A 125,865-nucleotide genomic window follows, 5' to 3' on the forward strand; every position below is an offset into this window, starting at 1 on the left:
TACTACTACCACCACTACAGCTACTATCTCTACTACTGCTGCTCAAATAAAATGTTATTTGTCAAATGCTGAATACAACAGGTGTAGTAGACCTTACAGTGAAATGCTGAATATAACAGGTGTAGTAGACCTCACAGTGAAATGCTGATTACAACAGGTGTAGTAGACCTTACAGTGAAATGCTGAATACAACAGGTGTAGTAGACCTCACAGTGAAATGCTGATTACAACAGGTGTAGTAGACCTTACAGTGAAATGCTGAATACAACAGGTGTAGTAGACCTTACAGTGAAATGCTGAATACAACAGGTGTAGTAGACCTTACAGTGAAATGCTGAATACAACAGGTGTAGTAGACCTTACAGTGAAATGCTGAATACAACAGGTGTAGACCTTACAGTGAAATGCTGAATACAACAGGTGTAGACCTTACAGTGAAATGCTGAATACAACAGGTGTAGACCTTACAGTGAAATGCTTACTTACAAGCCCTTAACCAACAATGCAGTTAAGAAAATATATTTTTAAAAGTAAGAGATAAGAATAACAAATAAAGAGCAGCAGTAAATAATAATAGCAGAGCTTTATACAGGGGGTACCAGTACAGAGTCAATGTGGAGGCTATATACAGGTGGTACCAGTACAGAGTCAACGTGGAGGCTATATACAGGGTGTACCGGTACAGAGTCAATGTGGAGACTATATACAGGGTGTACCGGTACAGAGTCAATGTGGAGGCTATATACAGGGTGTACCGGTACAGAGTCAATGTGGAGACTATATACAGGGGGTACCAGTACAGAGTCAATGTGGAGGCTATATACAGGTGGTACCAGTACAGAGTCAACGTGGAGGCTATATACAGGGGGTACCAGTACAAAGTCAATGTGGAGGCTATATACAGGTATTACCGGTACAGAGACAATGTGGAGGCTATATACAGGGGGTACTAGTACAGAGTCAATGTGGAGGCTATATACAGGGGGTACCGGTACAGAGTCAATGTGGAGGCTATATACAGGGGGTACCGGTACAGAGTCAATGTGGAGGCTATATACATGGGGTACCGGTACAGAGTCAATGTGTCAATGTGCAGAGGCACCGGCGTCGAGGTAATTACAGTGGGGAGAACAAGTATTTGATACACTGCCGATTTTGCAGGTTTTCCTACTTACAAAGCATGTAGAGGTCTGTCATTTTTATCATAGGTACACTTCAAGTGTGAGAGACGGAATCTAAAACAAAAATCCAGAAAATCACATTGTATGATTTTTAAGTAATTAATTTGCATTTTATAGCAGTTATTAAAGTGGCTATGTATAGAAAATAACAGACAGTAGCAACAGCGTATGGGGGGGGGGGGGGGGGGGGGGGGCAGTGTACGTAGTCTGGGTAGCCATTTGATTAGCTGTTCAGGAGTCTTTTGGTTTGGAGGTAGAAGCTGGTGGTCCAGTACCGGTTGCCGTGCAGTACCACTATGACTGGGGGGGCTGGAGTCTTTGACAATTTTTAGGGCCTTCCTCTTACACTGCCTGGTATTGAGGTCCTGGATGGCAGGAAGCTTGGCCCCGGTGATGTACTGGGCCGTACGCTCTACCCTCTGTAGTGCCTTGCGGTCGGAGGCCGAGCAGTTGCCATACCAGGCAGTGATGCAACCCGTCAGGATGCTCTCAATGGTGCAGCTGTAGAACGTTTTGAGGATCTGAGGACCCATGCCAAATATTTTCAGTCTCCTGAGGAGGAATAGGTTTTGTCGTGCCCTCCTCACGACTGTCTTGGTTTGCTTGGACCATGTTAGTCTGTTGGTGATGTGGACGCCAAGGAACTTGAAGCTCTCAACCTGCTCCACTACAGCCCCGTCAATGAGAATGAGGGCGTGCTCGGTCCTCCTTTTCCTGTAGTCCACAATCATCTCCTTTGTCTTGATCACGTTGAGAGAGAGGTTGTTGTCCTTGCACCACACGGTCAGGTCACTGACCTCCTCCCTATAGGCTGTCTCATCGTTTTCGGTGGTCAGGCCTACCACTGTTGTCATCAGCAAACTTAATGATGGTGCACTACTACTACCACTACTACTACTGCCGCTACTACTACTGCTACTACTGCTGCTACCACTACTACTACTGCTGCTACCACTACTAATGCTGCTGCTACCACTACTACCACCACTACTACTACAGACATATATGATTAACAGACTACTACTATAGACATATGTGATTAACAGACTACTACTACTACCACCACCACCACCACCACCAAATTCAGCAAAAAAAGAAATGATCTCTCACTGTCAACTGCGTTAATTGTCAGCAAACTTAACATGTGTAAATATTTGTATGAACATAACAAGATTCAACAACTGAGACATAAACTGAACAAGTTCCACAGACATGTGACTAACAGAAATGGAATAATGTGTCCCTGAACAAAGGGGGGGGGTCAAAATCAAAAGTAAGTAACAGTCAGTATCTGGTGTGGCCACCAGCTGCATTAAGTACTGCAGTGCATCTCCTCCTCATGGACTGCACCAGATTTGCCGGTTCTTGCTGTGAGATGTTACCCCACTCTTCCACCAAGGCACCTGCAAGTTCCCGGACATTTCTAGGAGGAATGGCCCTAGCCCTCACCCTCCGATCCAACAGGTCCCAGACGTGCTCAATGGGATTGAGATCTGGGCTTTTCGCTGGCCATGGCAGAACACTGACATTCCTGTCTTGCAGGAAATCATGCACAGAACAAGCAGTATGGCTGGTGGCATTATCATGCTGGAGGGTCATGTCAGGATGAGCCTGCAGGAAGGGCACCACATGAGGGAGGAGGATGTCTTCCCTGTAACACACAGCGTTGAGATTGCCTGCAATGACAACAAGCTCAGTCCGATGATGCTGTGACACACCGCCCCAGACCATGACGGACCCTCCACCTCCAAATCGATCCCGCTCCAGAATACAGGCCACGGTTTAACGCTCATTCCTTTGACGATGAACGCGAATCCAACCATCACCCCTGGTGAGACAAAACCGCAACTCGTCAGTGAAGAGCACTTTTTGCCAGTCCTGTCTGGTCCAGCGACGGTGGGTTTGTGCCCATAGGCGACGTTGTTGACGGTGATGTCTGGTGAGGACCTTCCTTACAACAGGCCTACAAGCCCTCAGTCCAGCCTCTCTCAGCCTATTGCAGACAGTCTGAGCACTGATGGAGGGATTGTGCCTTCCTGGTGTAACTCAGGCACTTGTTGTTGCCATCCTGTACCTGTCCCGCAGGTGAGATGTTCGGATGTACCGATCCTGTGCAGGTGTTGTTACATGTGGTCTGCCACTGCGAGGATGATCAGCTGTTCGTCCTGTCTCACTGTAGTGCTGTCTAAGGCGTCTCACAGTACGGACATTGCAAGGACATTGCAATTTATTGCCCTGGCCACATCTGCAGTCCTCATGCCTCCTTGCAGCATGCATAAGGCATGTTCACACAGATGAGTAGGGACCCTGGGCATCTTTCTTTTGGTGTTTTTCAGAGTCAGTGGAAAGGCCAATTTAGTGTCCTAAGTTTTCAGAACTGTGACCTTAATTGCCTACCGTCTGTAAGCTGTTAGTATCTTAACGACCGCTCCACAGGTGCATGTTCATTAATTGTTAATGGTTCATTGAACAAGCATGGGAAACAGTGTTTAAACCCTTTACAATGAAGATCTGTGAAGTTATTTGGATTTGTACAAATTATCTTTGAAAGACAGGCTTTCAAAGATGTTTCTTTTTTGCTGAGTTTACTACTACAAGAGACAGACATGATTAACAGACTATTACCTAGCAAAGCTCTATAATAATAGATAATGTCATGTTTACAGGCTGAGCTCTATAATATTAGATCATGTCATGTTTACAGACTGAGCAGAGCTCTATAATAATAGATAATGTCATGTTTACAGGCTGAGCTCTATAATAATAGATCATGTCATGTTTACAGACTGAGCAGAGCTCTATAATAGATCATGTCATGTTTACAGGCTGAGCAGAGCTCTATAATAGATCATGAGGACTACAGTATTTAAATCCATGTCATTAATTTTAATGCATTTGATCCATCGTTACCGTTTTGTTGGTGGCCTGCTCTTTAATGGTATACAAACCTTACATTGTAGCTTTAACAATTCCTACAGTAAAGAACAACATACTCAAGTATAAAACGTCAATAGAACGCCCCTTGAAAAGCACACATTAGTTCTACTGCAGAGTTTTGCCCGTTTCTAAGATAGTACTACTCACTGGCGTTAATCAGCTCTCCTGTCTCCTTCTCCTCTTTCAATGTGACAGTCATCTCCCCCTCCTCCTCTTTCACTCCAAAAACTGCATCCTCCTCTTTCTCTACCTCCTCTTCTTTTACTGTAACATCCTCCTCCTCTTTCACTCTGAACGCGTCTTCCTCTCGTTTCACTGTAACAGCCTCACCCTCTACTTTTACTGTGACATTCTCTTCTTCCTCCTCTTTCACGACAATGTTCAGCCACATGCCTTCTTTCTCCGTCCAGCAGACCCCCTCTCCTTTTGCAGGAGCAGAGTAGCTTAGTGAACTCATGGTCGGAGATGTTAGCTAGCTAACGTAGCTAGTTCGCATGAGCGACTAGCCTAACTTAACCAGCCAGCTGACTAACAACGTAAATATGAAATTAAATGGGGCAACTAGATACGACAGAAGTGTATTCAAAACAGAGTGGTTGATCACCGAAAGTGTCTAAAGAGCTTGACTGTTTCGGGTATTTTGGCTAGCAAGATAACGAGGTGAATAACTAGCTGTTGTTATCGAGGAAGCGTCCCGTCCACTAGATTACGCGTCACACTGAAAGCATCGCCTGATAGACACATCTCCATCTGCTGACTGGAGTGGGTAATGCAATTGAGAAGAACGTGTATTTTTATATTTGCATGTTGTATTTAAACGCAACATGCAAAAACAGTTCATATAAGGAAATCAGTCAATTGAAATAAATTCATTAGGCCCTAATCTATGGATTTCACATGACTAGGCAGGGGCTCATCCAAGGGTGGACCTGGGAGGGCATAGGCCCACCCACCTTCTAACTAACAGGGATGAACACAAATTTGTGCACAACAAATCAAATCAAATTGTATTTGTCACTGCGCCGAATACAACAGTGAAATGCTTACTTACGACCAACAATGCAGTTTCAAGAAAATACAAAAATGTATAATTAAAGAGCAGCAGTGAAATAACAATTGCGAGGCTATATACAGGGGGTACAGAGTCAATGTGTGGGGGCACCGGTGTCGAGGTAATATGTACATGTAGTTAGAGTTATCAAAGTGACTATGCATAGATAATAACAGAGAGTAGCAGCAGCATAGCGGGAGGGGGGGGGTGCAAATAGTCTGGGTAGCCATTCGATTAGATGTTCAGGAGTCTTATGGATTGGGGGTAAAAACTGTTTGGAAGTCTATTGTTCCTAGACTTGGCGCTCCGGTACCGCTTGCCGTGCGGTAGCAGAGAGGACAGTCTATGACTAGGGTGGCTGGAGTCTTTTTTATGGCCTTCCTCTGACACCGCCTGGTATAGAGGTCTTGGATGGCAGGAAGCTTGACCCTGGTGATGTACTGGGCCGTGCGCACTACCCTCTGCAGTGCCTTGCGGTCGGAGGCCGAGCAGTTGCCATACCAGGCAGTGATGAAACCCGTCAGGATGCTCTCGATGGTGCAGCTGTAAAACCTTTTGAGGATCTGAGGACCCACTCAAACTAAGGGAAACCATGGCATCCATGACATTGAGACATTTGAGAGAAATAAGCTTTTTGTGCGTATGGAAAATTTCAGGGATCTTGTATTTCAGCTCATGAAACTTGGGACCAACATTTTACATGTTGCGTTTATATTTTTGTTCAGTGTATAAAACATCATGTAGATGTATATAATGAACAGACTAGGTCTATACTGCTACTACAGTTTGTTGTTAAAAAGTGGGATTAAAATGGATTTGTAAAAAATTGAACATTAGAAAAAGAAAAAGCGAGTCTTTCTGGGTGAGTCTCAAAGAGCTTTGCACAACTGGATTGTACAACATGTGCCCATTAGTCTTTAAAAAAATTCTTCAAGCTCTGTCAAATAGATTATTGATCATTTCTAGACAACTATTTTCAGGTCTTGCTATAGATTTTCAAGCAGATTTAAGTCAAAACTGTAACTCGGCCACTCAGGAACATTCACTGTCTTCTTGGTAAGCACCTCCAACATATATTTGGCCTTGTGTTTTAGGTTATTGTCCTGCTGAAAGGTGAATTCATCTCCCAGTATCTGGTGGAAAGCAGACTGAACCAGGTTTTCCTTTAGGATTTTACCTGTGCTTAGCTCTATTCTGTTTATTTTTTATCCTGAAAAACTCCCCAGTCCATAACGATTACAAGCATACCCATAACCTGATGCAGCCACCACTATGCTTGAAAATATGGAGAGTGGTACTCAGTAATGTGTTGCATTGGATTTGCCCCAAACATAATACTTTGTATTTAGAAAAAAAAGTAAATTCCTCTGCCACATTTTTTGCAGTATTACTTTTGTTCCTTGGTGCAAACAGGGTGCATGTTTTGGAATATTCTGTACAGTCTTCCTTATTTGTGACTCGTTTCAGGAAACTAGGCGTATGTCAAGCGTCAAAACTTCAGAGGAGAGCCATTTGAACGTAAACTTAAAAAAAAAATAATCAAAATGTGTTTGTTTTTTAAGCAGAAATGCCTTCTGGAACACGTGAACTTTCATGTGCCTTAATAACAAACTTGTATGCCATCTGTAAATACGAATACAATTGTTAAATGTGAACCTAGTTGGTTTAGCCACAGAAAAAGACAAGCAAACCTTCCTGCTAGCCATGATTGGCTGAGATAATGAGTGGTTGTAGTAGAACTCCATCAGTGTTGCTCTCCACTGTCTGGAGTACCGAGTTTTGAAATCAGTGGAATTAGAGTATGATAGCCAAGGAGATGGAGAAAAGTATGGCGTTTGATTGCAAATATGCAGACGGAGTCGAAAAGAGAACACACAGAAGGCTGTTGTATAAAACACCTGTCTCCGGATTACATCTTCAAACTAAGGGAAACCATGGCATCCATGACAGAGAGGGAGAAGCGTCCATCCATGTATACGGGTAAGAGAGTCTAGCTAGCTACATTTTCAGATATTACGTTTCTAATTTTGTCAAAGTGGTTTTCATTTCAAGTTAAAGTGTACTGTTAGCTAGCTAGCTAGCTGGCTGGCTGGCTAGCTAGCTAACGTTACGTGTATGATCTATGTAGTAATATTATTCGTATCTCAGATCTGGCACTCCATATTAAATCCAAATCCAAATCCACTGCATTGGCAACCCATCATGTAAATGAGAACTTGTTCTCAACTGGCCTACCTGGGTTAAATAAAGGTGAAATAAAATACATAAAATAAAATTGGCCTCATGTCGAAATCCCTGAGTGGTTTCCTTCCTCTCCGGCAACCGAGTTAAGGAGGACACCTGTATCTTTGTAGTGACTGGGTGTGTTGATAAACCATCCAAAGTGTAATTAATAACTTCACCATGCTCAAAGGGATATTCAATGTCAGCTTTTATTATTTTTACCCATCTACCTTCTTTGTGATGAATTGGAAAACCTCCCAGATCTTTGTGGTTGAATCTATGTTTGAAATTCACTGTTCGACTGAGGGACCTTACTGATAATTGTATGTGTAGGGTACAGAGATGAGGCAGTCATTCAAAAATCATGATAAACACTCTTACTGCACACAGAGTCCATGCAACTTATGTGACTTGTTAAGCACATTTCTACTCCTGAACTTATTTAGGCTTGTCATAACAAAGGGATTGAATACTTATTGAGTAAAGACTTTTTAGCTTTTAATCTTTAAATCAGTTTGTAAACATTTCAAAAAACATTATTCCACTTTGACATTATGGGATATTGTGTGCCAGAGACACACAAAAAAGTACATTTAAACCATTTTAAATTCAGGCTGTAACACAACAAAATGTGGAAAAAGTCAAGGGGTGTGAATACTTTCTGAAGGCACTGTACATGTGAAAAGAGGCTTGTTGCTGTTCACCCAAACCAACACTTTCAGATGGGAATGTCCGTTCTGCTGGTCGATGGCTGTGGTACAGTCCTGTTTCAGATAGGAATGTCCGTTCTGTTGGTCGATGGCTGTGGTACAGTACTGTTTCAGATGGGAATGTCCGTTCTGTTTGTCGATGGCTGTGGTACAGTCCTGTTTCAGATGGGAATGTCCGTTCTGTTTGTCGATGGCTGTGGTACAGTACTGTTTCAGATAGGAATGTCCGTTCTGTTTGTCGATGGCTGTGGTACAGTCCTGTTTCAGATGGGAATGTCCGTTCTGTTTGTCGATGGCTGTAGTACAGTCCTGTTTCAGATGGGAATGTCCGTTCTGTTTGTCGATGGCTGTGGTACAGTACTGTTTCAGATAGGAATGTCCGTTCTGTTTGTCGATGGCTGTGGTACAGTACTGTTTCAGATAGGAATGTCTGTTCTGTTTGTCGATGGCTGTGGTACAGTACTGTTTCAGATAGGAATGTCCGTTCTGTTTGTCGATGGCTGTGGTACAGTACTGTTTCAGATAGGAATGTCCGTTCTGTTTGTCGATGGCTGTGGTACAGTCCTGTTTCAGATGGGAATGTCCGTTCTGTTTGTCGATGGCTGTGGTACAGTCCTGTTTCAGATGTTGAATGTCCGTTCTGTTTGTCGATGGCTCTGGTACAGTCCTGTTTCAGATGGGAATGTCCGTTCTGTTTGTCGATGGCTGTGGTACAGTCCTGTTTCAGATGGGAATGTCCGTTCTGTTTGTCGATGGCTGTGGTACAGTACTGTTTCAGATGGGAATGTCCGTTCTGTTTGTCGATGGCTGTGGTACAGTACTGTTTCAGATAGGAATGTCCGTTCTGTTTGTCGATGGCTGTGGTACAGTACTGTTTCAGATGGGAATGTCCGTTCTGTTTGTCGATGGCTGTGGTACAGTCCTGTTTCAGATGGGAATGTCCGTTCTGTTTGTCGATGGCTGTGGTACAGTACTGTTTCAGATGGGAATGTCCGTTCTGTTGGTCGATGGCTGTGGTACAGTCCTGTTTCAGATGGGAATGTCCGTTCTGTTTGTCGATGGCTGTGGTACAGTCCTGTTTCAGATGGGAATGTCCGTTCTGTTGGTCGATGGCTGTGGTACAGTCCTGTTTCAGATGGGAATGTCCGTTCTGTTGGTCGATGGCTGTGGTACAGTACTGTTTCAGATGGGAATGTCCGTTCTGTTTGTCGATGGCTGTGGTACAGTACTGTTTCAGATGGGAATGTCCGCTCTGTTTGTCGATGGCTGTGGTACAGTCCTGTTTCAGATGGGAATGTCCGTTCTGTTGGTCGATGGCTGTGGTACAGTATGTATATATTTGTATTATTTGTAGCGTTGTACAGCTAAGCCCAAGTCATCTTCAGACCCAACTCACATTTAAATATCTGGCTGTGTCATTATGACTTTGGAGAATTATTTGACACATTGAACTTATTTCATTTGAACAATTGTAGGTTTCAAAGCTAAACGTGGAGAAGAAGATAGGGAGAGAAAAAAAAAGACAGATTGGATCCTGAAAAATTGACCTGCAATAACTGGTGAGTAGGTTATTGTTCATCAATGGCAAATTAGTGTTTAACAGTGTGCTGATATTGTCTTTTTTTTTTTTTAAGAATATGACTCAAACAGTGTTGGAAAAAGTACCCACATTAGTATTTACCAGTGTGCGGGTGTCATGATATTGTTTATAAACAGAATATGACTCAAACAGGGATGGTAAAAGTACCCAATTGTTATACTAGAGTAAAAGTAAAAGACACTTTCATAGAAAATTACTCAAGCGAAAGTCACCCAGTGAAATTCTACTTGAGTAAAAGTATTTGGTTTTAAAATATACTGAAGTGTCAACAGTAAATGTAATTGCCAAAATATACTTAACTATCAAAAGTTAAAGTATAAATCATTTCAAATTCCTTATATTAAGCAAACCGGACGGCACGATTTTATTGTTTCTTAAATTTACACTCAGACAGCATTTACAAATGAAGCGTGTGTTTAGTGAGTCCACCAGATCAGAGGTAGTAGGGATGACCAGGGATGTTCTCTTGATAAGTGTGTGAATTACAATATTTTCCTGTCCAGCTGAGCATTCAAAATGTAACAAGTACTTTTGGGTGTCAGGGAATATGTATGGAGTAAAAAGTACATTCTTTTCTTTAGGAATGTAGTGAAGTAAAAGTACAGATACCCCCCAAATACGACTAAAGTAGTACTTCAAGTATTTTTACTTAAGTACTGTACACCACTGCTTATAAATGACTCATGGCAGAAAGAATGGTGAATATTATTCCAGACACTGACATGGCAGAAAGAATGGTGAATATTATTCCAGACACTGACATGGCAGAAAGAATGGTGAATATTATTCCAGACACTGACATGGCAGAAAGAACGGTGAATATTATTCCAGACACTGACATGGCAGAAAATATTTTTCTACTCACCTAGAGTCATAAAAATGCTTACCATGAGTGTGTATGTCTTTGCCAAAAAATATAAAAAATGTCTCCCGGTACAATAGCCAGATCCTCCCAGAAGCTGAGACACCTTCTAAGACCCAAAATGTCTCCCAGTACAGTAGCCAGCTCCTCCCAGAAGCAGAGAGACCTTCTAAGACCCAAAATGTCTCCCGGTACAGTAGCCAGCTCCTCCCTTTTAAGACCCAAAATGTCTCCCGGTACAGTAGCCAGCTCCTCCCTTCTAACTACTCCAAAGATCTGGTCTTTTATAGTCATCAATATTTTACAAGTTTGTTCATTTTACTGATAAGGAGATTATATCCACTTCCTCAGACTCTGTCTCATAGAGATCGCAACATTGTATCAGTCTCATTATGGTGTCTGTCAGTGTACGGGCAGTTCTTTAAAAAAAATGTTTTACCTTTATTTAACTAGGCAAGTCAGTTAAAAGAACAAATTCTTATTTTCAATGACAGCCTAGGAACAGTGGGTTAACTGCCTTGTTTCAGGGGCAGAACGACAGATTTGTACCTTGTCAGCTCAGGGATTCGAACTTGCAACCTTTCTGTTACTAGTCCAACGCTCTAACCACTAGGCTACGCTGCCGCCCCTACAGGTGCCATTGTATCTGTGTCAATGTTGTGAGCAGAGTGGGAGCCGTATGTGTGCACCCTGATGCACTTTGTGTCCATGTGATGTGAAGAATTTGTTTCCACAATATGAGCAGTGGTAAGGAATCTCCCTTGTGTGTGTTACCTCATGGTCTTTCCCTAACTGGGTAAATATCTTTCCACACTGGAAGCATTGGTAAGGTTTCTCTCCGGTGTGGATTCTTTCATGTAATTTCAGTTGCCTTAACCAGGTACATGTCATTCCACAGTGGGAGCAGTTCCAAAAGGCTGCTCCCTAGTGTGTATTTTCTCATGCTGCTTCAGTTTCCCTAACTTCTTAAAACTCCTTTCACAATGAGCACCCTGGAAACGCTTCATTGCAGAGTGTGTTAGCTCATGATATTTCAAGGTCCCGGATGAGGTAAAACTCTTTTCACAGTGGGAACAGTGGTAGGGCTTCTCTCCTGAGTGTATTCTCTCATGTTGTTTCATGTTACTTGACTCTGAGAAACTCTTTCCACACTGGGAGCAATGGTAAGGTTTTTCTCCTGTGTGTGTCCTCTTATGCTTTTTCAGGTCCCCTGATGAGGTAAATCTCTTTTCACAGTGTGAGCAGTGGTAGGGTTTTTCTCCTGTGTGTATTCTCTTATGTTTTTTCATGTCCCCTAGCTGGGTAAACGTTTTTCCACACTGAGAGCATTGATAAGGCTTGTCTCCTGAGTGTATTCTCTCATGTTTTTTCAGGTTACATGACATGGTGAAAATCTTTCCACACTGGGAGCAATGGTAAGGTTTTTCTCCCGTGTGTGTTCTTTTATGGTATTTCAAGTGTGCAACTTGGGTAAAACTCTTTCCACACTGGGAGCATTGATAGGGCTTCTCTCCTGAGTGTGTTCTCCCATGCCGTCTCAGGTGGTTTAATCGGCTAAATCTCTTCCCACAGTCTGAGCACTGGTAAGGTGGTACTCCAGAGTTCAGATAATCCAATGAGGAAAAACTCGACTTTTCTCCTGAGTGTGTCCTCTCATGTTTTTTCAGGTTACCTAACTCAGTAAAACACTTTCCACACAGGGAGCAGTGGAAAGACTTTTTCCCTGTGTGTGTTCTCTCATGTCGTTTCAGGGACCCTAATCGGGTAAAACTCTTTGCACACTGAGAACAGTTATAAAGTGTCTCGCCCGAATGTATTCTCTTATGTATTTTCAGGTATTCGGAAGAGGAAAATCTCTTTCTACAATTAGTGCATTGGTTAAGCTTCTCTCCTGTGTGTATTCTCTCATGCGTTCTCAAATTCCCTAACTGGGTGCAACTCTTCCCACACTGAGAGCAGTGGTAAGGCTTCTCTCCTGTGTGTGTTCTCTTATGGTCTTTAAGGTACCCTAACCGGGTAAAACACATTCCACACTGGCAGCATTTGAAAGGATTTTCTCCTGTGTGTGTTCTCTCATGCCTTTTCAGGTTCCATAACCTGGTATATGTCTTTCCACACTGAGAGCAGTGGTGTTGTCTCGCTGGTTTGGACGTCTCTGGCTCTGATTCTCCTGAAGGAGTCTTCCCACTGTCAGAGTGAGAGTCTGGTCTCTCTCCTGCCAAAGACAAAAATAGGAGACTATTTAGTTTAACACTAATGTATCTGTGTTTGGCACTCAGCATTTAGGGGATAGATTGGGGATAAGGCCCTGGACTAGTGTCCTGTCCAGGGGGTGTACTGGTACATCAAGATGCCTCACTACAGAAAAAATAAAATTCATATAATATAATGAACAGACTAGGTCTATACTGCTCCTACGTGGTGTAACAATACATCATGTAGATGTATATAATGAACGTCCACTAGTGGCATTCCACATTTGAATTATATCCACACAAAAATATGTTGCATTAATCAAATATGTTTACATTTAGAGCACCTGTGTTTTCTATGACATGGTGGAACTATGGGGCATTCATGTGCTCCTGGGAAACTGGGAAGTCCGACATGATTGTGATTCAAGTGCTTTTGAAGTCAGACCAATTCTTCAACTAATACGATTTTAGCTAGCTTGATAAGAGAAGCTAACATTGCTAATAATAAAGTTACCTAGCTTATTTAAAGTAACTGTCCACTGTTTCCAGATTTCTACGAAATATGACCTATAAATAAGTACAATATAAGTTAAATAGTTTTCCTTCCAAAAAAATGTAAATAGGTTAAAAAGCAGCTTTTCTGTGTTGGAACGGTGTGGGCGTACAACAACAACGGAACGGTGTGGGCGTATAAAGGTCAAAATGTCATCCTCCTTCTCAGGAGGATGACATCATCCTCTATGTCAGTGGTTCCCAACTCCAGTCCTCCAGTACCCCCAACAGCAAACATTTTATGTGGCTCCAGACACCTGATTCTACTTGTCAGCTAATAATCAACCCCCCAATGAGTCTATACTCAATATCCCATGAGAACAAAATATATTTAAAAAATTTAACGTGATTTTAAGCTCTACATCATTTGTTTTTAAAATCTCAATGGTGTCTTTAAGTCCTTAGTTGTTTAGGTTATAGCCTAAAATAATAGATACTGATCGTATTGAAATATCTATGATACCACATCACACCTGCCCGCCCGATTAGCATCACTACTCTGGACGGTTCTGACTTAGAATATGTGGACAACTACAAATACCTATGTGTCTGGTTAGACTGCAAACTCTCCTTCCAGACTCATATTAAGCATCTCCAATCCAAATACCCAGGTGTCTGGTTAGACTGCAAACTCTCCTTCCAGACTCATATTAAGCATCTCCAATCCAAATACCCAGGTGTCTGGCTAGACTGTAAACTCTCCTTCCAGACTCATATTAAGCATCTCCAAAATTAAATCTCGACTTCGGCGATGTCATTTACAAAATAGCCTCCAACACTCTACTCAGCAAATTGGATGCAGTCTATCACAGTGCCATCTGTTTTGTCACCAAAGCCCCATATACTATCCACCACTGCGACCTGTATGCTCTCGTTGGCTGGACCTCGCTAAATATTCGGCGCCAAACCCACTGACTCCAGGTCATCTACAAGTCTCTGCTAGGTAAAGCCCCACCTTATCTCAGCTCACTGGTCACCATAGCAGAACCCACCCGTAGCACGCGCTCCAGCAGGCATATTATTTCACTGGTCACCCCCAAAGCCAGTTCCTCGTTTGGCCGCCTTTCCTTCCAGTTCTCTCCTGCCAATGACTGGAACGAACTGCAAAAATCACTGAAGCTGGAGACTCATATCTCCCTCACTAACTTTAAGCACCAGCTGTCAGAGCAGCTCAGAGCAGCTCATAGCCCATCTGTAAATAGCCCATCCAACTACCTCATCCCCACTGTTATTTATTTTGCTCCTTTGCACCCCAGTATCTCTACTTGCACACTCATCTTCTGCACATCTACCATTCCAGTGTTTAATTGCCATATTGTAATTATTTCGCCACTATGGCCTATTTATTGCCTTACCTCCCTTATCCTAACTCATTTGCACACACTGTATATAGACTTTTTCTATTGTATTATTGACTGTATGTTTGTTTATTCCATGTGTAACTCTGTGTTGTTGTTTGTGTCGCACTGCTTTGCTTTATCTTGTCCAGGTCGCAGTTGTAAAATGAGAACTTGTTCTCAACTAGCCTACCTGGTTAAATAAAGGTGAAATAAAAAATGTAAAAAATAAATCAAATACAGCCTTTAGTATCACCACCAACTCATGTCTGATTTCAGGACATTTGGTTGGGATGTTTCCTTTCAGTTTCTTTTCAAATGATGAAGAGGACAGAATCAAGACGAGGAAGGATCATTTTGATCTGGATTAAATGTTTTTTTTAAATAATACATATATATATATATATATATATAAAGCTTGCCTCAGGTTATTTAATTTACACATTAAGGCAGGTGAATTTGTGAATTATCATGAATAACACAAGGGCTGTTGTTAGTGTGTTATTCACCATAATCCACAGGTTTGAGTGCCTTATTGCATTTAGAAAACATTTTAAAAAGTTTACCCACATGTTTACATTAAAAACATGATTTTAATGAGTAGGAGAGGTAACGGGCAATTGTACTTTTTTGGTGTGTTTTACTCAATTTCTCAGAAACACTTGAACTAGGCAAATTCATTGTTTTATATAACAAACGTACATCTGTCTCTTAATCATTCATACCATTTATAGGTCTGTGCATAAAACAGTCAGATCACAATATTGATTTCAGTCCGAGAAGTCTGGACTTTACATTTGCCCCCCCCCCCCCCGTCCCAGGGCCAATTGGAACAGTCGCTGGGGGTCAAATGTAACACCGAAAATGTTTACTAAAGAAATGTACTTAACTTCAAAACCATTCATGTTTATGAATTATCATAGACATATGTAATGATTTTGCTAGAAATATACGTATTTTTTATGTACATAACCAATATTTACATTAACAGCCCTGTTTTTGCATTGCCATTCAGTTCCTCTCAAAACATCTGTCTGATGGCCATCATGGTTCCCATATCTGTTTAGAACTTGTTTGGTTGCTACATGACCCCAAGGCTAGTTAAAGTGAGTATATGATCGTTCAACTTGTTTGGTTGTTACAGGACCCCAAGGCTGGTTAAAGTGAGTATATGATCGTTCAACTTGTTTGGTTGCTACATGACCCCAAGGCTGGTTAAAGTGAGTATATGATCGTTCAACTTGTTTGGTTGATACAGGACCCCAATGCTGGTTAAAGTGAGTATATGATCGTTCAACTTGTTTAGTTGATACAGGACCCCAAGGCTGGTTAAAGTGAGTATATGATCATTCAACTTGTTTGGCTGATACAGGACCCCAAGGCTGGTTAAAGTGAGTATATGATCGTTCAACTTGTTGGGTTGATACAGGACCCCAAGGCTGGTTAAAGTGAGTATATGATCGTTCAACTTGTTTGGCTGTTACAGGACCCCAAGGCTGGTTAAAGTGAGTATATGATCGTTCAACTTGTTTGGCTGTTACAGGACCCCAAGGCTGGTTAAAGTGAGTATATGATCATTCAACTTGTTTGGTTGATACAGGACCCCAAGGCTGGTTAAAGTGAGTATATGATCGTTCAACTTGTTTGGTTGCTACATGACCCCAAGGCTGGTTAAAGTGAGTATATGATCGTTCAACTTGTTTGGTTGATACAGGACCCCAAGGCTGGTTAAAGTGAGTATATGATCATTCAACTTGTTTGGCTGTTACAGGACCCCAAGGCTAGTTAAAGTGAGTATATGATCGTTCAACTTGTTTGGCTGTTACAGGACCCCAAGGCTAGTTAAAGTGAGTATATGATCGTTCAACTTGTTTGGCTGTTACAGGACCCCAAGGCTGGTTAAAGTGAGTATATGATCGTTCAACTTGTTTGGTTGATACAGGACCCCAATGCTGGTTAAAGTGAGTATATGATCGTTCAACTTGTTTGGCTGATACAGGACCCCAAGGCTAGTTAAAGTGAGTATATGATCATTCAACTTGTTTGGCTGATACAGGACCCCAAGGCTGGTTAAAGTGAGTATATGATCATTCAACTTGTTTGGCTGTTACAGGACCCCAAGGCTAGTTAAAGTGAGTATATGATCATTCAACTTGTTTGGCTGATACAGGACCCCAAGGCTAGTTAAAGTGAGTATATGATCGTTCAACTTGTTTGGTTGATACAGGACCCCAAGGCTGGTTAAAGTGAGTATATGATCGTTCAACTTGTTTGGTTGCTACATGACCCCAAGGCTGGTTAAAGTGAGTATATGATCGTTCAACTTGTTTGGTTGCTACAGGACCCCAAGGCTGGTTAAAGTGAGTATATGATCGTTCAACTTGTTTGGTTGTTACAGGACCCCAAGGCTAGTTAAAGTGAGTATATGATCGTTCAACTTGTTTGGCTGATACAGGACCCCAAGGCTAGTTAAAGTGAGTATATGATCGTTCAACTTGTTTGGCTGTTACAGGACCCCAAGGCTGGTTAAAGTGAGTATATGATCGTTCAACTTGTTTGGTTGATACATGACCCCAAGGCTGGTTAAAGTGAGTATATGATCGTTCAACTTGTTTGGTTGTTACAGGACCCCAAGGCTGGTTAAAGTGAGTATATGATCGTTCAACTTGTTTGGCTGATACAGGACCCCAAGGCTGGTTAAAGTGAGTATATGATCGTTCAACTTGTTTGGCTGTTACAGGACCCCAAGGCTGGTTAAAGTGAGTATATGATCGTTCAACTTGTTTGGTTGATACAGGACCCCAAGGCTAGTTAAAGTGAGTATATGATCGTTCAACTTGTTTGGTTGTTACAGGACCCCAAGGCTGGTTAAAGTGAGTATATGATCGTTCAACTTGTTTGGCTGATACAGGACCCCAAGGCTAGTTAAAGTGAGTATATGATCATTCAACTTGTTTGGCTGTTACAGGACCCCAAGGCTAGTTAAAGTGAGTATATGATCATTCAACTTGTTTGGCTGTTACAGGACCCCAAGGCTAGTTAAAGTGAGTATATGATCATTCAACTTGTTTGGTTGATACATGACCCCAAGGCTGGTTAAAGTGAGTATATGATCGTTCAACTTGTTTGGTTGTTACAGGACCCCAAGGCTGGTTAAAGTGAGTATATGATCGTTCAACTTGTTTGGCTGATACAGGACCCCAAGGCTGGTTAAAGTGAGTATATGATCGTTCAACTTGTTTGGCTGTTACAGGACCCCAAGGCTGGTTAAAGTGAGTATATGATCGTTCAACTTGTTTGGTTGATACAGGACCCCAAGGCTAGTTAAAGTGAGTATATGATCGTTCAACTTGTTTGGTTGTTACAGGACCCCAAGGCTGGTTAAAGTGAGTATATGATCGTTCAACTTGTTTGGCTGATACAGGACCCCAAGGCTAGTTAAAGTGAGTATATGATCATTCAACTTGTTTGGCTGTTACAGGACCCCAAGGCTAGTTAAAGTGAGTATATGATCATTCAACTTGTTTGGCTGTTACAGGACCCCAAGGCTAGTTAAAGTGAGTATATGATCATTCAACTTGTTTGGTTGTTACAGGACCCCAAGGCTGGTTAAAGTGAGTATATGATCATTCATGTATAATTTATACTATCCTAAAGTTAAATCACTAGTTGTTTTCATAAGTTGGCTGCTTGGCTTAGGGCAATGTTAACACTGCGTTGGGGGCAATTGTAACTAGGTGTTAACCAATTCGGCTGTCATGACAACACCTCGTGTGTCTAGCAAGAGACAACAATAGCGGAACATGTCAATCATGTTTAGCCAACAGATAGTGATGGAAATCATGCTAGTTTGAATTCTTGGACATTAATGTTCAGGACAGTATAAGGAAAATAAAGCCGGCAGGGGGAAAAAACGACATTCACCCCTAAAAAACAAACATTTGAAAATAGTGAGATGTTTGGCTGAAACTTTGAAAACAGGAAGTGAATCTAAATGGACATGTACTGGATGAGATTCCATCAGTTTATCTTGTTTCTGTTTGGAGAAATTCCAAAGTTTTACAACTGCCCCTCGTCTCCCCTAAATGAGTTTTATTTCATCCTTCCAGCAGAGGATATAGGGCGGACATACAGTGTATTCGGAAAGTATTCAGACCCCTTTACTTTTCTTGTTTTACGTTACAGCTTTATTCTAAAATTGATTAAATTGTTGTTTTTTTCCCTCATCAATCTACACACAATACTCAATAATTACAAAGCAAAAACAGGTTTTTAGACATTTTTGCACTAAAAAAAATGAAATATTACATTTACATAAGTATTCAGACCCTTTTCAGGACTTTGTTGAAGCACATTTGGCAGCGATTACAGCCTCTGGTCTTCTTGGGAATGACCCTACAAGCTTGGCACACCTGTATTTGGGGAGTTTCTCCCGTTCTTCTCTGCAGATCCTCTCAAGCTCTGTCAGGTTGGATGGGGAGCGTCACTTCATGACGCTCTGAGGTTTCCTCCAGACGTGACGCGTGGCATTCAGGCCAAAGAGTTCAATCTTGGTTTCATCAGACCAGAGAATCTTGTTTCTCATGGTCTGAGAGTCTTTCAGTGCCTTTTGGCAAACTCCAAGCGGGCTGTCATGTGCCTTTAACTGAGGAGTGGCTTCCGTCTGGCCACTACCATAAGGGCCTGATTGGTGGAGTGCTGCAGAGATGGTTGTCCTTCTGGAAGGTTCTCCCATCTCCACAGAGGAACTCTGGATTTCTGTCAGAATGACCATCGGGTTCTTGGTCACCTTCCTGACCAAGGCCCTTCTCCCCTGATTGCACAGTTTGGCTGGGAAGCCAGCTCTAGGAAGAGTCTTGGTGGTTCCAAACTTCCTCCATTTAAGAATGATGGAGGCCACTGTGTTCTTGGGGACCTTCAGTGGTGCAGACAATTTTTGGTACCCTTCCCCAGATCTGTGCCTCGACACAATCCTGTCTCTGAGCTCTACTGACAATTCCTTCGACCTCATGGCTTGGTTTTTTACTCTGATATGCACTTTCAACTATGGGACCTTATATAGACAGGTGTGTGCCTTTCCAAATCATGTCCAATCAATTGCATTTACCACAGGTGGACTCCAATCAAGTTGTAGAAACATCTGAAGGATGATCAATGGAAACAGGATGCACCTGAGCTCAATTGAGTCTCACAGCAAAGGGTCTGAATACTTATATAAATAAGGTATGTGTTTTTTATTTTTAATACATTTGCAAACATTTCTAAAAACCTGTTTTCGTTTAGTCATTATGGGGTAATGCGTGTAGATTGATGATACTTTTTATTTATTTAATCCATTTTAGAATAAGGCTGTAATGTAACAAAATGTAGAAATAGTCAAGGGGTCTGAATACTTCCCAAATGCACTGTACAGTATATTAACCTAAGAGTACTTCCCAAATGCACTGTAACAGTATATTAACCTAAGAGTACTTCTCAAATGCACTGTAACAGTATATTGACCTAAGAGTACTTCCCAAATGCACTGTACAGTATATTGACCTAAGAGTACTTCCTGAATGCACTGTAACGGTATATTAACCTAAGAGTACTTCCTGAATGCACTGTAACAGTATATTGACCTAAGTACTTCCCGAATGCACTGTAACAGTATATTAACCTAAGAGTACTCCCCGAATGCACTGTAACAGTATATTGACCTAAGAGTACTTCCCAAATGCACTGTACAGTATATTGACCTAAGAGTACTCCCCGAATGCACTGTAACAGTATATTGACCTAAGAGTTATGAAAGTTGGAAGAATTATCTTCATAATGATTCCACACCTGTATTTTCTCCAAAGGGTGCTTCAACCAAGTATTCACTCTGGGGTGAATTTGTAATTAAAACATTTAAAAAATATATATATATATAATGTTTCTTTCACTTTGGAAATGTGGAGCAGATTGTGTAGGTAAGTAGGAACAAATATCAAATGTAATCCCTTTTTTTTGTTTTACTTTTGGGGCAGCAAAATGCAGACTATCATTAGTCACTGTAGCAAGGTTTATACAAATGCCCTCTGTTGGAAACCATATAGTTGACTAGATCTATGGGGTTGTCATGTCTAGACGCTTTTTGTACAGGAATGGGGGAAGGATTGTTGATATCCATTTTATGAATTGTGAATGTGTAGGTAATATAATGGGAAGCCTTTTAACCATTAACGTTTGGTTGGTTGACCACCACTCTTTGTACCTTTAAACAGTTCCTACAATACAAAACAACATAGTCAAGTGTAGAAAAAAAAAACAGACATTAGTTCAACAACTACAGAATTTGTGGTACTATTTTTTAAGATGGTACTTACTGGTGTTAATCAGATTTCCAGTCTTCTCTAATTCTCCCTCTTCCTCATCCAATGTGACAGTAATCTCCCCCTCATCTTTCACTCCAAACACTGCATCCTCCTCTTTCTCTTCCTTCACGCTGTAAGCTTCTTCTTCTTCTTTCACTGTAACGTCTTTTTCTTCTTCTTTCACTGTAACAGCCTCATCCTCTACTTCTTGTTTTATTGTAACAGCCTCTTCTTCCTTCTCCTCTTTCACGAGAGATTCTTTCTCCGTCCAGCAGACCTCTTCTTCTTTAGCAGGGGTGGAGTAGTTTAGTGAACTCATGGTAGCTAGCTAACGTTAGCTGGTTAGCATTAATGATTAGCCTAGTGCTACTGCTGATTTAACCAGTCAGCTAGCTGACTACTAGCAACGTAAAATTAGATTAAATGCGGCAACCAGCTATACGACAGACGTGTGTTTAAAACACAGTGGCTAATATACACCGACAGTGGCTCAAGAATTTTAGTGTTTCGGCTATTAGCTAGCAAGCTACCGAGGTGGATGACTAGCTGTTGTTGTTGAAGACGCGTCCTGTCCACTAGATTATACGTCACGCTGGTAGCTTCACCTGGAATACACACGTCGCCATCTGCTGACTAAAGTGGAAAACGCAGTTGAGAGAATTAAAAATGTGTTTATTTTTTATTAAATAGTAATATTATATTGCGACATACAAAGAGAAGTACGGTGGCGTATGCCGCCACTCCGATAAAAAAAAATATATATCGACGAGATAAGATCACGTTATTAGGAAATAATCCAATAACTCGTTATAATGAAATAATCCATGATTTTGTTATTTCTTGTTATAAGATGATCTTTCTCGTAATATGTCGTTATTACGAAATAATTCAGTTCCATTTTTTTTTAAATCCCTTTTTCTCTTTTTATTTAGAATTGTCCCATCGCTGCAACTCCTGTGCAGAGAGAGAGGCGAAGGTCGAAAGCCATGCGTCCTCCAAAACATGACCCACCAAGCCGCGCTGCTTCTTGACACACTGCTTATTTAACTCGGACATGGCTTCCTCTCATGCACAGGTTGACATTATGGCCGGGTTTGTTTGAGTTGATCAACTTTTATTTTCTCCTCGGTTCGAGGCACTGGGAGATATTAGTGTAATGGAGCAATATAGATGGTGTTGTCATTAGTTTACCTACATTGCAGAGAAATCTGAGTTCTCGATCACAGCCGTGGGAAGTTTGGGTGCTGAGGGTGTTGCAGCACCACCTGAAAAATAACAAATATTAATAAAAAATAAACATATAAGTAGTGGACTGGGCCTTTATGACACCTGTATTAGTGGACTGGGCCTTTATGACACCTGTAGTAGTGGACTGGGCCTTTATGACACCTGTATTAGTGGACTGGGCCTTTATGACACCTGTATTAGTGGACTGGGCCTTTATGACACAATTCAATGTCATAACAATTCATTTCAAAGTAAGGGGTTTTCCTCACTGCTTACAGATAATAATTGTCTCCATGTAGATGCTGACCAGGAATACATTTCCCATTTATACTAAAGCACACAAGGGCCCACAATCTGTAAGATGTGAACATACTATTCCTTATAACTATATCAAATATATGCAATGAATATTCCAGAAACATGTTTCTGTGCCAGTTTACAACCAATCAGCAAAAGATAACCGACTTCGAGCGTTTCAACATGGTTTGTGTTTCCAACACCATAACGTTTTAAACACTTTAAATGGGCACTTCTGATTTGTGTGGTATGTCCCTGGACTCTTGGGAATCTTGGTAGATTCTCGGGAAAATGTGAATCCCTAGGTTGTAGGTATATAGTATATTTTCATTTATAAGGGAAGAAACTAAATTAACTCAGACAATAATAACAACTTAGCCAGGTCGAATATAAACACTTTAAATGGGCACTTCTGATTTTTGTGGTATGTCCCTGGACTCTTGGGAATCTTGGTAGATTCTCGGGAAAATGTGAATCCCTAGGTTGTAGGTATATAGTATATTTTCATTTATAAGGGAAGAAACTAAATTAACTCAGACAATAATAACAACTCAGCCAGGTCGAATATAAACATTTTAAATATCCTACAGATTAGATCTAGCCTAAACAACTTCTTATCCATGTAAAATATCATACGGATTAGATATAGCCTAGAAGACTTCTTATCCATGTTCAACATTAACCAGTTGTGACCAGACTATTCCCTCAAAGCCACTCTGTAAGATATAAATCATCAGAGGACCAGCGATTGGAGCAAATGCATCACGTTGAAACGGCACTCAATATTCTGTAGTCTTTGAGGAATGACACACACACACAGGAAACACAGAGCCGGAGTTAGAAAATGACAATTTAATAACAGTGTGTATACACTGAAACTGACTCCATATTCAGCTCATGTTTTGAAATAGAACATTTATATTCGAGTCCTGCTTTGTACTAATTTGATTTCATGTGACAAACAAAAAACAGTCACAAGCTTAGTTTCCACCTGATTGGTTTGGTAGAAGACAAAAACGCATGCGCCCGCTATGGGGCGTGGGATGTCCTCTACAATCATTAGCCTGCTCTAAATGGTTTAGACCAGCAGGTGCCAATAGTGGGGCGTGGGATGTCCTCTACAATCATTAGCCTGCTCTAAATGGTTTAGACCAGCAGGTGCCAATAGTGGGGCGTGGGATGTCCTCTACAATCATTAGCCTGCTCTAAATGGTTTAGACCAGCAGGTGCCAATAGTGGGGCGTGGGATGTCCTCTACAATCATTAGCCTGCTCTAAATGGTTTAGACCAGCAGGTGCCAATAGTGTACACAGTGATTGATCAAAGCATTGAGTAATGGACCTATTTTTGACACAATTGGCTGGAAAACCTAAACGCTTCGCTTCCCCGTCACTACTCCCCTGTATGTGTTCTTTCATGGCTTTTCAGCAAGCTTCTCTGGGTAAAACCCTTCCCCACGCTGGGAGCATTGGAAAGGCTTCTCCCGTGTGTGTGTTATATTATGTTCTGTCAGGTGCCCTAGCCGGATAAGTTAGAATAATTTTCACACTGGGAGCAGTGATAAGGCTTCTTCCCTGTATGTGTTGTGTTCTTTCATGACCTTTCAGGCTCCCTATCTGGGTAAAACCTTTTCCACACTGAGAGCACTGGAAAGGCTTCTCCCCTGTGTGTGTTCTATCGTGCTTTTTCAGGCTCCCCATCTGGGTAAAACCCTTTCCACACAGAGAGCATTGGAAAGGCTTCTCTACAGAGTGTGTTCTCTCATGTGATTTCAGGGTACCTGATTGGGCAAACGCCATTCCACACTGAGAGCATTGGAAAGGCTTCTCCACAGAGTGTGTTCTCTCATGTGATTTCAAGGTACCTGATTGGGTAAAACTCTTACCACAGTGGGAGCAGAGATAGGGCTTCTCTCCAGTGTGTATTCTTTTATGTTTTTCCAGTTGCCCTAACTGTGTAAAGCTCTTTTCACACTGGGAACAGTGGAAAGGCTTCTCTACTGAGTGCCTCCTCTCGTGTAATTTCAGATACCCTAAATGGGTAAAACTCTTTCCACACTGAGAGCATTGGAACAGTTTTTCTCCTGTGTGTATTCTCTTATGATCTTTCAGATGCGATGACTGGATAAATCTCTTTCCACACTGAGAGCAGTGATGTTGTTTTGCTGGTTTGGGCGTCTCTGGGTCTGGTTCCAATGAAGGACTCTTTTCGCTGTCAAAATGAGAGTCTGGTCTCTCTCCTGTCAAAGACAAGAGTATTTTGTTAAACAGAAACCCGAATAAAACCTCCACAGTCTCCCTATGAGCTTTAATCCAGTCTAGATCCCTTATTATAAAATCGGTAGTTTGGATTGTGGATGCTGATTGGTTGGTAGCTGTTAGTTATTCACGATAATCCACTGGTAATACCTGTTAACAGTTCCATTTTAATTATCCCTAAAAATCCACTGCCCCACAGCCCAGCCAGGCCATTTATAAACTAATCTCCACTGGCCCAGCCAGGCCATTTATAAACTAATCTCCACTGGCCCAGTCAGGCCATTTATAAACTAATCTCCACTGTCCCACAGCCCAGCCAGGCCATTTATAAACTAATCTCCACTGTCCCACAGCCCTGCCAGGCCATTTATAAACTAATCTCCACTGTCCCACAGCCCAGCCAGGCCATTTATAAACTAATCTCCACTTTCCCACAGCCCGGCCAGGCCATTTATAAACTAATCTCCACTGTCCCACAGCCCTGCCAGGCCATTTATAAACTAATCTCCACTGTCCCACAGCCCAGCCAGGCCATTTATAAACTAATCTCCACTGTCCCACAGCCCAGCCAGGCCATTTATATAAACTAATCTCCACTGTCCCACAGCCCTGCCAGGCCATTTATAAACTAATCTCCACTGTCCCACAGCCCTGCCAGGCAATTTATATAAACTAATCTCCACTGGAAGAAAGGCATAGCAGCATACGGACATCATTAACCCATGGCTTCTAGCCTAACATTTGGTTTGGAACAGAGGGGAGTTGTATAAACCTTGCTATCTGCCTCTCCGACCTCCTGCACCTTTATAATATAATAATCATCATGTTATGAAAGCAATAAGGAAGTCAAACCCAAGTTATTATGAATAACACATCACTGTTTCCCTTCACTTTGTATCATGCCTAAGAACAAATCAAATCCAATTTGAATTGGTCACATACACATGGTTTGCAGATGTTAATGCGAGTGTAGCGAAATGCTTGCAGCCCTTAGTTGTGTTTTCACTTCAGGATAATCCGCAGATTCTCATGCCTTGTTGATTCAATAACCTGTGGGGCCGGTGTCTATATAACCTGTAATAACCTGTACTAACCTGTGGGGCCGGTGTCTATATAACCTGTAATAACCTGCGGGGCCGGTGTCTATATAACCTGTATTAACCTGTGGGGCCGGAGTCTATATAACCTGGAATAACCTGTGGGGCCGGTGTCTATATAACCTGTAATAACCTGTAATAACATGTGGGGCCGGTGTCTATATAACCTGTAATAACCTGTAATAACCTGTGGGGCCGGTGTCTATATAACCTGTAATAACCTGTAATAACCTGTGGGGCCGGGGTCTATATAACCTGTAATAACCTGTAATAACCTGTGGGGCCGGTGTCTATATAACCTGTAATAACCCGTGGGGCCGGTGTCTATAGAACCTGTAATAACCTGTGGGGCCGGTGTCTATAGAACCTGTAATAACCTGTAATAACCTGTGGGGCCGGTGTCTATAGAACCTGTAATAACCTGTGGGGCCGGTATCTATAGAACCTGTAATAACCTGTAATAACCTGTGGGGCCGGTGTCTATATAACCTGTAATAACCTGTGGGGCCGGTGTCTATATAACCTGTAATAACCTGTAATAACCTGTGGGGCCGGTGTCTATAGAACCTGTAATAACCTGTGGGGCCGGTGTCTATAGAACCTGTAATAACCTGTAATAACCTGTGGGGCCGGTGTCTATAGAACACTTCATCCAAATGATCCTTCCTCGTCTTGATTCTGTCCTCTCATCGATTGAAATCAGACATGAGTTGGTGGTAATAACAGGTTAGATGATGTGGTGTCATAGATATTTAAAATCAGATCAGTCTGTCTTACCTTATAGCTAAAATATGAAGGACCTAATAACACCATAGATATTTAAAATCAGATCAGTCTGTCTTACCTTATAGCTAAAATATGAAGGACCTAATAACACCATAGATATTTAAAATCAGATCAGTCTGTCTTACCTTATAGCTAAAATATGAAGGACCTAATAACACCATAGAGATTTAAAATCAGATCAGTCTGTCTTACCTTATAGCTAAAATATGAAGGACCTAATAACACCATAGAGATTTCAATCAGATCAGTCTGTCTTACTGTAACGATTCTCTACTTCGTCCTCCTCCTCAGACGAGGAGAGGCGAGACGGATCAGATGACCAATATGCAGCGAGGTATGATGACATAATGAATTTATTTAAACAAGACAAAAACGAACTATACTTGAATAACTAACAAAATAACAAAACGGAGTAGACAGACCTGGACGACGAACTTACATGAAACACGAAGAACGCACGAACAGGAAAAATGACTACATAAAACGAACGAACAAACAAAACCGAAAACAGTCCCGTGTGGCGTAACATACACAGACACTGACACAGGAGACAACCACCCACAACAATCAATGTGAAAACACCTACCTTAATATGGCTCTCAATCAGAGGAAATGAAAACCACCTGCCTCTAATTGAGAACCATATCAGGTCACCCTTTACCAACATAGAAACACATAACATAGACTGCCCACCCAAACTCACGCCCTGACCGACTAACACATACAAAATAACAGAAAACCGGTCAGGAACGTGACACTTACCTTATAGCTAAAATATGAAGGACCTAATAACACCATAGAGATTTCAATCAGATCAGTCTGTCTTACCTTATAGCTAAAATATGAAGGACCTAATAACACCATAGAGATTTCAATCAGATCAGTCTGTCTTACCTTATAGCTAAAATATGAAGGACCTAATAACACCATAGAGATTTCAATCAGATCAGTCTGTCTTACCTTATAGCTAAAATATGAAGGACCTAATAACACCATAGAGATTTCAATCAGATCAGTCTGTCTTACCTTATAGCTAAAATATGAAGGACCTAATAACACTATAGAGATTTCAATCAGACCAGTCTGTCTTACCTTATAGCTAAAATATGAAGGACCTAATAACACCATAGATATTTAAAATCAGATCAGTCTGTCTTACCTTATAGCTAAAATATGAAGGACCTAATAACACCATAGAGATTTCAATCAGATCAGTCTGTCTTACCTTATAGCTAAAATATGAAGGACCTAATAACACCATAGATATTTAAAATCAGATCAGTCTGTCTTACCTTATAGCTAAAATATGAAGGACCTAATAACACCATAGATATTTTAAATCAGATCAGTCTGTCTTACCTTATAGCTAAAATATGAAGGACCTAATAACACCATAGAGATTTCAATCAGACCAGTCTGTCTTACCTTATAACTAAAAAAAACGAAGGACTAAAGACACCATTTTGATTTAAAAAAACAAATGACAGAGATTCAAAATCACGTTTTGCTCTCATGGGATGTTGAGTATAGAGTCTAAACAAAGCACTACAGAACAATATAATGGGAATTATTTCATCCAGTAACGGTTTTTGTGTGCCCCCCCCCCCCCCCCCCCCCCTCGTGTAGCTTTAAAGGTTGGCGTTGGGCACAGAAAACAGTCCAACTCCACCTCTTTCTCAATTTTCTAACAGAAATGGGATGTGCCTTTGGTGGTTCAGCGTTGTATCATTCTGGTCTTGCGCGCCGCGACCGACGGAGCTAGTTCGGTAACTAAAGGGGTCTACAGACAATACGCAAACAGGGCCGATGGAGCTTAGCGCAGCGTTGCAATGTCGTTTTTCGTTACAAAAGGGGCGGCTCCTTGTAATACGCTCCGTCATTCAAAGCATTTTTTTTTCTACCTGGAAATTGACACCCAACGTACCGTTCCTTGAGAAGATTGAGGGGCAGTATTGAGAGGGGATGACCAGGGATGTTCTCTGTTTAGTGAGTCTGCCAGATAAGAGGCAGTAGGGATGACCAGGGATGTTCTCTGTTTAGTGAGTCTGCCAGATAAGAGGCAGTAGGGATGACCAGGGATGTTCTCTTGATGTGGTTGAATTGGAAAATGTTCCTGCTGCTAAGCATTCATCATGTAACGAGTACTTTTGGGGAAAATGTATGCAGTAAAAAAGTACATTATTTTGGGTGTCAGGGAAAATTAATGCAGTAAAAAGTACATTATTTTGGGTGTCAGGGAAAATTTATGCAGTAAAAAGTACATCGTTTTCTTTAGGAATGTAGTGGAGTAAAATATGTCAAAAAAATCTATAGTAAAGTAAGGTACAGGTAGCCAAAAAAACGACTTAAGTAGTACTTGAAAGTATTTTTTACTTAAGTACTTTACATCACTGCTACTTGCAAGCTTCCTTTTTTGTGCATTTTATTTTGCGATTTGCTCAGCGCAATTATGTCCAGTTTGATGGAGCGTCTGTGTGAGCTGGTGAGACAATACGAGCACCTTTACAACCCTTTGATGCGGTCGTATTCAGACAAGCAAAAGACAACAGCTGGAGGGAGATATCACGACATTTAAACACCCATACTGATATCAAAGAAACATGGAGAAAGGTGATGTTTGCAATCCGAAAAGGGTAAAGGAGACGAGGACTAGTGGCGTGTGTGTCCCACTGACTGTCAGGCTTCGTGTTCACGTGAAACATCGTCAGACAGACACCAATATGCCAGATACGGTATGTGATCATCATTCAGCCGGGTCCTTTTTGTACAGTCAGTGTGGTCCGATGTTTAGCTAACCTACACGAAACTAAAATATAAACACAACACGTAATGTTCTATTGAAGAATGTTGTGATGTTCTATTGAAGAATGTTGTGATGTTCTATTGAAGAATGTTGTGATGTTCTATGGAAGAATGTTGTGATGTTCTATTGAAGAATGTTGTGATGTTCTATTAAAGAATTATGTGATGCTCTATTGTTCTGTAAGACCTAGTCTGTTCATTATATACATCTACACTGAAAATATATATAAATGCTACATGTAAAGTGTTGGTCCCATGTCTCATGAGCTGAAAAAAAAGATCCCAGAAATGTTCCATACGCACAAAAAGCTTATTTCTCTCAGATTTTGTGCACAAATTTGTTTACATCTCTATTAGTGAGCATTTTTCCTTTGCCAAGATCATCCATCCACCTGACAGGTGTGCCATATCAAGAAGCTGATTAAACAGCATGATCATTACACAGGTGCACCTTGTGCTGGGAACAATATAAGGCCCCTCAACACAATGCTACAGACGTCACATTTTTTGGGGGGAGGGTGCAATTTGCATGCTAACTGCAGGACTGTCCACCAGAGCTTTTGCCAGATAATTGAATGTCCATGTCTCTACCATAAGCTACCTTCAACATCGTTTTAGAGAATTTGGCAGTACGTATGGGCAGGCATAAGCTACGGACAACAATTGCATTTTGTCGATGGCAATTTGAATGCACAGAGATACCGTGACAAGATCCTGAGGTCCATTGTCGTGCCATTCATCGGCTGCCATCACCTCATGTTTCAGTATGATAATGCACAGTCCCATGTCGCAAAGATCCGTAATTCCTGGAAGGTGAAAATGTCCCAGTTCCTCCATGGCCTGCATACTCACCAGACATGTCACCCATTGAGCATGTTTGGGATGCTCTGGATCGACGTGTACAACAGTGCGTTCTAGTTCCCACCAATATCCAGCAACTTCACACAGCCATTAAAGAGGAGTGGAACAACATTCCACAATCAACAGCCTGATCAACTCTATGTGAAGGAGATGTATCGCGCTGCATGAGGCAAATGGTGGTCACACCAGATACTGACTGGTTTTCTGACCCACGCCCCTACCTTTTATTTAAGGTATCTGTGACCAACAGATGCATATCTGTATATCCCTTCTCACCAACACCCAACCCACGTCCAGGTGCACCCGTGCTCTCTGTACCTCCATCAACCTCCACCACATCTCCCCGACCCAGCTCCTCCAATGGCAAGAAGAGGAAGACAGCGGAGGATCCTTTGGACACGGACATTGATGACAAAAAGTGTTTCTATTCATATCAATAAATACTCATATTATATGGAAACGTAGAAAGACACGCATATGTTAATCAGTGCAGATGTTTGGGCTCCCGAGTGGCGCAGCAGGTCTAAGGCACTGCATCGCAATACAGTCCCTGGTTCGAATCCAGGCTGTATCACATCCGGTATCACAATAAGCAGCTAGGTCCAAACTGCTACTACACGGTGTAACAGTACTGAGTAGGTCCAAACTGCTCCTACACTGTGTAACAGTACTGAGTAAGTCCAAACTGCTCCTACACGGTGTAACAGTACTGAGTAGGTCCAAACTGCTCCTACACGGTGTAACAGTACTGAGTAGGTCCAAACTGCTCCTACACGGTGTAAATGTACTGAGTAGTTCCAAACTGCTCCTACACGGTGTAACAGTACTGAGTAGGTCCAAACTGCTCCTACACGGTGTAACAGTACTGAGTAGGTCCAAACTGCTCCTACACGGTGTAACAGTGCTGAGTAGGTCCAAACTGTTCCTACATGGTGTAACAGTACTGAGTAGGTCCAAACTGCTCCTACACGTTGTAACAGTACTGAGAAGGTCCAAACTGCTCCTACACGGTGTAACAGTGCTGAGTAGGTCCAAACTGCTCCTACACGGTGTAACAGTACTGAGTAGGTCCAAACTGCTCCTACACGGTGTAACAGTACTGAGTAGGTCCAAACTGCTCCTACACGGTGTAACAGTACTGAGTAGGTCCAAACTGCTACTACACGGTGTAACAGTACTGAGTAGGTCCAACCTGCTACTACACGGTGTAACAGTACCGAGTAGGTCCAAACTGAGCTGCGTTCAGTACAAAAAAAAGCAGTGGAACGATCAATTAACAGAAAAAGGTGCTGTACTGAGCGACTAGTTGAAAAATGATTGGGTTCCAAATATACTGCTGCCCTTAATGCGTCACTCATTGCTTCAAGCCACACCCACCAACCGGAGCAAACCAACAATTCCTCAGTCTGCTCAATACCTTTTTTTAAACAACTAATTGACCGAAGTTGGGGGGGGGGGCAGGACCGAGTTTGGGAAACCCTGATCTAAGTGATTGGTATTCCAACTGACATGTTGTGTTATCTACCTTCCAGCCATCCATACACCCACTCAGAAGAGACTAGAGGTCGACCGATTAATCGGAATGGCCGATTAATTAGGGCCGATTTCAAGTTTTGCTAACAATCGGAAATCGGTATTTTTGGACACCGATTTGGCCGATTATTATTATTAATTTTTTTACACCTTTATTTAATCTTTATTTAACTAGGCAAGTCAGTTAAGAACACATTCTTATTTTCAATGACGGCCTAGGAACAGTGCCTCGTTCAGGGGCAGAACGACAGATTTTTACCTTGTCAGCTCGGGGGATTCAATCTTGCAACCTTACAGTTAACTAGTCCAACGCTCTAACCACCTGATTACATTGCACTCCACGAGGAGCCTGCCTGTTATGCGAATGCAGTAAGCCAAGGTAAGTTGCTAGCTAGCATTAAACTTATCTTATAAAAAACAATCAATCAATCAATCATAATCACTAGTTAACTACACATGGTTGATGATATTACTAGTTTATCTAGCGTGTCCTGCGTTGCATGTAATCGATGCGATGCGTATCGTTGCTCCAATGTGTACCTAACCATAAACATCAATGCCTTTCTTAAAATCAATACACAGAAGTATATATTTTTACACCTGCATATTTAGCTGAAAGACATCCAGGTTAGCAGGCAATATTAACCAGGTGAAATTGTGTCACTTCGCTTGCGTTCATTGCACGCAGAGTCAGTGTATATGCAACAGTTTGGGTCGCCTAATTTGCCAGAGTTTTACGTAATTATGACATAACATTGAAGGTTGTGCAATGTAACAGGAATATTTAGACATAGCGATGCCACCCGTTAGATAAAATACGGAACGGTTCCGTATTTCACTGAAAGAATAAACGTCTCGTTTTCGAGATGATAGTTTCCGGATTCGACCATATTAATGACCTAAGGCTCGTATTTCTGTGTGTTATTATGTTATAATTAAGTCTATGATTTGATAGAGCAGTCTGACTGGGTGATGGTAGGCACCAGCAGGCTCGTAAGCATTCATTCAAACAGGACTTTGGTGCGTTTTGCCAGCAGCTCTGCTGTTTATGACTTCAAGACCATCAACTCCTGAGATGAGGCTGGTGTAACCGATATGAAATGGCTAGCTAGTTAGCGGGGTGCGCGCTAATAGCGTTTCAAACGTCACTCGCTCTGAGACTTGGAGTGGTTGTTCCCCTTGCTCTGCAAGGGCCGCCCGCGGCTTTTGTGGAGCGATGGGTAACGCTGCTTCGAGGGTGGCTGTTGTCGATGTGTTCCTGGTTCGAGCCCAGGTAGGGGCGAGGAGAGGGACAGAAGCTATACAGTTACATTGGCAATACTAAAGTGCCTATAAGAACATCCAATAGTCAAAGGTATATGAAATACAAATGGTATAGAGAGAAAAAGTCCTATAATTCTTATAATAACTACAACCTAAAACTTCTTACATGGGAATATTGAAGACTCATGTTAAAAGGAACCACCAGTTTTCATATGTTCTCATGTTCTGAGCAAGGAACTTAAACGTTAGCTTTCTTACATGGCACATATTGCACTTTTACTTTCTTCTCCAACACTTTGCTTTTTGCATTATTTAAACCAAATTGAACATGTTTCATTATTTATTTGAGGCTAAATTGAATTTTATTGATGTATTATATTAAGTTAAAATAAGTGTTCGTTGAGTATTGTTGTATTTGTCATTATTTAAAAAATAAAATAAAAATAAAAATCGGCCGATTAATCGGCACCGGCATTTCTGGTCCTCCAATAATCGGTATCGGTATTGAAAAATCATAATCGGTCGACCTCTAGAAGAGACCTCTCCTGAAGTTCTGACTGACACGCTGTAAACCAAACAACTAAATTAGGTTTTAAGGTTAGAATCAAGAAATACACACAATATTCATCCATTTTATAATTTACATTTTTATAATATCCAAATCATATCATGAACATGTAAGGTTTCTTACATGTATCCAATATATCAAAGTGTAGAATCAAAATAAAATACATTTTAAATTGTAATCTGATTTTAGACATAATCCTGTCTCAAAAACTAAAAACAGGCCTATTCTAGAGAATGATTTCATATAAACAATATGATTTAATGTGGCATAAAACAACAGTCAAACATAAGTCAGAACACTGCCTGTCTATTCTATGATGTGATTTCAGGTCTTCTGTCTGGGAAAATGTATTTTTTATTTAACAACCTGATATTCATTATGCAATGGGAACATCGGTACACACATCTCCAGAGTGTTTTCTCTTATTATGTTTGCGCAGACTTCCTAAATGGAAAAAATAATTTCCACACAGGGAACAATGGTAAGGTATCTCTCCTGTGTGTGTTTTCTCGTGTGATTTTAGGTCATGTGATTGTGAAAATCTCTTTCTACAATGGGCACAGGGGTAGGGCTTTTCTCCTGTGTGTGTCCGCTCATGTGATTTTAGGTCCTGTGATCGTGAAAATCTCTTTCCACAATGGGCACAGGGGTAAGGCTTTTCTCCTGTGTGTATTCTATTATGTTTGTTCAGGCTCCCTGACTGTGCAAAACTCTTTTCACACTGGGAGCAGTGGTATGGTTTCTCCCCTGTGTGTGTCCTCTCGTGTGATTTTAGATCCTGTGATCCTGAAAATCTCTTTGGACAATAGGCACAGGGATAAGGCTTTTCTCCTGTGTGTATTCTATTATGTTTGTTCAGGCTCCCTAACTGGGTAAAACTCTTTTCACACTGGGAGCAGTGGTATGGTTTCTCCCCTGTGTGTATCCTCTCATGTGATTTTAGTTGCTGCGATCGTAAAAATCTCTTTCCACACTGGGAACATTGGAAAGACTTTTCTCCTGAGTGTTTCCTTTCATGCTCTTTCAGGCTTCCTAACTGGGTAAAACTCGTTCCACACAAGGAGCAATGGTATGGTTTCTCCCCTGTGTGTGTCCTCTCATGCTCCTTCAGCTTATCTAACGACCTAAAATTATTTCCACAATGGGAACAGCGGTAAGGCTTTTCTCCTGTGTGTATTCTATTATGTTTGTTCAGGCTCCATAACTGGGTAAAACTCTTTCCACACTGGGCGCAGAGAAAAGGTTTCTCCCTTGTGTGTGTCCTCTGATGTATTTTTAGGTACCGTGACAACTTAAAACTCTTATTACACTGGGAGCAGTCGAGTCGTCTCACTGGTTTGGGAGTCTCTGGGTCTGGTTCCCCTGAAGCACTCTTACTGCTGTCAGAGTGAGAGTCTGGTCTCTCTCCTGCCAAAGACAGAGTATTTGGTTAAACAGAGACCTGAATGAAACCTCCACATGATAAAACTGTCTTCCTATGAGGTTTAATCTAGACTCATTATAAACCGTACATTTGGATCCTTGATGCCGATTGGTTAATAGCCGTTAGTTAATCACAATACTACCCGGGTAATGGCTGTTAACAGTTCTATTTTAATCATTCCTACACATCCACTGTCCCACAGCCCAGCCAGGTAATTCATCAACTGTATCTCCACTGTCCCACAGCCCAGCCAGGCAATGTATCAACTAATCTCCACTGTCCCACAGCCCAGCCAGGCAATTCATCAACTAATCTCCACTGTCCCACAGCCCTTACAGGAAATTCATCAACTAATCTCCACTGGAACAAAAGCATCTAGACATTATTACCCAATGCTTCTAGTCAAATATATAATATATCAGCAGGGACTTGTTCAAACCCTTTGCTATCCGCCTCTCTGCTCTCTGCATTTTGTATGTAAAAGAAAATATCTATTGAACTTATTCTGGTGATTTATTATTCAATAGAAATGTATGAAAATATGCATTTATTCAAATGTAATCTCCCTTTACCTGCTATAATGACAGCTAGTAACCAATTGTTGGGTTGTTACTAGAACGGTACATAAGGGGTTAAGATGGGGTTAGAACGGTACATAAGGGGTTAAGATGGGGTTAAAATGGTACATAAGGGGTTAAGATAAGGTTAGAACGGTACATAAGGGGTTAGAATGGTACATAGGGGGTTAAGATGGGGTTAGAATGGTACATAGGGGGTTAAGATGGGGTTAGAACGGTACATAAGGGGTTAAGATGGGGTTAGAATGGTACATAAGGGGTTAAGATGGGGTTAGAACGGTACATAAGGGGTTAAGATGGGGTTAAAATGGTACATAAGGGGTTAAGATAAGGTTAGAACGGTACATAAGGGGTTAAGATGGGGCTAGAATGGTACATAAGGGGTTAAGATGGGGCTAGAATGGTATATAAGGGGTTAAGATGGGGCTAGAATGGTACATAAGGGGTTAAGATGGGGTTAGAACGGTACATAAAGGGGTTAAGATGGGGTTAGAATGGTACATAAGGGATTAAGATGGGGTTAGAACGGTACATAAGGGGTTAAGATGGGGTTAGAATGGTACATAAGGGGTTAAGATAAGGTTAGAACGGTACATAAGGGGTTAAGATGGGGTTAGAATGGTACATAAGGGGTTAAGATAAGGTTAGAACGGTACATAAGGGGTTAAGATGGGGTTAGAACGGTACATAAAGGGGTTAAGATGGGGTTAGAATGGTACATAAGGGGTTAAGATGGGGTTAGAACGGTACATAAGGGGTTAAGACGGGGTTAGAACGGTACATAAGGGGTTAAGATGGGGTTAGAACGGTACATAAGGGGTTAAGATGGGGTTAGAACGGTACATAAGGGGTTAAGATGGGGTTAGAACGGTACATAAGGGGTTAAGATGGGGTTAGAACGGTACATAAGGGGCTAAGATGGGGTTAGAACGGTACATAAGGGGTTCAGATGGGGTTAGAACGGTACATAAGGGGTTAAGATGGGGTTAGAACGGTACATAAGGGGTTAAGATGGGGTTAGAACGGTACATAAGGGGTTAAGATGTGGTTAGAACGGTACATAAGGGGTTAAGATGGGGTTAGAACGGTACATAAGGGGTTAAGATGGGGTGAGAACGGTACATAAGGGGTTAAGATGGGGTGAGAACGGTACATAAGGGGTTAAGATGGGGTTAGAACGGTACATAAGAGGTTAAGATGGGGTTAGAACGGTACATAAGGGGTTAAGATGGGGTTAGAACGGTACATAAGGGGTTAAGATGGGGTGAGAACGGTACATAAGGGGTTAAGGTGGGGATAGAAGGGTACATAAGGGGTTAAGATGGGGTTAGAATGGTACATAAGGGGTTAAGATGGGGTTAGAAAGGTACATAAGGGGTTAAGATGGGGATAGAAGGGTACATAAGGGGTTAAGATGGGGTTAGAACGGTACATAAGGGGTTAAGATGGGGTTAGAATGGTACATAAGGGGTTAAGATGGGGTTAGAAAGGTACATAAGGGGTTAAGATGCGGCTAGAACGGTACATAAGGGGTTAAGATGGGGTGAGAACGGTACATAAGGGGTTAAGATGGGGTGAGAACGGTACATAAGGGGTTAAGATGGGGTGAGAACGGTACATAAGGGGTTAAGATGAGGTTAGAACGGTACAAAAGGGGTTAAGATGGGGTTAGAACGGTACATAAGGGGTTAAGATGGGGTGAGAACGGTACATAAGGGGTTAAGATGGGGTTAGAACGGTACATAAGGGGTTAAGATGTGGTTAGAACGGTACATAAGGGGTTAAGATGGGGTTAGAACGGTACATAAGGGGTTAAGATGGGGTGAGAACGGTACATAAGGGGTTAAGATGGGGTGGGAACGGTACATAAGGGGTTAAGATGGGGTTAGAACGGTACATAAGGGGTTAAGATGGGGTGAGAACGGTACATAAGGGGTTAAGATGGGGTTAGAACGGTACATAAGAGGTTAAGATGGGGTTAGAACGGTACATAAGGGGTTAAGACGGGGTTAGAACGGTACATAAGGGGTTAAGACGAGGTTAGAACGGTACATAAGGGGTTAAGACGAGGTTAGAACGGTACATAAGGGGTTAAGACGGGGCTAGAACGGTACATAAGGGGTTAAGATGAGGTTAGAACGGTACATAAGGGGTTAAGATGGGGTTAGAATGGTACATAAGGGGTTAAGATGCGGCTAGAACGGTACATAAGGGGTTAAGATAAGGTTAGAACGGTACATAAGGGGTTAAGATGGGGTGAGAACGGTACATAAGGGGTTAAGATGGGGTTAGAACGGTACATAAGGGGTTAAGATGGGGTGAGAACGGTACATAAGGGGTTAAGATGGGGTGAGAACGGTACATAAGGGGTTAAGATGGGGTGAGAACGGTACATAAGGGGTTAAGATGGGGTTAGAACGGTACATAAGGGGTTAAGATGGGGTTAGAACGGTACATAAGGGGTTAAGATGGGGTTAGAACGGTACATAAGGGGTTAAGATGAGGTTAGAACGGTACATAAGGGGTTAAGATAAGGTTAGAACGGTACATAAGGGGTTAAGATGGGGTGAGAACGGTACATAAGGGGTTAAGATGGGGTGAGAACGGTACATAAGGGGTTAAGATGGGGTTAGAACGGTACATAAGAGGTTAAGATGGGGTTAGAACGGTACATAAGGGGTTAAGATGGGGTTAGAACGGTACATAAGGGGTTAAGATGGGGTGAGAACGGTACATAAGGGGTTAAGGTGGGGATAGAAGGGTACATAAGGGGTTAAGATGGGGTTAGAATGGTACATAAGGGGTTAAGATGGGGTTAGAATGGTACATAAGGGGTTAAGATGGGGTTAGAAAGGTACATAAGGGGTTAAGATGGGGATAGAAGGGTACATAAGGGGTTAAGATGGGGTTAGAACGGTACATAAGGGGTTAAGATGGGGTTAGAATGGTACATAAGGGGTTAAGATGGGGTTAGAAAGGTACATAAGGGGTTAAGATGCGGCTAGAACGGTACATAAGGGGTTAAGATGGGGTGAGAACGGTACATAAGGGGTTAAGATGGGGTGAGAACGGTACATAAGGGGTTAAGATGGGGTGAGAACGGTACATAAGGGGTTAAGATGAGGTTAGAACGGTACAAAAGGGGTTAAGATGGGGTTAGAACGGTACATAAGGGGTTAAGATGGGGTTAGAACGGTACATAAGGGGTTAAGATGGGGTTAGAACGGTACATAAGGGGTTAAGATGGGGTTAGAACGGTACATAAGGGGCTAAGATGGGGTTAGAACGGTACATAAGGGGTTCAGATGGGGTTAGAACGGTACATAAGGGGTTAAGATGGGGTTAGAACGGTACATAAGGGGTTAAGATGGGGTTAGAACGGTACATAAGGGGTTAAGATGTGGTTAGAACGGTACATAAGGGGTTAAGATGGGGTTAGAACGGTACATAAGGGGTTAAGATGGGGTGAGAACGGTACATAAGGGGTTAAGATGGGGTGAGAACGGTACATAAGGGGTTAAGATGGGGTTAGAACGGTACATAAGAGGTTAAGATGGGGTTAGAACGGTACATAAGGGGTTAAGATGGGGTTAGAACGGTACATAAGGGGTTAAGATGGGGTGAGAACGGTACATAAGGGGTTAAGGTGGGGATAGAAGGGTACATAAGGGGTTAAGATGGGGTTAGAATGGTACATAAGGGGTTAAGATGGGGTTAGAAAGGTACATAAGGGGTTAAGATGGGGATAGAAGGGTACATAAGGGGTTAAGATGGGGTTAGAACGGTACATAAGGGGTTAAGATGGGGTTAGAATGGTACATAAGGGGTTAAGATGGGGTTAGAAAGGTACATAAGGGGTTAAGATGCGGCTAGAACGGTACATAAGGGGTTAAGATGGGGTGAGAACGGTACATAAGGGGTTAAGATGGGGTGAGAACGGTACATAAGGGGTTAAGATGGGGTGAGAACGGTACATAAGGGGTTAAGATGAGGTTAGAACGGTACAAAAGGGGTTAAGATGGGGTTAGAACGGTACATAAGGGGTTAAGATGGGGTGAGAACGGTACATAAGGGGTTAAGATGGGGTTAGAACGGTACATAAGGGGTTAAGATGTGGTTAGAACGGTACATAAGGGGTTAAGATGGGGTTAGAACGGTACATAAGGGGTTAAGATGGGGTGAGAACGGTACATAAGGGGTTAAGATGGGGTGGGAACGGTACATAAGGGGTTAAGATGGGGTTAGAACGGTACATAAGGGGTTAAGATGGGGTGAGAACGGTACATAAGGGGTTAAGATGGGGTTAGAACGGTACATAAGAGGTTAAGATGGGGTTAGAACGGTACATAAGGGGTTAAGACGGGGTTAGAACGGTACATAAGGGGTTAAGACGAGGTTAGAACGGTACATAAGGGGTTAAGACGAGGTTAGAACGGTACATAAGGGGTTAAGACGGGGCTAGAACGGTACATAAGGGGTTAAGATGAGGTTAGAACGGTACATAAGGGGTTAAGATGGGGTTAGAATGGTACATAAGGGGTTAAGATGCGGCTAGAACGGTACATAAGGGGTTAAGATAAGGTTAGAACGGTACATAAGGGGTTAAGATGGGGTGAGAACGGTACATAAGGGGTTAAGATGGGGTTAGAACGGTACATAAGGGGTTAAGATGGGGTGAGAACGGTACATAAGGGGTTAAGATGGGGTGAGAACGGTACATAAGGGGTTAAGATGGGGTGAGAACGGTACATAAGGGGTTAAGATGGGGTTAGAACGGTACATAAGGGGTTAAGATGGGGTTAGAACGGTACATAAGGGGTTAAGATGGGGTTAGAACGGTACATAAGGGGTTAAGATGAGGTTAGAACGGTACATAAGGGGTTAAGATAAGGTTAGAACGGTACATAAGGGGTTAAGATGGGGTGAGAACGGTACATAAGGGGTTAAGATGGGGTGAGAACGGTACATAAGGGGTTAAGATGGGGTTAGAACGGTACATAAGGGGTTAAGATGGGGTTAGAACGGTACATAAGGGGTTAAGATGGGGTTAGAACGGTACATAAGGGGTTAAGATGGGGTGAGAACGGTACATAAGGGGTTAAGGTGGGGATAGAAGGGTACATAAGGGGTTAAGATGGGGTTAGAATGGTACATAAGGGGTTAAGATGGGGTTAGAATGGTACATAAGGGGTTAAGATGGGGTTAGAAAGGTACATAAGGGGTTAAGATGGGGATAGAAGGGTACATAAGGGGTTAAGATGGGGTTAGAACGGTACATAAGGGGTTAAGATGGGGTTAGAATGGTACATAAGGGGTTAAGATGGGGTTAGAAAGGTACATAAGGGGTTAAGATGCGGCTAGAACGGTACATAAGGGGTTAAGATGGGGTGAGAACGGTACATAAGGGGTTAAGATGGGGTGAGAACGGTACATAAGGGGTTAAGATGGGGTGAGAACGGTACATAAGGGGTTAAGATGAGGTTAGAACGGTACAAAAGGGGTTAAGATGGGGTTAGAACGGTACATAAGGGGTTAAGATGGGGTGAGAACGGTACATAAGGGGTTAAGATGGGGTGAGAACGGTACATAAGGGGTTAAGATGGGGTGAGAACGGTACATAAGGGGTTAAGATGGGGTTAGAACGGTACATAAGGGGTTAAGATGGGGTTAGAACGGTACATAAGGGGTTAAGATGGGGTTAGAACGGTACATAAGGGGTTAAGATGGGGTTAGAACGGTACATAAGGGGTTAAGACGGGGTTAGAACGGTACATAAGGGGTTAAGACGGGGTTAGAACGGTACATAAGGGGTTAAGACGGGGCTAGAACGGTACATAAGGGGTTAAGACGGGGTTAGAACGGTACACAAGGGGTTAAGATGGGGTTAGAATGGTACATAAGGGGTTAAGATAAGGTTAGAACGGTACATAAGGGGTTAAGATGGGGTTAGAACGGTACATAAGGGGTTAAGATGGGGTTAGAACGGTACATAAGGGGTTAAGATGGGGTTAGAACGGTACATAAGGGGTTAAGATGGGGTTAGAACGGTACATAAGGGGTTAAGATGGGGTGAGAACGGTACATAAGGGGTTAAGATGGGGTGAGAACGGTACATAAGGGGTTAAGATGGGGTTAGAACGGTACATAAGGGGTTAAGATGGGGTGAGAACGGTACATAAGGGGTTAAGATGGGGTTAGAACGGTACATAAGAGGTTAAGATGGGGTTAGAACGGTACATAAGGGGTTAAGACGGGGTTAGAACGGTACATAAGGGGTTAAGACGAGGTTAGAACGGTACATAAGGGGTTAAGACGAGGTTAGAACGGTACATAAGGGGTTAAGACGGGGCTAGAACGGTACATAAGGGGTTAAGATGAGGTTAGAACGGTACATAAGGGGTTAAGATGAGGTTAGAACGGTACATAAGGGGTTAAGATGGGGTTAGAATGGTACATAAGGGGTTAAGATGGGGCTAGAACGGTACATAAGGGGTTAAGATGGGGTTAGAATGGTACATAAGGGGTTAAGATGGGGTTAGAATGGTACATAAGGGGTTAAGATGGGGTTAGAATGGTACATAAGGGGTTAAGATGGGGTTAGAACGGTACATAAGGGGTTAAGATGGGGTTAGAACGGTACATAAGGGGTTAAGATGGGGTTAGAACGGTACATAAGGGGTTAAGATGGGGCTAGAATGGTACATAAGGGGTTAAGATGGGGCTAGAACGGTACATAAGGGGTTAAGATGGGGTTAAAAATGTACATAAGGGGTTAAGATGGGGCTAGAACGGTACATAAGGGGTTAAGATGGGGTTAGAACGGTACATAAGGGGTTAAGATGGGGTGAGAACGGTACATAAGGGGTGAAGGTGGGGTTAGAACGGTACATAAGGGGTTAAGATGGGGTTAGAATGGTACATAAGGGGTTAAGATGGGGTGAGAACGGTACATAAGGGGTTAAGATGGGGTTAGAACGGTACATAAGGGGTTAAGATGGGGTTAGAACGGTACATAAGGGGTTCAGATGGGGTTAGAACGGTACATAAGGGGTTAAGATGGGGTTAGAACGGTACATAAGGGGTTAAGATGGGGTTAGAACGGTACATAAGGGGTTAAGATGGGGTTAGAACGGTACATAAGGGGTTAAGATGGGGTTAGAACGGTACATAAGGGGTTAAGATGGGGTGAGAACGGTACATAAGGGGTTAAGATGGGGTGAGAACGGTACATAAGGGGTTAAGATGGGGTTAGAACGGTACATAAGGGGTTAAGATGGGGTGAGAACGGTACATAAGGGGTTAAGATGGGGTGAGAACGGTACATAAGGGGTTAAGATGGGGTTAGAACGGTACATAAGGGGTTAAGACGAGGTTAGAACGGTACATAAGGGGTTAAGACGAGGTTAGAACGGTACATAAGGGGTTAAGACGGGGCTAGAACGGTACATAAGGGGTTAAGATGGGGTTGGAATGGTACATAAGGGGTTAAGATGGGGCTAGAACGGTACATAAGGGGTTTAGATGGGGTTAGAACGGTACATAAGGGGTTAAGATGGGGTTAGAATGGTACATAAGGGGTTAAGATGGGGTTAGAACGGTACATAAGGGGTTAAGATGGGGTGAGAACGGTACATAAGGGGTGAAGGTGGGGTTAGAACGGTACATAAGGGGTTAAGATGGGGTTAGAACGGTACATAAGGGGTTAAGATGGGGTTAGAACGGTACATAAGGGGTTCAGATGGGGTTAGAACGGTACATAAGGGGTTAAGATGGGGTTAGAACGGTACATAAGGGGTTAAGTTAATTATCAGGACATGTAAACACCTTATTCTGCATTCCAGCTGTGCATGTGCACCAGCCAAGCCTTTAAAGCCCCGAAACAACTAACCAGCCAAGCAAGCCTTTAAAGGAAACAACTAAATGTTTGCATCTCAGAAGTCGTTTTCACATAACGTTATACAGTATTGTCTGAACTCAGAATCAAATATGCTTCACAAAAATAACATAGTAGCTGTGGCAGAAGATATATTTTGAAAAGGCGATATTTCTGCATTTATCAGTGTCATCAGGTAAACTGACCTCGGATGTGTCCATGTAAACATGATTATTAGAGACATTTCTGTTTCAGAAAGATATTTTGTCTAGGGATACAAATGTAGATACATTTTGATGCCGACTAACCAACCCCTCATTAAGCGGTTAACAAACCGTTACATTTTTTTTCCAAACAGTAAAATGATGTGACCAACAGAAAATACTATCAGAGATCTGAATATTATGACAAGATTCTCCTTCGCCCTAACAATGGGAGTTGTCCCAACGGCGTGAAGGCAGCCGACAAGTTCAGGTCCAAAATAAGCCGATAGAAACGCATTGGGCATTAATGCAAATGAATTACTTAAAAATCATACAATGTGATTTTCTGGATTTTTGTTTTAGATTCCGTCTCTCACAGTTGAAGTGTACCTATGATAAAAAATTACAGACCTCTACATGCTTTGTAAGTAGGAAAACCTGCAAAATCGGCAGTGTATCAAATACTTGTTCTCCACACTGTACAGGGGGTACCAGTACAGAGTCAATGTGGAGGCTATATACAGGGGGTACCAGTACAGAGTCAATGTGGAGGCTATATACAGGGGGTACCAGTACAGAGTCAATGTGGAGGCTATATACAGGGGGGACCAGTACAGAGTCAATGTGGAGGCTATATACAGGGGGTACCAGTACAGAGTCAATGTGGAGGCTATATACAGGGGGGACCAGTACAGAGTCAATGTGGAGGCAATATACAGGGGGGACCAGTACAGAGTCAATGTGGAGGCTATATACAGGGGGTACCAGTACAGAGTCAATGTGGAGGCTATATACAGGGGGTACCAGTACAGAGTCAATGTGGAGGCTATATACAGGGGGTAACAGTACAGAGTCAATGTGGAGGCTATATACAGGGGGGACCAGTACAGAGTCAATGTGGAGGCTATATACAGGGGGGACCAGTACAGAGTCAATGTGGAGGCTATATACAGGGGGTACCAGTACAGAGTCAATGTAGAGGCTATATACAGGGGGTACCGGTACAGAGTCAATGTGGAAGCTATATACAGGGGGTACCGGTACAGAGTCAATGTGGAGACTATATACAGTGGGTGCCAGTACAGAGTCAATGTGGAGGCTATATACAGGGAGGTACCAGTACAGAGTCAATGTGGAGGCTATATACAGGGAGGTACCAGTACAGAGTCAATGTGGAGGCTATATACAGGGGGTACCAGTACAGAGTCAATGTGGAGGCTATATACAGGGGGTACCAGTACAGAGTCAATGTGCGGGGGCACCGGTTAGTTGAGGTAATTGATGTAATATGTACGTAGAGTTAAAGTGACTACGAATAGATAATAAACAGAGAGTAGCAGCAGCGTAAAAGAAGGGTCTGGGTAACCCTTTAATTAGCTGTTCAGGAGTCTTATGGCTTGGGGTTAGAAGCTGTTCAGAAGCCTACTGGACTTAGACTTGGACTCAAACAATATTCCCTCAAGGTTGCTCTGATGTCCAAACGATTTGAAATTGGCATTTTGTGATATAAAACTTTTAAGTTGCATGTATTTGAAAAATGTCTACATTGGTCAGTCCAAAATGTATTTTTTTTTTTTATTCTATAAATGTAAATAATTGTATTTCCTATTACCAAGTCATTTACAGTTTCTATGCCATTAGTTTTCCAGGCCAATTTAACCGGTGAATTCTGAAAAGCTATCCAAGGATTGTTCCATAGGGGTTTGTCAACAAAACATTTTTTTTTGCAAACATCCTTTCTGAATGTTTAAGTAACTAGAAAAAATCATTCAGTTTTTAAAATAATCTCTGTAGTCTGATTGCAATGTAACGAATTGCAGTTACAGGTTTTCTGTTGTTGTAATCAATGACATGTAATCCGTTAATCCCCAAACATTAAGCCAAACTAATGCATAACAACAGGCGTTTAAATAGTGTGTTTTTATTGGCTTACAGGACAACTGCCGTTTAAATAGTGTGTTTTTATTGGCTTACAGGACAACTGCCGTTTAAATAGTGTGTTTTTATTGGCTTACAGGACAACTGCCGTTTAAATAGTGTGTTTTTATTGGCTTACAGGACAACTGCCGTTTAAATAGTGTGTTTTTATTGGCTTACAGGACAACTGCCGTTACCAAGGTAACTGGGAGCCAAACGCCAAGCCTATATGTTCTGGTGGGAGACGAGGCATTTCCTCTGAAGGGCAACATGATGTGACCATATCCAGGTTAAAGTGCAATCATGGAGTCACTGTTAGTTTTACCACTGACATTGAGAGACTGCTGCCAACATACTGACTCAATCTCTAGCCACTTTAATAATTAAAAATTGGATGTAATAAATGTATCACTAGTCACTTTAAACTATTCCACTTCATATAATGTTTACATACCCTACATTACTCATCTCATATGTATATACTGTCCTCTATACCATCTACTGCATCTTGCCTATGCCGTTCAGCCATCGCTCATCTATATATTTATATGTACATATTCTTATTCATTCCTTTACACTTGTGTGTATAAGGTAGTTGTTGTGAAATTGTTAGATTACTTGTTAAATATTACTGCACGGTCGGAACTAGAAGCACAAGCATTTCGCTACACTCGCATTAACATCTGCTAACCGTGTGTATGTGACAAATACAATTTGATTTGAAGACATGACTCGGTTGTACTGTACAATTTGAATAGACAGAACAAAAATATAAAACGCAACAGGCAACATTTTCAAACATTTTACTGAGCTACAGTTCATATTAGGAAATCAGTCAATTTAAATAAATTCATTAGGGCCTAATGTATGGATTTCACATGACTGGGAATACAGATATGCATCTGTTGGTCACAGATACCTTAAAGAAAGGGTTGTGGATCAGAAAACCAGTCAGTATCTGGTGTGACCACCATTTTGCCTCATGCAGCGCAACACAACATCTCCTTCACATAGAGTTGATCCGCCTGTTGATTGTAGCCTCTGGACTGTTGTCCCACTCCTCTTCAATGGCTGTGCAAGAGGTGCTGGATAATGGCGGGAACTGGAACACGCTGTTGTACATGTCAATCCAGAGCATCCCAAACATGCTCAATGGGTGACATGTCTGGTGAGTATGCAGGTCGATCCAGAGCATCCCAAACATATTCAATGGGTGACATGTCTGGTGAGTATGCAGGTCGATCCAGAGCATCCCAAACATATTCAATGGGTGACATGTCTGGTGAGTCTGCAGGCCATGGAAGAACCGGGACATGTTCAGCTTCCAGGAATTGTGTACAGATCCTTGCGACATGGGGCAGTGCATTATCATGCTGAAACATGAGGTGACGGCGGTGGATGAATGGCATGACGACGGGCCTCAGGATCTCATCATGCTGAAACATGAGGTGAGGGCGGTGGATGAATGGCACGACAACGGGCCTCAGGATCTTGTCATGGTATCTCTGTGCATTCAAATTTCCATCGATAAAATGCAATTCCTTGACATTAGCAAACCGCTCGCCCACACGATGCCATAAACGCCACACTGTCTGCCGGATACAGTTGAAACTGGAATTTATCCGTGAAAAGCCCACTTCTCCAGCTTGCCAGTCGCCAATGAAGGTGAGCATTTTTCCACTGGAGTCGGTCACGACGCCGAACTGCAGTCAGGTCAAGACCCTGGTGAGGATGATGAGCATGCAGATGAGCTTCCCTGAGACGGTTTCTGACAGTTTGTGCAGAAATTCTTTGGTTGTGCACAGTTTCCCACAGTTTCATCAGCTTTTCCGGGTGGCTGGTCTCAGACGATCCCGCTGGTGAAGAAGCTGGATGTGGAGGTCCTGGACTGGTGTGGTTACACGTAGTCTGCGGTTGTGAGGCCGGTTGGACGTACTGCCATATTCTCAAAAACAAAGTTGGAGGCGGCTTATGGTAGAGAAATGAACATTCCATTTTCTGGCAACAGCTCTGGTGGATATTCCTGCAGTCAACAAGCCAATTGCACGCTCACTCAAAACTTGAGACATCTGTGGCATTTTAGAGTGGCCTTTTATTTTCCTCAGCACAAAGTGCACCTGTGTAATGATGTTTACCCAATGACACACCTGTCAGGTGGGTGGATCTTGGGAAAGGAGAAATGGTCACTGACAGGGATGTAAACAAATTTGTGCACAACATTATAGAGAAATAACATTTCTGTGATCTTTTATTTCAGCTCATGAAACATGGGACCAACACTTTACACGTTTATATTGTGGTTTAGAGTATTAAGATTTACAAATCGACATTTCTGGAAAAACAGTAATGGAATTTCTGCAATTGAATTGGCTACAATGTGAAATCATAGTATTCACAAACCACAGTTGGGTTCACAAGTTTGGACAGTAGAGTACAGCAGAGTACTGTAGAGCACAGTACAGTACAGCACAGTACAGTAGAGCACAGTAGAGTACAGCAGAGTACAGTAGAGTACTGTAGAGTACAGTACAGTAGAGTACAGCACAGTACAGTAGAGCACAGTAGAGTACAGCAGAGTACAGCAGAGTACAGTAGAGTACTGTAGAGTACAGTACAGTAGAGTACAGCACAGTACAGTAGAGTAGAGCTCAGTAGAGTACTGTACAGTAGAGTACAGCACAGTACAGTAGAGTAGAGCTCAGTAGAGTACAGCACAGCACAGTAGAGCAGAGTACAGTAGAGTACAGTAGAGTACTGTACAGAAAAGTGGAGTATAGCTCAGTAAAGTACAGTAGTGTAGAGTTCAATACACATTATAGTTGAATATACTATAACGTATGTTATTGTACTGAACTCTGTGTTTTCCATCAGCGCTGGCCGTCGGCTAATCAGCCAGTTACCACTCATTTTCAGCCCACTATTTTATCCACTTCATATTACTAGGTATACTTTTCATCAAACAGTTTAAATTGGCTAGTCTGTAGAGCCCTCTCCTGCTAGAATGAACCATATGCATATTCTAGTCATCTATTGAGAGGAAAGACCTGTTGACAGGGAAACGTAGTCTGTCGATCCCTCTCCTGCTAGAATGAACCATATGCATATTCTAGTCATCTATTGAGAGGAGAGGCACCTCACAAAGTGAATGTTGACAGGGAAACGTAGTCTGTACCCCCTCCCGGTACAATTTGTGTGCTCTGTAGACAGAGGAGGGAGAGAGCTTGATGCTCGTGAATTTGAACATCCCATGTCATAGAAGTGGTAATGATGATTTGAAATCCAGTAGGGAATCAACAAAATTTATTTAAAACAAATTAATTTACCCAGGTTTATCATAAGACATGAACAGAATGCATCAGTGATTCGTATTTCCTGCAACTTGGTGAAGAGGCAACGAGGATGTCTGTCTGTGTGTATGTGTGGTCCGCGCGTCTACCACTGTGTATAGCCGTTAGCGATGATGCTAACGTCTTCTGGTAGATGGAAAGGCCTTCCCAAAAACCTTCTCAATTAAATGTTAACTACAAACTACAAACCTCCCGGGTGGCGCAGTGGTCTAGGGCACTGCATCGCAGTGCTAGCTGTGCCACCAGAGTCTCTGGGTTCGCGCCCAGGCTCTGTCGCAGCCGGCCGCAACCGGGAGGTCCGTGTGGCGACGCACAATTGGCATAGCGTCGTCCGGGTTAGGGAGGGTTTGGCCGGTAGGGATATCCTTGTCTCAGTATGTAAAAAAAATGTAATAAAAATGTATGTAATAAAATGTATGCACTCTACTGTAAGTCGCTCTGGATAAGAGCGTCTGCTAAATGACTAAAATGTAAAATGTAACTAGCCTCTGCTTACGCGGCAGAATGATATCATGATTATTGGCATCAATCCAGTGGGTATTTGTTTCACTAACTCTACCATCACATGTGGGCTACAAAAACACAGCTAAATGAATAGCCTCTTGCCAGGTGCATTAATTAAAGGGTAACTATACCCCAAAAGGTTATTTAAAACATTTCCCCAGACCTCAACATTGGTCTCCTGATGTGGTGTAAGCATCGTTGTGGACTTAAAACATAAAATATAATTTTTTATTTAAAATTGTTTTGATTTTGAGAGCGAAAATGGCCAATTTCTCAGCCTGAGTATCACAGAAACTCAAACCGTTGAATGAATAACATGGAATGGATGAAATGTATGAAAATAACTGTTCAAAACATGAAAAACATACAAAAACATATTTGTAAACATAAAATCTGACAGAAAAAGGTCATTTAAAACATCAACTTGTGTTACAAAAGGTTAATAAAAGAAACAGTGTTACTGTTTGACATAAATAATTTCCAACATTGGGAATGTTGGTACTTTTAAACCCAGCTAACATATGGAATTGTTTTAAGATGGTTATGATCATTTAGCCATTTGATTTATAATTGTAGGACCCCTTTAGGTATCGCCCCCAAAATATTTAAACATTATTTGATTAAATATCGAATTTGGCCTTTATTACGATAACCCATAGAAACGCATTGAATAACACGTTCATAAATGGCAAGAAAAGACAGTCAAAATGTTTATTAATAAGGAATATGGTTTTGAAGTGTCTGTCCTAGATCGAGCAGATATAAGAAAGATCAGGAAATATTTAGGTTTTTTGGACACATATTTAACCCCTTATTTTTGTTGGCACAAAACGACCTCCATACGTCCATACATTTGTATGGGTCACCTCCAGATGAAGGTTAAATATCTATATATATATCCATACTTCCATTCATTTGTATGGGTCACCTTCAGATGAAGGGTTAATATCTATATATATCTCCATACTGCCATACATTTGTATGGGTTACCTTCAGATGAAGATTTAATATATACCTCCATACTTCCATCCATTTGTATGGGTCACCTTCAGATGAAGGGGTCGTAGAGCAAAACGGAAGAAAAGAGGCTCCCTTTTCCATAGAATGGTCATTATAGTTTTGTAGGCCAAACCGTTCGGACGCTACAGACGTTTTCGTGAGAAGATCGATTTTCAGGATGTCTCATGGTCTAACAAACACCTTTTTTTTTTACGTTGCTGCTACTCACTGTTTATTATCTATGCATAGTCATTTTACCCCTACCTACATGTCCATATTACCTCAATTACCTCGACTAACCTGTACCCCAGCACATTGACTCGGTACTGGTACCCCCTGTATATAGCCTCATTACTGGTCCCGTGTGGCTCAGTTGGTAGAGCATGGCGCTTGCAACGCCAGGGTTGTGGGTTCAATTCCCACGGGGGGACCAGGATGAAAATGTATGAACTTTCCAATTTGTAAGTCGCTCTGGATAAGAGCGTCTGCTAAATGACTTAAATGTAAATGTAAATGTAAATTACTAACCTGTGCCCCAGCACGTTGACTCGGTACTGGTACCCCCTGTATATAGCCTCATTACTAACCTGTACCCCAGCACATTGATAAAGGTACCGGTACTCATTGTATATAGCCTCATTACTAACCTGTACCCCAGCACATTGATAAAGGTACTGGTACTCACTGTATATAGCCTCATTACTAACCTGTACCCCAGCACATTGATAAAGTTACCGGTACCCCCTGTATATAGCCGCATTACTAACCTGTACCCCAGCACATTGATAAAGGTACTGGTACTCACTGTATATAGCCTCATTACTAACCTGTACCCCAGCACATTGATAAAGGTACCGGTACTCATTGTATATAGCCTCATTACTAACCTGTACCCCAGCACATTGACTCAGTACCGGTACTCATTGTATATAACCTCATTACTAACCTGTACCCCAGCACATTGACTCGGTACTGGTACCCCCTGTATATATCCTCATTACTAACCTGTACCCCTGCACATTGACTCAGTACTGGTACTCATTGTATATAACCTCATTACTAACCTGTACCCCAGCACACTGACTCAGTACCGGTACTCATTGTATATAGCCTCATTACTAACCTGTACCCCAGCACACTGACTCAGTACCGGTACCCCCTGTATATAGCCTCATTACTAACCTGTACCCCAGCACACTGACTCGGTAGCGGTACTCACTGTATATAACCTCATTACTAACCTGTACCCCAGCACATTGACTCGGTACCGGTACTCATTGTATATAGCCTCATTACTAACCTGTACCCCAGCACATTGACTCAGTACCGGTACTCATTGTATATAACCTCATTACTAACCTGTACCCCAGCACATTGATAAAGGTACCGGTACTCATTGTATATAGCCTCATTACTAACCTGTACCCCAGCACACTGACTCGGTACTGGTACCCCCTGTATATAGCCTCATTACTAACCTGTACCCCAGCACGTTGACTCAGTACCGGTACTCATTGTATATAGCCTCATTACTAACCTGTACCTCTGCACATTGACTCAGTACTGGTACTCACTGTATATAGCCTCATTACTAACCTGTACCCCAGCACATTGATAAAGTTACCGGTACCCCCTGTATATAGCCTCATTACTAACCTGTACCCCAGCACATTGATAAAGGTACTGGTACTCACTGTATATAGCCTCATTACTAACCTGTACCCCAGCACATTGACTCGGTACAGGTACCCCCTGTATATATCCTCATTACTAACCCGTACCCCAGCACATTGATAAAGGTACCGGTACTCATTGTATATAGCCTCATTACTAACCTGTACCCCAGCACATTGACTCAGTACCGGTACTCATTGTATATAACCTCATTACTAACCTGTACCCCAGCACATTGACTCGGTACTGGTACCCCCTGTATATATCCTCATTACTAACCTGTACCCCTGCACATTGACTCAGTACCGGTACTCATTGTATATAAGCTCATTACTAACCTGTACCCCAGCACATTGACTCGGTACTGGTACCCCCTGTATATAGCCTCATTACTAACCTGTACCCCTGCACATTGACTCGGTACCGGTACCCCCTGTATATATCATCATTATTGTTATTTTATTGTTGCTCTTTTATTTTTTTTATTTCGTTTATTTACAAAATATTTTTCTTAACTCTTATTTTTCTTCAATCTGCATTGTTGGTTAAGGGCTTGTAAGTAAGCAATTCACTGTAAGGTTGTAATCAGCATTTCACTGTAAGGTCTACTACACCTGTTGTATTCAGCATTTCACTGTAAGGTCTACTACACCTGTTGTAATCAGCATTTCACTGTAAGGTCTACTACACCTGTTGTAATCAGCATTTCACTGTAAGGTCTACTACACCTGTTATATTCAGCATTTCACTGTAAGGTCTACTACACCTGTTGTAATCAGCATTTCACTGTAAGGTCTACTACACCTGTTGTATTCAGCATTTCACTGTAAGGTCTACTACACCTGTTGTATTCAGCATTTCACTGTAAGGTCTACTACACCTGTTGTATTCAGCATTTCACTGTAAGGTCTACTACACCTGTTGTATTCAGCATTTCACTGTAAGGTCTACTACACCTGTTGTATTCGGGGCTGGTCAGTCAGCATTTCACTGTAAGGTCTACTACACCTGTTGTATTCAGCATTTCACTGTAAGGTCTACTACACCTGTTGTATTCAGCATTTCACTGTAAGGTCTACTACACCTGTTGTATTCAGCATTTCACTGTAAGGTCTACTATACCTGTTCTATTCAGCATTTCACTGTAAGGTCTACTACACCTGTTGTATTCAGCATTTCACTGTAAGGTCTACTACACCTGTTGTATTCAGCATTTCACTGTAAGGTCTACTACACCTGTTGTATTCAGCATTTCACTGTAAGGTCTACTACACCTGTTGTATTCAGCATTTCACTGTATGGTCTACTACACCTGTTGTATTCAGCATTTCACTGTATGGTCTACTACACCTGTTGTATTCAGCATTTCACTGTAAGGTCTACTACACCTGTTATATTCAGCATTTCGCTGTAAGGTCTACTACTCCTGTTGTATTCAGCATTTCACTGTAAGGTCTACTACACCTGTTGTATTCAGCATTTCACTGTAAGGTCTACTACACCTGTTGTATTCAGCATTTCACTGTAAGGTCTACTACACCTGTTGTAATCAGCATTTCACTGTAAGGTCTACTACACCTGCTGTATTCAGCATTTCACTGTAAGGTCTACTACACCTGTTGTATTCAGCATTTCACTGTAAGGTCTACTACACCTGTTGTATTCAGCATTTCACTGTAAGGTCTACTACACCTGTTGTAATCAGCATTTCACTGTAAGGTCTACTACACCTGCTGTATTCAGCATTTCACTGTAAGGTCTACTACACCTGTTGTATTTGGCGCATGTGACAAATAAAATGTGATTTGTAGCTCGGCCATCTTCCACAGCAGTTGCGGAAGGCCAACCTAGGCAGACGAGGTGGATTAATACTCAGCCCACGTGCTGCTTCTCAATATCTCTAGTTTAAACTGACGGATTCTGATGAGAATTATTTATTATTATGTTACTTAGATTGATGCATCAAAATACTATTAAGGATTTTAAATAACATGTGGTCATTTTTTTTTCTTCATACATTTCATCCAGATCAAAATTATCCTTCATTGTCTTGATTCTGTCCTCTTTGTCATTTGAAGTAAGACATGAGATGATTTTCACTTTTTAATGTGATGTCAAGCAAAGCACTACAGGAAGACATATTCAGATGTTTACAAATGTTGTGAAAAATATAACGGGAAGCATTTGATCCATAAACGTTTTGTTGGCCGCCCCCCACTCTTTGTAGTTTTAACAATTCCTACACCACAGAACTATTAAAGTGTAGACCCTCAGTAGAATGCCCCTTTAAAACCACACATCAGTTCAACAACTGCTACGTTTGTACCCCTGGTTGAGATATTACTCACTGTTGTTAATCAGATCTCCTGTCTCCTCCTCTTCTTCTTCTTCCAATGTGACAGTTATCTCCCCCACTTCCTTCATTCCAAAAACGTCTTCCTCTTCTTTCACTGTGACAGTCATCTCCCCCACCTCCTCTTTTACTTCCCCCTCTTCTTTTACTGTAACATCCTCTTCCACTCTGAACGCTTCTTCACCATCTGTCAATTTAACTTCTAACTCTTCTTCTTTCACTGTAACAGCCTCACCCTTTACTTCTTTTTTTACTGTGACATCCTCTTCTTCCTTCTCCTCTTTCACGACAATGTTCAGCCCCATAGTTTCTCTCTCCGTCCAGCAGATCCCATCTTTAGAAGTGGGGGAGTCGTTTACTGAGCTCATGGTTGGGATGTTAGCTAAATAGCTAGTTAGCATTAGTGACTAGACTAGCACTACTGCTAATTTACTCAGCCAGCTAGCTGACTAACAACAGCGTCAATATTAAATTGGGTAACTAGCCAGGAGATACGACAAGTGTGTTTATAACACGGTGGATAATATGCACCGAAAGCGTTTAAAGAGCTTGAATATTGTCGCCTAGGGTGGCTAAAAGCTACGGAGGTGGATAACTCGACGTTGTTGTCGAAAAAGCGTCCCGTCCATTAGATTTTTACGTCACACTGGCAGAATTGCCTGAAACCGGCACATCGCCATCTGCTGGGTGGGAGGATAACAGTCAAGGGAAAAGTTTATTTTATTTTTAGACAAAAAGTGGTTTTCATTTATTTCATTATATAATATTATTATATTGTGACGTACAAAGAGAAGCATGTGTTGGTTAGCGAATATCTTTAATGAGTGAGCATTTCAAACACCCTACCATACTACTGTACATCTGCATTCAGGAAATCAAACAAACAGATAATATGCCAATAAGGCAGCTAGGTCCAAACTGCTCCTACACGGTGTAACAGTACTGAGTAGGTCCAAACTGCTCCTACACGGTGTAACAGTACCGAGTAGGTCCAAACTGCTCCTACACGGTGTAACAGTACTGAGTAGGTCCAAACTGCTCCTACACGGTGTAACAGTACTGAGTAGGTCCAAACTGCTCCTACACGGTGTAACAGTACTGAGTAGGTCCAAACTGCTCCTACACGGTGTAACAGTACTGAGTAGGTCCAAACTGCTACACGGTGTAACAGTACTGAGTAGGTCCAAACTGCTCCTACACGGTGTAACAGTACTGAGTAGGTCCAAACTGCTCCTACACGGTGTAACAGTACTGAGTAGGTCCAAACTGCTCCTACACGGTGTAACAGTACTGAGTAGGTCCAAACTGCTCCTACACGGTGTAACAGTACTGAGTAGGTCCAAACTGCTCCTACCCGGTGTAACAGTACTGAGTAGGTCCAAACTGCTCCTACACGGTGTAACAGTACTGAGTAGGTCCAAACTGCTCCTACACGGTGTAACAGTACTGAGTATGTCCAAACTGCTCCTACACGGTGTAACAGTACTGAGTAGATCCAAACTGCTCCTACATGGTGTAACAGTGCTGAGTAGGTCCAAACTGCTCCTACACGGTGTAACATGTGTATGGCTGATTTCTTTTGATTTATCATGATGTCAAGCAAAGAGGCACTGAGTTTGAAGGTAGGCCTTGAAATGCATCCACAGGTACACCTCCAATTGACTCAAGTTATGTCAGTTAGCCTATCAGAAGCTTCTAAAGCCATGACATAATTATCTGGACATTTCCAAGCTGTTTAAATGCACAGTCAACTTAGTGTATGTAAACTTCTGACCTACTGGAATTGTGATACAGGGAATTATAAGTGAAATAATCTGTCTGTAAACAGTTGTTGGAAAAATGTATTGTGTCATGCACAAAGTAGATGTCCTAACCGACTTGCCAAAACTATAGTTTTTTAACAAGAAATTTGTGGAGTGGTTGAAAAACGAGTTTTAATGACTCCAACCTAAGTGTAATTAAACTTCCGACATCAACTGTAGATTCGACCCATTTAAAATAAGCAAATATGCTTTCCAAACATGCCATTAGGCAATATAAAACGATGTAGTTAGAAGCTCTGGTTGTGTGCTATCAACTACTGTCTGTGATGCACTGGTTCTCTCTTCTTCAAATCACAAGTAGTGTCCTTTACACACTTTAATTAATACTTTTAAGTGCCCTCCTCTGGGAATATATTACATATTGTTGTATAGGTTTTCACCCAAATTCAAAGCTGAGTGATGGCGAGGCATAAATGTTTGGTCCAGTGTACATTTATATATGTATCTGCAACATACAGTATGTCATATCATATTACCTTGGTCTACCTTTATAAACGTTTGGTCCAGTATATCTATAACATACAGTAGGTCGTATCATATTACCTTGGTCTACCTTTATAAACGTTTGGTCCAGTATATCTATAACATACAGTATGTCGTATCATATTACCTTGGTCTACCTTTATAAACGTTTGGTCTACTGTACCTGCAACATGTCAGATAATATTGCCTAGGTCAAGCGTCACATCTGGAGGAAACCCTGGCACCATCCCTACGGGGAAGCATGGTGGTGGCAGCATACAGTATGTCATATCATATTACCTTGGTCTACCTTTATAAACGTTTGGTCCAGTGTTTTTCAGCAGCAGGTACTGGGAGACTAGTCAGGATCGAGGCAAAGATGAACGGCGCAAAGTACAGAGAGATCCTTGAAGAAAACCTGCTCCAAAGCGCTCAGGACCTCAGACTTCGCTACACCCGCAATAACATCTGCTAAACACGTGTATGTGACCAATTACATTTGATTTGATTTGAAAGTACTGAGTAAAGGGTATGAATACTTATGTACATGTTATATATATTTTATTTTTTATAATTTAGCAAACATTTCTAAAAACCTGTTTTTGCTTTGTCATTATGGTATGGAGTGTAGATTGATGAGGGGGAAAAAACAATTGAATACATTTTTGAATAAGGCTTTAACTTAACAAAATGTGGAAAAAGTCAAAGGGTCTGAATACTTTCTGAAAGCTCCGTATTTAACATTATTAATGTTACCGGTGATTCCATGTCTCTAAGGTTGTCACGCCCTGACCTTAGAGAGCCTTTTTATTTCTCTATTTGGTTAGGTCAGGGTGTGATTAGGGTGGGCATTCTAGTTTTTCGTTTTCTATGTTGGCCTGGTATTGGATCCCAATCAGAGGCAGCTGTCTATCGTTGTCTCTGATTGGGGATCATATTTAGGCAGCCTTTTCCCCACCTGTTGTTTGTGGGATCTTGTTTTGTGTTTAGTTGCGTTGAGCACTGCATTACTGCACGTTTGTTATTCTTTGTTGTAAGTTTAAACTACTAAAAAATATGTGGAACTCTACGCACGCTGCGCCTTGGTCCACTCATTTCAACAATCGTGACAAAGGTGCAGGATTGAGTAACCGGGTGCTTGCCAGCTAGTATATGTATGTATATAACATGTCTCCAATACATTGGCCTAAATAGCGCCCAATCAAATAAATATGTGCTTTGATGTATGACACTACATACCAAAAACAGGACAGGTCAAAGTAAAATGGACAATATGGAATGAAGGCTACCTACTGTTCGGTAGTTTCACTCCGTGAACTAAATTGTCATGATAATCAGTGTTTTCAAGTTTGTATTCGTACATTTTGGACAAGCTGATCCCAGCGAAGTAGAAGGAAGTACTTCTGTACTTCTGTATGTCAGAGTCGTGTGTATAGGTGGCAGGGAAGTCAGGCGCAGGAGAGTTAAACTGAGTGTAAATGGAGACTTTTAATAAATGTCCACTTAACATGCTCCAAACACGAAAATGTACATACATAAAATAAACATGGGTACGAGGACCCGTCGCGCACCTATACACCCAGAAACAACACTTGACATAAAACAATCTCTGACAAAGACATGAGGGGAAACAGAGGGTTAAATACACAAGAGGTAATGGATGGGATTGAAAACAGGTGTGTGGGAAGACAAGACAAAACCAATGGAAAATGAAAAATGGATTGATGATGGCTAGAAGACCGGTGACGTCGACCGCCGAACACCGCCCGAACAAGGAGAGGCAACGACTTCGGCAGAAGTTGTGACAGTACCCCCCCCCCCCTGACACCGGCCTCGGGGACGACCCGGAGGGCGAGGTGCAGCGATCCGAATGGAGGCGGTGGAATTCTTTTAACATGGAAGGATCTAAAACGTCCTCCACCGGAACCCAGCATCTCTCCTCCGGCCCGTACCCCTCCCAGTCCACGAGGTACTGAAGGCCCCTCGCCCGACGTCTCGAATCCAAAATGGATCGAACAGAGTACGCCGGGACCCCCTCGATGTCTAGAGGAGGCGGAGGAACTTCACGCACTTCAGCCTCCTGGAGCGGGCCAGCCACCACCGGCCTGAGGAGAGACACATGGAACGAGGGGTTAATACGGTAATTAGTGGGCAGTTGTAACCTATAACATACCTCGTTCACTCTCCTCAGGACTTTAAACGGCCCCACAAACCGCGGACCCAGCTTCCGGCAGAGCAGGCGGAGGGGCAGGTTTCGGGTCGAGAGCCAGACCCTGTCCCCTGGTGCGTACACCGGGGCCTCACTGCGGTGACGGTCTGCGCCAATTTTCTGGCGCCTTATGGCGCGCTGAAGGTGGACGTGGGCTGCCTCCCAGGTTTCCTCAGTGCGCCGAAACCAATTGTCCACCGCAGGAGCCTCGATCTGACTCTGATGCCAAGGAGCCAGAACCGGCTGATACTCCTTTTCAATGTGTATTAGGGTAAGGTTAGTGGAGGAGTGACGTAGCGAGTTCTGGGCCATCTCTGCCCAGGGCACGAACTTCGCCCACTCCCCCGAACTTCGCCCACTCCCCCGGCTGGTCCTGGCAATAGGACCGCAGAAACCTGCCCACATCCTGGTTAACTCTCTCCACCTGCCCATTACTCTCGGGGTGAAAACCTGAGGTAAGACTAACCGAGATCCCCAGACGTTCCATGAACGCCTTCCAGACCCTTGATGTGAACTGGGGACCCCGATCAGACACTATATCCTCAGGCACCCCATAGTGCCGGAAAACGTGTGTAAACAGGGCCTCTGCAGTTTGTAAGGCCGTAGGGAGACCGGGCAAAGGGAGGAGACGACAGGACTTCGAAAACCGATCCACAACAACCAGGATCGTGGTGTAACCCTGTGAAGGTGGAAGATCAGTCAAAAAATCCACCGACAGGTGCGACCACGGCCGTTGAGGAACGGGTAAAGGTTGAAGCTTACCTCTGGGCAGGTGTCTAGGAGCCTTGCACTGGGCGCCCACCGAGCAGGAGGAAACATAAATCCTCACGTCCTTAGCTAAAGTGGGCCACCAGTACCTCCCATCAAGACAGCGCATCGTCCGACCTATCCCTGGATGACCAGAGGAGGGTGACGTGTGAGCCCAATAGATCAATCGGTCGCGGACAGCAGACGGAACGTACAGACGACCAGCTGGACACTCAGGAGGAGAGGGCTCTGCACGTGACGCCCGCTCAATGTCCGCGTCCAGCTCCCACACTACTGGCGCCACCAAACACGAAGCTGGGAGTATGGGAGTGGGATCCATGGACCGCTCCTCTGTGTCATACAGCCGAGACAATGCGTCTGCCTTGACGTTCTGGGAGCCTGGTCTGTAAGTAAGAGTAAACACAAAACGAGTGAAAAACATGGCACACCTTGCCTGGCGAGGATTCAGTCTCTTCGCCTGCCGGATGTACTCCAGATTGCGGTGGTCAGTCCAGATGAGAAAAGGGTGTTTAGCCCCCTCAAGCCAATGCCTCCACGCCTTCAAGGCTTTTACGACAGCTAACAGCTCCCGGTCCCCCACATCATAGTTTCGCTCCGCCGGGCTGAGCTTCTTCGAAAAGAAAGCACAGGGACGAAGCTTCAGTGGCACACCCGAACGCTGAGAGAGCACTGCTCCTATCCCAGCTTTGGATGCGTCCACCTCCACTATGAATGGCAAAGAGGGATCCGGATGAGCCAACACAGGCACCGAGGTAAACAGAGTCTTCAGGTGTCCAAAAGCCCTGTTCGCCTCAGCCGACCACTGCAAGCGCACCGGGCCCCCCTTTAGCAGTGAGGTAATGGGAGCAGCCACCTGACCAAAACCCCGGATAAACCTCCGGTAGTAATTGGCAAACCCTAGAAAACGCTGCACCTCCTTTACCGTGGTTGGAGTCGGCCAATTACGCACGGCTGTAATGCGGTCGCTCTCCATTTCCACTCCTGAAGTGGAATTCCGATGCCCTAGGAAGGAGATGGATTGTTGGAAGAACAAGCATTTCTCAGCCTTGACATATAGATCATGCTCCAACAGTCGACCAAGCACCCTGCGCACCAGGGACACATGCTCGGCGCGTGTAGCGGAGTATATCAGAATATCATCGATATACACCACTACACCCTGCCCGTGCAGGTCCCTGAAGATCTCATCTACAAATGATTGGAAGACTGATGGAGTATTCATCAACCCATATGGCATGACAAGGTACTCATAATGACCTGAGGTGGTGCTAAATGCCGTCTTCCACTCATCACCCTTCCGAATACGCACCAGATTGTACGCACTCCTGAGATCCAATTTTGTGAAGAAGCGTGCCCCGTTCATTGACTCAATAACTGTATTTATCAGAGGTAACGGGTAACTATATTTCACCGTGATTTTATTGAGACATCGATAATCAATGCACGGGCGTAAACCGCCATCCTTCTTCTTCACAAAAAAGAAACTCGAAGAGGCTGGTGAAATGGATGGCTGAATGAACCCCTGACGCAGGGATTCAGAGATATATGTATCCATAGCCACCGTCTCCGCTTGCGACAGGGGATACACGTGACTCCTGGGATATGCAGCATCTACCAGGAGATCTATCGCACAATCCCCCCGTCGATGGGGTGGTAATTGAGTCGCCTTCTTTTTACAGAAGGCGAGAGCCAAATCGGCATATTCGGGGAGAATGCGCACGGTGGAGACCTGGTCTGGACTTTCCACCGTAGTAGCACCAACGGAAACCCCTAAACACCTACCTGAGCACTCTCGCGACCACCCTGTGAGAGCCCTCTGTGGCCAAGAAACAGTGGGGTTATGACAAGTTAACCAGGGTAGGCCTAGCACCACAGAATACGCAGGAGAATCAATAAGGAAAAGACTAATCTTCTCCTTGTGACCCTCCTGCGTTATCATACACAAAGGTGCGGTGACCTCCCTGATAAACCCTGAACCTAATGGTCGACTATCTAAGGCATGAATAGGGAAAGGCATATCCACAGAAACAATAGGGATCCCTAAACTATGAGCTAAATCTTTATTAATGAAATTCCCAGCTGCGCCTGAATCTACTAGCGCCTTATACTGGGAATGCAGGGGAAAATCCGGAAAAGTGACAGAGACAAACATTAGTGCGACAGAGGGCTCTGGATGAGAATGGTGCCTACTCACCTGGGGTGATGCCAGAGTGCCCTGCCTGCCTTCTCTATTCCCAGAGGAACCAACCCGGCACCGACCAGCAGTGTGATCTCTGCGACCATAGATGGTGCTCGAGCGGGAACCCCCTCCGGTCTCCCTGCGCACCATCCCTGCCAATTCCATAGGTTCGGGAGAGAGGGTGCGGGAGGATGGAACAACCAGACCCCGATCTAGACGTCCACGAGTAGCCAGCATGTTGTCCAGCCTGATGGACATGTCCACCAGCTGATCGAAGTTGAGGGTGGTGTCTCTACAGGCCAGCTCCCGACGGACGTCCTCGCGTAGACTACAACGGTAATGGTCGATCAGGGCCCTGTCGCTCCATCCAGCGCCGGCAGCCAAGGTCCTAAACTCCAAAGCAAACTCCTGTGCACTCCTCGTCTCCTGCCTCAGATGATAGAGGAGCTCACCCGCCGCTCTGCCTTCGGATGGGTGGTCGAATACCATCCGGAAATGGCGGATGAACTCCTCAAAATGGTCCAACGCCGCATCCTCCTCTCTACAAACAGCGCTGGCCCACTCCAGGGCTTTCCCGGTGAGGCATGAGACGAGGGCGTAACTCTTCTTACGGTCCGATGGTACTGGAGAGACCGTGGCCAGATACAAGTTCAGTTTTAGGAGAAAACCCTGGCAGCTGGCAGTATCTCCATTGTATCCCGTGGGTAGGGATAAATGGATCTTGTTATGTTCAGAAGGAGAAAAAGCGTTCAACGGAAATACCGGTTGTGGTGGTGGAGGCGCTGGAAAAACTCCCCGTCTCTCCAAGCGGTCCATATTCTGGACAATGCGATCCATGGCAGCGCTCAGACTGTCAATCTCCTCCGCTTGTTCCATGACGCGTCCCTCTACCTCCATGAGCGAAGTGTCTCCTCCTGCTGACTTCATAGTTATGGTCAGAGATTCTGTCAGAGTCGTGTGTATAGGTGGCAGGGAAGTCAGGCGCAGGAGAGTTAAACTGAGTGTAAATGGAGACTTTTAATAAATGTCCACTTAACATGCTCCAAACACGAAAATGTACATACATAAAATAAACATGGGTACGAGGACCCGTCGCGCACCTATACACCCAGAAACAACACTTGACATAAAACAATCTCTGACAAAGACATGAGGGGAAACAGAGGGTTAAATACACAAGAGGTAATGGATGGGATTGAAAACAGGTGTGTGGGAAGACAAGACAAAACCAATGGAAAATGAAAAATGGATCGATGATGGCTAGAAGACCGGTGACGTCGACCGCCGAACACCGCCCGAACAAGGAGAGGCAACGACTTCGGCAGAAGTCGTGACACTATGTTTTTTGTTTTTTTTGCGAACAAGTTCACGATAACTACTTATGAACTTGGGGAATGGATCTTCAGAGCTTAAATACCCCCAAAAACCATCTTAAGCATTTGTCAGGATCTGAGGGGTATAATATGAAGCAAGCTAGATCTACTCAGGCTTACTGTATAAAGCTAGCTAGCTTCACATTCTAGCTCAGGCTATATCCGTATTATGAAGGTGGATATTGATAGTGCACCCGCTGCTTACTCAAGCCTGTCACGTCCTGATCTGTTTCACTTGTCCTTGTGCTTGTCTCCACCCACCCCCTCCAGGTGTCGCCCATCTTCCCAATTATTCCCTGGGTATTCCCTGTGTTCTGTCTGTTTGTTGCCAGTTTGTCTTGTTCGTTCAAGTTTACCAGCATTTTTCCTGTCATCTCCTATCGTTTCCCAGCCTCTCTTTCCTCGTCCTCCTGGTTTTTGACCTTTGCCTGTCCTGACCCTGTACCCGCCCGCCTGCCATCCTGTACCTTTGCCTTACCCTGGATTATCGACCCCTGCCTGCCTTGACCTGTCTTTGCCTGCCCCTGTTGTTACAATAAACATTGTTACACTGACAGTCTGCATCGGAGTCTCACCTTGATTCCTGATAAAGCCTGTTGTATCTTGTAAGTGATAGTAAACATTGTTACATTGACAGTCTGCATCGGGGTCTTACCTTGATTCCTGATGAAGCCTGTTGTAGCTTGTAAGTGATAGTGCACCCGCTGCTTATTCAAGCCTGTTCTAGCTAGGCTTGTAAGTGTTTATGTCTCACATGGTCAGTGGAACACCAACAGACAATGCCGAACCATCAATCCAAGATGGAGTCACCCTTACGAAACACTATTGCAGTAAGAGTGCAGTATAACTGCAGTATGCAGCAAATAATGCATCCAAACTAACACACTGGAATTACTGCAGTTTCCAAACTGCAACCTTTGTCAGGGCAGTACCACATATTAATTTGTGCCAAAATTCAAATGAAGGAATTAGTTATCTTGCAAACTCAGCAGGCTGGTGTGAAGTAGGCATCTCTATTTCATTACATTATTACTTGTCATTAATGTGATCTTTGGTTTGCTTATCAATGCACAAGCACATTTTTCACCATACCATTCATACTAAAAGTTTTACTGTGTGTGAAAACGTGTCATGTGAGTATTTTAATATTTTAAAAAATGAACACAATTTTATTTATACATTTTTTAAATCAGTCTTCCTCAAATTAAATGGGACAATGACGCAATCTTTGCGAGAGGGAGGAAATCCGATTTTCATTGGTCCTCAACTCGCAGCTCAGACACTTGATTCAGGATAAGTGCAGTTAGTCCTGAGTTAGCCTGCCCCAGACCAGGTTAGTCCTGAGTTAGCCTGTCCCAAACCAGGTTAGTCCTGAATTAGCCTGTCCCAGACCAGGTTAGTCCTGAGTTAGCCTGCCCCAGACCAGGTTAGTCCTGAGTTAGCCTGCCCCAGACCAGGTTAGTCCTGAGTTAGCCTGCCCCAGACCAGGTTAGTTCTGAGTTATCCTGCCCCAGACCAGGTTAGTTCTGAGTTAGCCTGCCCCAGACCAGGTTAATCCTGAGTTAGCCTGCCCCAGACCAGATTAGTCCTGAGTTAGCCTGCCCTAGATCAGGTATTCGTGTGACTGGTTATCCCGAGTTGAACTCAGAGTTAACGACTAAGTTACCTCTCTAACTCCTCAAACATAATTCATAGTACAGGGTTCAGGACTAATAACGCCAATATAACTGCATGTTTTACAGAGTAATATATATATATTTTTTTATCTATTGAGATATAGCTTATATGAAGTCGAGCTACTTCTGAAGCACATGCTGTGCCCTATAAACTAGTTTATTAGAAACACCAAAAATATTGAGACAAATAAGTAATTTGTGCAATATTAGGTTTTTACATGATGTACAGCACTATTTTCCTATTGAGATGCATGGTACATTGAACACTGGCTCTTTCAGAACGTTTGTGACGACCACATGCAAGAGATCTGTCATTCATTCATTGCTATGATCTTCTGAAGAAGCTATCCCGTTTCCAATCTTTCTGTGCCCTCAAAATGTTTGAATGTACTAATAAAGTTAACAGGTTGTTATCTACCTGGCTAGCTAGATAATGAGGAAACAAACATGACTGAACAACATGTCAAATAAAATGGTTAACAGCAGGTAGTTTTAGAACAGCAAGCGACGTGGTTTATGAATGGAAAATGCGCCCCACAATACCTGACAGGAAGAAAATAAATCCTGTTTGGTCTAGAAATGAGCCGTTGTCGCTGTAGTAATGGTGCTAGCACGACGCTAACGCATCTGTACTCAGGAAACAACAGTACAGCGAGTAGCAATGGTGCTAGCACGGCGCTAACGCATCTGTACTCAGGAAACAACAGTACAGCGAGTAGTAATGGTGCTAGCACGGCGCTAACGCATCTGTACTCAGGAAACAACAATACAGCGAGTAGTAATGGTGCTAGCACGACGCTAACGCATCTGTACTCAGGAAACAACAGTACAGCGAGTAGTAATGGTGCTAGCATGGCGCTAACGCATCTGTACTCAGGAAACAACAGTACAGCGAGTAGTAATGGTGCTAGCACGACGCTAACGCATATGTACTCAGGAAACAACAATACAGCGAGTAGTAATGGTGCTAGCACGACGCTAACGCATCTGTACTCAGGAAACAACAGTACAGCGAGTAGTAATGGTGCTAGCACGACGCTAACGCATCTGTACTCAGGAAACAACAGTACAGCGAGTAGTAATGGTGCTAGTGTAACGGATGTGAAATGGCTAGCTAGTTAGCGGTGGTCCGCGCTAATAGCGTTTCAATCGGTTACGTCACTCGCTTTGAGACCCTGAAGTAGTGGTTCCCCTTGCTCTGCAAGGGCCACGGCTTTTGTGGAGCAATGGGTAACGATGCTTCGTGGGTGACTGTTGTTGATGTGTGCAGAGGGTCCCTGGTTCGCGCCCGTGTCGGGGCGAGGGAACGGTCTGAAGTTATACTGTTACACTAGCACGACGCTAACGAATCTGTACTCAGGAAACAACAGTACAGCGAAGCCTTATCATTACAAAAAGTATTTATCTGGGTGATATTTTTTTTATAGGCGCACTGGTGCTCCTGTATTGAAATTCCAGGTCGCACAGGAAAATATTAAGGAGCATGTGCGACTGAAACGGTGGGGGGGTGGGGGGTATTTATTGTCTCTCCTAGGGTGGTGGAACGCCAGGACCTGGCCTGTTTTCCTCTGCTCAGACTTACACCAGAGGTTTATACAACAACAGCAGGATCGATGAGTTAGCCAGCTATCTTCTTTTTTTCTTTTCTTTTAAAGAGACGCTAGAAATGGGCGTGGTTTCAAAAACGCATATCTAAGTTGAGATTTTTGAATGAACCAGAAAATCCATAGTTATTTCTGGTTCTTTATAAAAGTTAGATGGCTAGCCCTTATTGACCCTGCCTTGCAGTACACCCCTCTCAATGTGAAGATGTACATTACGGATAAATACTGTTGGAATAAGAATTGTACGTTTTTCTCAGTCTGTACATTTGTTTATTTTTTCACATACATATACAATGCAAACACAAGAGAAAATATATCACATGTAAATAGCACTTGATTAACACACAGAGAAAATACACAAAGCCAGAGTTCTAAAAAGTTATAATTTAATTAAAAAGCATTACAACTGACCTACTCTATATTGAAACAGACATACTCAATTCATGTTAAAAAACACTGAGTTCACTTTGTACAATTTGATTTCATGTGGCATACACAAATAAACAGTCAGTCAAAAATATGAGACAAATATGTGAGCACTCTATGTGTTAAATACATCAGTTAATTAATGAGTTATGTTAAATCTCTCTTTCCACACTGGGAGCAGTGGTAAGGTACTTCCCCTGTGTCTGTTACCTCATGGTCTTTCAGGTTCCCTAAGTAGGTAAAAATCTTTCCAAGATATATCTCTCTGCAATGTGGATTCTTTCAAGGCTTCTCCGCAGAGTGTGTCAGCTCATGTTTTTTCAGGTATCTTGACTGTGTGAAACTCTTTTCACACTGGGAACAGGGGTGAGGCTTCTCTTTTATGTGTGTCCACTCATGTCTTTTCAGGCCCAGTAACTGAATAAAAGTCTTTCCACACAAGGAGCAGTGTAAGGGCTTTTCTTCTGTGTGAATTCTCTCGTGTGTTTTCAGGTGCCCCAACCGGGTAAAACTCTTTCCACACTGGGAACAGGGGTGAGGCTTCTCTTTTATGTGCGTCCACTCATGTGTTTTCAGGCCCCATAACTGGATAAAACTCTTTCCACAATGGGAGCAGTGGAAATGCTTCTCTCCTTTGTGTAATATCTTATGTTTTGTCAGACCCCCTAACTGAGTAAAACTCTTTCCACACAGGGAGCAGTGGAAGGGCTTTTCTCCTGTGTGAATTCTCTCATGTGTTTTCAGGTGCCCCAACCGGGTAAAACTCTTTCCACAATGTGGGCAGTGGTAGGGCTTTTCTCCTGTGTGAATTCTCTCATGTGTTTTCAGGTGCCTCATCCGGGAAAAACACTTTCCACAAAAGGAACAGTTGAAGGGCTTTTCTCCTGTGTGCATTCTCTCATGTTCCTTCAGGCCCCCTAATTGGGTAAAACTCTTTCCACAATCGGAGCAGCGGAAAGGCTTCTCTCCTCTGTGCCTTCTCTCATCCATTTTCAGCTGCCATAACCGGGCAAAACTCTTTCCACACTGGGAGCAGTGGAAAGGCTTTTCTCCTGTGTGTATCATCTCATGTCTTTTCAGGCAAAATAACATGGCAAAACTCTTTCCACACTGGGAGCAGTGGAAAGGCTTTTCTCCTGTGTGTATCATCTCATGCCTTTTCAGGGACCCTAACCGGGTAAACCTCTTTCCACAGTGGGAGCAGTGGTGTTGTCCTGCTGGGTTAGACGTCTCTGGCTCCTCTGAGTCTGGTCTTTCACCTGCCAAAGAAAAATTGATTGTTTATTTAAAAGAGAGACCTGAATGAAACAACTGTCTTCCTATGAAGACAGTTACTTGTGTTAGCGAAATTACTGGAAGTCTACAGGTATGCTAGCTAAAATAACCTATTTTTCAAGAGAGACCAGGTCCAATAGCTGCAAGGGGAACTAAGTTTCAGCCAAAACAATTTACATACACTAACACAACATTAAACAAAACTATAGACACACATACAGTAAAAGTTACATATTATGTAAAAAAACACAAATGCCTTGACTAAAAAACAGCGGTCCTAAAGACAATTACACTCTTCTATGATATTTACATCAATCAAGTGTTTAACCTGTTTGGGATAGGGGGCAGCATTTTCACTTTTGCATGAAATGCGTGCCCAGAGTAAACTGCCTGCTACTCTGTCCCAGATGCTAATACATGCATATTATTAGTAGTATTGGATAAAAAACACTCTGAAGTTTCTAAAACTGTTTGAATGATGTCTGTGAGTATAACAGAACTCATATGGCAGGCGAAAACCTGAGAAAAATCCAACCAGGAAGTGGGAAATCTGAGGTTTGTAGTTTTTCAAAGCTTGGCCTACCGAATACACAGTGTCTATGGGGTTAAGTTGCACTTCCTAAGGCTTCCACTAGATGTCAACCGTCTTAAGAAACTTGTTTCAGGCTTCTGCTATAAAGGAGGGGGGAATGGGAGCTGAATGAGTCAGTGGTCTGGCAGAGTGTCTCAGGCTCATGACGCGCGCTCCCGACAGAGTTAGCTCTCGTTCCAGTGCTTTGCTACAGACGATGGAATTCTCGGGTCGGAACATTATTGTTGATTTATGTTAAAAACATCCTAAAGATTGATTCCATACATTGTTTGATATGTTTCTACAACCTGTAATGGAACTTTTCGAGTTTGTCTGGACCTAGTGCTCATGAAGATGGATTACTGGGCTTAACACGCTAACAACTAGTGGCTATTTGTACATAAATTATGGACTTTATGGAACTTTAAGGAACAAATCAGTCATTTATTGTCAAACTGGGATTCCTGGGAGTGCATTCTAATGAAGATCATCAAAGGTAAGTGAATATTTATCATGTTATTTCTAACTTCTGTTGACTCCAACATGGCGGAAATTTCTTTGGCTGGATTTGGCTCTGAGCGCCGTACTCAGATTCTGCTTTTTCCGTAAAGTTTTTTTGAAATCTGACACAGCGGTTGCATTAAGGAGAAGTCTATCTTTAATTCTGTGAATAACACTTGTATCTTTCATCGATGTTTATTATGAGTATTTCTGGGATTTCTGTGGCTATCTGCAAGATCGCCGGATGTTTTGGAATCAAAACATTACGACACGTAACGCGCCAATGTAAACTGAGATTTTGGGATATAAATATGCACATTATCGAACAAAACATTCATGTATTGTGTAACATGATGTCCTATGAGTGTCATCTGATGAAGATCAAAGGTTAGTGATTCATTTTATCTATATTTCTGCTTTTTGTGACTCCTATGGAGTCTCCTTGGCTGGAAAATGTCAGTTTTTTTTGACTTGGCTCTGAACTAACATAATCATATGTTCTGCTTTCGCTGTAAAGCCTTTTTGAAATCGGACACAATGGGTAGATTAACAAGATGTTTATCTTTCATTTGCTGTATTGGACTTGTTAATGTGTGAAAGTTACATATTTCTAAAAAATATTTTTGAATTTCCCGCGATGCCTTTTCAGCGGAATGTTGTCGAGGGGTTCCGCTAGCGGAACGCCTGTGCTAGAAAGGTTAAACTCCACCAACGAGACAAGATCATCAAATTTTTACATTTTTGGGGCGGCAGGTAGCCTAGTGGTTAGAGCGTTGGGCTAGTAACTGAAAGGTTGCAAGATCGAATCCCCAGGCTGACAAGGTAAAAATCTGTCGTTCTGCCCCTGAACAAGGCAGTTAACCCACACACCCAAATATGTGTACACTGACTTGCTCTATAGTGGGTCCATCCAATGTAGCAATGACATGATTGCATGCCTTGCATTTGAAAATACCATGCATTTTGTTTTACCTGAATTCAGAACCAGATTCAAATCATACAGATTCTGTTGTATGGTGTAAAATGCTATTTGGGCATTTTCAAAAGCTAAAGATAAACTACTACCACTTGAATTAAGAACAGTATCATCTGCATAAAAATGAACATCCGCTGTTTCAAGATCCCCAATGTTGTTGATATACAAGATGAACAACAGTGGGCCCAAAATAGAACCTTGCGGAACACCTGAGCACAACTCTATGGACTCAGATTTACAACCATCCGCCATTACACATTGGTTAATAAATGACCTATCAAATCGTACACAATCTAGAGCATGACCAGTAATTCCACAACATTTTAACCTTTGGTCCACAGTGTCAAATGCCTTCGACAAATCAATAAAGACACACAATGTAACTTCTTGTCAAGAGCACAGTGGATGTCGTTTAAAACCTTCAATGTTTCTGAAACAGTGCTGTGGCCAGACGTAAAACCTGATTGCATTCCATTTAAGATGTGGTTTTCTTGGAAGCCTTCAGCTGCCTACTAACTAAGGACTCCAGGACCTTTGACAGTACAGATGATTTTGATATGGGTCGATAGTTGTCAAGTAGCGAAGGATCTCCACCTTTCAGGAGAGGCAGCACAAAAGCAGATTTCCATAACATTGGGGATTTCCTTAACGTCAAGCGTAAGGTTAAAAATACATGTTTAAGGGGGAAGGGGAGCTAGGAACTGCACTGTTGGAGCTAGAAACACAAGCATTTCACTACACTCGAAAACAACATCTGCTAAATATGTGTCTGCAACCAATAACATTTGATTTGATGAACCCTGATGTTTATCTTCTATCTTTGTATCCATTTCACTCTTTTCAAAGTGGGGACTTAAAGATCCTCACCTCACGCCTCCTAAAATAACTGTTCAGCAGGATGCAAGGTAAGTGTCACGAATATCACCGAAGGTGGCTCCCCTTCCCGTTCGGGTGGCGCTCGGCGGTCGTCATCACCCGTCTACTAGCTGCCACCGATCCCTTTTTCCCTTTTCGTTTGGTTTTGTCTTGATTGTTTTCACCTGTTCCTTGTTGGGGTTGTTGGGTTGGTGTTATTTAAGTTCGATTAGCCCGCTTGTGTTTGTGCGGGCTTGTTTCTGTTATGTAAGAGGTGTTATTTATTATTGTGGGTTTTCCGCTGTCCGGTTAGATACCAGTGTGTACTTAGGTGGAGTGTATTACGCCTGTGTTCGGCGTCACCTCTTGTACGTTTTCGGTTGGACATTAAAGCGTGTTTTTTCCCGTATCCTCTGCTCCCTGCGCCTGACTCCACACCCATTCACTCTTTGAGCGTTACAGTAAGACTAATGAGGACTAATGTCTGTATGATTTGTTAATCTGTTACATCTTTCAGGAGATCCAGAAGCTGTGTGGAGTATTCCCAACAGGCCAAGGACTGGGTATAGCAGAGTGTCTGAACAGAAGACATTCAACTTTAGAACCCCGTTGGTCCAGCAGGCTGTCTAGGATACCGTTGGTCCAGCAGGCTGTCTAGGATCCCGTTGGTCCAGCAGGCTGTCTAGGATACCGTTGGTCCAGCAGGCTGTCTAGGATCCCGTTGGTCCAGCAGGCTGTCTAGGACCCCGTTGGTCCAGCAGGCTGTCTAGAACCCCGTTGGTCCAGCAGGCTGTCTAGAACCCCGTTGGTCCAGCAGGCTGTCTAGAACCCCGTTGGTCCAGCAGGCTGTCTAGAACCCCGTTGGTCCCGCAAGCTGTCTAGAACCCCGTTGGTCCCGCAAGCGGTCTAGAACCCCGTTGGTCCAGCAAGCTGTCTAGGATCCCGTTGGTCCAGCAGGCTGTCTAGGATCCCGTTGGTCCAGCAGGCTGTCTAGGACCCCGTTGGTCTTGTCTAGGACCCCGTTGGTCCAGCAGGCTGTCTAGGACCCCGTTGGTCCAGCAGGCTGTCTAGAACCCCGTTGGTCCAGCAGGCTGTCTAGAACCCCGTTGGTCCAGCAGGCTGTCTAGAACCCCGTTGGTCCAGCAGGCTGTCTAGAACCCCGTTGGTCCAGCAGGCTGTCTAGAACCCCGTTGGTCCAGCAGGCTGTCTAGAACCCCGTTGGTCCCGCAAGCTGTCTAGAACCCCGTTGGTCCCGCAAGCTGTCTAGAACCCCGTTGGTCCCGCAAGCGGTCTAGAACCCCGTTGGTCCAGCAAGCTGTCTAGGATCCCGTTGGTCCAGCAGGCTGTCTAGGACCCCGTTGGTCTTGTCTAGGACCCCGTTGGTCCAGCAGGCTGTCTAGGACCCCGTTGGTCCAGCAGGCTGTCTAGAACCCCGTTGGTCCAGCAGGCTGTCTAGAACCCCGTTGGTCCAGCAGGCTGTCTAGAACCCCGTTGGTCCAGCAGGCTGTCTAGAACCCCGTTGGTCCCGCAAGCTGTCTAGAACCCCGTTGGTCCAGCAGGCGGTCTAGAACCCCGTTGGTCCCGCAAGCTGTCTAGAACCCCGTTGGTCGAACAAGCGGTCTAGAACCCCGTTGGTCCCGCAAGCTGTCTAGAACCCCGTTGGTCCAGCAGGCTGTCTAGAACCCCGTTGGTCCAACAAGCGGTCTAGAACCCCGTTGGTCCCGCAAGCTGTCTAGAACCCCGTTGGTCCAAAAAGCGGTCTAGAACCCCGTTGGTCCAGCAAGCTGTCTAGGATCCCGTTGGTCCAGCAAGCTGTCATGTGGCGGGAAGACAAAACAGGTCATATACAAAGACCCAGACTTCAAAGTTGACCCACCAGATCTACCTCCCAACATCGCCCCGGTGGACACCAGACCTACCTCCCAACATCGCCCCGGTGGACACCAGATCTACCTCCCAACATCGCCCCGGTGGACACCAGACCTACCTCCCAACATCGCCCCGGTGGACACCAGACCTACCTCCCAACATCACCCCGGGGGACACCAGATCTACCTCCCAACATCGCCCCGGTGGACACCAGACCTACCTCCCAACATCACCCCGGGGGACACCAGACCTACATCCCAACATCACCCCGGTGGACACCAGATCTACCTCCCAACATCGCCCCGGTGGACACCAGACCTACCTCCCAACATCGCCCCGGTGGACACCAGACCTACCTCCCAACATCACCCTGGTGGACACCAGACCTACCTCCCAACATCACCCTGGTGGACACCAGACCTACCTCCCAACATCACCCCGGTGGACACCAGACCTACCTCCCAACATCGCCCCGGTGGACACCAGACCTACCTCCCAACATCGCCCCGGGGGACACCAGATCTACCTCCCAACATCACCCCGGGGGACACCAGACCTACCTCCCAACATCGCCCCGGTGGACACCAGACCTACCTCCCAACATCGCCCTGGTGGACACCAGACCTAATTCCCAATATCACCCCGGTGGATACCAGACCTACCTCCCAACATCGCCCCGGGGGACACCAGATCTACCTCCCAACATCACCCCGGGGGACACCAGACCTACCTCCCAACATCGCCCCGGTGGACACCAGATCTACCTCCCAACATCGCCCCGGTGGACACCAGACCTACCTCCCAACATCACCCCGGGGGACACCAGACCTACCTCCCAACATCACCCCGGTGGACACCAGACCTACCTCCCAACATCACCCCGGTGGACACCAGACCTACCTCCCAACATCACCCCGGTGGACACCAGATCTACCTCCCAACATCACCCTGGTGGACACCAGACCTACCTCCCAACATCACCCCGGTGGACACCAGACCTACCTCCCAACATCACCCCGGTGGACACCAGATCTACCTCCCAACATCGCCCCGGTGGACACCAGACCTACCTCCCAACATCACCCCGGGGGACACCAGACCTACCTCCCAACATCGCCCCGGTGGACACCAGACCTACCTCCCAACATCACCCCGGTGGACACCAGACCTACCTCCCAACATCACCCCGGTGGACACCAGACCTACCTCCCAACATCACCCCGGTGGACACCAGACCTACCTCCCAACATCACCCCGGTGGACACCAGATCTACCTCCCAACATCACCCCGGTGGACACCAGACCTACCTCCCAACATCACCCCGGTGGACACCAGACCTACCTCCCAACATCACCCTGGTGGACACCAGATCTACCTCCCAACATCACCCCGGTGGACACCAGATCTACCTCCCAACATCACCCTGGTGGACACCAGATCTACCTCCCAACATCACCCTGGTGGACACCAGATCTACCTCCCAACATCACCCCGGTGGACACCAGACCTACCTCCCAACATCACCCTGGTGGACACCAGACCTACCTCCCAACATCACCCTGGTGGACACCAGACCTACCTCCCAACATCGCCCCGGTGGACACCAGACCTACCTCCCAACATCACCCCGGGGGACACCAGACCTACCTCCCAACATCACCCTGGTGGACACCAGACCTACCTCCCAACATCACCCCGGGGGACACCAGATCTATCTCCCAACATCACCCCGGTGGACACCAGACCTACCTCCCAACATCACCCCGGTGGACACCAGACCTACCTCCCAACATCACCCCGGTGGACACCAGATCTACCTCCCAACATCACCCCGGTGGACACCAGATCTACCTCCCAACATCACCCCGGGGGACACCAGATCTATCTCCCAACATCACCCCGGTGGACACCATACCTACCTCCCAACATCACCCCGGTGGACACCAGACCTACCTCCCAACATCACCCCAGGGGACACCAGACCTACCACCCAACATCACCCTGGTGGACACCAGATCTACCACCCAACATTGCCCTGGTGGAAAGAAAAAATTAAACCAAACTTTAAACCTAACTTTGCAACTACCTTTAGCGAGCCTAATAATGGCAGTGTGATGTCGTGGGACACCATCAAAAACATGTGATGCAATCATTGGTGGTTGTGTGCAGTGTGAATGATATGCAGATCACCTGGAGCAGCACCATTCTCTCCCTCAGGGGTGTATTCATACCGGGACACTCATGGCCATAGACATCAGAATGAATAGAACAGGATTGGAACCTCTAACCCTGGTCAACTCATGGTCATAGACATCAGAATGAATAGAACGGGATTGGAACCTCTAACCCTGGTCAACTCATGGTCATAGACATCAGAATGAATAGAACGGGATTGGAACCTCTAACCCTGGTCAACTCATGGCCATAGACATCAGAATGAATAGAACGGGATTGGAACCTCTAACCCTGGTCAACTCATGGTCATAGACATCAGAATGAATAGAATGGGATTGGAACCTCTAACCCTGGTCAACTCATGGTCATAGACATCAGAATGAATAGAACGGGATTGGAACCTCTAACCCTGGTCAACTCATGGTCATAGACATCAGAATGAATAGAACGGGATTGGAACCTCTAACCCTGGTCAACTCATGGTCATAGACATCAGAATGAATAGAACGGGATTGGAACCTCTAACCCTGGTCAACTCATGGTCATAGACATCAGAATGAATAGAACGGGATTGGAACCTCTAACCCTGGTCAACTCATGGTCATAGACATCAGAATGAATAGAACAGGATTGGAACCTCTAACCCTGGCAATTTGACTGGTCAACTCATGGGAACACTTGCAATGGCTGCCTAGTGATGTCATCAAATCAAAGTGTGTCACCTGCTTCATAAACAACAGATTAACAGTGAAACGCTTTCTTTCAGGCTCTTCCCAACAATGAGAAGAGAAAGAAAATAGAGAAATAAAGTAAAACACGTAATAATAAATACACAATGAGTAACGATAACATGGCTGTATACACAGGGGTAACAGTACTGAGTTGATGTGTAGGGGTACTAGGTAACAACATGGCTGTATACACAGAGTACCAGTACTGAGTTAATGTGTAGGGGTACTAGGTAATAACATGGCTGTATACACAGAGTACCAGTACTGAGTTGATGTGTAGGGGTACTAGGTAATAACATGGCTGTATATAAACAGAGTACCAGTACTGAGTTGATGTGTAGGGGTACTAGGTAATAACATGGCTGTATATACTCAGGGGTAACAGTACTGAGTTGATGTGTAGGGGTACTAGGTAATAACATGGCTGTATATACTCAGGGGTAACAGTACTGAGTTGATGTGTAGGGGTACTAGATAATAACATGGCTGTATACACAGGGGTAACAGTACTGAGTTGATGTTTAGGGGTACTAGGTAACAACATGGCTGTATACACAGAGTACCAGTACTGAGTTAATGTGTAGGGGTACTAGGTAATAACATGGCTGTATACACAGAGTACCAGTACTGAGTTGATGTGTAGGGGTACTAGGTAATAACATGGCTGTATATAAACAGAGTACCAGTACTGAGTTGATGTGTAGGGGTACTAGGTAATAACATGGCTGTATACACACAGAGTACCAGTACTGAGTTGATGTGTAGGGGTACTAGGTAATAACATGGCTGTATACACAGAGTACCAGTACTGAGTTGATGTGTAGGGGTACTAGGTAATAACATGGCTGTATATACTCAGGGGTAACAGTACTGAGTTGATGTGTAGGGGTACTAGGTAATAACATGGCTGTATATACTCAGGGGTAACAGTACTGAGTTGATGTGTAGGGGTACTAGGTAATAACATGGCTGTATACACACACAGAGTACCAGTACTGAGTTGATGTCTAGGGGTACTAGGTAATAACATGGCTGTATACACAGAGTACCAGTACTGAGTTAATGTGTAGGGGTACGAGGTAATAACATGGCTATATACACAGAGTACCAGTACTGAGTTAATGTGTAGGGGTACGAGGTAATAACATGGCTGTATACACAGAGTACCAGTACTGAGTTAATGTGTAGGGGTACGAGGTAATAACATGGCTATATACACAGAGTACCAGTACTGAGTTGATGTCTAGGGGTACTAGGTAATAACATGGCTGTATACACAGAGTACCAGTACTGAGTTGATGTGTAGGGGTACTAGATAATAACATGGCTGTATACACAGAGTACCAGTACTGAGTTGATGTCTAGGGGTACTAGGTAATAACATGGCTGTATACACAGAGTACCAGTACTGAGTTGATGTGTAGGGGTACTAGGTAATAACATGGCTGTATACACAGAGTACCAGTACTGAGTTGATGTCTAGGGGTACTAGGTAATAACATGGCTGTATACACAGAGTACCAGTACTGAGTTGATGTGTAGGGGTACTAGGTAATAACATGGCTGTATACACAGAGTAGCAGTACTGAGTTGATGTGTAGGGGTACTAGGTAATAACATGGCTGTATACACAGAGTACCAGTACTGAGTTGATGTGTAGGGGTACTAGGTAATAACATGGCTGTATACACATAGTACCAGTACTGAGTTGATGTGTAGGGGTACTAGGTAATAACATGGCTGTATACACAGAGTACCAGTACTGAGTTGATGTGTAGGGGTACTAGGTAATAACATGGCTGTACACACAGAGTACCAGTACTGAGTTGATGTGTAGGGGTACTAGGTAATAACATGGCTGTATACACAGAGTACCAGTACTGAGTTGATGTGTAGGGGTACTAGGTAATAACATGGCTGTATACACAGAGTACCAGTACTGAGTTGATGTGTAGGGGTACTAGGTAATAACATGGCTGTATACACACAGAGTACCAGTACTGAGTTGATGTGTAGGGGTACTAGGTAATAACATGGCTGTATACACAGATTACCAGTACTGAGTTGATGTGTAGGGGTACTAGGTAATAACATGGCTGTATACACAGAGTACCAGTACTGAGTTGATGTGTAGGGGTACTAGGTAATAACATGGCTGTATACACAGAGTACCAGTACTGAGTTGATGTGTAGGGGTACTAGGTAATAACATGGCTATATACACGGAGTACCAGTACTGAGTTGATGTGTAGGGGTACTAGGTAATAACATGGCTGTATACACAGAGTACCAGTACTGAGTTGATGTGTAGGGGTACTAAGAAATAACATGGCTATATACACGGAGTACCAGTACTGAGTTGATGTGCTAGGTAATTGAGGTAGATATGTACATATACAGTTGAAGTCGGAAATTTACATACACTTAGGTTGGAGTCATTAAAACTCGTTTTTCAACCACTCCACACATTTATTGTTAAAAAACGGTCGTTTTGGCAAGTCGGTTAGGACATCGACTTTGTGCATGACACAAGTAATTTTTCCAACAATTGTTTACAGACAGATTATTTCACTTATAATTCACTGTATCACAATTCCAGTGGGTCAGAAGTTTACATACACTAAGTTGACTGTGCCTTTAAACAGCTTGTAAAATTCCAGAAAATTATGTCATGGTGTTAGAAGCTTCTGATAGGCTAATTGACATCATTGGAGTCAATTGGAGGTGTACCTGTGGATGCATTTCATGGCCTACCTTCAAACTCAGTGACTCTTTGCTTGACATCATGGGAAAATCAAAAGAAATCAGCCAAGACCTCAGAAAAAAAAATGGTAGACCTTGTGGCGGATGAATAAGAATTAGTTGGGTAACATAGATAATTAAGATGTCTTATCTGCATAATATGCTGATGTGATATACTTGTTATTAGAATGTATCCCTTCGGACTCTGGTGTTGGCAGTTGCACTTCTTCCCTCAGCTGGGGCTCAGTCACCTGGGGCCCAGAGAGGGGAGAGGTCAGGCTTGTCTTTCACATGTCCCTGGTGCTATGCAGAATATCAGGAAGGGAAGAGGACAGGAGGGAACATTGTCTTCATATGTGAATGTATCTGTTAAACTATGTTAAGGGATGGTGTGATTAATGGGGAACCAATTACTGGTTTCCACAATGTCTGTGCGCAAGTCACTCCCTCCTTTGGCCTTGGGGGATGTGTGTGGTAGTGTCTAGAGTAGACAATTGATTTATGCCATTGGATGAGTTGGTGTTTTTGTGCTATGAAGTACCAGGTGCGAAATTAGAACCTCGTCTTAGGGACCAAACTGAACGATAATTTATAGCGAATGCTATCTGGCTACGGGATACTCCTTTCTCATTTATAAAGTCTCACTTTGTGAACTGTTCCCAATATCTGTGGTTTGTCATGTCGACTAGGGGAAGGTGGATCTTTGCTATAAAAGATCTCAGCAGCCATTGTGTTGCCACTCTCAACGGATCATTAGAAAATGGTGAATCGTTGACAAGTCATTGCTATTGCAAAGCTCTCATTATTAAAGATTTAGTTAAAGTATAACTCTGCCTTGTGTGATAAGTTTGTCCTCATTTGATAGTAAAGAAATAATCCACCACAACCTCCACAAATCTGGTTCATCCTTGGGAGCGATTTCCAAATGCCTGAAGGTGCCACGTTCATCCGTACAAACAATAGTACGTAGTAAGTATAAACACCATGGGACCACGCAGCCGTCATACCGGTCAGGAAGGAGATGCATTCTGTCTCCTAGAGATGAACGTACTTTGGTGGGAAAAGTGCAAATTAATCCCAGAACAGCAGCAAAGGACCTTGTGAAGATGCTGGAGGAAACAGGTACAAAAGTATCCATATCCACAGTAAAACGAGTCCTATATCGACATTACCTGAAAGGTCGCTCAGCAAGGAAGAAGCCACTGCTCCAAAACCGCTATAAAAAAAGCCGGACTACGGTTTGCATCTGCACATGGGGACGAAGATCATACTTTTTGGAGAAATGTCCTCTGGTCTGATGAAACAAAAATAGAACTGTTTGGCCATAATGACCATTATTGACCATCAATGACCATCATGTTGTGGGGGTGCTTTGCTGCAGGAGCGACTGGTGCACTTCACAAAATAGATGGCATCATGAGGAGGAAATTTATGTGGATATATTGAAGCAACATCAAGACATCAGTCAGGAAGCTTGGTCGCAAATGGGTCTTCCAAATGGACAATGACCCCAAGCATACTTCCAAAGTTGTGGCAAAAAGGCTTAAGGACAACAAAGTCAAGGTATTGTGGGCCATCACAACGTCCTGACCTCAAGCCTATAGAACATTTGTGGGCAGAATTGAAAAAGCTTGTGCGAGCAAGGAGGCCTACAAACCTGACTCAGTTACACCAGCTCTGTCAGGAGGAATGGGCCAAAATTCACCCAACTTATTGTGGGAAGCTTGTGGAAGGCTACCCTAAACGCTTGACCCAAGTTAAACAATTTAAAGGCAATGCTACCAAATACTAATTGAGTGTATGTAAACTTACTGACCTACTGGGAATGTGATGAAAGAAATAAAAGCTGAAATAAATAATTCTCTCTACTACTTTTCTGACATTTCACATTCTTAAAATAAAGTGGTTATCCTAACTGACCTAAGACAGGGAATTCTTACTAGGATTAAATGTCAGGAATTGTGTAAAACTGAGTTTAAATGTATTTGGCGAAGGTGTATGTAAACTTCCGACTACAACTGTAACTAGGAATAAAGTGAAAGATAATAAACAATAGCAGCAGCGTATGTGATGTGAGTCAAAGTTACTGCAGATAGTCCAGGTAGCCATTTGGTGAACTATTTAGCGGTCTTATGGCTTGGTGGGGTAGAAGCTGTTCAGGGTCCTGTTGGTTCCAGCCTTCGCACATCGGTACCTCTTGCCGTACGTGATACAATCATTTCCATGGTAATGTAGAATGTTCATTCAAATGATGCTAACGGATGTGGCTCTTGCAATGGAATGTATTTGTTGTAATGTCAGTTGAGTTGATGCAACAAATCACAGCACAGACTGATGGGAACACTTCCTGCTTTTAGTTACTGCTTTGCCCAGTGAGGCTTGTTTTGCAACCTGGTGATGTTTTGGAACCGGGCTGCCTCCCAGGTCTGAGCCAGCACATGGAGTAATGAGGAGGATTCTGTGGGAAGATCCCAATTGCATACTCCTCACGTCGCCTCTGCTCATCTTCTTCTCAAAACACACATTGGATGAGAGACAGAGGTCCTCTGGCTTTGTCATCCAATGCGTTCTGAGAAGGAGAGAGGACACAAAGAGTATGCAATTGGGATCTTCCCTGCGCTTTACATAAACCCCACGGTTCTCAAACATTGTACCTAGAGATCTACCGTCCTGTAGGTTCTCAATCCAACCCTAATCAAGCCCAGCTGTTGGAGTGAAAATCTACAAGATCTACATGTTTGTAAATCCCTGGTCTAACTAATGCTGAGTGACACTGTGAATTGCTTAGTAACAATGTAATTGTTGTTTTGTTATCTTCCTGGAATCCAATGTAGCTGCTGTAGTGGTCAGGGTAGTTAGATATAACTGCTGCCACCAAAAGCTGGGATGACCCGTCGTTGGCCTTGACCTAGATGTTCTCCCCTCAGCATCCACTCCAGGGTGAGGACCCGTCGTTGGCCTTGACCCAGATGTTCTCCCCTCAGCATCCACTCCAGGGTGAGACCTGTCGTTGGCCTTAACCTAGATGTTCTCCCCTCAGCATCCACTCCAGGGTGAGACCTGTCGTTGGCCTTGACCTAGATGTTCTGCTGCATCGTCAGTCTGATGTTCTACCTCCTCCATTATCAGAATAAACTGGTCCCATTGTCGACAGCAGGGACATTCCCTGTCTGTTGGTAGAGGTAGGCATCTCACTCAACTGCACCACCAGTCATCGTGCGTTCTGTGTACAGTAAAGGTGGTCTAGAGTTTTTCCCCCTCTGGTTGCACATTTAACATGCTGGTAGAAATGAGGTAAAACAGATTTAAGTTTGCCTGCATTAAAGTCCCCGGCCACTAGGAGCGCCGCCTCTGGATGAGCTTTTTCCTGTTTTCTTATGACCCTATATAGTTTGTTGAGTGTGGTCTTAGTTCCAGCATCGGTCTGTGGTGGTAAATCGACATTGTTATTTATTTTTTTACCCTTTGTAAATAGTTAACCTGGCACCATCTCTTCGGTGAAGCATGGTGGTGAGACCTGAAAATAGCTGTGCAGCGACGCTCCCCATTCAACCTGACAGAGCTTGAGAGGATCTGCCGAGAAGAATGGGAGAAACAAGTGTGCCAAGCTTGTAGCGTCATACCCACGAAGACTCGAGGCTGTAATCACTGCCAAAGGTGCTTCAACAAAGTACTGAGTAAAGGGTCTGAAAATGTAAACGTGATATCAGTTCTATATTTTTAAAACATTTGCAAAAATTTCTAAAAACATGTTTTCGCTTTGTCATTATGGGGTATTGTGTGTCGATTGAGGATTTTATTTAATACATTTTAGAATAAGGCTGTAACGTAACAAAATGTAAAAAAAGTCAAGGGGTCTGAATACTTTTCCGAATGCACTGTATATATTTAGCTTAGATGTGCTCCATTTAAACAGTGGACAAAATTATTCAACTCAGTTTCTCCTTCAAGCACCATCTCTCAATCCGTCCTGTGTGTCGTGCGGCAGCATCGCAGTAGTGGAAACCATGATTGTTCTCAGGGCAGGCCTGGTTGGAGCTAGATATGTCCGAGTCGCATTGGGACAGTTCTAGCCTTTTAGCTAACCTTAATCTAATTCTACTAACCTGCCAAGTTATTTGCGCTAACCTGCCACATTATTTGCACTAACCTACCACATGAATTATCCTAACCTTAACCTAATTCTACTAACCTGCCATGTTATTTGCACTAACCTACCACATGAATTATCCTAACGTTAACCTAATTCTACTAACCTGCCACGTTATTTGCACTAACCTACCACATTAATTATCCTAACGTTAACCTAATTCTACTAACCTGCCATGTTATTTGGACTAACCTGCTACGAAAAGTAACTCATGCTAGTCAAAACCCGGCAGACCTGCCCTGAGAACAGTCTTAGTTTCCACTAATGCGCCACAGCGCTCTAGGCAGACTCCGTTTATAGCTCAGTGGCAGAGACACTGCAAATTGAACTCGGTGAGATACTCCTAAATTGATAGTACAATTTGTTTAGGCAATTTTACAGCTAGCTAGCTACTTCACATGCAAGGAACAGGCTTTTTTTTGCGCCTTTCTCAAATCATCAACAGCCTATAGTCGCATCATGCAGCCCATATATCTTCTGATTTCTAAGACATTCTAAGGTTTGTGTCATTCAAAAATAGTTGAGAAATGACTCGACATCTAGCATATAGGACCTGTTTCAAATGATCACTTTTACGCTCAACATAGCCACTTCATATTCACACTCTCGCTCCGGAATGGGAAAAATATCCTTTCTATTTTATTCAGCCAAGTTAAATTATATTCTTCTTATCATAAAAAAAGTAACAGGACACAGAAGTTTGGGCACCACTGACCTAGAATCACATGGAGCAAGGTTACCGATGTCCCTAATCCATGTAACAGACATTAGAATTCCCATTTTAAAGTTGCTGATTTTAAAATCAGTATTTCTGTTAATAATTATAATTCTTAATTGATTCTTATACACATGTGGTATAGACATTGTTACCTTCCCACAAGACAAACTGAAAATGTCTCTCACAAACAAGGGAACTAACAAAGAAACTCCCTGGGACAACCAAAACCAAACAGGTGGGGTTGTAGAAGGGGTTCTGAAAGACATCCTTTAAAGTTGACATGCAACTAGGAAATGTGTCCTAAACGTTTCCCACCATGGAGGCCTGGTTTCACAACTTAAACAGGGAAGACACCGGATAAAAGGCTTGGTTTCACAACTTAAACAGGGAAGACACCGGATAAAAGGCCTGGTTTCACAACTTAAACAGGGAAGACACCGGATAAAAGGCCTGGTTTCACAACTTAAACAGGGAAGACACCGGATAAAAGGCCTGGTTTCACAACTTAAACAGGGAAGACACCGGATAAAAGGCCTGGTTTCACAACTTAAACAGGGAAGACACCGTATAAAAGGCCTGGTTTCACAACTTAAACAGGGAAGACACCGGATAAAAGGCCTGGTTTCACAACTTAAACAGGGAAGACACCGGATAAAAGGCCTGGTTTCACAACTTAAACAGGGAAGACACCGGATAAAAGGCCTGGTTTCACAACTTAAACAGGGAAGACACCGGATAAAAGGCCTGGTTTCACAACTTAAACAGGGAAGACACCGGATAAAAGGCCTAGTTTCACAACTTAAACAGGGAAGACACCGGATAAAAGGCCTGGTTTCACAACTTAAACAGGGAAGACACCGGATAAAAGGCCTGGTTTCACAACTTAAACAGGGAAGACACCGGATAAAAGGCCTGGTTTCACAACTTAAACAGGGAAGACACCGGATAAAAGGCCTGGTTTCACAACTTGAACAGGGAAGACACCGGATAAAAGGCCTGGTTTCACAACTTAAACAGGGAAGACACCGGATAAAAGGCCTGGTTTCACAACTTAAACAGGGAAGACACCGGATAAAAGGCCTGGTTTCACAACTTAAACAGGGAAGACACCGGATAAAAGGCTTGGTTTCACAACTTAAACAGGGAAGACACCGGATAAAAGGCCTGGTTTCACAACTTAAACAGGGAAGACACCGGATAAAAGGCCTGGTTTCACAACTTGAACAGGGAAGACACCGGATAAAAGGCCTGGTTTCACAACTTAAACAGGGAAGACACCGGATAAAAGGCCTGGTTTCACAACTTAAACAGGGAAGACACCGGATAAAAGGCCTGGTTTCACAACTTAAACAGGGAAGACACCGGATAAAAGGCCTAGTTTCACAACTTAAACAGGGAAGACACCGGATAAAAGGCCTGGTTTCACAACTTAAACAGGGAAGACACCGGATAAAAGGCCTGGTTTCACAACTTAAACAGGGAAGACACCGTATAAAAGGCCTGGTTTCACAACTTAAACAGGGAAGACACCGGATAAAAGGCCTGGTTTCACAACTTAAACAGGGAAGACACCGGATAAAAGGCCTGGTTTCACAACTTAAACAGGGAAGACACCGGATAAAAGGCCTGGTTTCACAACTTAAACAGGGAAGACACCGGATAAAAGGCCTGGTTTCACAACTTAAACAGGGAAGACACCGGATAAAAGGCCTAGTTTCACAACTTAAACAGGGAAGACACCGGATAAAAGGCCTGGTTTCACAACTTAAAAAGGGAAGACACCGGGTAAAAGGCCTGGTTTCACAACTTAAACAGGGAAGACACCGGATAAAAGGCCTGGTTTCACAACTTAAACAGGGAAGACACCGGATAAAAGGCCTGGTTTCACAACTTAAACAGGGAAGACACCGGATAAAAGGCCTGGTTTCACAACTTAAACAGGGAAGACACCGGATAAAAGGCCTGGTTTCACAACTTAAACAGGGAAGACACCGGATAAAAGGCCTGGTTTCACAACTTAAACAGGGAAGACACCGGATAAAAGGCCTGGTTTCACAACTTAAACAGGGAAGACACCGGATAAAAGGCCTGGTTTCACAACTTAAACAGGGAAGACACCGGATAATAGGCCTGGTTTCACAACTTAAACAGGGAGAGCCAACAAAAGTCATTACTCTCTCAGCATCTCTCATGCCTACTGATACACAGGCCAGCAGGTCTTACGTATCACCTGGACCAGCACGGGTCAGCAGGTCTTACGTATCACCTGGACCAGCACAAGCCAGCAGGTGTTATGTATCACCTGGACCAGCACAGGCCAGCAGGTCTTACGTATCACCTGGACCAGCACAGGCCAGCAGGTCTTACGTATCACCTGGACCAGCACAGGCCAGCAGGTGTTACGTATCACCTGGACCAGCACAGGCCAGCAGGTGTTACGTATCACCTGGGGCAGCACAGGCCAGCAGGTCTTATGTATCACCTGGACCAGCACAGGCCAGCAGGTGTTATGTATCACCTGGACCAGCACAGGCCAGCAGGTCTTATGTATCACCTGGACCAGCACGGGTCAGCAGGTCTTATGTATCACCTGGACCAGCACAGGCCAGCAGGTCTTATGTATCACCTGGACCAGCACAGGCCAGCAGGTCTTACGTATCACCTGGACCAGCACAGGCCAGCAGGTCTTACGTATCACCTGGACCAGCACAGGCCAGCAGGTGTTACATATCACCTGGACAGCACTTGGCAATAGGTCTTACGTATCACCTGGGGTAGCACGGGTGAAACGTCTTCTGACTAATGAGATGACACCAATCAGTGCACAATTACTTTTGCAAAAAGCAGCTCTGGAGTAGTTTCAGAACTAATGAGCTGCTCTACAACAGTGAACACACTGACCACAGAACTGTAACAGAAGCAGATTGTGGTCTAATCCACTGTTCTTACCTGAATCTGAATCTCCCTCTTCTTCTCCTCTCACAGTTCCACTCAGACCCGGTGTTTTCCTGCAGTCCACCAGCCGCACAGACACCCTCTTCAGACCCCACAGTAAGGCAACCGTGGGAGAGACACGACCTGGGGACCCTGGGAGAGGGAAAGACATGTCCTGGAAACCACAAAAATAAACAATCAATTTAGGGTGGGAAACACTCTCCTACCTTGATTCCTCTCATTCTCTGGACCTCCTGCTATAAATGTTGTGGAGGAGAACGTCCAAGAGGAGGAAGCTCAGATCAGAAACACACCTACCTTTATTCCTCATTCTCTGGACCTCCTGCTATAAATGCATTAGAGGAGAAAGTCCAATCAGAATCACCTGTATTTGCCAAAAACATTCACATATCAGTATTCGGATGAACCTCAAATATTCTCCTCCAATGCATTTTATAGCAGAAGGTCCAGGAATTAAGGACTGTTGAGAACCAGAAACACTTTGTGGCTGGGATGTACTCACACCACTCCCCCTCTGCTCTGGGGTGTGGCTCTCTGGAGATGACTCCACCTTCAGCCTGTTGCTAGGAAACCAATCCTTGTCTTTCACGTCCCATTCTTTGTCGCAGTGAATAGAATCGTCATCACCACCAAACTGTCTGGGACTCGCGGGTGTCACATTAGATACTTCCTGTATCTTTCTGATGTCCTCCTTCACTGTAGAGCCCTGGGAGGGCCAGGAAACGGAATATTGCCTCGTTTTTGGATCTGTAAAAGGAAAGTGTTTGACTACCGGTAAAAACATAGGTTATAGCTTGCTCTCTCATCTGATTCCAAACATATCACTTATCATCCTAGGACCTTCCGTCGGAGAGCAATAGACAAGCGAACTCTGAATACAAACTAAACAAAAAACATAAATCCCCTTTTAAAAAATAACTTTTTTTTTTTTTTTACGAGGTCAGTAGAATGCCCCTTTAAAACCCTGGTTCAACAACTGCATAGTGTGTCCCCTGTTAAGACAATACTCACTGGTGTTAATCGGATCTTCAGTCTCCTCCTCTTTCACTACAAAAGGGTCTTCTTCTTTCAATGTGATATCCTCCTCCGTCTCATTTTTCATTCTGAAAGCTTCTACCTCCCCTTCTTCCACTATGACAACCTCTATCCCTTCCTCCTCTTTCACGGTGACAGCCTCTAACCCTTCCATCTCTTCCACTGTAACAGCCTCTATCCCTTCTACTATGACAGCCTCTATCCCCTCTTCCTCTTTCACTGTGACAGCCTCTAACCCTTCCATCTCTTCCACTGTGACAGCCTCTATCCCTCCCATCTCTTCCACTGTGACAGCCTCTATCTCCTCCTCCTCTTCCTCCCTTTTAATTCGACATGCTTCTTCCGTTCCTATCACTGTAATATCCCCCTCTTCTTCTTTAATGACAATGTTCATCCCCAGAGCTGCTTTCTCCGTCCAGCAGACCTCCTCTTCATTAGCAGGAGGAGAGTAGCTTTGTGAGCTCATTGTGTCGGGAATGTTAGCTAGCTAGCTATCATTAGCGACTACCCTAGTGCTCGGCTCGATAACACATTAGCAAATTTAACAAGCAAATTACGTTTAAATGAACTAGTAGATACGTTAACAGAAGTGTGTTTAAATCACTGGGATGGATTTGTGTAGCTACACAAACATGGTCTACAGAGCTTCAATGTTTCTACTTCTTGTCGGCTAGCAAGCTACCGAGGTGGTTGAACCGTGTCGTTCCAGAAGCGTCCAAAGCAGTCGGTCGTCACTAGTTACCACAGCCTCAAAGTCATAAGCCCCACCCATTTCTACAATTTATCTTCTTAAAATTTAATTTCAACCTTAATCCTAACCACATTGCCAACTTTATGCTGAACCCTAAATTAAGACCAAAAATCAAATGTTTGTTTTCATTAATTTTTCGTTATAGTCAATTTTTACTTTGTGGCTGTGGTAACTAGTGGAAACCCGTGTGTCCACTACATTATACGTCACGCGAGAAGCATCACCTGAAAATCTCACTTCGCCGTCTGCTGAATGGAGTCGGTAACGCAGTTTCTAAAAATATTCACTAAATCAAATCAAATTGTATTGGTCACATACACATGGTTAGCAGATGTTAAGGGTCACATACACATGGTTAGCAGATGTTATTGGTCACATACACATGGTTAGCAGATGTTAAGGGTCACATACACATGGTCAGCAGATGTTATTTGTCACATACACATGGTTAGCAGATGTTATTGGTCACATACACATGGTTAGCAGATGTTAATGGTCACATACACATGGTTAGCAGATGTTATTGGTCACATACACATGGTTAGCAGATATTATTGGTCACATACAAAAAATGCTGAGTTGTAGTCAATGAACAGCATTCTTACATAGGTATTCCTCTTGTCCAGATGGGATAGGGCAGTGTGAAGGCGATTGTATTGTCAGTGGACCTTTTGGGGCGGTAGGCAAATTGGTGTGGGTCTAGGGTATCAGATAGGGTGGAGGTGATATGCTCCTTGACTAGTCTCTCAAAGCACTTCATGATGACAGAAGTGAGTGCAACGGGGCGATAGTCATTTAGTTCAGTTACCTTAGCTTTCTTGGGAACAGGAACAATAGTGGCCATCTTGAAGCATGTGGGGAAAACAGACTGGGATAGGGATTGATTGAATATGTCCGTAAACACACCAGCCAGCTGGTCTGCGCATGCTCTGAGGACGCGGCTAGGGATGCCGTCTGGGCCGGCAGCCTTGCGAGAGTTAACACGTTTAAATGTTTTACTCACGTTGGCCACGGAGAAGGAGAGCCCACAGGCTTTGGTAGCGGGCCATGTCAGTGGCACGGCCCGCTGAAAGCGAGCAAAGAAGTTGTTTAATTTGTCTGGGAGCAAGACGTCGATGTCCGCGACGGGGCTGGTTTTCTTTTTGTAATCCGTGATTGACTGTAGACCCCGCCACATACGTCTCGTGTATGAGCCGTTGAATTGCGACTCTACTTTGTCTTTATACTGACGCTTTGCTTGTTTGATTGCCTTGCAGAGGGAATAGCTGCACTGTTTGTATTCGGTCACGTTTCCAGTCGCCTTGCCATAATTACAAGCGGTGGTTCGCGCTTTCAGTTTTGCGGGAATGCTGCCATCTTGCCAGCTTCTACTTCTAAAAACCCACCTTTCCAGAAATAAGTCTCTCACTGTTGCCCCTCGCCCCCCAGCTGTGCCCTGGACACCATATGTGAATTAATTGCCCCCCATTTATCTTCAGAGTTCGTACTGTTAGGTGACCTAAACTGGGATATGCTTAACACCCCAGCCATCCTACAATCTAAACTAGATGCCCTCAATCTCACCCAAATTATCATGGAACCCACTAGGTACAACCCTAAATCCGTAAACACAGGCACCCTCATAGATATCATCCTGACCAACCTGTCCTCTAAATACACCTCTGCTGTTTCCAATCAGGATCTCAGCGATCACTGCCTGCGTCAGTAATGGGTCCGCGGTCAAACCACCACCCCTCATCACTATCAAACGCTCCCTAAAACACTTCAGCGAGCAGGCCTTCCTAATCGACCTGGCCCGGGTATCCTGGAAGGATATTGACCCCATTCCATCAGTAGAGGACGCCTGATTATTCTTTAAACGTGCTTTCCTCACCATCTTAAATAAGCATGCCCCATTCAAGAAATGTTGAACAAGGAACAGATATAGCCCTTGGTTCACTCCAGACCTGACTGCCCTTGACCAGCACAAAACATCCTGTGGCGTTCTGCATTAGCATCGAATAGCCTCCGCGATATGGAACTTTTCAGGGAAGTTAGGAACCAATATACACAGGCAGTTAGGAAATCAAAGGCTAGCTTTTTCAAACAGAAATTTGCATCCTGTAGCACAAACTCCAAAAAGTTCTGGGACACTATAAAGTCCATGGAGAATAAGAGCACCACCTCCCAACTGCCCACTGCACTGAGGCTAGGAAACACTGTCACCACCGATAAATCCACAATAATTGAGAATTTTAATAAGCATTTTTCTACGGCTGGCCATGCTTTCCACCTGGCTACCCCTACCCTGGTCAACAGCTCTGCACCCCCCACAGCAACTTGCCCAAGCCACCCCCATTTTTCCTTCACCCAAATCCAGATAGCAAAATGTGGACCCCTACAAATCAGCTGGGCTAGACAATCTGGACTCTCTCTTTCTAAAATTATCCGCCACAATTGTTGCAACCACTATTATTAGCCTGTTCAACCTCTCTTTCGTATCGTCTGAGATCCCCAAAGATTGGAAAGCTGCCGCGGTCATCCCCCTCTTCAAAGGGGGAGACACTCTAGACACAAACTGTTACAGACCTATATCTATCCTACCCTGCCTTTCTAAGGTCTTCGAAAGCCAAGTTAACAAACAGATCACCGACCATTTCGAATCCCATCTTACCTTCTCCGCTATGCAATCTGGTTTCCGAGCTGGTCATGGATGCACCTCAGCCACGCTCAAGGTCCTAAACGATATCATAACCGCCATCGATAAAAGACATTACTGTGCAACCGTATTCATCGACCTGGCCAAGGCTTTCAACTCTGTCAATCACCACATTCTTATTGGCAGACTCAACAGCCTTGGTTTCTCAAATGACTGGCTCGCCTGGTTCACCAACTACTTCTTAGACAGAGTTCAGTGTGTCAAATCGGAGGGCCTGTTGTCCGGACCTCTGGCAGTCTCTATGGGGGTGCCACAGAGTTCAATTCTTGGGCCGACTCTTTTCTCTTTATATATCAATGATGTCGCTCTTGCTGCTGGTGATTCTCTGATCCACCTCTACGCAGATGACACCATTCTGTATACTTCTGGCCCTTCTTTGGGCACTGTGTTAACTAACCTCCAGACAAGCTTCAATGCCATACAACTCTCCTTCCGTGGCCTCCAACTGCTCTTAAATGCAAGTAAAACTAAATGCATGCTCTTCAACCGATAGCTGCCCGCACCTGCCCTCCCGTCTAGCATCACTACTCTGGACAGTTCTGACTTAGAATATGTGGACAACTACAAATACCTAGGTATCTGGTTAGACTGTAAACTCTCCTTCCAGACTCACATTAAGCATCTCCAATCCAAAATTACATCTAGAATCAGCTTCCTATTTCGCAAGAAAGCATCCTTCACTCATGCTGCCAAACATACCCTTGTAAAACCGACTATCCTACCGATCCTTGACTTCGGCGATGTCACTATTTTGGACAATACAGCCTGACAACATGGCTGTGACATCACCAATGAAAGATCAACGAGATGCTGCCACACAGCAGTAGAAGCAGCAGTAATAATCTGTTTTGGGCAAATGTGAAAATAAACCCCCTAACGGTCCCACTCATAGAGGTTGTGTGTGGACACCTGCTTGTCCAACATATCATTCCAAAATTAATGGGCATTAATATGGAATTGGTCCCCCCCTTGCTGCTATAACAGCCTTCACCCTTCTGGGAAGACTTTCCACTAGATGTTGGAACATTGCTGGGGGGTGGGGGCTTGCTTCTATTCAGCCACAAGAGCTTTAGTGAGGTCGATCACAAAATCATCTAGAATGTCATTGTCTGCAGTAGCGTTAAGATTTCCCTTCACTGGAACTAAGGGGCCTAGCCCGAACCATAAAAAACAGCCCCAGACCATTATTCCTCCTCCACCAAACTTTACAGTTGGCACTATGCATTCGAGCAGGTAGCGTTCTCCTGGCATCCGCCAAACCCAGATTCGTCCATCGTGCTGCCAGATGGTGAAGCGTGATTCATCACTCCAGAGAACGCGTTTCCACTGCTCTGGAGTCCAATGGCGACGAGCTTTCCACCATTCCAGCCGACGCTTGGCATTGCGCATGGTGATCTTAGGCTTGGCTGCGGCTGCTCGACCATTGAAACCCATTTCACAAAGCTCCCAGACAAACGGTTCTTGTGCTGACGTTGCTTCTAGAGGCAGTTTGTAACTCAGTAGTGAGTGTTGCAGCCGAGGACAGAGGATTTTTACGCGTTACACGCTTCAGCACTCGGCGGTCCTGTTCTGTGAGCTTGTTGTGGCCTACCACTTCACAGCTGAGCCGTTGTTGCTCCTAGACGTTTCCACTTCACAATAACAGCACTTACAGTTGACTGGGGCAGCTATAGCAGGGCAGACATTTTACGAACTGACTTGTTGGAAAGGTGGTATCCAATGACGTTGAAAGTCACTGAGCTCTTCAGTAAGGCCATTCTACTGTCATTGCTTGTCTATGGAGATTGCATGGCTGTGTGCTCGATTTTATACACCTGCCAGCAACGGATGTGGCTGAAATAGCCGAATCCACTAATTTGAAGGGACGTCCACATACTTTTGTTGAGAGAGGACTAATGACTTTTAAAGGGCATTTAAAGGGCTAGACCCACCCCTTTCAGGTTGATGAGGTGAAAAAATCAAAATCCAGTAATTTGAAGGGGCGTCCACATACTTTTGTATATCTACTGTACTTGTAGGTTGTTTACTCTGTATAACTAACGTGTAATTTAAAATATATATATATTTAACCTTTAAGAACAAATTCTTATTTACAATGAAGGCCTACCCCGGCAAAACCCGGACGACGCTGGGCCAATTGTGCGACTCCCAATCACGGCCGGATGTGATACAGCCTGGATTCGAAACCAGGTACTGTAGTGACCCCTCTTGCACTGAGATGCAGTGCCTCAGACTACTGTACCACTCTGGAGCCCAGGGTAATGCTGGCTTCTCTATGAATAAGGAGGTAATGTGTTCTACGTAGCAGGAGGATTCCCCTCAAGAGTCCACGGTTGTTCCCCATCTCCACTGCTGTAGCAGTCGGCTACATAAAATAATGATATAAAATCATCGCAAATGCTTTAGGTAAGTTCACATTTCCTGACTCAAAACCAATAGTACTTTGGACAAAAAAAATAACTCAAGTCGGCCACACACTTTCAATAAAACAACGAATTTGTCGAATGATTTCTGAATCATGAATTAGCTGGCGAGGTAGCAGAGCTAGGCCTGCATCCAGCAACGTCGCGAGTCACGTTGTTGCAGCTGTTTCAGTACAGAACTACAGGGAGAGAGAGGGAGAGAGGATAAACTCCACTGGACTAGTTTCATAGTATGGAATTACTTCAGCGTTTCTTGATTTTTAAAAGTTGATTGACATCAAAATCCATCTGTATGAGATAGAAAACTCGGTCTTCTCATAGAAAACATCTTTAGCGAACGGTTATGACCACTCTATGGAAGGATAAGACTCTCACAAACACGATGGCGTTCCCCGTTTTGCTCTACCGAAGATGATACCACCAATGTGCCAACTTCGGTCTCGAGCGTCTGAAGGTAACCAGGTACTGGTTTCAAAAACAAATGGAATTATGTTTTATTTTTGGACTGTTTGTTCAGCCATTGTATCAATGTGTTATTCAATGTGTTTCTATGATCATGACAAGATTCAACAACTGAGACATAAACTGAACAAGTTCCACAGACATGTGACTAACAGAAATGGAATAATGTGTCCCTGAACAAAGGGGGGGTGTCAAAATCAAAAGTAAAAGTCAGTATCAGGTGTGGCCACCAGCTGCAATAAGTACGGCAGTTTATCTCCTCCTCATGGACTGCACCAGATTTGCCAGTTCTTGCTGTGAGATGTTACCCCACTCTTCCACCAAGGCACCTGCAAGTTCCCGGGCATTTCTGGGGGGAATGGCCCTAGCCCTCACCCTCCGATCCAACAGGTCCCAGACATGCTCAATGGGATTGAGATTCGGGCTCTTCACTGGCCATGGCAGAACATTGACATTCCTGTCTTGCAGGAAATAAACACAGAACGAGCAGTATGGCTGGTGGCATTGTCATGCTGGAGGGTCATGTCAGGATGAGCCTGCAGGAAGGGTACCACATGAGGGAGGAGGATGTCTTCCCTGTAACGCTCAGCGTTGAGATTGCCTGCAATTACAACAAGCTCAGTCCGATGATGCTGTGACAAACCGCCCCAGACCATGACAGACCCTTCACCTCCAAATCGATCCCGCTCCAGAGTACAGGCCTCGATGTAACACTAATTACTTCGACGATAACTGCGAATCCGACCATCACCCCTGGTGAGACAAAACCATGACTCGTCAGTGAAGAGCATTTTTTGACAGTCCTGTCTGGTCCAGCGACAGTGGGTTTGTACCCATAGGCGACGTTGTTGCTGGTGATGTCTGGTGAGGACCTGCCTTACAACAGGCCTACAAGCCCTCAGTCCAGCCTCTCTCAGCCTATTGAGGACAGTCGGAGCACTGATGGAGGGATTGTATGTTCCTGGTGGAACTCGGGCAGTTGTTGTCCTGTCCTGTACCTGTCCCGCAGGTGTGATGTTCGGATGTACCGATCCTGTGCAGGGGTTGTTACACATGGTCTGCCACTGTGTGGACAATCAGCTGTCCGTCCTGTCTCCCTGTAGCGCTGTCTTAAGCGTCTCACAGTACGGACATTGCAATTTATTGCCCTAGTCATATCTGCAGTCCTCATTCCTCCTTGCAGCATGCCTAAGTCACGTTCACGCAGATGAGGAGGGACCCTGGGCATCTTTAGTTTGGTGTTTTTCAGAGTCCGTAGAAAGGCCTCTTTAGTGTCCTAAGTTTTCATTACTGTGACCTTAATTGCCTGCCATCTGTAAGCTGTTAGTGTCTTAATGACCGTTCCACAGGTGCATGTTCATTAATTGTTTATGGTTCATTGAACAAGCATGGGAAACAGTGTTTAAACCCTTTACAATGAAGATCTGTGAAGTTATTTGGATTTTTATATATTATCTTTGAAAGACTGGGTCCTGAAAAGGGGACCATTTTTTTGTCGCTGAGTTTACATGATGTATTGTTACACCGTGTAGGAGCAGTTTGGACCTACTCAGTACTGTTACACCGTGTAGGAGCAGTTTGGACCTACTCAGTACTGTTACACCGTGTAGGAGCAGTTTGGATCTACTCAGTACTGTTACACCGTGTAGGAGCAGTTTGGACCTACTCAGTACTGTTACACCGTGTAGGAGCAGTTTGGATCTACTCAGTACTGTTACACCGTGTAGGAGCAGTTTGGACCTACTCAGTACTGTTACACCGTGTAGGAGCAGTTTGGATCTACTCAGTACTGTTACACCGTGTAGGAGCAGTTTGGACCTACTCAGTACTGTTACACCGTGTAGGAGCAGTTTGGATCTACTCAGTACTGTTACACCGTGTAGGAGCAAATTGGACCTACTCAGTACTGTTACACCGTGTAGGAGCAGTTTGGACCTACTCAGTACTGTTACACCGTGTAGGAGCAGTTTGGATCTACTCAGTACTGTTACACCGTGTAGGAGCAAATTGGACCTACTCAGTACTGTTACACCGTGTAGGAGCAGTTTGGACCAGCTCAGTACTGTTACACCGTGTAGGAGCAGTTTGGACCTACTCAGCACTGTTACACCGTGTAGGAGCAGTTTGGACCTACTCAGTACTGTTACACCGTGTAGGAGCAGTTTGGACCTACCTAGTACTGTTACACCGTGTAGGAACAGTTTGGACCTACTCAGCACTGTTACACCGTGTAGGAGCAGTTTGGACCTACTCTGTACTGTTACACCGTGTAGGAGCAGTTTGGACCTACTCAGTACTGTTACACCGTGTAGTAGCAGTTTGGACCTACTCAGTACTGTTACACCGTGTAGGAACAGTTTGGACCTACTCAGTACTGTTACACCGTGTAGGAGCAGTTTGGACCTACTCAGTACTGTTACACCGTGTAGGAGCAGTTTGGACCTACTCAGCACTGTTACACCGTGTAGGAGCAGTTTGGACCTACTCAGTACTGTTACACCGTGTAGGAGCAGTTTGGACCTACTCAGTACCGTTACACCGTGTAGGAGCAGTTTGGACCTACTCAGTACCGTTACACCGTGTAGGAGCAGTTTAAACCTACTCAGTACTGTTACACCGTGTAGGAGCAGTTTAAACCTACTCAGTACTGTTACACCGTGTAGGAGCAGTTTGGACCTACTCAGTACTGTTACACCGTGTAGGAACAGTTTGGACCTACTCAGTACTGTTACACCGTGTAGGAGCAGTTTGGACCTACTCAGTACTGTTACACCGTGTAGGAGCAGTTTGGACCTACTCAGTACTGTTACACCGTGTAGGAGCAGTTTGGACCTACTCAGTACTGTTACACCGTGTAGGAGAAGTTTGGACCTACTCAGTACTGTTACACCGTGTAGGAGCAGTTTGGACCTACTCAGTACTGTTACACCGTGTAGGAGCAGTTTGGACCTACTCAGTACTGTTACACCGTGTAGGAGCAGTTTGGACCTACTCAGTACCGTTACACCGTGTAGGAGCAAATTGGACCTACTCAGTACTGTTACACCATGTAGGAGCAGTTTGGACCTACTCAGCACTGTTACACCGTGTAGGAGCAGTTTGGACCTACTCAGTACTGTTACACCGTGTAGGAGCAGTTTGGACCTACTCTGTACTGTTACACAGTGTAGGAGCAGTTTGGACCTAGCTACCTTATTGGGATATTATCTGTTTGTTTGATTGATTTCCTAAATGCAGATGTACAGTAGTATGGTAGGGTGTTTAAAATGCTCACTCATTAAATATATTCACTAATCAACACATGCTTCTCTTATATTATGAAATAAATGAAAAATCTACTTTTTGTCTCAAAATAAAATAAAAATTTCCATTGACTGTGTTACCCTCCTCACCCAGCAGACAGAGATGTGCCGGTTTCAGTCAATGCTACCAGTGTGACGTATAATCTAATGGACGGGACGCTTCTACAACAACGGCGAGTTATCCACCTCCGTAGCTTTTAGCCAACATAGCCGAAAACATTGCAGCTCTTTACACGTTTTCGGGGTATATTAGCCACAGTGTTTTAAACACACTTGTCGTATCTACTAGTTAGTTACCCAATTTAATGTAATATGTACGTTGTTGTTAGCTAACTGGCTGAGTAAATTAGCAGTAGTGCTAGTCTAGTCACTAATGCTAACTAGCTATTTAGCTAACATCCCAACCATGAGCTCAGTAAACGACTCCTCACCTTCTAAAGATGGGATCTGCTGGACGGAGAAAGAAACTCTGGGGCTGAACATTGTCGTGAAAGAGGAGAAGGAAGAAGAGGATGTCACAGTAAAAAAAGAAGTAAAGGGCGAGGCTGTTACAGTGAAAGAAGAAGAGTTAGAAGTTAAATTGACAGAAGGTGAAGAAGCGTTCAGAGTGGAAGAGGATGTTACAGTAAAAGAAGAGGGGGAGGTAAAAGAAGAGGTGGGGGAGATGACTGTCACAGTGAAAGAAGAGGAAGACATTTTTGGAATGAAGGAAGTGGGGGAGATTACTGTCACATTGGAAGAAGAAGAAGAGGAGGAGACAGGAGATCTGATTAACAGCAGTGAGTAATATCTTAATAACAGGGGTACAAACTCTGCAGTTGTTGAACGATGTGTGATTTTAAAGGGGCATTCTACTGAAGTTCTACACTTTAATAGTTCTGTGCTGTGGGAATTGTTAAAACTACAAAGAGACAGGGGCGGCCAACAAAACGTTAACATTTGTAAACATCTGAATATCTCTTTCTGTAGTGCTTTGCTTGACATCACATAAAAGCAAAAATCAACTCATGTCTGACTTCAAATGATGAAGAGGACAGAATCAAGACAAGGAAGGATAATTTTGATCTAGATAAAATGTATTAAAAAATAATTACCACATGTTATTTAAAATCCTTTAATGGTATTTTGACGCACCCGTGCATCAATCTTACAGAAACCATTGATTTCAAAGCTTAGCAACACATACAACTCTATGCACAAGGACTAGTTTTAGTTCCCTACCGACCCCTGAGGAGCCTCCACTGGAAGACTCATCTGTTGGGTTGGTAGCATGTGGAAAGAGGCTGTCCAAGACACATCTGTTGGGTTGGTAGCATGTGGAAAGAGGCTGTCCAAGACACATCTGTTGGGTTGGTAGCATGTGGAAAGAGGCTGTCCAAGACACATCTGTTGGGTTGGTAGCATGTGGAAAGAGGCTGTCCAAGACACATCTGTTGGGTTGGTAGCATGTGGAAAGAGGCTGTCCAAGACACATCTGTTGGGTTGGTAGCATGTGGAAAGAGGCTGTCCAAGACACATCTGTTGGGTTGGTAGCATGTGGAAAGAGGCTGTCCAAGACACATCTGTTGGGTTGGTAGCATGTGGAAAGAGGCTGTCCAAGACACATCTGTTGGGTTGGTAGCATGTGGAAAGAGGCTGTCCAAGACACATCTGTTGGGTTGGTAGCATGTGGAAAGAGGCTGTCCAAGACACATCTGTTGGGTTGGTAGCATGTGGAAAGAGGCTGTCCAAGACACATCTGTTGGGTTGGTAGCATGTGGAAAGAGGCTGTTCAAGACACATCTGTTGGGTTGGTAGCATGTGGAAAGAGGCTGTCCAAGACACATCTGTTGGGTTGGTAGCATGTGGAAAGAGGCTGTCCAAGACACATCTGTTGGGTTGGTAGTATGTGGAAAGAGGCTGTTGAGAGCAGTCCATGTTATGGACTTAGACCTCACAGGTGGGGGTTATTGCTATGTGACAATATAAATAATAAAATGCTTGAAGTCAGTCATGACAAATAAAGGGATATTCTGTTTCCATTCAATGTTATACACAATAAGCAGTTATATATTAATTCTATATACTTTAAATACATTCTATTCAACATTATATTCAACAACAACCAAAATATATACAAATAAATGTTTTTTTCTGATATCAAAGTGGCTCTAACCAGTTGTTAGTTCTATTTCTGAGGTTAAGAGACAAAAACACTGGTTGTTCATTCTTTTGGCATAGTTTCTAGCCAATCATACTGGTTGTTCATTCTATAGTTTCTAGCCAATCACACTTGTTGTTCATTCTATAGTTTCTAGCCAATCACACTTGTTGTTCATTCTATAGTTTCTAGCCAATCACACTGGTTGTTCATTCTATAGTTTCTAGCCAATCACACTGGTTGTTCATTCTATAGTTTCTAGCCAATCACACTGGTTGTTCATTCTATAGTTTCTAGCCAATCACACTGGTTGTTCATTCTATAGTTTCTAGCCAATCACACTGGTTGTTCATTCTATAGTTTCTAGCCAATCACACTGGTTGTTCATTCTATAGTTTCTAGCCAATCATACTGGTTGTTCATTCTATAGTTTCTAGCCAATCATACTGGTTGTTCATTCTATAGTTTCTAGCCAATCACACTGGTTGTTCATTCTATAGTTTCTAGCCAATCATACTGGTTGTTCATTCTATAGTTTCTAGCCAATCATACTGGTTGTTCATTCTATAGTTTCTAGCCAATCACACTGGTTGTTCATTCTATAGTTTCTAGCCAATCACACTGGTTGTTCATTCAAAAAAGAAATGGTTGCTATGCAGGCTGGCGAACATTCTTCTCCCTTGCTAGCTAGCCAACTAAAGCTAATAGTCACATCAACCTCTGCAGCTGGAATGAAACTAAACAAACTAGATGTATTGTATTAGTTAGACTGTTTTTCTATTGATATTTATTTTGTGTAATATAATAATATATTCCTAATAGTGGTGATGCTTGATTTCACCAGACTGGTTTAGAAAATTTTGTCTCAGCCGGTCACGTTCGTTCCCTACGGCAGGGCGGAGGTCACGTTTCAAAATGTCAACATTGTTTCTGTAGTGGCTTCAAACGACGTCCCAATATTCTAATTAGCCACTTCCTTTAGACCTTTACAAGGAGTGTTTCAACATGTTTCCATGACAACACGTCTCCATGTGTCCAAGAAAATGTCTAAGATATATTTTATTGGTTGAACAAAATCACATTTTTTATACTTAAAGGTTTGTCTCGCAGTTAAAGAAAGCAATGTATCCTGGTAAACACAGACCGGTCCAAGATGATAATGATGGGAAACACAGACCGGTCCCAGTTGATAACGATGGTAAACACAGACCGGTCCCAGTTGGTAATGATGGTAAACACAGACCGGTCCCAGTTGATAACGATGGTAAACACAGACCGGTCCCAGTTGATAATGATGGTAAACACAGACCGGTCCCAGTTGATAATGATGGTAAACACAGACCGGTCCCAGTTGATAACGATGGTAAACACAGACCGGTCCCAGTTGATAACGATGGTAAACACAGACCGGTCCCAGTTGATAATGATGGTAAACACAGACCGGTCCCAGTTGATAATGATGGTAAACACAGACCGGTCCCGGTTGATAATGATGGTAAACACAGACCGGTCCCAGTTGATAATGATGGTAAACACAGACCGGTCCCAGTTGGTAATGATGGTAAACACAGACCGGTCCAAGTTGATAATGATGGTAAACACAGACCGGTCCCAGTTGATAATGATGGTAACACAGACCGGTCCCAGTTGATAATGATGGTAAACACAGACCGGTCCCAGTTGGTAATGATGGTAAACACAGACCGGTCCCAGTTGATAATGATGGTAAACACAGACCGGTCCCAGTTGGTAATGATGGTAAACACAGACCGGTCCCAGTTGGTAATGATGGTAAACACAGACCGGTCCCAGTTGGTAATGATGGTAAACACAGACCGGTCCCAGTTGGTAATGATGGTAAACACAGACCGGTCCCAGTTGATAATGATGGTAAACATAGACCGGTCCCAGTTGATAATGATGGTAAACACAGACCGGTCCCGGTTGATAATGATGGTAACACAGACCGGTCCAAGTTGATAACGATGGTAAACACAGACCGGTCCCAGTTGGTAACGATGGTAAACACAGACCGGTCCCAGTTGATAATGATGGTAAACACAGACCGGTCCCAGTTGGTAACGATGGTAAACACAGACCGGTCCCAGTTGGTAACGATGGTAAACACAGACCGGTCCCGGTTGGTAACGATGGTAAACACAGACCGGTCCCAGTTGGTAATGATGGTAAACACAGACCGGTCCCAGTTGGTAATGATGGTAAACACAGACCGGTCCCAGTTGGTAATGATGGTAAACACAGACCGGTCCCAGTTGATAATGATGGTAAACATAGACCGGTCCCAGTTGATAATGATGGTAAACACAGACCGGTCCCGGTTGATAATGATGGTAACACAGACCGGTCCAAGTTGATAACGATGGTAAACACAGACCGGTCCCAGTTGGTAACGATGGTAAACACAGACCGGTCCCAGTTGATAATGATGGTAAACACAGACCGGTCCCAGTTGATAATGATGGTAAACACAGACCGGTCCCAGTTGGTAACGATGGTAAACACAGACCGGTCCCAGTTGGTAACGATGGTAAACACAGACCGGTCCCGGTTGGTAACGATGGTAAACACAGACCGGTCCCGGTTGATAACGATGGTAAACACAGACCGGTCCCGGTTGATAATGATGGTAAACACAGACCGGTCCCGGTTGATAATGATGGTAAACACAGACCGGTCCCGGTTGATAATGATGGTAAACACAGACCGGTCCCAGTTGATAATGATGGTAAACACAGACCGGTCCCAGTTGATAATGATGGTAAACACAGACCGGTCCCAGTTGGTAACGATGGTAAACACAGACCGGTCCCAGTTGATAATGATGGTAAACACAGACCGGTCCCAGTTGATACTGATGGTAAACACAGACCGGTCCCGGTTGATAATGATGGTAAACACAGACCGGTCCCGGTTGATACTGATGGTAAACACAGACCGGTCCCGGTTGATAATGATGGTAAACACAGACCGGTCCCAGTTGATACTGATGGTAAACACAGACCGGTCCCAGTTGATACTGATGGTAAACACAGACCGGTCCCGGTTGATACTGATGGTAAACACAGACCGGTCCCAGTTGATAATGATGGTAAACACAGACCGGTCCCAGTTGATAATGATGGTAAACACAGACCGGTCCCAGTTGATAATGATGGTAAACACAGACCGGTCCCAGTTGATAATGATGGTAAACACAGACCGGTCCCAGTTGATAATGATGGTAACACAGACCGGTCCCAGTTGATAATGATGGTAATGATGGTAAACACAGACCGGTCCCAGTTGGTAATGATGGTAAACACAGACCGGTCCCAGTTGATAATGATGGTAAACACAGACCGGTCCCAGTTGATAATGATGGTAAACACAGACCGGTCCCAGTTGATAATGATGGTAAACACAGACCGGTCCCAGTTGATAATGATGGTAAACACAGACCGGTCCCAGTTGATAATGATGGTAAACACAGACCGGTCCCAGTTGATAATGATGGTAAACACAGACCGGTCCCAGTTGATAATGATGGTAAACACAGACCGGTCCCAGTTGATAATGATGGTAACACAGACCGGTCCCAGTTGATAATGATGGTAATGATGGTAAACACAGACCGGTCCCAGTTGGTAATGATGGTAAACACAGACCGGTCCCAGTTGATAATGATGGTAAACACAGACCGGTCCCAGTTGATAATGATGGTAAACACAGACCGGTCCCAGTTGATAATGATGGTAAACACAGACCGGTCCCGGGTTGATAATAATGGTAAACACAGACCGGTCCCGGTTGATAATGATGGTAAACACAGATCGGTCCCAGTTGATAATGATGGTAAACACAGACCGGTCCCAGTTGATAATGATGGTAAACACAGACCGGTCCCGGTTGATAATGATGGTAAACACAGATCGGTCCCAGTTGATAATGATGGTAAACACAGACCGGTCCCGGTTGATAATGATGGTAAACACAGACCGGTCCCAGTTGATAATGATGGTAAACACAGACCGGTCCCGGTTGATAATGATGGTAAACACAGATCGGTCCCAGTTGATAATGATGGTAAACACAGACCGGTCCCAGTTGATAATGTAGGAGCGGCAGTTAGCCTAGTGGTTAGAGTGTTGGGTCAATAACCGAAAGGTTGCTAGATCGAATCCCCGAGCTGACAAGGTAAAAATCTGTCGTTCTGCTCCTGAACAAGGCAGTTAACCCACTGTTCCTAGGCCGTCATTGTAAATCAGAATTTGTTCTTAACTGACTTAAAAAATAAAGGTTAAATAAATTAAAAAATATATATTGATTGTAAACAGACCGGTCCAAGTTGATATTGATAGTGAAACAGGTTCCAATTTATATTGATGGTAACCACTTAGGTACCATTCTAGCCCCATTTTAACTTAGCCCTTTATGTACCATTCTAGCCCCATCTTAACCCCTTATGTACCATTCTAGCCCCATCTTAACCCCTTATATACCATTCTAGCCCCATCTTAACCCCTTATATACCATTCTAGCCCCATCTTAACCCCTTATATACCATTCTAGCCCCATCTTAACCTCTTATGTACCAATCTAGCCCCTTCTTAACCCTGTATGTACCATTTCTAGTAGCAAACCAACAATTAGCCACTAGGTGTCATTATAGTAATTAAAGAGATTACACATAAATATATCAACATGTTCCATACATTGCTGTTTAATAATGAGTCACCAAAATAAGTTCTAAACATATTTTATTTTACATACAAAATGTGTAACAATTGCCGAGGTTGGAGAGGCAAATAGCAAGATTTTTACAAATCGCCTCTTTTGTAAACCAAATGCTAGGCTGTAAGCAAGGGGTAATAATGTCTAAATGAGTCTTTCTAGTGGACAATAGTTTATAAATGGCCTGGCTGGGCTGTGGGACAGTGGAGATTAGTTTATAAATGGCCTGGCTGGGCTGTGGGACAGTGGAGATTAGTTTATAAATGGCCTGGCTGGGCTGTGGGACAGTGGAGATTAGTTTATAAATGGCCTGGCTGGGCTGTGGGACAGTGGAGATTAGTTTATGAATTTCCTGGCTGGGTTGTGGGACAGTGGATGTGTAGGAATGATTCAAATGGAACTGTTAACCTCACTAGGGTAGGGGGCAGCATTTGGAATTTTGGATGAAAAGCGTGCCCAAAGTAAACTGCCTGCTACTCAGGCCCAGAAGCTAGGATATGCATATAATTGGTAGATTTGGATAGAAAACACTCTAAAGTTTCCAAAACTGTTAAAATAATGTAGGTGAGTATAACAGCGAAAACCTGAGGAAAATCCATCCAGGAAGTGCTATTATTTTGAAATGGCTGTTTTTCCATTGAAAGCCTATCCACCATACAAAGACTTATGACCCAGTTCACAATCCCTATGGCTTCCACTACATGTGGCCAGTCTTTAGGCATTGTTTCAGGCTTTTACTCTGAAAAATGAGGGAGAAACACCACTTTCAATGAGAGGACAGTGGAAATTTCCAGACATGAGTTCCTTTTCTATTGACGAAGCTATTGTCCGGTTGAAATATGATCGATTATTTATGACAAAAACAACCTGAGGATTGATTATAAACATCGTTTGACATGTTTCTATGAACTTTTATGGTACTTTTGAGATTTTTCGTCTGCCTGCTGTGACCGCGCTTTGTTCCAATGGATTACTGAAAACGCACCAACAAAACTGAGGTTTTTTAATATAAAGAGGGACTTTATCGAACAAAACAAACATTTATTGTGTAACATGGAGTCTTGGGAGTGCAACCATATGAAGATCATCAAAGGTAAGTGATAAATTCTATCGCTATTTCTGACTTTTGTTACTTGGTTGGTTACTGTTTGTAATGATTTGTCTGCTGGGCTCTGTTCTCAGTTAATCGCATGGTTTGCTTTCGCCGTAAGGTCTTTTTGAAATCTGCCACCGTGGTTGGATTAAGATGGGGCTAGAATGGTACATAAAGGGCTAAGTTAAAATGGGGCTAGAGTGGTACATAAGTGGTTAACTTCTTATGGCTGGGATCCCGTTAATGGGATCGATATGACAACAGCCAGTGAAAGTGCAGGGCGCCAAATTCAAAACAACAGAAATCTCATAATTCAAATTCCTCAGACATACAAGTATTTTATACCATTTTAAAGATAAACTTGTTGTTAATCCCACCACAGTGTCCGATTTCAAAAAGGCTTTACGACGAAAGCACAACATATCATTATGTTAGGTCAGCACCTATTCACAGAAAAACGCAACCATTTTTCCAGCCAAAGAGAGGAGTCACAAAAAGCAGAAAGAGAAAATGAATCACTTACCTTTGATGATCTTCATCAGATGACACTCATAGGACTTCATGTTAACAATACATGTATGTTTGGTTCGATAAAGTTCATATTTATATCCAAAATCTCAGTTTACATTGGCGTGTTATGTAAAGTCATGTTTTGCCTCCAAAACATACGGTGATTTTGCAGAGAGCCACATCAATTTACAGAAATACTCATAATAAACATTGATAAAAGATGTTACTACGAAGTATTATACATGGAACTTTAGATAAACCTCTCCTTAATGCAACCGCTGTGTCAGATTTCAAAAAAACTTTACGGAAAAAGCACACCATGCAATAATCTGAGTACAGCGCTCAGAGCCCAAACAAGCCATGAAGATGTCCGCCATGTTGTGGAGTCAACAGATGTCAGAATAGCATTATAAATAGTCACTTACCTTTGATGATCTTCATCAGAATGCACTCCCAGGAATCCCAGTTCCACAATAAATGTTTGATATGTTCCATAAAGTCCATCAATAATGTCCTTTTTGTTTGCGCGTTCAGTACACAATCCAAACTCACGACGTGCGGGCAAGTCCATGCGAAAGTTCAGACGAAAAGTCATATTACATTTCGTAGAAACATGTCAAACGAAGTATAGAATCAATCTTTAGGATGTATTTAACATAAATCTTCAATAATGTTCCAACCGGAGAATTCCTTTGTCTTCAGAAATGCAATGTAACGCAAGCTAACTCTCACGTGAATGCGCGTCAGCTCATGGCACTCTGCCAGAGCCCTGACTCAAAGAGCCCTCATTCCCCCCTCCTTCACAGTATAAGCATCAATCAAGGTTCTAAAGACTGTTGACATCTAGTGGAAGCCTTAGGAAGTGCAATATGACCAATATCTCACTGTATATTCGATAGGCGATGAGTTGAAAACCTACAAACCTCAGATTTCCCACTTCCTATTTGGATTTTTTTCTCAGGTTTTTGCCTGCCATATGAGTTCTGTTATACTCACAGACATCATTCAAATAGTTTTAGAAAACTTCAGAGTGTTTTCTATCCAAATATACTAATAATATGCATATACAGTGGGGCAAAAAAGTATTTAGTCAGCCACCAATTGTGCAAGTTTCTCCCACATAATTTGCAAATAAATTCATTAAAAATCCTACAATGTGATTTTCTGGATTTTCTTTTCTCATTTTGTCTGTCATAGTTGAAGTGTACCTATGATGACAATTACAGGCCTCTCTCATCTTTTTAAGTGGGAGAACTTGCACAATTGGTGGCTGACTAAATACTTTTTTGCCCCACTGTATTAGCAACTGGGCCTGAGTAGCAGGCAGTTTACTCTGGGCACCTTATTCATCCAAGCTACTCAATACTGCCCCCAGCCATAAGAAGTTAACAAGAAGTTAATCTGATGTATAACACTTGTATGTTTTATGAATTTTTATAATGAGTATTTCTGTTTTTGAATTTGGCGCTCTGCAATTTCACTGGATGTTGGCCAGGTGACACCCCCTAGAGAGGTTAACAGGCATTACCCGGGATTAACGTGAATAACTAACAGCTATCAACCAATCAGCATTCAGGGTCCAAATGTTGTGTTTCATAATGAGGGCTCTAGTCTGGATTAACCCTCATAGGAAAACAGTTTTATAATGGAGGTTTCATTCAGGTCTCTCTGTTTAACTAAATACTCTGTTTAACTAAATACTCCTTTTGTCTTTGGCAGGAGAGAGACCAGACTCTCAATCTGACAGCAGAAAGAGTCCTTCAGGGGAACCAGACACTGAGATGCCCAAGCCAGCGATGCGACACCACTGCTCCCAGTGTAACATGAGTTTTAAGTGGTTATGGAAGCTGAAAGAGCATGAAAGGAAACACACAGGAGAAAAGCCCTTCCAATGCTCCCAGTGTGGAAATAAATTCTCACGAGCACATGACCTGAAATCACATGAGAGGACACACACAGGGGAAAAACCACACAATTGCTCACAGTGTGGAAAGCTTTTTTCCCATTTAGGGAACCTGAACAAACATATGAGAATACACTCTGGAGAGAAGCCTTACCCCTGTTCCCATTGTGGAAAGAATTTTAGGTCTTCAGATAACCTGAAAGCGCATGAAAGGACACACACAGGGGAGAAACCTTACCATTGCTCTCTTTGTGGAAAGGATTTTACCAAGTTGAGGAACCTAAAAGAGCATGAGAGGAAACACACAGGTGAAAAGCCTTACGAATGCTCCCAGTGTGGTAAGAGGTTTTCCCATATAGGGAACCTGAACAAACATAAGAGAATACACTCTGGAGAGAAGCCTTACCCCTGTTCCCATTGTGGAAAGAATTTTAGGTCTTCAGATAACCTGAAAGCGCATGAAAGGACACACACAGGGGAGAAACCATACCATTGTGCTCTGTGTGGAAAGGATTTTACCAAGTTAGGGAACCTAAAAGAGCATGAGAGGAAACACACAGGAGAAAAGCCTTACCACTGCTCCCAGTGTGGAGAGAGATTTTCAAGATCACCAAACCTTAAAAAGCATCAGAGGACACACACAGGAGAAAAGCCTTACCACTGCTCCAATTGCGGAAAGATATTTTCAACATCATCGGACCTAAAAAAGCACCAGAGGGGACACACAAGGGAGAAATCTTACCATTGCTCTCAATGTGGAAATAGTTTTTTACGATCACATGACCTAAAATCGCATGAGCTGACACACACAGGAGAAAAACCACATAGTTGCTCCCAGTGTGGAAAGTGTTTTTTGTATTTAGGGAACCTGAACAAACATAAGAAAATACACTCTGGAGAGAAGCCTTACCCCTGTTCCCATTGTGGAAAATTCTTTAGGTCGTTAGATAACATGAAGGAGCATGAGAGGACACACACAGGGGAGAAGCTTTACCATTGCGCCCTGTGTGGAAAGAGATATTCACGATCACATGACCTAAAATTACATAAAAGGAAACACACAGGGGAAGAAAACACACAATTACACACACAGGGGATAAATCACACAATTGGTCCCAGTGAGGAAAGAATTTTACGCAGTTAGAGAACCTCTTCTCATTGTGGAACTATATTTTCCTGGTCACATTACCTAAATTCACATCAAATCAAACCAAGCGATATTTATTCAGCACATTTCAGACATGGAATGGAACACAATGAGCTTCACGGGAAAAAAACGATGAAAACAAAAACTGAAACGTTTACTACACACAACAAACATAAGAGGATAAAAAACTAAAGATTGACTGGTCTTGGTCAGTACCCGTACTGCAACATTCTGTATGTTTTACAGTTGACCAAAGGCTTTCTTGAGTAGACCAGATAGGAGAGCATTACAGTAGTCAAGCCTGCTTGTAATAAAAGCATGGATGAGTCTCTCTGTATCAGCCTAAGAAAGAAAAGGCCGCACCTTGGCAATGTTCCTCAGGTGGTAAAAAGCTATGTTTTGTCACATTCCTAATGTGTGATCCGAAATTGCTGCAGCATTCTCGATGACGACTAGCTTGATTAAGTCTCCATGTGTATCGCAATAGGTCAGGGGTTTATAATCTCCAAATATCCACTATTTCTAATGAGTCCATAATATTTGTGATTTCTTCTTCATTGATGATAGTTTGTAGAGTCTCCTCCATGTGTATCGCAATAGGTCAGGGTTTTATAATCTCCAAATATCCACTATGTCAAATGTGCCCATAATATTTGTGATTTCTTCTTCATTGATGATAGTTTGTAGAGTCTCCTCCATGAATCTCTCACTAGGTCAGGGGTTTTTAGTCTCTAAATTTCCCCTATTTCTAATGAGTCCATAATATTTGTGATCTCCGTAAGGGCACGGTGATGATAGTTTGTAGAGTGATTTCCTTTATGGTCAATTGAGCTACTTAACACTGTGTTATAGTGTCCTACCATAATGATTGGATCGTTTGTTGCATGTAAGTTCAATAAATTGGTATAAATATTTTTTAAGAAGTGTGGATCATCGTGATTTGGACCATATAGATTAATGAGCCAAATCTGTTTTTCCAATCACTTTTTATATTCAAAAGGATCCACCTTCCTTGCGAATAATTCCTGACTGTTTGCACGTTTGGATTGGCATTTTTGTTAATTAATATCATCACACCTTTTGAGTTCCTTTGTCCATGACAGAACATTATTTCACCACCCCATTCCTTTTTTCCACGCAACTTCATCTAAGGATGTAGATTGAGTTTCCTGTAAGTAGTATATGTTATATTCCTTTTCTTTCAGCCGCATAAAGACTGATATTTTCCTATAATCTCTTAAGCCGTTACAATTATAACTGGCTATACTTATTTTAGCCCTTACTGTAACTATATACTATTCTCAGTCAAAATTGACCATAATTAGTGCTTGTAAAATTACTGCCATAAGAGGTATTTTGACGGTCAAAAATAGAGATTTCAAATGTCTGATGTTTAGAATTCAAGAAACAGGTTCGAGCAACATTTGTTTGGTTTTGTATGCCTGTGCCACAGATGTTAGAAAATTGAGTCAAGATATTGCGTGTAGTAGATCTGTGTAGGTTGATGTGTATGATACTGGATGTGATTTAGTGTGTACGATGTCTGGATTAGAGTAAGACTATAATGTGTGATGTCTAAATAAAGAATAACCCATCCAGTTTGCATGGTTGAGTGTCTGTGTGTGTAGCATGGAGTATAGCCTTAATATTCAGGATGATGATTGTAATCTTTGTCGTATCAACATCATTAAACATAATTTTCATAGAAAAACACATCCCAGCATTTCCATAGTAATTGACGTTTCACATGATGATGAAAGAGACCTTGCGTTACTATAGAGACGGATTCACGACAGTACAAATGTATCCCGTACAATATGTTATTATTCCCCAATGTTTCTGTTCTGATATCTTCCCATTGCTTGTTGTAAACATAGATAAACATGTAGACAAAGACAACGGCCCTGTTCTGATATCTTCCCATTGCTTGTTGTAAACATAGGTAATAGACAAACAAAAATCATATTGAATTACAGAAAAGTTCTCGACAATAGAGAGAGACAGAGGGAGAGAAGAGAAGCTATTGGGGAATACTCCACAAGCTACTGGGGAATCCTCCACAAGCTACTGGGGAATCCTCCACAAGCTACTGGGGAATCCTCCACAAGCTACTGGGGAATCCTCCACAAGCTACTGGGGAATCCTCCACAAGCTATTGGGAAATCATCCACAAGCTATTGGGGAATCCTCCACAAGCTACCGAGGAATCCTCCACAAGCTACTGGGGAATCCTCCACAAGCTAAGATTGTGCAAAGGGTGGCTACTTTGAAGAATCTCAAATATAAAATATATTTAGATTTGTATTAACACTTTTTTGCTTATTAAACTCAGAAAAAAAAGAAATGTCCCTTTTTCAGGACCCTGTCTTTCAAAGATAATTTGTAAAAATACAAATTAATTCACAGATCTTCATTGTAAAGGGTTTTAACACTGTTTACCATGCTCAAGAGCACCCTTACCTGACGATCGATAAATGATGTCTCCGTAATCTAGCATTGTTTGTTGATGTAAGTTGAGAAGAGTGTGGGGTTTAGGATTGAGCCTTGGGGTACTCCCTTGGTGACAGGCAGTGGCTGAGACAGCAGGTTTTCTGACTTTATACACTGCACTCTTTGAGAGAGGTAGTTGGAAAACCAGGCCAAAGACCCCTCAGAGACACCAATACTCCTTAGCCGGCCCACAAGAATGGAATGGTCTACCGTATCAAAAGCTTTGGCCAAGCCAATAAAAATAGCAGCACAATAATGCTTAGTGTCAAGGGCAATGGTGACATCATTTAGAACCTTTAAGGTTGTAGTGACACATCCATAACCTGAGAGGAAACCAGATTCCATACCAGAGAGTAACTATAGACATCAAGAAAGCCAGTCAGTTGATTATTGACAAGTTGTTCCAACACTTTTGATAAACAGGGCAAATTAGAAATTAGAAATAGGCCTGTAACAGTTAGGATCAGCTTGATCTCCCCCTTTAAATAAAGGACGCGCCGTAGCGGCCTTCCAAGCAATGGGAACCTCCCCAGAGAGGAGAGACGGGTAAAAAGGTCAGAGACAGGCTTGGTGATGATAGGGGCAGCAACCTTAAAGAAGAAAGGGTCTAAACCATCTGACCCAGATGTTTTTTTTGGGGGGTCAAGTTTCAGGAGCTCCTTTAGCACCTCGAACTCAGTGCCTTAGCCCATACACTGCGCTGTTCCTGCACCATGTGAATCAGCTTTGAACCACCTCCACTGGATCCTACCTGTCTGTCATCTGTGTCCTTACAAGAGCCTGGGAGATGAACACACCGCGCTGAGGAAACCCTCAACATATACAGTCCAACAGGTTAAAAAAAAAGGAAGACACATTTGCTTATTTGGAGTTATTTGTAATGACATTATTTGCCAGAAAAAAAACTATGGAGTGAATATTTTTTTTTAGAAACTGCGTTACTCACTCCAGTCAGCAGACGGCGAAGTGAGTCTTTCAGGTGATGCTTCTCACGTGACGTATAATGTAGTGGACGCACGGGTTTCCACTAGTTACCACAGCCACAATGTCAACATTGGCTATATCGAAAAAATTCATGAAAACAAACATTTGCTTTTTGGTCTTAATTTAGGGTTCGGCATAAGGTTGGCAATGTGGTTAGGATTAAGGTTGAAATCAAATTTTAAGAAGATTGTAGAAATGGGTGGTTGTTTATGATTTTGTGGCTGTGGTAACTAGTGACGACCGACTGCTTTGGACGCTTCTTCAACAACACCGCTCAACCACCGCCGTAGCTTGCTAGCCAACATGAAATACAAACATTGAAGCTCTGTAGACCATGTTTGTGTAGCTACACGAATCTCGGTGATTTAAACACAGTTCTGTTAACGTATCTACTAGTTCATTTAAACGTAATTTGCTTGTTAAATTTGCTAATGTGTTATCGAGCCGAGCACTAGGGTAGTCGCTAATGATAGCTAGCTAGCTAACATCCCCGACACAATGAGCTCACAAAGCTACTCTCCTCCTGCTAATGAAGAGGAGGTCTGCTGGACGGAGAAAGCAGCTCTGGGGATGAACATTGTCATTAAAGAAGAAGAGGAGGATATTACAGTGATAGGAACGGAAGAAGCGTGCCGAATTAAAAAGGAGGTAGAAGAGGGTGTTGCAGTGAAAGGAGGGGAAATACCGTTTGATGTGAAAGAGGAAGAGGGAATAGAGGTTGTCACAGTGGAAGAGGTAGAAGCTTTCAGAATAAAAAAGGAGATCGCTTCCTCTGTCACATTGAAAGAAGAACCTTTCGGAGCGAAGGAGGAGTCAATAACATTGAAAGAAGAGCAACCTTTTGGGGTGAAAGAGGAGGAGGAGACAGAAGATCCGATTAACACTGGTGAGTATTGTCTTAAAAACAGGGGGACAACTATGCAGTTGTTGAACTGGTGTGTGGTTTTAAATTGTAAAAGACTATATATACATGTGTCGGGACACTGAAAAGAGCATAACCAGTAAAAAACATTGATTTAAAGCATCAACTCCAATTTAATCCTGCCATTATAACATTCAATACACCCCACATACATGTCTGGGTGCAATCTTAAACTAGCAAAAAAAATAGATTTTGATCACAGCGTATTAAGACGTGTTTTTGTTGTTTGTTGTTGTTGTCATTATTGGGCTTATTCTAATGAACTCATAAAAAAAAGAGTACTTTTTAAAAAGTGTATTTATTTATTTTCCTTTAGTTTGTATTCAGAGTTCACTTGTCTATTGCTCTCCGACGGAAGGTCCTAGGATGATAAGTGACATGTTTGGAATCAGATGAGGCAGCAAGCTGCACCCTTTGTTTTTACCGGTAGTCAAACTCTTCCCTTTTACAGATCCAAAAACGAGGCAATATTCCGCTTCCTGGCCCTCCCAGGGCTCTACAGTGAAGGAGGACATCAGAAAGGTACAGGAAGTATCTAATGTGACACCCGCGAGTCCCAGACAGTTTGGTGGTGATGACGATTCTATTCACTGCGACAAAGAATGGGACGTGAAAGACAAGGATTGGTTTCCTAGCAACAGGCTGAAGGCGGAGTCAGCTCCAGAGAGCCACACCCCAGAGCAGAGGGGGAGTGGTGTGAGTACATCCCAGCCACAAAGTGTTTCTGGTTCTCAACAGTCCTTCCTTGGTTCCTCGACCTCCTCCTATTAATGCATTGGAGGAGAATATTGATATATTGAATATTGAAATACTGATATGTGAATTTTTGGGGCAAATACAGGTGATTCTGATTGGACTTTCTCCTCCACAACATTTATAGCAGGAGGTCCAGAGAATGAGGAATCAAGGTAGGAGAGTGTTTCCCACCCTAAATTGATTGTTTATTTTTGTGGTTTCCAGGACATGTCTTTCCCTCTCCCAGGGTCCCCAGGTCGTGCCTCTCCCATGGTTGCCTTACTGTGGGGTCTGAAGAGGGTGTCTGTGCGGCTGGTGGACTGCAGGAAAACACCGGGTCTGAGTGGAACTGTGAGAGGAGAAGAAGAGGGAGATTCAGATTCAGGTAAGAACAGTGGATTAGACCACAATCTGCTTCTGTTACAGTTCTGTGGTCAGTGTGTTCACTGTTGTAGAGCAGCTCATTAGTTCTGAAACTACTCCAGAGCTGCTTTTTGCAAAACTAATTGTGCACTGATTGGGGTCATCTCGCTAGTCAGAAGGTGTTTCACCCATGCTGGCTTGTCATCTCGCTAGTCAGAAGGTGTTTCACCCGTGCTGGCTTGTCATCTCATTAGTCAGAAGGTGTTTCACCCGTGCTGGCTTGTCATCTCGCTAGTCAGAAGGTGTTTCACCCGTGCTGGCTTGTCATCTCGCTAGTCAGAAGGTGTTTCACCCGTGCTGGCTTGTCATCTCACTAGTCAGAAGGTGTTTCACCCGTGCTGGCTTGTCATCTCGCTAGTCAGAAGGTGTTTCACCGTGCTGGCTTGTCATCTCGCTAGTCAGAAGGTGTTTCACCCATGCTGGCTTGTCATCTCGCTAGTCAGAAGGAGTTTCACCCGTGCTGGCTTGTCATCTCGCTAGTCAGAAGGTGTTTCACCCGTGCTGGCTTGTCATCTCATTAGTCAGAAGGTGTTTCACCCGTGCTGGCTTGTCATCTCATTAGTCAGAAGGTGTTTCACCCGTGCTGGCTTGTCATCTCATTAGTCAGAAGGTGTTTCACCCGTGCTGGCTTGTCATCTCACTAGTCAGAAGGTGTTTCACCCGTGCTGGCTTGTCATCTCATTAGTCAGAAGGTGTTTCACCCGTGCTGGCTTGTCATCTCGCTAGTCAGAAGGAGTTTCACCCGTGCTGGCTTGTCATCTCGCTAGTCAGAAGGTGTTTCACCCGTGCTGGCTTGTCATCTCGCTAGTCAGAAGGTGTTTCACCCGTGCTGGCTTGTCATCTCGCTAGTCAGAAGGTGTTTCACCCGTGCTGGCTTGTCATCTCGCTAGTCAGAAGGTGTTTCACCCGTGCTGGCTTGTCATCTCGCTAGTCAGAAGGTGTTTCACCCGTGCTGGCTTGTCATCTCGCTAGTCAGAAGGTGTTTCACCCGTGCTGGCTTGTCATCTCGCTAGTCAGAAGGTGTTTCACCCGTGCTGGCTTGTCATCTCGCTAGTCAGAAGGTGTTTCACCCGTGCTGGCTTGTCATCTCACTAGTCAGAAGGTGTTTCACCCGTGCTGGCTTGTCATCTCGCTAGTCAGAAGGTGTTTCACCCGTGCTGGCTTGTCATCTCGCTAGTCAGAAGGTGTTTCACCCGTGCTGGCTTGTCATCTCACTAGTCAGAAGGTGTTTCACCGTGCTGGCTTGTCATCTCGCTAGTCAGAAGGTGTTTCACCCATGCTGGCTTGTCATCTCGCTAGTCAGAAGGAGTTTCACCCGTGCTGGCTTGTCATCTCGCTAGTCAGAAGGAGTTTCACCCGTGCTGGCTTGTCATCTCGCTAGTCAGAAGGAGTTTCACCCGTGCTGGCTTGTCATCTCGCTAGTCAGAAGGTGTTTCACCCGTGCTGGCTTGTCATCTCGCTAGTCAGAAGGAGTTTCACCCGTGCTGGCTTGTCATCTCGCTAGTCAGAAGGTGTTTCACCCGTGCTGGCTTGTCATCTCGCTAGTCAGAAGGTGTTTCACCCGTGCTGGCTTGTCATCTCATTAGTCAGAAGGTGTTTCACCGTGCTGGCTTGTCATCTCGCTAGTCAGAAGGTGTTTCACCCATGCTGGCTTGTCATCTCACTAGTCAGAAGGTGTTTCACCCGTGCTGGCTTGTCATCTCGCTAGTCAGAAGGAGTTTCACCCGTGCTGGCTTGTCATCTCGCTAGTCAGAAGGTGTTTCACCGTGCTGGCTTGTCGTCTCGCTAGTCAGAAGGTGTTTCACCGTGCTGGCTTGTCATCTCACTAGTCAGAAGGTGTTTCACCGTGCTGGCTTGTCATCTCACTAGTCAGAAGGTGTTTACCCGTGCTGGCTTGTCATCTCATTAGTCAGAAGGTGTTTCACCCGTGCTGGCTTGTCATCTCATTAGTCAGAAGGTGTTTCACCCGTGCTGGCTTGTCATCTCATTAGTCAGAAGGTGTTTCACCCGTGCTGGCTTGTCATCTCACTAGTCAGAAGGTGTTTCACCCGTGCTGGCTTGTCATCTCCTAGTCAGAAGGTGTTTCACCCGTGCTGGCTTGTCATCTCGCTAGTCAGAAGGTGTTTCACCCGTGCTGGCTTGTCATCTCGCTAGTCAGAAGGTGTTTCACCCGTGCTGGCTTGTCATCTCGCTAGTCAGAAGGTGTTTCACCCGTGCTGGCTTGTCATCTCGCTAGTCAGAAGGTGTTTCACCCGTGCTGGCTTGTCATCTCGCTAGTCAGAAGGTGTTTCACCCGTGCTGGCTTGTCATCTCATTAGTCAGAAGGTGTTTCACCCGTGCTGGCTTGTCATCTCGCTAGTCAGAAGGTGTTTCACCCGTGCTGGCTTGTCATCTCGCTAGTCAGAAGGTGTTTCACCCGTGCTGGCTTGTCATCTCGCTAGTCAGAAGGTGTTTCACCCGTGCTGGCTTGTCATCTCGCTAGTCAGAAGGTGTTTCACCCGTGCTGGCTTGTCATCTCGCTAGTCAGAAGGTGTTTCACCCGTGCTGGCTTGTCATCTCGCTAGTCAGAAGGTGTTTCACCGTGCTGGCTTGTCATCTCACTAGTCAGAAGGTGTTTCACCGTGCTGGCTTGTCATCTCACTAGTCAGAAGGTGTTTCACCCGTGCTGGCTTGTCATCTCATTAGTCAGAAGGTGTTTCACCCGTGCTGGCTTGTCATCTCATTAGTCAGAAGGTGTTTCACCCGTGCTGGCTTGTCATCTCATTAGTCAGAAGGTGTTTCACCCGTGCTGGCTTGTCATCTCACTAGTCAGAAGGTGTTTCACCCGTGCTGGCTTGTCATCTCACTAGTCAGAAGGTGTTTCACCCGTGCTGGCTTGTCATCTCGCTAGTCAGAAGGTGTTTCACCCGTGCTGGCTTGTCATCTCGCTAGTCAGAAGGTGTTTCACCCGTGCTGGCTTGTCATCTCGCTAGTCAGAAGGTGTTTCACCCGTGCTGGCTTGTCATCTCGCTAGTCAGAAGGTGTTTCACCCGTGCTGGCTTGTCATCTCGCTAGTCAGAAGGTGTTTCACCCGTGCTGGCTTGTCATCTCGCTAGTCAGAAGGTGTTTCACCCGTGCTGGCTTGTCATCTCGCTAGTCAGAAGGTGTTTCACCCGTGCTGGCTTGTCATCTCGCTAGTCAGAAGGTGTTTCACCCGTGCTGGCTTGTCATCTCGCTAGTCAGAAGGTGTTTCACCCGTGCTGGCTTGTCATCTCACTAGTCAGAAGGTGTTTCACCCGTGCTGGCTTGTCATCTCACTAGTCAGAAGGTGTTTCACCCGTGCTGGCTTGTCATCTCACTAGTCAGAAGGTGTTTCACCCGTGCTGGCTTGTCATCTCACTAGTCAGAAGGTGTTTCACCCGTGCTGGCTTGTCATCTCACTAGTCAGAAGGTGTTTCACCCGTGCTGGCTTGTCATCTCACTAGTCAGAAGGTGTTTCACCCGTGCTGGCTTGTCATCTCACTAGTCAGAAGGTGTTTCACCCGTGCTGGCTTGTCATCTCACTAGTCAGAAGGTGTTTCACCCGTGCTGGCTTGTCATCTCATTAGTCAGAAGGTGTTTCACCCGTGCTGGCTTGTCATCTCATTAGTCAGAAGGTGTTTCACCCGTGCTGGCTTGTCATCTCACTAGTCAGAAGGTGTTTCACCCGTGCTGGCTTGTCATCTCACTAGTCAGAAGGTGTTTCACCCGTGCTGGCTTGTCATCTCATTAGTCAGAAGGTGTTTCACCCGTGCTGGCTTGTCATCTCGCTAGTCAGAAGGTGTTTCACCCGTGCTGGCTTGTCATCTCGCTAGTCAGAAGGTGTTTCACCCGTGCTGGCTTGTCATCTCGCTAGTCAGAAGGTGTTTCACCCGTGCTGGCTTGTCATCTCGCTAGTCAGAAGGTGTTTCACCCGTGCTGGCTTGTCATCTCGCTAGTCAGAAGGTGTTTCACCCGTGCTGGCTTGTCATCTCGCTAGTCAGAAGGTGTTTCACCCGTGCTGGCTTGTCATCTCGCTAGTCAGAAGGTGTTTCACCCGTGCTGGCTTGTCATCTCACTAGTCAGAAGGTGTTTCACCCGTGCTGGCTTGTCATCTCACTAGTCAGAAGGTGTTTCACCCGTGCTGGCTTGTCATCTCACTAGTCAGAAGGTGTTTCACCCGTGCTGGCTTGTCATCTCACTAGTCAGAAGGTGTTTCACCCGTGCTGGCTTGTCATCTCACTAGTCAGAAGGTGTTTCACCCGTGCTGGCTTGTCATCTCACTAGTCAGAAGGTGTTTCACCCGTGCTGGCTTGTCATCTCACTAGTCAGAAGGTGTTTCACCCGTGCTGGCTTGTCATCTCACTAGTCAGAAGGTGTTTCACCCGTGCTGGCTTGTCATCTCACTAGTCAGAAGGTGTTTCACCCGTGCTGGCTTGTCATCTCACTAGTCAGAAGGTGTTTCACCGTGCTGGCTTGTCATCTCACTAGTCAGAAGGTGTTTCACCCGTGCTGGCTTGTCATCTCACTAGTCAGAAGGAGTTTCACCCGTGCTGGCTTGTCATCTCGCTAGTCAGAAGGTGTTTCACCCGTGCTGGCTTGTCATCTCATTAGTCAGAAGGTGTTTCACCCGTGCTGGCTTGTCATCTCGCTAGTCAGAAGGTGTTTCACCCGTGCTGGCTTGTCATCTCGCTAGTCAGAAGGTGTTTCACCCGTGCTGGCTTGTCATCTCGCTAGTCAGAAGGTGTTTCACCCGTGCTGGCTTGTCATCTCGCTAGTCAGAAGGTGTTTCACCCGTGCTGGCTTGTCATCTCGCTAGTCAGAAGGTGTTTCACCCGTGCTGGCTTGTCATCTCGCTAGTCAGAAGGTGTTTCACCCGTGCTGGCTTGTCATCTCGCTAGTCAGAAGGTGTTTCACCCGTGCTGGCTTGTCATCTCGCTAGTCAGAAGGTGTTTCACCCGTGCTGGCTTGTCATCTCACTAGTCAGAAGGTGTTTCACCGTGCTGGCTTGTCATCTCGCTAGTCAGAAGGTGTTTCACCCATGCTGGCTTGTCATCTCGCTAGTCAGAAGGTGTTTTACCCATGCTGGCTTGTCATCTCGCTAGTCAGAAGGTGTTTCACCCGTGCTGGCTTGTCATCTCATTAGTCAGAAGGTGTTTCACCCGTGCTGGCTTGTCATCTCATTAGTCAGAAGGTGTTTCACCCGTGCTGGCTTGTCATCTCATTAGTCAGAAGGTGTTTCACCCGTGCTGGCTTGTCATCTCACTAGTCAGAAGGTGTTTCACCCGTGCTGGCTTGTCATCTCATTAGTCAGAAGGTGTTTCACCCGTGCTGGCTTGTCATCTCGCTAGTCAGAAGGTGTTTCACCCGTGCTGGCTTGTCATCTCGCTAGTCAGAAGGTGTTTCACCCGTGCTGGCTTGTCATCTCGCTAGTCAGAAGGTGTTTCACCCGTGCTGGCTTGTCATCTCGCTAGTCAGAAGGTGTTTCACCCGTGCTGGCTTGTCATCTCGCTAGTCAGAAGGTGTTTCACCCGTGCTGGCTTGTCATCTCGCTAGTCAGAAGGTGTTTCACCCGTGCTGGCTTGTCATCTCGCTAGTCAGAAGGTGTTTCACCCGTGCTGGCTTGTCATCTCGCTAGTCAGAAGGTGTTTCACCCGTGCTGGCTTGTCATCTCACTAGTCAGAAGGTGTTTCACCCGTGCTGGCTTGTCATCTCACTAGTCAGAAGGTGTTTCACCCGTGCTGGCTTGTCATCTCACTAGTCAGAAGGTGTTTCACCGTGCTGGCTTGTCATCTCACTAGTCAGAAGGTGTTTCACCCGTGCTGGCTTGTCATCTCACTAGTCAGAAGGTGTTTCACCCGTGCTGGCTTGTCATCTCACTAGTCAGAAGGTGTTTCACCCGTGCTGGCTTGTCATCTCACTAGTCAGAAGGTGTTTCACCCGTGCTGGCTTGTCATCTCATAGTCAGAAGGTGTTTCACCGTGCTGGCTTGTCATCTCACTAGTCAGAAGGTGTTTCACCCGTGCTGGCTTGTCATCTCACTAGTCAGAAGGTTTCACCCGTGCTGGCTTGTCATCTCGCTAGTCAGAAGGTGTTTCACCCGTGCTGGCTTGTCATCTCGCTAGTCAGAAGGTGTTTCACCCGTGCTGGCTTGTCATCTCGCTAGTCAGAAGGTGTTTCACCCGTGCTGGCTTGTCATCTCGCTAGTCAGAAGGTGTTTCACCCGTGCTGGCTTGTCATCTCGCTAGTCAGAAGGTGTTTCACCCGTGCTGGCTTGTCATCTCGCTAGTCAGAAGGTGTTTCACCCGTGCTGGCTTGTCATCTCGCTAGTCAGAAGGTGTTTCACCCGTGCTGGCTTGTCATCTCGCTAGTCAGAAGGTGTTTCACCCGTGCTGGCTTGTCATCTCGCTAGTCAGAAGGTGTTTCACCCGTGCTGGCTTGTCATCTCGCTAGTCAGAAGGTGTTTCACCCGTGCTGGCTTGTCATCTCACTAGTCAGAAGGTGTTTCACCGTGCTGGCTTGTCATCTCGCTAGTCAGAAGGTGTTTCACCCATGCTGGCTTGTCATCTCGCTAGTCAGAAGGTGTTTCACCCATGCTGGCTTGTCATCTCGCTAGTCAGAAGGAGTTTCACCCGTGCTGGCTTGTCATCTCGCTAGTCAGAAGGAGTTTCACCCGTGCTGGCTTGTCATCTCGCTAGTCAGAAGGGGTTTCACCCGTGCTGGCTTGTCATCTCGCTAGTCAGAAGGTGTTTCACCCGTGCTGGCTTGTCATCTCGCTAGTCAGAAGGTGTTTCCCCCGTGCTGGCTTGTCATCTCGCTAGTCAGAAGGTGTTTCACCCGTGCTGGCTTGTCATCTCGCTAGTCAGAAGGTGTTTCACCCGTGCTGGCTTGTCATCTCATTAGTCAGAAGGTGTTTCACCGTGCTGGCTTGTCATCTCGCTAGTCGGAAGGTGTTTCACCCATGCTGGCTTGTCATCTCACTAGTCAGAAGGTGTTTCACCCGTGCTGGCTTGTCATCTCGCTAGTCAGAAGGTGTTTCACCCGTGCTGGCTTGTCATCTCGCTAGTCAGAAGGTGTTTCACCCGTGCTGGCTTGTCATCTCGCTAGTCAGAAGGTGTTTCACCCGTGCTGGCTTGTCATCTCGCTAGTCAGAAGGTGTTTTCACCCGTGCTGGCTTGTCATCTCGCTAGTCAGAAGGTGTTTCACCCGTGCTGGCTTGTCATCTCACTAGTCAGAAGGTGTTTCACCCGTGCTGGCTTGTCATCTCACTAGTCAGAAGGTGTTTCACCCGTGCTGGCTTGTCATCTCACTAGTCAGAAGGTGTTTCACCCGTGCTGGCTTGTCATCTCACTAGTCAGAAGGTGTTTCACCCGTGCTGGCTTGTCATCTCACTAGTCAGAAGGTGTTTCACCCGTGCTGGCTTGTCATCTCACTAGTCAGAAGGTGTTTCACCCGTGCTGGCTTGTCATCTCACTAGTCAGAAGGTGTTTCACCCGTGCTGGCTTGTCATCTCACTAGTCAGAAGGTGTTTCACCCGTGCTGGCTTGTCATCTCACTAGTCAGAAGGTGTTTCACCCGTGCTGGCTTGTCATCTCACTAGTCAGAAGGTGTTTCACCCGTGCTGGCTTGTCATCTCACTAGTCAGAAGGTGTTTCACCCGTGCTGGCTTGTCATCTCGCTAGTCAGAAGGTGTTTCACCCGTGCTGGCTTGTCATCTCACTAGTCAGAAGGTGTTTCACCCGTGCTGGCTTGTCATCTCAGCTAGTCAGAAGGTGTTTCACCCGTGCTGGCTTGTCATCTCGCTAGTCAGAAGGTGTTTCACCCGTGCTGGCTTGTCATCTCGCTAGTCAGAAGGTGTTTCACCCGTGCTGGCTTGTCATCTCGCTAGTCAGAAGGTGTTTCACCCGTGCTGGCTTGTCATCTCGCTAGTCAGAAGGTGTTTCACCCGTGCTGGCTTGTCATCTCGCTAGTCAGAAGGTGTTTCACCCGTGCTGGCTTGTCATCTCGCTAGTCAGAAGGTGTTTCACCCGTGCTGGCTTGTCATCTCGCTAGTCAGAAGGTGTTTCACCCGTGCTGGCTTGTCATCTCGCTAGTCAGAAGGTGTTTCACCCGTGCTGGCTTGTCATCTCGCTAGTCAGAAGGTGTTTCACCCGTGCTGGCTTGTCATCTCGCTAGTCAGAAGGTGTTTCACCCGTGCTGGCTTGTCATCTCGCTAGTCAGAAGGTGTTTCACCCGTGCTGGCTTGTCATCTCGCTAGTCAGAAGGTGTTTCACCCATGCTGGCTTGTCATCTCGCTAGTCAGAAGGTGTTTCACCCGTGCTGGCTTGTCATCTCGCTAGTCAGAAGGTGTTTCACCCGTGCTGGCTTGTCATCTCGCTAGTCAGAAGGTGTTTCACCCGTGCTGGCTTGTCATCTCGCTAGTCAGAAGGTGTTTCACCCGTGCTGGCTTGTCATCTCGCTAGTCAGAAGGTGTTTTCACCCGTGCTGGCTTGTCATCTCGCTAGTCAGAAGGTGTTTCACCCGTGCTGGCTTGTCATCTCGCTAGTCAGAAGGTGTTTCACCGTGCTGGCTTGTCATCTCGCTAGTCAGAAGGTGTTTCACCCGTGCTGGCTTGTCATCTCGCTAGTCAGAAGGTGTTTCACCCGTGCTGGCTTGTCATCTCACTAGTCAGAAGGAGTTTCACCCATGCTGGCTTGTCATCTCACTAGTCAGAAGGTGTTTCACCCGTGCTGGCTTGTCATCTCACTAGTCAGAAGGTGTTTCACCTGTGCTGGCTTGTCATCTCACTAGTCAGAAGGTGTTTCACCGTGCTGGCTTGTCATCTCGCTAGTCAGAAGGTGTTTCACCGTGCTGGCTTGTCATCTCGCTAGTCAGAAGGTGTTTCACCGTGCTGGCTTGTCATCTCACTAGTCAGAAGGTGTTTCACCCGTGCTGGCTTGTCATCTTACTAGTCAGAAGGTGTTTCACCCGTGCTGGCTTGTCATCTCACTAGTCAGAAGGTGTTTCACCCGTGCTGGCTTGTCATCTCGCTAGTCAGAAGGTGTTTCACCATGCTGGCTTGTCATCTCACTAGTCAGGTGTTTCACCCGTGCTGGCTTGTCATCTCACTAGTCAGAAGGTGTTTCACCCGTGCTGGCTTGTCATCGCACTAGTCAGAAGGCGTTTCACCCGTGCTGGCTTGTCATCTCACTAGTCAGAAGGCGTTTCACCCATGCTGGCTTGTCATCTCACTAGTCAGAAGGAGTTTCACCCATGCTGGCTTGTCATCTCACTAGTCAGAAGGTGTTTCACCGTGCTGGCTTGTCATCTCGCTAGTCAGAAGGTGTTTCACCCATGCTGGCTTGTCATCTCGCTAGTCAGAAGTTGTTTCACCCGTGCTGGCTTGTCATCTCGCTAGTCAGAAGGTGTTTCACCCGTGCTGGCTTGTCATCTCACTAGTCAGAAGGTGTTTCACCGTGCTGGCTTGTCATCTCGCTAGTCAGAAGGTGTTTCACCGTGCTGGCTTGTCATCTCGCTAGTCAGAAGTTGTTTCACCCGTGCTGGCTTGTCATCTCGCTAGTCAGAAGTTGTTTCACCCGTGCTGGCTTGTCATCTCACTAGTCAGAAGGTGTTTCACCCGGGCTGGCTTGTCATCTCGCTAGTCAGAAGGTGTTTCACCGTGCTGGCTTGTCATCTCACTAGTCAGAAGGTGTTTCACCGTGCTGGCTTGTCATCTCACTAGTCAGAAGGTGTTTCACCGTGCTGGCTTGTCATCTCGCTAGTCAGAAGGCGTTTCACCCGTGCTGGCTTGTCATCTCACTAGTCAGAAGGTGTTTCACCCGTGCTGGCTTGTCATCTCACTAGTCAGAAGGTGTTTCACCCGTGCTGGCTTGTCATCTCACTAGTCAGAAGGTGTTTCACCCGTGCTGGCTTGTCATCTCATTAGTCAGAAGGTGTTTCACCCGTGCTGGCTTGTCATCTCATTAGTCAGAAGGGTGTTTTCCCCCGTGCTGGCTTGTCATCTCGCTAGTCAGAAGGTGTTTCACCCGTGCTGGCTTGTCATCTCGCTAGTCAGAAGGTGTTTCACCCGTGCTGGCTTGTCATCTCGCTAGTCAGAAGGTGTTTCACCCGTGCTGGCTTGTCATCTCGCTAGTCAGAAGGTGTTTCACCCGTGCTGGCTTGTCATCTCGCTAGTCAGAAGGTGTTTCACCATGCTGGCTTGTCATCTCGCTAGTCAGAAGGTGTTTCACCCGTGCTGGCTTGTCATCTCGCTAGTCAGAAGGTGTTTCACCCATGCTGGCTTGTCATCTCGCTAGTCAGAAGGTGTTTCACCGTGCTGGCTTGTCATCTCGCTAGTCAGAAGGAGTTTCACCCGTGCTGGCTTGTCATCTCACTAGTCAGAAGGTGTTTCACCCGTGCTGGCTTGTCATCTCGCTAGTCAGAAGGTGTTTCACCCATGCTGGCTTGTCATCTCGCTAGTCAGAAGGTGTTTCAACCGTGGGCTTGTCATCTCGCTAGTCAGAAGGTTTTCACCGTGCTGGCTTGTCATCTCGCTAGTCAGAAGGTGTTTCACCCATGCTGGCTTGTCATCTCGCCTAGTCAGAAGGTGTTCACCGTGCTGGCTTGTCATCTCACTAGTCAGAAGGTGTTCACCCGTGCTGGCTTTTCATCTCACTAGTCAGAGGTGTTTCACCCGTGCTGGCTGTTCATCTCACTAGTCAGAAGGTGTTTCACCCGTGCTGTGATTAGTCAATTCACTAGTCAGAAGGTGTTCACCCTTGCTGGGTCATCTCACTAGTCAGAAGGTCTTTTCACCCGGCTGGCTTGTCATATCAATAGTCAGAAGGTGTTTCACCCGTGCTGGCTGTAATCTCACTAGTCAGAAGTTGTTCACCGTGCTTGCTTGTCATCCACAGTCAGAAGGGTTTCCCCGTGCGGCTTGTCCATCTCAATAGTCAGAAGGTGTTTCACCGTGCTGGCTCTGTATCATTACGCTAGTCAGAGGTGTTTCACCGTGCTGGCTTGTCATCTCGCTAGTCAGAAGGTTTTCACCCGTGCTGGCTTGTCATCTCGCTAGTCAGAAGTGTTTCGTGCTAGCTTGTCACCTAGCAGAAGGTGTTTCACCTGTGGCTGTCATCTCACTAGTCAGAAGGGTTTCACCGTGCTGCTTGTCATCTCATTAGTCAGAAGGTGTTTCACCACCCTGCTGGCTTGTCATCTCATTAGTCAGAAGTGTTTCACCCGTGCTGGCTTGTCATCTCAGTCAGAAGGTGTTTCACCGTGCTGGCTTGTCATCTCACTAGTCAGAAGTGTTTCACCCGTGCTGGCTTGTCATCTCACTTAGTCAGAAGGTGTTTCACCCGTGCTGGCTTGTCATCTCGCTAGTCAGAAGGTGTTTCACCCGTGCTGGCTTGTCATCTCGCTAGTCGGAGGTGTTTCACCCGTGCTGGCTTGTCATCTCGCTAGTCAGAAGGTGTTTCACCCGCTGGCTTGTCATCTCGCTAGTCAGAAGTGTTTCAACCCGTGCTGGCTTGTCATCTCGCTAGTCAGAA

General features: G+C 44.2%; 5 protein-coding genes across 5 annotated transcripts; 1 reads left to right on the top strand and 4 right to left on the bottom strand.

Annotated features, from left to right (window-relative positions):
- Positions 1-11,206: 11,206 nt before the first annotated feature.
- LOC120041760 (zinc finger protein 239-like) lies at positions 11,207-21,036 on the bottom strand. The gene is made up of 2 exons (XM_038986621.1): positions 20,999-21,036; positions 11,207-12,779 (listed from the first exon to the last, which is right to left on the bottom strand). The coding sequence occupies exon 2, from the start codon at positions 12,589-12,591 to the stop codon at positions 11,452-11,454; it is 1,140 nt and encodes a 379-aa protein (XP_038842549.1). The 5' UTR covers positions 12,592-12,779; positions 20,999-21,036; the 3' UTR covers positions 11,207-11,451.
- Positions 21,037-23,446: 2,410 nt separating this feature from the next.
- Positions 23,447-30,720, bottom strand: LOC120041761 (zinc finger protein 239-like). Its single transcript, XM_038986622.1, has 2 exons — positions 30,633-30,720; positions 23,447-24,884 (listed from the first exon to the last, which is right to left on the bottom strand). Exons 1-2 carry the CDS (start codon positions 30,718-30,720, stop codon positions 24,010-24,012), a joined length of 963 nt encoding a protein of 320 aa, XP_038842550.1. The 3' UTR covers positions 23,447-24,009.
- A 3,113-nt stretch (positions 30,721-33,833) lies between these two features.
- On the bottom strand, positions 33,834-55,152 carry LOC120041759 (zinc finger protein 501-like). The gene is made up of 2 exons (XM_038986620.1): positions 54,545-55,152; positions 33,834-35,085 (listed from the first exon to the last, which is right to left on the bottom strand). The coding sequence occupies exons 1-2, from the start codon at positions 54,948-54,950 to the stop codon at positions 34,055-34,057; spliced, it is 1,437 nt and encodes a 478-aa protein (XP_038842548.1). The 5' UTR covers positions 54,951-55,152; the 3' UTR covers positions 33,834-34,054.
- An 11,744-nt stretch (positions 55,153-66,896) lies between these two features.
- LOC120041757 (zinc finger protein 436-like) lies at positions 66,897-88,358 on the bottom strand. Its single transcript, XM_038986619.1, has 5 exons — positions 87,600-88,358; positions 87,091-87,335; positions 86,583-86,742; positions 67,833-68,328; positions 66,897-67,580 (listed from the first exon to the last, which is right to left on the bottom strand). The coding sequence occupies exons 1-5, from the start codon at positions 88,087-88,089 to the stop codon at positions 67,352-67,354; spliced, it is 1,620 nt and encodes a 539-aa protein (XP_038842547.1). The 5' UTR covers positions 88,090-88,358; the 3' UTR covers positions 66,897-67,351.
- A 9,096-nt stretch (positions 88,359-97,454) lies between these two features.
- LOC120041763 (zinc finger protein 883-like) lies at positions 97,455-110,369 on the top strand. Its single transcript, XM_038986625.1, has 2 exons — positions 97,455-98,038; positions 107,453-110,369. The coding sequence occupies exons 1-2, from the start codon at positions 97,633-97,635 to the stop codon at positions 108,778-108,780; spliced, it is 1,734 nt and encodes a 577-aa protein (XP_038842553.1). The 5' UTR covers positions 97,455-97,632; the 3' UTR covers positions 108,781-110,369.
- The last annotated feature ends 15,496 nt before the right edge of the window (positions 110,370-125,865 follow it).

The sequence above is a fragment of the Salvelinus namaycush genome, unplaced genomic scaffold (assembly GCF_016432855.1).
Source record: "Salvelinus namaycush isolate Seneca unplaced genomic scaffold, SaNama_1.0 Scaffold529, whole genome shotgun sequence".
In the NCBI taxonomy this organism is placed as follows: domain Eukaryota; kingdom Metazoa; phylum Chordata; class Actinopteri; order Salmoniformes; family Salmonidae; genus Salvelinus; species Salvelinus namaycush.

Bases quoted from the DNA above. Each gene is read 5' to 3' on its own strand.
- LOC120041761 (XM_038986622.1), bottom strand. From the start codon at position 30,720: ATGTCCGTGTCCAAAGGATCCTCCGCTGTCTTCCTCTTCTTGCCATTG. The intron at 24,885-30,632 runs GTACAGAGAGCA...AATAACTAACAG, and splicing joins TGTGGTGGAGGTTGATGGAG to CTACCAACCAATCAGCATCC.
- LOC120041757 (XM_038986619.1), bottom strand. From the start codon at position 88,089: ATGAGCTCACAAAGCTACTCTCCTCCTGCTAATGAAGAGGAGGTCTGC. The intron at 87,336-87,599 runs GTGAGTATTGTC...TTCCTTTTACAG, and splicing joins TGAAGATCCGATTAACACCA to ATCCAAAAACGAGGCAATAT. The intron at 68,329-86,582 runs GTAAGAACAGTG...TTTCTTTGGCAG, and splicing joins AGAGGGAGATTCAGATTCAG to GTGAAAGACCAGACTCAGAG.
- LOC120041760 (XM_038986621.1), bottom strand. From the start codon at position 12,591: ATGTGTTTTACCCGGTTAGGGTACCTTAAAGACCATAAGAGAACACAC.
- LOC120041759 (XM_038986620.1), bottom strand. From the start codon at position 54,950: ATGCTAACTAGCTATTTAGCTAACATCCCAACCATGAGCTCAGTAAAC. The intron at 35,086-54,544 runs GTGAGTAATATC...TGTCTTTGGCAG, and splicing joins AGGAGATCTGATTAACAACA to GAGAGAGACCAGACTCTCAC.
- LOC120041763 (XM_038986625.1), top strand. From the start codon at position 97,633: ATGCTAACTAGCTATTTAGCTAACATCCCAACCATGAGCTCAGTAAAC. The intron at 98,039-107,452 runs GTGAGTAATATC...TGTCTTTGGCAG, and splicing joins AGGAGATCTGATTAACAGCA to GAGAGAGACCAGACTCTCAA.